Below are 144,179 nucleotides of genomic sequence, written 5' to 3' on the forward strand. Positions count from 1 at the left end.
AATTTATCATATTAAAAATGGTGATGTTAGCAACTTTCCAATTAAAATAAGTTGAAAAAAGGCAAATGTAGAAGAACTATGAACAGTCTGGAAAGCGTTACTGAATATAGCAATTGGGACTACAGGGATTGTTAGAACTAAATGAATGCGTCTACATTTTGTTCTTCATTAAATGGATGTTTATGTCAAGAGAATGGCTGTTTAACCATATTTTATTATGTTCCACTGTTCCCTCAAATTAATAAGAATTTCTTTTGCCTCCGTTGAGCAAAGAACCCCACGTGACTAATTTAGTGGACTCAGGTAAAAAATGTGCTTTAAGATCCAATGAAGTGAAATTAATAGCTGGTTGGGGAACTAAGGTACTTGTGTTGTTATACAAAAGAGTGGCTTCTTCAGGTTATCTGGTAGCAAAGACCTAAAGGGCAGAGCTTCCAATAACAAGACAGTGTTACCACTCTGTCTGGAACGTGGGTTAATAAACCTTTCCCCTTGGAGAAATTGGCAATGCGTGTTGTCCATTTGCAGTGTAGTGGCTCTATTTTATGGTACCATTATCTTCGAAAATATGAGCACTTTTATTCATTAAATTACTCCCAAATGTTTATTGTCCAATCAAAGCTGGATGAGATTAAAACCAAGTTGATTTTCATTTTAACTTGTGGGAGGCCTTATGAACATTTTTCCTGGAAAGTTTCTTTAAAAATAATGAATTGTTCTATAGTTTGAGTTTTAACATTGCAGAGTCTTAAGAACTCAGGGACAAGACAGGCGAATCTCATCATGTAGACATTTAGCTTTTTCAGATTCAGCTGGAGCAAGAGAACAAGCAAGGGAAGAAAAGAGAAAAAGAGAGGGACAGAAAGAGGAAAATTCCAGTGTTGGAAGAAAAATTGATTGATTTCATTGGACTTACTGAGAGACGATATCTTCATGTCCAATTTAGCTATAGGTATGAAAGTTTTGCTTCATGCACTGGCTTTAAAAATAAAAATATTTTATAAGCAGAAATCAAATTCTTGGCCGGGTGCACTGACTCTTATCTATAATCCATCACTTTGGGAAGCCAAGGCGGTTGGATCTCTTGAGTTCAGGAATTCAAGACTGGCCTCGATAACATAGTGAGAACCCATCTCTGTGAAACATACAAAAATTAGCCAAATGTGGTGTTGTGTGCCTGTAGTTCCAGCTACTTGGGAGGTTGAGGTGGGAGGATTGATTGAGTGGGGAGGTCAAGACTTCAGTGAGCCGTGATCATGCCACTGCACTTCAGCCTAGGCGACAGAGCGAGACCTTGTTGCAAAAAACCAAACCAAAACAAAACATAAAACAAAAAAGACAAATTCTGTGTGTCTCATCAAGTTGAAAGAATTTGAAGATATCTTAGCAGTGTTCTCATGCTATAATCCTCTGATACCTTTCTCAAAAATCACCTGCCAGTGCTTGGCAAAAATGCAGATTCATTAGCTCACTCCAGACTACTGGATGAAAGTTTTTGATGATGAGGCTCTAGAATCCACATATTACTAGCTTTCCTTGGGGACTGTGATAGATGTAAATTGAAAAAAATTGCGTAATCAGTAATACAGAATACCTCCTTTATTTTTAGAAGGGATGTCTCTGAGGAGCAGAATGGTAAAGTGACCTGCCAGAGTAGCACGGTATGTTAATCAATATTAATATGTTTACTGATTCAAAAACTTGTGCTTTTCGCCTACACACCTTTTTTTTAACCTTCATGCACCACCTCTAAATAATGATAGTCAGGTGTTTGTTATATACTGGTCACAATAATGAATAATGAAAGAATTGAGCTTAAATATGTTTTTTAGTGGGTACTAGAGAAGGCAATAAGAATAGATAAAAGGGGAATAATGGAAGAATAGCCAGCATACGGTCAACATGTGATAATATAATCTGTATTCCAGTATTGTGACACCCCTATTGTAGACGTAACCTATATTGTATTCCACAGATTCCCTGTCTTTGTCTTCATGTTTATCAAAATACTGTGAAAATTCAAACATTGCAGAAATATATAATATGGGAGAGGTCTTCCATAATTCCATCACTAATATCACCACTATGGTAAAAAAGTTGTCCATTTCTCCATTTCTTCCTTAGTAACAGTTGTTGTTCTCCATTTCTTCCTTGGTAACAGTTGCTTGAATTGTGGAAATGGGGTAGGGAAGTAGCATGATCTACACAAAACAAAACTGCAAGTCCCAGCCTCTTCTGCAAGTAGAAATCACTAATGCAATGTAAGCAGAAGTCATTTGGTAAGGACTCCATGAAAATTTTATAAAGGAATCACCTTGGCACAGAGATGTTTCCTGTTTATCCTCCCATTCTTCTGTTCTTCCTTCCTATAAGGTGACATGATAGCTGGAGCTGCATCTGCTTTTTTTTGGTTGAGTTTAGGAATTCAAACTTGAAAACGAAAATGAAAGGGCTTGCGGTGAGATTTTCTAGGCCAGCTTTGGTCTACCTGGCTCTTCTGGATTTCCTTAATAAAATAAAATAAAACTTTATCTTGCTCAAGCAATTGTTATTGCAGGTCTCTGCTTTAGCAGCTGAATGCAATTCCAAACTCACTTGACACCCTTAACTGTTTGTTGTATGTTCTTAGTCTGCTTTCCAGGAAACCATCTTTACTCCGTGGGAAGATGGAGGGAAGACTAAGCTATATAGGGAAAAGAATGAGAGTCAGCCTGGTGTAGAAATATATGAGACAAAGAAAGACAGAGCAAGGACAAAAATGATGAGAGCCATTAAGAATTTTAAGAGTCCTTCCTTGGAGCTTTACTTTTATTTATACCATAAATACATGAGCATATATAAAGTATCCCATAGAAGGCTTGGTTTTTGTCAGGCTAGTAGCTTTTATTTCATTTGTTGGTAGCTATAGCTTGATTTCAAAGGGCAACCACCTGTCCTATATTCTTAGTTCCTAAGGTTTAAATGGAACTCACCAGATGTTTTGTCACCATAGTTAGGCAAATAACCCAGGACTGGTCAGCCTATTTCATGTTTCCACAATGACTGGTTCAGGAATCACGAATGCCACACAAGCCAATAGGATATAATCTTAGTAAAGTCTGGAACAGAAGAGCTCATGTTTTGCTAGCTGTGAGGAGCCTGGCAACTTGGAGCTGCCTATGAATATCTCAAAAGACAACCTGCCTGAAGATGATGCCAACATAATAAAGCAGAGTTGAGAGATAGGGAGGAATGTATTTCTGATGAAATTACTTTAAACAAGTTCTCTAACTGATTTTTGTACAAATTGTCCAAGGCACCACTTTGGAAAACACTGTTTCATATTTTAACCTTACCAAAGAGGCTAGCTAGATGAATACCCTAAAGGAATCAGAAGCCTATTTTATTAATGTTCCCCATAATATTTCCTTATTTCTTGTGTACATTAAACTCATATTTCCATTGTTTGTGGTTTATCGTGTTTGCATTCTCTACTTTTTCAAAAATTTTTTATTTTTTTCAGATGGAGTCTCGCTCTGTCGCCTAGGCTGGAGTGCAGTGGCATGATCTCGGCTCACTGCAACCTCTGCCTCCCAGGTTCAAGCAATGCTCCTGCCTCAGCCTCCCGAGTAGCTGGGACTACAGGCGTCCACCACCACGCCCAGCTAATTTTTTGTATTTTTACTAGAGACGGGATTTCACCGTGTTAGCCGGGATGGTCTCGATCTCCCGACTTCTGACCTCATGATCCGCCCACCTCGGCCTCCCAAAGTGCTGGGATTATAGGTGTGAGCTATTGCGCCCGGTCTGCAATCTCTACTTTCTTGATCACGTCAGTCTACGTTTTGATAACCTAATTTGTTTTCTCATTTTACTTGTAGGGAAAGAGTCAAATCTTGTGAGACTGAGACCTGGTGCTAGTAATTGGGTATGAAAGACAGAATATTCATCCTTTCTTAGAATCTGTACCCTAAAAGTAGGTTTTTTGTTCCTAGAAGAGGCGAAAAAAGCTTTTGCCATATTCATAAAACCCTCAAATTCCAAAACACCATTCGATAATCCCCCAAAGTACTATAATCAATGTCCAACTAACACACAAACAATCTCTTTTTCCCTAGCCGATGATTCTACTGCAATATTTTCTCAAAAACTGTACCTTGATGGGCCATTCTGTTCTGCCTCTTTAGCTATTGAGCCTACAATATGATTTTGTTAGCACCAAAATGCGTCTTCATATCATAATCATTGCTGCAATAAATGGGATAAGAGTATCTATCAAGTAAGGCTTTGCTGGACCCAAGAGAGTTGTATATTACATAAGAAACAAACATGAATTCAAGACTGAAAAGCATAAAACATCCTTTCATAGCAGAAACAGGACAACCTGTAAACTACAAATTTAGGTGTTTCTACAATTAGAAGTCTAATGGCAGTTCTTATCATTATTCCAGCTTCTTAAATAGAAGTATTTCTTCTGTTTAGGTTGATTCAAAAGATAACCTTTTGAAAAGATAACCTTTCCCTCAAGGGAGTATCAGAATCCCATGTTTTCTGTGGAATAGTATAAAACTTGTATTTTATTTTTGCCCCTGTTTTAGGGGACATCTTTAAAGATATTCTGTTTTAAGAGTATATATTGTGCTAATTTAGTAGCATTCTGGATGAATGGGTTGGTAAAATATTGGGGACCAAAAATTAAGAAATGTAAATTCAGAAAAGTTTAAGAAACTCAATTATTTATTTTTACTTTACCTGCCTGTATTTGCAGTTACCTACCATTAAATACTTCAGAATAAATTTAATGTTTCTATAAAAAATTATTTGAAGTTATTAGAATATATTCTATTAGAAAAAGCAACATGGTAAGTTACATGAATGAGTAAATTCATATGCAGACATTCTTCTTTCCAGTTAGTTTCTTTTTTAGTTCAAGAAAAATGTGGAGTACAAGATAATTTTTTTTTTTTTTGAAACAGAGTCTTGCTCTGTCGCCCAGGCTGGAGTGCGGTGGCATGATCTCGGCTCACCTCAAGTTCCATCTCCCAGGTTCACGCCATTCTCCTGCCTCAGCGTCCCGAGTAGCTGGGACCACAGGTGCCTGTCATCATGCCCAGCTAATTTTGTTTTTGTATTTTTAGTAGAGACGGGGTTTCACCATGTTAGCCAGGATGGTCTCAATCTCCTGACCTCGTGATTTGCCTGCTTTGGCCTCCCAAAGTGCTGGGATTACAGGTGTGAGCTACCGCACCCGGCCAGTACAAGATCATTTTTAAACAACTGCCCGAGTCTCCACTTACATTCTGTTGATTCGCTCAATCAGTCATCCAATTATGCAGAAAATACTGGAGGATCCACTCTAAAATGCACTGGAATCACCCAAAATAGATGGTATAAATGCAGATTAATCAAGCCTCAGTCTCTGAGTAAAAGATATAGAAATCCCAGTTTTTCCAGGTTTTTCAGATACTCCTGATTTAGGTGGACCTTAAACTACACTTTGGAAAATACTGCCTTCCTGTATCATATCCACCGTAACATCAAATGTGACTGAAAGTATCAAAATGCTTAAAATTCCTGCAGGGCTGGTTGCAGCAAGCTAGCAACCAACGTGCAAAATATAAGAAGGCATCAATTCTCAGACTTAATTCAACTTTTTTTTTTTTCTTGAAACAGAATCCCACTCTGTCAGCCCGGCTGGAGTGCAACGGCGCAGCCTTGGCTCACTGCAACCTCTACCTCCCAGGTTCAAGTGATTCTCCTCCCTCCACCGCCCAAGTAGCTAGGATTACAGGCCTGCACCACCACACCTGGCTAACTTTTTGTGTTTTTAGTAGAGATGGGCTTTCCCTATGTTGGCCAGACTGGTCTCAAACTACTGGCCTCAAGTGATTTACCCACCTTGGCCTCCCAAATTTCTGGGATTACAGGCATTAGCCACCGAGCCCAGTCCTGACTCTGCTCTTGTGAAAGCTGAGAGTACTGTGTTATTTGAATATCTAATCTACCTATGGATTCAGCCAACCTAAAGTTGTTGAATTCTTAAGCCACCACCCCCTTCTCACCAGGTAAGTCCTGTATTCATCATAACTTTGACTAGATTTTCAGACATAGCGAATACCAGTTCAGATGCTTGTCACATAGATGGACATTATGTAACTTTCTCTCCCCAGCACAAGATTTACTTTCAGATCATCAGTGAGTTAATTGAACAAATGGCAAAGATCTTGCCAAAATCTGAGAAGATGTCCTCTGACCTTGTAAGTAGTTTTAAGTGTAATTTCATTTAAATAGCCCAAAACTTTTAGCCAAATACAACTTGGCAGTTCAATAATATTTGGGGAGGGTAAAAGCAGGTGCTGTGTCAAAGAGCCAAGTGAATAAATTTTTTATAGAAGTCAGTCATATTAATTGTATTGTTCAAAGATGATACCGTTCACATCGGTATTTATATATCTGTTAAAATGTTTGAGTTTATCTAATCCATGATTTCCTTTATCATATGTTAATACTGGATGTATTTAAAACCTTGAAGTGAGGTGATCTGCAAGCAGAGGGGCCCTGAATGTGTCTAAATGGAATAGTGACATATTTCTCCTACAGATGACATTGCGGTTATTAATTGCTCATTATTCTAGAACATGTGTGAACCCTCACCCTTCAGGGGTGCTTGTTTTTCACCCTTGAAATTCTTCAATTCAAAAAAGGTTGAAGATCTATACCTTAACAAAAGAGAGACAGCCTCAGTTTGCTCTATAGTATGTACTGAACTTAAATATTCTTGTTATAATATGCTAGTTGGAAAGAGATTTATCCTCTTAAATAATGCCAAGACTTTCCTTAACCCCATTTCTGTGGATATTGTTTGCTTTTCAGCATTTCAATTCTTGCTAATCTTATTTCAGCATCCCACATAATTAGAATTGTACAGATTTTAACTATTCAATCATCTCTTCCCTCCCCTATGAAATGTGCTAACAGGATGTGAAATGGAGGTGGGCTCCCTGTGTTCTTGCTTTGAGTCTAAAGGAAGTTAAATATAAAAACTCAGGAAGTGTCTGAACACACCTCCATTTCAATGTGATCCTCAGTACATTTCCCTTGAGGTAGGCAGAAAAATGTGAATACATTTTTTTTAACCTATCCAGTTTCAACTTAAAACTTCATCTTAAAATTTTCCTTTTGCCCCATCAGCTGGGTGCCCTAGATTAAACAGGAATGGAGAAAGAAAAAAGAACTTGACTTAACCATTTGCTATTTTGTGATATTTTATATCATATGCTGCTAGTCTCACCAGGAGTGAATATGTTAATTCACATATCCAAATCTATGAAAAGGAACATGAAATGGGATCAACTAAATTATATTGAATACATATACAGATACATTAAGCTTTAGAAAACATCTGGACTTTGGAATGCTGGTCCACACATGTCTTTCAGAGAGTCTTTCATAGGTATGAAGAGTAAAAAATTTATTGTGATTTTTATTATGTTCAAATTCAGCAAAGGAGATGAATTAATTTCCCTTGTACTGTGGTTTGAATGCGTGTTTGAATTTATACATGGAACCTTAACCCCCAAGGTGATAGTATTAAGAGGTGGGGTCCATAGGAGGTGATTAGGCCATGAGGGTGGATGGGATTAGTGCCCTTAAGGACTGGAGGGAGCAAGTTTGTCTCTTTTGCCCTTGTGCCATGTGAGGACACATAGAAGGCACCATCCAGCGGGAAGGCCCTCGCCGGCCAGTGAATTTGCTGGTGCCACAGTCTTAGACTTCTCAGCCTCTAGAACTGTGAAAAATAAATTTCTACCATTTATAAATTACCCAGTCTATGGTATTTTATTGTAACAGCAGGAATCAACTAAGACACCTAATCCAACTTAATATGGTTTGGCTGTGTCCTCACCCAAATCTCATCTTGAATTGTAGTTCCCATTATCCCCACATGTTGTGGAAGGGACCAGGTGGAAATAAGTGGATCGTGGGGGCAGTTTCCCCCATCCTGTTCTTGTGAAGTGAGTTAGTTTTCACGAGATCTGATGGTTCTATAAGGGGCTTTTCCTGCTTTTGCTAGGCACTTCTTGCTGCTGCCATGAGAAGAAGGATGTTTGCTTCCCCCTCTGCCACGATTGTTAAGTTTCCTGAGGCCTCCTGAGCCATGCTGAACTGTGAGTCAATTAAACCATTTTCCTTTATAAATTACCTAGTCTTGGGTATATCTTTATTAGCAGTGTGAGAACGGACTAATAAGGAACCTGCAGTGGGCCTTGCCATACTAATTTCAATCTCCTGTACATATGGCCTAAATTACGTACAAAATCTAAGTTTACTTCAATGCTGGGTTAACCGTATGGCCGCGGTGGCTGGCACGAAATTAACCAACCCTAAATATTAGAATGGCTTAGTCAAACTTTCGTTTATTACTAAAGATTTATCACTGCCGTTTCCTTTGGGAATGTGGTTGAGTAAAGTGTTTTGAGCTGCGTTTGTGCGTACTTGATACCGGCCCCTTTTGATCTGAGTGATCTATTAGAAGGAGGAGGAGAAAAATTAAACCTAAAATATCTTTAGTTGTATGGTAGAGGTGGAAGGTAATTTTGTAGGGGGCTGATGAAACCCCTGAAGGATTATTAGATCCTGCAACCTGAAAATTAGGCTCTAAAATGAAGCCCAATTGGAGATATTTGTGAATTTGACCCTTTCCAGAATTTTTGAAAATTCGGGTAAGTAGAGACACTTGAGTTTCTGGACTCAAGATTATACATGGTGTCTTCTCTATTTTTACTCACGTTTTACAATGAGGCATTGATAATTAACACACTTACCAGTTCCTTTTAGCACAGACCTTGCTTAATAGAGTATAGACAAAAGTCTCAACATTTTGAGAACTGCCAGAAAAGGAGAGGAAACCATTTACTTTCTGAGAGCACACTGGATAACTTCAGCACAAGGCAGAATAAGGGTATTTAGCTCAGAGGGAGGAGAAAGACAGTGGCCTCAAATATTGCTTATTTTAGTTTTCCTTAAGGCTGCCCACACAAAGTCTTCAGTCAGTGACTCATGAAATTTCATTCTGCTAGATGTGATGCTGAATTTTTTCTATCTTAATATGTTCAACAAGAATTTCCTGCTAGTAAATATATTTCCAGTGAGCAGAGGTTATTAAGAATACTTGTGCCATGGACCCCTTTGGCACCTGGTGAAACCTGTAGACCCCCTTTCTAAATAAAGTTATTGAGGGCATAAAATACCTAAGATTAAAGAAAACCTATATTTAAAAACATTTCACAAATATAATAAAACAAGCTTGTGACATGGTAATATATACACTTCTTCAACACATTTAGTGATCGAATCTATGATTACCTAATTATTACTATAATTTTGACATAGTGGTGAACATAATATATTGAACTATTTGCACAACTTTAATGTATTAATAATATGAAAATTGTGATTTCTCCTGATGAGAACCACAGATTTTAACAGTACTATGGTCTGTTGCCTACATTCATAGCTTAAGGAATGGCTAAACCAGTTACAGGTTAGTGGGAAAAGGGGATCTAATTGTATTCATTCAAGTTCCTGGACTTCCTGAATTCCATACATGGTCTTCTGGGTGGCTTGAGCTTCCCACATTAAAAATTCTTGCTATATAGATTAAGATGAATAAGATACAACCAGGTTTCTTTTTTACATGTCGAATAATAGTTTTGATATATTTCTTATGACATAAGCTATAAAAACTGAAAAAAAAAACTATCTTTGAGATGATATTTGTGTATGGAAATTAGGTCCCGATTTTATTCTTTTTTTTCTTTTAATGTTTTTTTCTTTATGAAACTAAGTGTTCTGTTGGCATGTTTACCACCGTTAAATGCATTTTAATAAAATCTCTGTGGTATTGTGTGCTTTGACATTGCTGGAAAAGGGTGTCTATTTATGAAAACAATGTTAGACTATAAAGTTAAATAAAGGGAGATGAGATATCAGAAATAATACATTTCCATGGTAATTTTTTTTAAACAGTAGATTGATCAATAGCATTTTGTGGTAAGATGTTGTTAATCTGTCTCAGTCAGGACCCAAACAGCAAGCCATTTCAAACTGATCACAGAACGAAAATTGGCATTACATTCCCTTGGCTTCATTGTGAGGGTGCCCTATAGCTCATTTCATGACCAATGAAACTACCGATGCTAATGACAACTATGAGAATACTGTGCAAAATATCACAGAGAAAGAAAGCAAAGGTTGGGGGTGGAGATTATAATTGTTTCTAGCCCTGTGTTTAAATGTCTTGGAACTCGTGTTTTCATAGTGAAAGAAAACAATTTTTAACAGCAAGCTAGGTGTGTCATCCACAACATCCCAGTCGTGTTTAGTTTGTATTTTCTGAAAAGTTGCATTTGTGAGAAACACAATGAGAGGAAACCAATGGAAGTTATAATTCCAGACCAAAAGTTCTGACTCAAATGTTGACAAAGATCAGGTAGGAAACATAGAGACTTATATTAGGCCAGGTATAAAATATAACAAAGTTTGTGAGATGACCACGGTCACAAGGATTGGAGTGTAAGTGAAAATAATAGCTGTGCAGGCCAATAAGAATTTTGCAGTCTGCCCGTTAGACTGTTATGCCTGGACTTGTGACCTTCCTGATCTTACATGGATACAAACCAATGTCCTTGTTTCTTTGCTTTCTCAGCTAATAGATTTTTAGAAAAGGGTTTCTGGAGCCAAACACAATGTCGATGGAGTGAATGGAGACAGGAAAACATACTTTCTCAAAAGAGCAAAATTGCTTTTCCATCCTCATTCTTCTGGTCTGTCCACTGTACTGCAGCAATATTAACCAACTTGATCTTTCCTTTTGTCACATTCTTACCACCATATTTCTATCTTAATTTATTTTTTAGCATCAGACTTTCATGCAATTATTTAATTTTTGGTTTCCTACCACAGATTATGTATGACTTATCCAGTGTTAGTAGTAATACTACAAAATAAAATGACAATTTAGTTAGCCTTGAGTCTAATAATAAATACAAAACAGATTTGGAAGTGGTGTTGTGTCTGTGTGTCTGTGTGTGTGTGTGTGAGAGAGAGAGAAAAAGAGACACAAAGTCCAAGGCTAGATTTTCAAATACTGACGAAAAATGAGAACTGATATCTAAATGATGACTTAATGGCCCAGAGAGAGGTCTCTTATTTAAGAAATAGTAAATTATTTCTGGTAAGTAATTCTGAAGAATGTAGACCATTACTTTTTTTTTTTTTTTTTTTTTTTTTTTTTTTTTTTTTTTAGACAGAGTCTCACTCTGTCTTCTAGGCTGGAGTGCCATGGTGCAGTCTCAACATACTGCAACCTCTGCCTCCTGAGTTCAAGTTATTCTCCTGCCTCAACCTCCCCAGTAACTGGGACTATAGGCGTGCACCTCCACATTCGGCTAATTTTTGTATTTTTAGTAGAGACGGGGTTTCACCATGTTGGCCAGGGTAGTCTAGAACTCCTGACCTCAAGTGATCTGCCTGCCTCAGCCTCCCAAAGTGCTAGGATTACAGTTGTGAGCCACTGCACCTGGCCCCTCACCTTTTTAAAATTAATTGATTTATTTTCTTGAGACAGGGTCTCACTGTGTCGCCCAGGCTGGAGCACAGTGGCGCTATCTTGGCTCATTGCAGCATCAGCCTCTGGAGCTCAGGTGATCCTCCTGAGTAGCTGGGACTACAGGCACGCACCACCATGCCCGGCTAGTTTTTGTAGTTTTGGTAGAGACGAGGTTTCGCTATGTTGCCCAGGCTGGACTCTCAGACTCCAGCAATATGGCCTGCCTCACCTCCCAAAGTGCTGGGAATAAAGGTGTGAGCCACTGCCCAGCCTGACCATTACCTTTTAAAATGATTTTCATCAGAAAGTTAAAATATTTTATATTATTAAGGGTAAATTTTCTAGTTGCTAATAAAATATGGTTAAGTATCCAATGGTTTTCAAAGTATGAGGCCTAAACCAGGAGCGTATGCATCATCCAGAAACTTGTTAAAAATGCACATTCTTGACCACCAACCCAAATCTACAGAATTAGAAATTCTCAGAGTGTGTGCAGCTCAGGAGTTTGTGTTTTAACAAGTATCAGCATTTTAGTATTTGAGAACAAGTGAAGAAGACTGTAGATTTAAGAAGCATTCTCATTAATAGCCTCAAAAATATTTAGTGAATGGCAAAACATTTTGGGAGCCTTCCTATGACAAAGGGAAAAATGATACATCTTAGAAGACTTCTGTTCTTTAAAACATAAAACATAACCGATTTTTATATTTCAAATGTCCTCTATAAGATTTCTATTTCAGTCATCAAATTCTCAAATATTTTCACAAGAATCAAGGTTCCCGAATCAAGAAAACATTTGGAACATTTATAATTAGTTATGTATTGGGAAATTGGCTCTGGAATAAAAAACTGCCCAGATTTGTTGCATTTACTGATTTCTGTGCTGTATGTTCTTCCCAAATGGCCAATTTCAAGCTACCAGTAGAGTCGTTATGATTTGACTGAGTGTAGGATTGAAGAAATGCTCAGAATAGGTGTTCTATTTTTTTCTTTTTTTTGGAGGGAGGAAGGAGACTCTTTAGAAAGGTCTATTTTGCCCAATCCACTCAGATTATAGAAAATTTCCTTTTACTGTGTATTCTTTTTTTTCCCTTGTTAAAAATAAGTCACACAGATTCTTCACACAAAGTATTCTTCTACATGAATAATATTTTGGTATTTAAATGGGCTGCCAGTCACTTGATTACATTATCTTTTATTATAAAATATGTTCTGAATTCTCAGCAATCTATGCATGCAGAAGGGTCCTTTACAATGGGAAGTATTTGTATAATTCAAGTTGGATTTTGGATAAATATTCCAACTATATATTTTACTTAGGGATTCCTTTGGTAAGTAGAGTCAATCCTCAATAATTTCATTCTATAACAAAAACCAAGAGTTTTGGGTAACTAAGAATCAACATTTCAATTATTCAAAATATTATTGAATGTAATTATGATTGAAAATGGTGCCAATGAGCAAAAACAAACAGTGGAAGTGAGGGCATTTTTTTTTCTCAGCTGGTAAAAAAGCAAATCTGGTGTGTTATAATTGGTGATAAGGACTTTTTAAATAAATCTGGCTAGTTATTATTTCTAGTCTGGTTGCTGTCCTGGTTTTCAAAATATTTCAATGCTTTCTTAGGTCTTTTTTTTTTTTTTTTTTTCTTTTAAAATGGCATACTCTTGCCATTTTAAAAGAAAGCACTACTTTTTAAAATTTTATTATTATACTTTAAGTTTTAGGGTACATGTGCACAACGTGCAGGTTTGTTACATGTATATATACATGTGCCATGTTTGTGTGCTGCACCCATTAACTCGTCATTTACATTAGGTATATCTCCTAATGCTATCCCTCCCCCCTCCCCCCACCCCACAACAGTCCCCAGTGTGTGATGTTCCCTGTCCTGTGTCCATGTGTTCTCATTGTTCAATTCCCACCTATGAGTGAGAACATGCGGTGTTTGGTTTTTTGTCCTTGCTATAGTTTGCTGAGAATGATGGTTTCTAGTACTATTAATGTTCGTAAAAATCTGTTTTGAATATGCGTCTCCTATGCTCAGAAAGATTCGATATCTCCCACTGCTCACAATATAAAACCCAACAATTTATCTTGGTACTCAATCCCTTTGACTATCTGGCCCTTCCTACCTTTCCATCATAATTTTCTAATACTATTCTACAAACACACATGCACTTTACCATCTCTGTGAATACTTGCAATATGCTTTCTTTACCCATGATATTCCTCCTTTTTCTCATAATTGGAAGTACTATGCATACTTTTTGTCCTATGCATCTCATGTTCTCTCCAAAATTTTTTCATCCTTCCTACTACTGTAGGTGAGCAGTGCAATACGATGATTAGAGTCACTGCCATGATTTGAACATTTAGCCGCTATACTATCTTTTGTACATTGCTAAGTTACTCTGTGTGTCTTTATCTGTAAATGGGGTTTAATAATAACTGTTTTGTGAGTTGCATTGTGAAGATTATGTGAGCAAAGATCTGTAACGTGCTTGGCAAGAATTATTAACCATGGCTTTATTTTTTTTTCTCATTTGAACTCAAAAGCTATATCCAAACACTTGTTTGGACCTTGGATGTTTTCTTGTAGTATATTTTTGTATACTTATTATGGTGTTCTGAATATAACTGTAGAGTGTCAGCCACAAGGACACCCTTTTCGGCCTTCTCTATAACATCTAACATACGCCTTTTCTTGCACGTAGGACATGCTAGAATAACAATGAATGAATAAATAAAATGGAAGAGTATAAGAAACACTGATTGGATCACTGGGAAAACAAAGCTGTCTCAGCTCTGCTAACATCATGTTGTGTCATATTAGCTATTAATAATTGACTTCTTTGAAAGTCAGTGTCTTTATTCAAAATAGAGATGGAACTAGTATGTAATCTCTATGGCCTTTTTCAACTGCAGGGTGTAACTATCTGAGATATGGCTTAACTGCATGAATGTAAATACAGACTGTTATAATTACTTATTAATTTCTCTATTGAAAACTTTTTGTTTTCTTGTACTTTATTTTTAAGCCCTCAGATGCGCAGAACTGAGATGATAATACTCCTCAATTCACGATACACCTCCCGATCTGTGGGAGACTCTTTTTTCTTTTTAAAAGTTGTGTTATGTGTGTTTCCCTTCAACTTATATACTCTGTGACTTAGAGATTTAAATGTGACAGTAAAATTGTAAAAGCAATAGAAGAAAACACACAAAACAAAATAACAAGAACAAAAACAAGTTTTCCTGGTCACTTCCCTCATTGTACATATCTCAACACCCAATAATTAAGAAGATCTGTCATTTCCGCATCAAAGGTATCTCTTTGCCTTTTCATTTCTAGCCATCTCCTCCACTAATACACCACTCGAGGACACCATTATCTCTCTTTCAGATTATTGTAGTAACCTTCCCTTAATTGACTTTTCTCTCATTCATTCTTCAGTTTTGAATTAGTCTCACCCCTTATAAGCTTATTTATTTATTTAATGTAAGCTAATTTGAAATGTACTTTGCTTCTTGCAATCAGAATAGTCTTATGATAAAAAACTTTTAAAAAGTAACATCTACATTAAAAATATTAATTTTTGTGGGTACGTAATAGGTGTATATATTTATGGGTTACAAAAATATCTTGATATAAGCGTGTTTTATGATTACATCAGGTAAATGGGGTATCCATCACTTCCTGCACTTATCCTTTGTTACAAACAACCCATTAATACTCTTTCAGTTATTTTTAAATGTACAGTTAAATTATTTTTGACCATAGTTTTTTAAGAGCAGAAATAAATTTTATAGTGGGCATATCTCATACAGTCCACTTACTTTGTAGACAATTTCTCTTTTGCTCAGATTTATTTGAGTTGCTAAAAAAAAATAGCCATGTAAATTCTAGGTTTATTCACACTAAGTGCTTTCCTTTTTCTCTTTTAATGAAAACCTGTGTTTTTTTCTTTCCTTCTCAGCAAGAACCAGTATTATTCAATTTGCAACTTTCTATACAGTCAACCCAGTTCATATAATTCTTTATAGTTTTAGCAGACTATGGGTCAAAAATAGGAATGTATCTACCATATATTTGATGGTAAATTAGCCAATGGTTTCATTTCCTCATTATATTTATAAACCAGGTCATTAAGTAAACAAAATAATTGAATTATCAAATGCAACATAATTGCTTCTGACCCAAGCAATTTGGGGATGATTCTACTATTAAATGTTATCATTAGGAAGAAAATTAAGAGTGTAGACAAATAGTGGTTGAACTGCTCTCAAAATGTGGACTATAAGCACATTTGGAAATGTTTCAGAAATGTAACTTCCATCTTCCACTTCAATGTGTATGGCAGCAATTAAATCAGCCTATACTATTCCAAAGCATTATCAAGAACAAAACAATAGCACATGCAGTATTTCTACAGAATTGTCATCTACTGGGAAATATGGAGAATAGTATTTTAGATGTCTACAGCTTTTGGAAGATCACATTTTTGCCTTATCTAGTATACACTGCTTTTAGTTAGTTTCTTTGGTCAAATAAAAGAGTCTTTGATTTTCCTTTATGAAAGTTGCAAGGAAATTTTCCAAGTCCAAAACTGAAATTTTAAAAAGTTATTTAGAATTCTCTAATTGTTAGGTTTTTTTTTTCTAATAAAGTAAAGCCACCTCGGGGTCCAATATTCTTTCCTCATTCAGTTCATATCAGTCGTTATTTAGTATAGGTCAATGATTTAGTTCAGATCATTTATTTCGCCTCTGTAACGTGGTGCTTAATTTCTAATTTAACTTTTCCATATATGTTTACATTTCATTTTTCACTTAGTACACTTTATTATTATTATTATACTTTAAGTTTTAGGGTACATGTGCACAACGTGCAGGTTTGTTACATATGTGAGAACACATGGACACAGGAAGGGGAACATCACACACTGGGGACTGTTGTGGGGTAGGAGGTGGGGGGAGGGATAGCATTAGGAGATATACCTAATGTTAAATGATGAGTATACTCTTTAGGTCAAGTGTCCTGTTAGACAACACCTGTAGGAAAACATGCTGGACCTATTGTCAGAAATCCCAGGTTGAAGTCCCAATTCTGACACTATCTTTCTGAACTCAGGCAAATAGCAATCTCGCCTGAATCTCAGTTTTCCAGTGAGTTACCTTACTTTTTATCATGTGTGTTAAGTGAAATGTAGTGAGATCCCTTTGCAAGCTCTAGAGAGCCCTAGAAATATAAGGAGCTTTTTTTGTTCTTTTGTGGACCCCTCAACACAGTGCAGGAAAAGAGCTCAGACATTGATAAATAAGCATAGACTTTCTCAAGGCTTAATGAAAATAAAAAAGAATTGATTATATTCCAAAGGATTCACTGAGTTTCTAAAGTACTCACAGATGTTATTTAATTAATTTCCCCATCAAGTGGTCACAGAGCATGAACGAGAACAGAATGTGATAAGGTTTCACAGTATTAAATTTTCTTCATAGAATTTCAACATCTGTTTCCAAATATTGTCTAGGTTGTTGTAAAGAATTCATTTAACTATCAGATAACTTTTACTCTTTTCCTTTCATATAGAAATGGGATCTTAATGTGACATATATTTGTGTTTGAAACAGAGCCATAATCCAGATAAACAACGTCCTTGGTTTTAACCAAATAAAATTTTTTTTTTTCCTCTTCTGGGGAAGATAATTAATTACAAGAAAATAATTTTTTACAGGACATTTACTTAAAAGCATGTGTCATACCCACTTAAATGCTTATTTATATTCATGATATTAGAAATTCAGCCTAAGTAATTTCCATCCAGAGCTCAAAAGGACATTTGCTAACTGAATTTAGAGCTCTATGATAAGAAAGTAACTTAGTTATAACTAAATAAAAAAGGATGTATTGCTTTTCTATGTTAGTGAATAATAGTCATGTTAACCATTGAAAATAAATGAAAATTATTTCAACTCCAGAAACTGGCTCATCTTTGAAGCCAGGTAGGAAGCATAGAAATAATACAGTCAGCAATTTTGGCCTCATGTACCTTTCCCACAATGCATTTACAATCTGTTCATCTCATTTGTCAGCTGTTGTTGCAACTATGCTTTCAGATTTTATATAAACCAAAACATATAATCTAAGAAACAAATGTGAAAAGAATTCATCACATTACTTTTATGTAGAATCAAATGTATTTTTAAAAAATCATAGGAGAAATATAGCATATGCTTTCTTAATGCAAAGATGAGATATTTTACCTTAAGCAGATTTTCAAATCATATAAAATTGCTTATTAATGGCACAGTATGGAAAATCTAAATAGTGCATGCAAAATATAACCTTTTCTAAATTATGACTCAGTATTGCTTGACAGATTAGTCAGTCACAACATGATTTGATTCTGTGCTGGTTTGTGCTCAGTGTGATTTCAGAACCTGAAACTAAGTAATTAAAATCTACCTTATCTCACTAAGTCAGTAGGAGAGGCTCATTATGAATCCAGAAACAAACTTATTAGCCTGTGGTCATGCATCAGAAAGAAGAACGAAGATTGTGTTTATGCCTTCAGAAAGTTTAGTCATCCGTCTTTGAAGTTTCAGCACCATGAACAATAGTCTCCTGACTGGTGGCAGAAAGGGACCAAAAAATTCAATTAGGGCTGTAGTTATTTTTCGAAGAATACCATTTCTTTATTATCCAGCCAATTTACTGAAGGATGAGCTAAAATGTAGGAAAACGTATCAGATTATTAGGTAGATGATATTGTAGCCTGCTTTAGGATCTTACACTGATAGAGACTTGGTTTGTAGGCAACATTTTTACTTAGTATCCAAAGGACCTGCCTTATATCTTATCCAACTCTTTTTCACTCTCCAGCAACTTCTACTAATTTTCTCTTTGTTAAAGTGTTTGTGGGCTGGGCGCGGTGGCTCACACCTGTAATCCCAGCACTTAAGGAGGCCGAGGCGGGTGGATCACAAGGTCAGGAGTTTAAGACCAGCATGACCAAGATGGTGAAACCCACGTCTCTACTAAAAACTACAAAAAAAAAAAAAATTAGCCTGTTGCGGTGGCAGGTGCCTGTAATCCCAGCTACTTGGGAGGCTGAGGCAGGGGAATTGCTTGAACCTGGGCAGCAGAGGTTGCAGTGAGCCGAGATCGCACCACTGCACTCCAGCCTGGGCAACAGAGTGAGACTCCATATCAAAAAAAAAAAAAAAAAAAAAAAAAGTTTGTATAATGTTTAGTAAAATAAAATTAAAAAAAAAAAAAAAAAATCCACTTTACTGACAGCACTTGGGGGGAAAGACTTTTCATGTGGATGTATAAGATATTGCTATAAATGATTTTTCAGCCACATATTAATTTTACCTCTATTTCTCATATATACAGAATTAACATTTTTAATAAAACTATGTTTCTAAGGCCAATAACTGTCAATTCTTTTTTTTTAAATAATTTTTTTTTTTTTTTTTTTTTGAGACGGAGTCTCACTGTGTCACCCAGGCTGGAGTGCAGTGGCGCCATCTTGACTCACTGCAAGCTCTGCCTCCCGGGTTCACACCATTCTCCTGCCTCAGCCTCCTGAGTAGTTGGGACTACAGGCACCCGCCACCACGCCCAGCCAATTTTTTGTATTTTTGGTAGAGACGGGGTTTCACCATGTTAGCCAGGCTGGTCTTGAACTCCTGACCTGTGATCCGCCTGCCTCAGCCTCCCAAAGTGCTGGGATTACAGATGTGAGCCACCACGCCCGGCCCTGTTAGTGTCAATTCTTGTTCATTTGATCATTCACTCATTCATTCCACAAATATTTATTTGGCATCACCTCTGTACTGAGTACTCTTCTGTGTATGGGGGTTAAAAGAGGTAAATACAGCTGATAAAATTCCTGCACTCATGTGAGTCTAGTGGGAAAGCAGGCATTGAAAAATCTTTATAAGACAAAAACTGTATTGTTGTGATACCTAGGAAGAAGGAAGTATACAAGGTATCATTAGAGTACATAGGGGCTGGGGACGAACACTTGATCAGATTTGATATTGACGAGGAAACACTTATAAGAAGAGATGCCTTGATTTCTTGCCTGGATGTCAATGATAACCTCAGAAATGGAATTCACACACTAACTCATGTTTTTTTTTCCTCCAAACTATGTCCTGTACGGTGGCTAGCATGATCTTTGTCATGTGTAAATATGATCATTCTTGCCTCCTGATTGATTCTCTTCTGTAGCTTCATAGCTCTTTAAAATTAAGACTGAAATCTCTGTTAGGAATAATTAGAAACTGTAATGCCTGAATCTCTCTCTCTCTTTGGCACCCCATTTCTTCTAGTTGCCTTCATTCTCAGACATACTCTTTTTTTTTTTGAGACAGAGTCTCGCTCTGTCGCCCAGGCTGGAGTTCAGTGGCGCAATCTCGGCTCACTGCAAGCTCCACCTCCCGGGTTCACGCCATTCTCCTGCCTCAGCCTCTCCGAGTAGCTGGGACTACAGGCGCCCGCCACCACGCCTGGCTAATTTTTTATATTTTTAGTAGAGACGGGGTTTCACCGTGGTCTCGATCTCCTGACCTCGTGATCCGCCCTCTTCGGCCTCCCAAAGTGCTGGGATTACAAGCGTGAGCCACCGCGCCCGTCCAGACATACTCTTTTCATGTGAGGGCAAAGGCAGGCTCCCTAAAGAGTTATATTTATGCCGTCCTAACAGTTCTTGATCTTAGTTCCCCAAATTACATGGAGTACAGGAGAGAAGGCTGCCAAAAGAAAGATATGAACAACAAATAACACATACTCTCTAGCCATATAATTAAAATAAAATTATTCTGTATATACTGTGTTTCCAATTATCAACTAATGCTCTCTATATTTAAAAAACTATATTTAAACAAGTATGTAAAGTAAGTTGCTACAGGGAATTCCCACATAGTGAGATAATTTTTTTTTTTTGAGACGGAGTTTTGCTCTTGTCACCCAGGCTGGAGTGCAGTGGTGCGATCTCAGCTCACTGCAACCTCTGCCTCCTGGGTTCAAGTGATTTCTACTGCCTCAGTCTCTTGAGTAGCTGGGACTACAGGCACCCGCCACCATGCTCAGCTAATTTTCTGCATTTCTAGTAGAGACAGGGTTTCGCCATATTGGGCAGGCTGGTCTCGAACTCCTGACCTCAGGCGATTCACTCGTCTCAGCCTCCCAAAGTGTTGGGATTACAGGCGTGAGCCACTGCGCCTGGCCATAATGAGATAATGTTAACCTTCGTGGAGATACTAGGCGTGAGGTTGGAAGTTTGTGAGGAAAATTATTTTATAATCTATATTCTACTTCTAGGAAATGAAGGAATTTAAATGACACCCTGAACTTCTGTAATAGTATTAAATACAGTTAACATTATTCGTTACCTACCATATTCCACAAACTTTATTAGCTTGAAATTCTTTGCATAATTTTCTTTCTCCCCGTTTCCTTCCTCTTTAGTTTTTGATGAGACCTGTGGAGAATTTCAAGCTTTCTAAGATATAACATGGAGCATTACTTCTTAAAGCATGTGAGTTTAGTTTATTGATCATGTGATTTTGCAGCATAAAAGTTATATTAGGCAAACCCCATCAAAAGGCTGCTTTTCTTCTTGTCTTGTATAGCTTCTATATCATTGTTTCACTAATGTCCAAGAGGAAAAACAAAGCCAAAATCTTATCTCTAATACCAAGAGCATGGCATGTGTAGCAGGTCAGGCATGGGAAAATGTAAATCGTTTGAAGGCTATAAAGGTTTTAGTTGGCTGGGCGCGGTGGCTCACGCTTGTAATCACAGCACTTTGGGAGGCCGAGGTGGGCGGATCACGAGGTCAGGAGATCGGACCATCCTGGCTAACACGGTGAAACCCCGTCTCTACTAAAAATACAAAAAAATTAGCCAGGCGTGGTGCCGGGCGCCTGTAGTCCCAGCTACTCGGAGAGGCTGAGGCAGGAGAATGGCGTGAACCCGGGAGGCGGAGCTTGCAGTGAGCCGAGATCGCGCCACTGCACTCCAGCCTGGGTGACAGAGCGAGACTCCCTCTCAAAAAAAAAAAAAAAAATAATAATAATAATAATAAGTTATGTATGTCTATAAGCCATTGGTCTATAACTGAAGAGAGTGTATTGTTGGCTTCAAGCTAGAAGGGTTATGAGTCAAATGTGATTAATGCTATAGCATGGATAGGTACTGTGAGATTACTGAGTAGCTATTTATGTTTCCTGTTAAATTAGGTACATATATTCCCTAAAAATATTAAGAAGTTTAGGACTCACTCAGTTATTTACCTTTAAATTATATATGGCTTATATATATTTATATATATATTTGTTTTGTTTTATTGTGCTTTGTTTTAGATGCGTAGATTTGTGATTTCCAGAAAAATTGTTGCTTTTCATGTCTTCATTATTTTTCATGTTTATATTTATTTCTATAAGTGAGATTTCAAAATGCTGAAATAATTGGCCATCCAACAGTTAAAATCCTACAGTAGTAAAACAATGGAAATCCTGGATAACTGTGACTATTCTTTATGACACAGCTTTTTCTTAAAATTGATATTAACAAAATGCCTTGATTCAGAATTAGCATGAAGCTATACATAAGCTTTTCCCCTGTCTTTCAGTAACTTAATGGTTTAAATTGATGTCATATTGAAAGACAAAATTTCCACAAGAAGAGACACTTTGAATACAGAAAATTCTCAAAAATGCCTTTCTCAATCAAGTTCCATCTTGTGCTAGTTTTATAAGTTATTTTGAAGCAAAGTCCCTATGATTTACATTTATTGTTAAACTGTTAATTTCCTAAATATTTTGATATGCACAATTAATTTCTTTTACAATAAGTCCCATAGATAAATACAGTAATTAATCCAATAATTAATCATAGGTGAGGTATATGAACCTTTGTTCCACAGTAGAACAGTTAATTTGAATGAGACTGGGATCCAAAACTTTTTATTTCTGATCAGACTCCACACTCTTCATATTAAATTACAGATCAGAGAACAGCCCAGTTTATGTGGCCCAGAGCTTCACCTAGATATTACATAACAATACTGGATTTTTATTGGAATATTGTTTGGTTGTTTATTCTATTTTGCTAAAGTGCCAAGTATACAAAATTCCCCATAATGTGCTATAGAGTAATATTGCTTGTCGCTTTAAACATAGATAAAATTCTCAAAGCCTCCCCTGGATTCCCCCAGAATATCCATGTGTATTTGGAATTATGTAGGAAAATGCAACTGAAGAGTTTCTCTGCAGTGGGCTTGATGAATGTGTTCCTGAGATGAAGAAATTAGCCAGCTGTCTGAGAAATAAAAAGATTACAAAGTTTTACCAGTTCTTGAATTCATTGACTTTCTCAGTTTGTAATGAGATCTTAGGATGACTTTCAGTGCAATTGAGATGATCCTTTCTGATCTATCTCAGGATTTCTCAACCTCAGCACTATTAACATTTTGAACAGATAATAATTTGATATGAGGAGGGCTGACTTGTACATTGTAGGATGATTCACGGGATCCCTGGCCTCTACCCATTAGATACCAGTCTCAGCTCCCCATTATGACAAACAATATCTCCAGGTGTTGTCAATGTCTCAAGGAAGTGGTGCAAAATAGTTCCCAGTTGAAAACCACCGATCTAGATGTATACACTTCCCAGAAATGCAAACTTTTCCCTTATTTTATGGAGTGCAAACAAATGTCTAGCCTTTTTCTGAATAATGAGCATCTTCATTTTGTTGTGGTTGAAGGGAAATTCCTAAGTGACCGCTATTCTGTGCTTTCTTTTAGAACCATTAACTACACTGCTCTCTCAAGCCAATTATTATCATGTAAAATGTTTTCAAGGCCTGTGTGAGTGTTCAAAGGTCACATCATAGTAAAATGGCAAATCTTTTTATCTGGTAACTCAGTAAATAAAAAACTATTCAAGAGGAAGAATCAGCCACAAACTATTTCTTTTTCCTAATAAATCTGCCCTTCCCTACAATCTCACAGACACTGTGTTGAGGCAGCGATGCCAGCTTAAAAGCCTCATTATTCAAAAGGCTCATTATCTTATTTCTTGTCTTGCCATTGGGCCTTGGTTGAAGCTATTCTGGACGACTCCTCTAGGTTTTCTAACGTCAGGTCTCAAAGATCAGGATTTCAGGCATAACTCCTTTTTCTCTCACAGACTCTCACCGTCTTAGGCATATCGGTTCACTTATTCTGAGAAATCAACTTGGAATATCAAGGAGTGAAACAGATTGGCTAAGGTACTCAAAAACATAACAATGGGTGCCCACTTCTTTACATTGTCATAACTAAATAAGGCATCCAAATAACCTTTTACAGAGGCAAAATTATCTTCAAGGTGACTCTCCATCCATTTCTGTTATAAAGTAGGTGCCAACTTCTCTTTCCAAAAGGCAACTTATCTTAGGGGATAAGCTAAATGGTGAGGAATTTTTGCTATCAGTTATTTTACCAGACAGTGATGCAATCTCCTTGCAAATGCAATCTGTTTTTCTGATGAATTGCCAAAGTTCAGTAGCCACAGATGGAGGTGAGGACAGGGAAGAAAACCCCACAGGCATAGTTGTCCTTGTTTGAGGATGTCATTAAGAAGTCCATTCTGGTTCATGGCCAGATGCTTCCTTGTTGTCTTTGTAGAAGGCCAGTCCACTCATTTGTGTTTATTGGTACAAAGAGCTATTTTTGTTGTTGAGTGCAATTGCCTCCATTTATAAGTACTTAAAATGAGCACATGCACTTTCTGGAAGGCTATTTCACTTTCATTTTATTAAATGATTTATTGGATGGCTCCCAAAATGATTACCTAGAAATGTCAGGTAAAGGTTAATTCAATACCATGGGGCAGAGTGGTGTTAAGACTTATGTGGCATGAGGCTGATTAGAGCATTTGCCTTAGGAAAGGAAAGGGAATAATTTAGTGTAACACCATGGGTACCTGACATTACCTTTCAATTTACCTGTTGTCAAGAAATAAATTTCTAGGTGTCTTTTCCATCTCAGAAAAAGTGAAAATATTTTTGAAAGAATGATCACACTTCACTATTTGAAAATATGTATTGACATAATTTAGGAATATTTTTCACTTCTACAGAAACACTGTTTTCATACAAGATTATGCTATGGAAGAAAGAAGAGGCATGATATGGGAGACAAGGGGAAGTGCATTTTGGCAGATACATTATTATATAGAATTTTTGAGGTCTGGAAACTGAATTAGAAAGTGTGGGCTTGATTACTAGCTTCATGGTCTATGTACTAAATATATGACATTAGGACAATTCATCTTCTTAAGCTTTAGTTTCCTCATCTGTAACATAGAAAATGCAGAACACAGTTTGCTTCACACAAACATGCTCAGTCTACACATTTTCTTATTCAAGAAATATTCATTGAGCACCAGCTGTGTCCCAGGAATGGTTTTAAGCTCTGGAAACAAAAGAGTGCACCGAAACAAGCCCATTCTGCTGCCTTCGTGGAGCCTGTGAGTTGGGGGGTTTGTGGGATTGGTTAGAAAGGCAGCTATGAATTAAGTAATCATATAAATGTGTGAAATTTTAACTGTGATAACTGCTATCAAATAAAGCAATTCAGTGTTATAACTCTGAGTTATATTCTAGTCTGAGACAGCAGGAAACTTCCTTGAGAAAGTGATAGTAGAGCTAGATCCCAAAGATGAATAGAAGTTAACTAAGTACAATGGTCTGAATATTTGTGCCCCCTCAAAATTCATAGGTTAAAATCTATTCACCATTGTGATGGTATTGGTAGGTAGGGAATTTAAGAAGCGATTTAGATTATAAGGTGCTCTCATGGTTGGGATTAGTGCCTCTAGGAAAGAGGCCTTAGGGAGCTGCCTTGCCCTTCTACTCTGTGAAGACACAGCACGAAGACATCGTCTATGAATGAGAAAGTGGGCCTTCACCAGACATTGAATTTGCTGGGGTCTTGATCCTGAGTTTTCTTGCTTCAGAACTGTGAGCAAGCTACCTGGTCTCTGGTATTTTGTTATAGCAGTCCAAACAAGCTAAGACACTAAGGGATGGTGGGGAGAGAAAGGGAAGAGTAATGTAGGCAAAAGCCCTGTGTCAACAGAGAGTGTCAGAGAAATGTAGTGAGGGCTAGGGCGGTTGATGCCTCAGGAATGAGAGAGAAGAGTAATGTGTAGTGCAACTGGAGATGCTAGCAGGAGTTTGAATATGTAGGGCCTTTTAGACTGTATTATGGATTCCATTTTTTTTTAATTAATATTTTTGAGAAGCCCCTGAATAATTTTAAGAAGAATGAAGTGTTGGTGATGGTGACATAAGTATGTTGTATTTTGAACTCTGGTTACAATGTAAAGAAGATGGGAGGATGGGATGGATCCTGCAGTAGGCTGAGGGCTGAGGGCACCTTGGGTTAGGGAGACAGTAGAGAGGAGGGGAAGAAGTTAATAGCACTGAGAAGAAGGTAAAATCGATATATATTAGGTATAACTATTGTTATTGCTATGGTTCTTAAATTGACGTTCGTTCTTTTGAGTTGGAACCAATTGCTTTTCCATGCTTAGTGATATGGTTTGACCCTGTGTCCCCATCCAAATCTCATCTCAAATTGTAATCCCCGTGTGTTGAGGGAGGGACCTGGTGGGAGGTGACTGGATCATGGGGGAAGATTTTCCCCATGCTGTTCTTGTGATGGTAAGTTCTCATAAGATCTGATGGTTTAAAAGTGTGGCACTTTCCCTTCACTCCCTCTCTTGCCCTGCCGCCATGTGAGACGTGCTTGCTTGCCTTTTGCCTTCTGCCATGATTGTATGTTTCCTGAGGCTTCCTAGCCATGCTTCCTGTTAAGCCTATGGAACCGTAAGTCAATTAAATCTCCTTTACTTATAAATTATCCAGTCTCAGGTCATTCTTTATAGCAGTGTGAGAACGAACTAATGCACTTAGAAAAATTTGATGCCAATGTGAAACCCCCTTTTTCAGATATTTATTTTTTGATAATCATCATCTTTAAGGGAAAATCTTCACCCAGTAAGTTGAGACCCTGTAGTGGACTCTGAGAGATCCAACAGCAGATCTTAAGTTACACTGAGCACTTCAGTCTCCTTGTGGATTCTGGGGTTTCCAACAGGAATGGGGCACCTCTGCTGAGAAGACCTGTGGTCAGCTTAACCATCTGTTCTCCTAAACTTGCCATGTTTTAGATCCTGGTTCCCCATTTTTTTTGGTGATGAGGTATAGATTTAAAATTTTTCATTTTCTCCTATGTTACTTGTAGGGCCAAAAAAAAATTTCATTGTACAGAATTGACAGTCTGGTGCATGGCAATGACTAAGTCTCTATTCTTGGATACCTGACTCCCTTTAATCCTCATTTGCAATTCTGACAGTTAGTGTGTGAACTTGAACTCACTTCTTTTTCCTGACTGTATTCAAGTTGTTGTACTAGGAAGATGGGGATAGAAGTATCTCTATACTCAAGAATGTTCTGAGGTTAAAACGTTATATTTATTTATATAAATATTTGCATGCCAAATATTTATTTATTCTACAGATATTTATTAAGCTTATATTAAGTGCCTGAAACTGTTTACTAAAGAAAACATATATGAAAACAAAATATATCTGCTATTTTGGTATTTGTACTCTGATTAGGATGGGATGGAGTGGGGTTGAGACTTCAGTCGCTTTCTAAAATTCCCCAGCCAGCCCACGCCTTGGCCCTCACATATAAGAGGAATGCACTCTGGCCTGATCTGGCACATCTCTCACTACTGGCCAAGAAGTCTGAATGGCCACTTGCTCTTCTCTGGAGATCATGATCTAGGCAACTGGCACTTGAATTCCCTGCCCAAATAACTTCAAGCCCATACTTTTAGGGAGTGCACAGGACTATTTCCTGGGTCCGTATGCAGAAGGCAAAGTATAACACTGTTGTACCCCCTTTCTATGTCTGAGGAGTGGCCAGGGGCGTTATAGTTTGCCTGGGATGTGAGATGGACACTGTAGATGGACCATGGTTATGTGCAGTGGTGTGTCTTACATACAAACATGAGGCCCATTCTTATATGAGACAATGTCAAGGGTGGGAAGAAAAGGGGTTGGGCTATGGGTAAGGGTTAGTCTCCTCCCATGCTGTTATATTCTGGCATAGAACACCAAGCAGTGAAAAATTCTACATTTGAACTTCACCTTTCATTACCAACCCATTTTTGTCAAGGCAGGAAGGTAGAATATATTTTACTTAGCAGTTTTGTCACTTGATTTTTAAACTTTAAATATTTAAGCATACATTAGTGGGCCTTAAAAATCTTAGGAGAAGGTTTATTAGAGAGATGTTTAATCAACAGATAAACAAATACCTGAAGACAATCATTGTAGACAGTGATAAATGTATGAATGTAGTAAGTCAGGGAGATGTGACCGTGACCTCCGGAAATAGCAGCTCTGTTAGACTGGTTGCTGAAGAACTTCTCTTTGAACAAGCAGCGGAGAAATGACATGAATAAGAAGGCATTCATTAGAAAGATCTTAGTGCAGGTCATTTCTGGAAAAGGAAAAAACAGATGCAAAGGCTCTAAAGAAGAGAGGCACTTGGTGCATCCAATAGAAATAGAGCCAATAAAAAGGACAGTGCAATTGGAGTATAGTAAACTCAAGTACCTAGTATAACTTGGAGTTAGAGAAGTCAGCAGGAGACAGATCCTACAGGGCCTTGAAAATCACAGTTTAGAATGTGGATTGATTCCAGATGCAGTTTAAACCACTGGAACATTTTACACAGCACAGCAGTGTGATATGATTTATGTTTTACAATGATCATTCTGGCCATTCAGTGGCAAATAAATTGTAGAGACATAGTAACAGAAACAGGAAAATCATATAAAAGACTATTGCAATGGTCTAAGTTAATGTTGATAGTGGCTTGGATTATGTTGCCGGTACCATGCTGGGCATTTGGTGTGAAAATGTTGTGATTGAATGTGTGTTAAGAGCTGTTCTATTGACTCCAGCCAGAGGGACAGAGTGTGATCATGTCTCTAAAAAGAAAATACATAAAACATAGAAAATCGCTATTATATTGAGTTCTATGGAAACTTCTAGCAATTAATTACATGTTGAGTTCCTTTGGGGACAACACTATTTAGCCCATGCTTCAGCAAACTGACTATTCGTTCAGTAGTCTTCCTCTTTCAGACAGCACCACTGCCTCCACCTCCACACGTGATACTAACAACATCAGAAAATCAAACCAAATTATTTAAAATATTATTTGAAGATGAAATATAGTGAGCTGCAGTGGAGGAGGCTCAGACTGAGTTCTGTGGTGGGTCACCTCTTAACAGCTGAAAATGGAAAACTGTTAGAAGGGAACAGGAAAAATGTATGAGGAAATAGCACAAATTTATTCCAGTTTCATGACAGATGAAATTAAAGCTGAAATACTTGGCTTATTCATAAAACTGTGGTGTATCATGTGAGGCCTTTACATAATGAATGAGTAAGCAATGCTTTCAGTTTATGCTATTGAACTATTAACATGTATAGTGGAGTTTACAAATGCCAGAAAGTTCGGTTTACCCAATAAGTGTTTCCTGAAGGCCCCCTGTGTGCAGAATGAACCAGGGAATACAGAGAAAATTCTAGTTCTTGACTTACAAGTCCTAGAGGACTAGAGGAGGCCGCAATTTAATAAAGGCTTTGATTTTTAAATCTTTCCAGCCTACTTTTTCGATTGTTATAAAGCTCACAGGTTTTTTTGTTTGTTTTCATTTGCCCACTTTATTTTCCTTAATATTGTCTTCTTTACATTCCAAACTTTCAAAAAGAGGAGTCTTTGTGAATTGCAGCATTTTCTTTAACACAGCCCCATTCCCATGGATGAATTTATTATTTAGTGAAATGGTTATTGTCCCCTAAATCTTTGTCCGGGGGTAAATTTCTCCTTAGGTTATTTTAATGTTCCAATCCCCAGGAAATGTAATTAACCTGCCTCTTGTCTTATCTTTTGTCCAAAGTAGCTAGTTACCATTAAACTAGATCTTGATTTTGTGATTAAGTGGCAAAAGCACTTTCTTAGGTAAAGGGAATAATGTCTGCCACGTAGGTGTCATTTAAAAATAATAAAACACATTTTTTGCATTGTGACAGTTCCATTGTGCTTATGGCATCCCTGTTAGAAACTATAATTCGTTTTGCTTTGAAATTATTTTTTCCTTGGATTTTTTAGACTTGAACAAAAGTTATATTTCCATATGGCTTCTATAAAAATAACTTTCTGATGCTCAAATTGCCACTAATAATATGAGTGATAATTAAGATACACAACATATGTAACTATGCAGGTGAAGGGATTAACTACATGATTTTATATCATCTTCACAACAACCTATAATGTATGTATAACATAGAATTTGTAAACTCTGCATTTTTATAAAACTGGCATTGTTTGTCACCCCCTTTAAAAAAAATCCCCACTATAATGTAAACAATATGAAGTCAAGGATTTTATCTGCCTGTTTCCCTGTTATTCTTCAGTGCTTGCCTGATGCCCGATCCAAAGGTGATATTTAACCTGACTTTCTAACTACGTGGCACTCAGAGATTAAGTGGCTTGCCTAAAGTAACACAACTACTATAGTCTACTCCAAAGACTGTTCTTAGTGAGATTTATATGTAGTTTCAAGGGGGACATTCAGAGCCCTGCTGGGATTAGAATTAGGGATTCCTTATGCTGTTTGGAATTATCTAATAATGGTGGAGCTAAAGATCTGCTATATTTTATATTATCGAATTTTGGAGAATGTTTTATTCTAGATAAATAGCATCAGATTCTTATTAAACACAAATCACTTGCTGTAAGACTTTTTCTTCTCATCACAGTAGCATTTTTCCATCATAATCCAATTTAGTCCTAACGGAAGTAACTGAGCCATGAATGTCAACTTCCCTTTTCTCAGATAACCCATATAAAGTTATGTTTTTCACAGGCTGTCTAATTAAAGTCTTCCTATGCTACCATAAATGAGTTTAAAAATAGTAAATTCTCCTTTCTGGGGAAATTATTGATCCTGCCTTCATTGTTCTAATGACAAACATTGGGTAATTTCACATTTCCTGCTGCAGTGAGTTTCAGCTCCTCCTCTGAGCATTCAAGATGCTTACTTTTCTTACAGTCTCTTCCAAACATTGAAACCCAGTTATATCTTTAGTCCTCACTTCCGGAAAATTCTACTGATATCGAGGGAAAAGAGAGAAAGGAATTAGTTAGGCGGATAGCTAGGACAAGTCCTCAGTAGAATTCCTTTTTTTCTAACAAAGGAACAGCCTGAAATATCAGGCTGCAAGCACAGATAAGGAGGCAAGGTCCACCATAAAGATGCTTTCTGTGTAAGTTAACTAGTAAGGGTCACATATACATGGTAGGCTTCAGTGAGCACATTCCTTTGCTTTTCTGGACATACTCAGATATGGGCATATGTGCAGGGGAAGGGGAAGTGGGGCTTGCTTGAAGCATGCCTAAGAGGAGTAACATAGAACCCAGCACATCCACAATGGGGAATCCCACCCCCTTACACATATGCAGTAAGGGAAATTAAACAACATGCAGTAACTTAGGGTGAGTCCACATGTGCACTGAAAGGATAGGGAGGAGCTGTCAGGAATTCATGCCTTATGCAAATGAAATACCTAGTCCTAACCAGTTCTTTGCACCTTATGTAAATGAAATATCTCAGCCTACTAGCCTGTTTATAAAATCCCTAGTATTCAACTTTAGAATGCAACCCTCTTTCGGGCCCCCTATCCGTTGCTGAGAACTTTCTCCTTTCTCTTATTAAACTTTTGCTCCAACCTTACCCTCGTGGCCACACTCGTTAGTTTTCTTGGTGGTGAGACAACTCCAGGTCCTACTTTGGAAAACAAAACCCAAACACTACGGTCATTGGTAAGGCTGCTGCAATATCGTGTAACCTAGGGAAGCTGGAGGGCTCTCTTTAGCCTAGTCTGAGATCATCTACTTCTGTACCTTTGTGCTAGTGTTATCATCTCAGATAACACCAGCTGACATGAAATTACATGAAGTATGTAAGTCTGCTTACATGAAGCCTGCTGTCTCCCAGGGCAGAACAGAGGTAACATCTTCTTTTATAACTTGTGTCTCTCTTATGACTCTCCTGTGGTCTAGGCCAATGGTGTATGCCACATCCCCTCAAGGTGGCAGCCTTCTGTGATAAGATTTGAATCTCTGCGAGTGCCCTAAGCAATGCCTACTTCACAGTGAACAAAATGATGCTTAGCTGAAGAGTTCTGCTCCCTCACGTCCTTTCTTCCTTTGTTCTTTCTGTGAGACAACCCTCCATTCTGAAGAGTCAGGATGTTGAATATCAATTGAGAAGGATTTAGATTCTTTGGGTTGGAGCATCTATATGGACAACAGAATTTCTCTTTGAATACTGAACACTCCTTTATTCTTCCCTAGTAAAGACGTTCCTCCATGACAGGGTCAGGAGGAAGGAAAAAAACAAGTCCCTTAAATATAAACCCTGTGGTTATTTTTATAACGTGTGGTGTGGTGTTGATACAATTCACTATCTTCCCCAGATATGGTACACACCAATTCTTTATTTTTCCCATTCAGTAATTTGTTTATTCAGAATCCACCTTGGATAGGCACCAGAGAATTCCCTTCTTTCTTTGAGTGTTCTCCCTTTTCTTCAATTCCTAGTCCTTTTGTCCTCTTTTACCTCTTTGAAGGTCCCATTATTCCATACTGGACAGGTACTTCCTGCACTCAGAAGCCTCATGTGTTTTGGGAAAGCAGTTTAGGTTCTTGATGTGCCTTAGGGTGAAACGTCGGTGGCAAACAAACTTTTATTTGGGTAATAAAAAGTTTTCCACAAGATAACTTTGATGAAGTATCTAGAATGTGAGAACTGCGAAAAATACATGTGCCATGTGAGCAGTACTTTGTTAGCTCATTATGGAATTCCCCGGTCTTTATAAGTGCTCAAGAGATATTTGTTAAATGTATATGTGCCCCTCTGCTCTGTTTTTTTTTTTTAACCAATTAGGGGTGAGAATGTAGGGAGATATGAAACAAAACGTCTGGGAGATGTAAAGAAATTATCTTGCTGCAAATAAAAAGGAGAGGAACTGAATTTTTAATATTTCTTCAGTGTTGCCACCTCTGTTAAGGGTCTCTCCATAATTCTTCAAATACAGAATAAGGAATTTAACCTATCACAGTGTCATTTTGAAAGGATTTGCATTTTGAGTACAAGGAACTCAAGTCTTGTCTCCTGTTTTGTTTAGGAAATATTTAATAGCACAATATAAACAGCACCACAGAGAGACTTACCTTGTGGGCAATTTGAACCTTTCAATCACCACCCTTGGTTACTTTTTCTTTCAAAGAACTTTCAGTCAGCCTTTTTCCCTCTTGCAATGAGGTTCATCCATGTTTTATCCTTTGGGCTTCTTGAAATCATAGTTGAAACGCTTTGCTAATGTAAAATATTTCCATTGTTTTTGGCAGTGTATGATTTAGGTTTTTTGATACAGTTTTAGTTTCCTTGGCTGGCTTTCCTTTAAAGCTGTTGCTCAAACTACTCTAATGACAAAGGGTATTTTGTGAATGGTGTCCCATGACAGAAAGGGGGAACTTTTAAACTATTCTTAGCAAATCTGGAGAGAAGCAGGAGTTTGGCTTTCACCAGTAGAGGCTAAAGTCAACCAATCTATCTACTTTGCCCTCTATATCTTCTAAGAGCTTCTGCTAATTATCCTCATTTACCTACTTCATATTCTTGTGGAAGCTATTAAATTTGAGTTGACTCTATTATTTTTTTCAAGAAGCAATGTCTGATCTCATTCTGTTCTTACCTCCTCTGAAGGATGCCTATCCCAACCTGTGACTTTTGCTGTATTCTGGGGCTGAACTTGAGATAACTTCTGTCTATATCTTATCTTCCTTGTTATGTTCCAAGCCACTTAAATACAGGAAATATTTCTTTTACATTTTTTATATTTCTCAAAGACATAGATAGGTATTGAGGCCCCATTAAATATTTTTTTTCAGGGCCTAATTTGGATAACTTAGCACAACAAGGGAGGCAGGGCTAGGAGTTAGAAAATGCAGCATGAGAAGTCTTCATCTTAAATGAAGCTATACATTTAGCATTGTTGGTGGTCTGACCCTATTGGTCCAGGGAATATGGCTTAAAGAATGATCATTGTGCAAGCTCAGAACCTCTCTCTATCCCAAAGCTAGTGTGGGCTGTAAATGTTGCTTAACCTGCTCTTTCTCTAAAAGGCACAAAGCCTGTGTTGTATATTGTGTGTGTGCATGTTGTGTTGTTTTGGAGAATAAGCAACAGCATGTCCAGGCCAAGAGTGGGACTCACAGCTGGCAATAATCCTTAGCTAACTTTTTCCAAACAGTGAATAGTTGTAGAACTCTACTTTAACCCTACATTTGGAATTAAAGGCATGTTCTTATTATAGTCCAGAAGGACTTCCATATTTTGACCCTCATTTTCCAGTGCACCAGTGTCTTGAAACAGTTTCCCTCCTATACACAACATCTGAGAAATATTGGCTTTCCTTTTGTCTCTGTTGCATGCTCTGGGTCTTCCCATGGGCTGGAGCTCTTATCCAGGACTGCTGCCAAATCCATAATCCACATTCCATTTGTGATCTATCTGGCTAATTCCTCTGTGTCTTTTAGATCTTAGTGCAAAGGTTATTCCTTCAGGAAGATGTCCTTGCCACCCCAATCTAAATGATACAAGGTTTGATTCCACAGATTATTCCCATTTACACTTTCTTCTTTCTTTTACAGTCTCACAATTTGTAAAACTGTGATGATTTCTTTTAGATAAACATGCCTCATTAAATGCAAGAAGTGAAGTTTACTGCTCTATTGGCAATACTTTGCTTGAGGTTTGGCACATAGTAAATCTCAATAAATTTTTTTTTGTATGAATGAACTGCCAAGGAAGACTAAGGAAAGAGTGGATCTAAACTATGTAGCCAAAGGAAGGGATTGTTATCTCTTGGTATAAAATGTAAACGATGCATCTGAAAGAAATTTATGCAGCGTTTTTTCTTCTCTATAAACATCAATGTGTGTGTTTACAGAGAATGGGTGGTTCAAGAGTATTTTTAAAATGATAAGCATTGTCTCCAGGTTTTTCAGTGATGCTTATTCACTTTGTTTGGTACACGATTTCTACCAGTGGCAGCTCCATTTGTACTCCCTCTTCACATACACCATCTTTTAATTTGGTAATTTCCATTTGTCTTCCAGCTCACAGTCCAAACCTGTACCCTCAGCAAGACTTTCTCTGGTTTTATAAATTAAGCTAAACCTTTTACTATATAATGTTAAAGCAATCTGTCCATTGTTTTTCATAAAACTTCTCACATTTCATTCGCTCACTATTCAACAAATGTCCTTGTGTAGAAAAATCTTGATTCATCAGGCTGTGAGATTCCAACACTGCACATTCCAAAGGAAGGACTGGCCTTGACTGGCTTTGGAGGGATCACATTGAAATGTCCCTTGAAATACACTGCCTGATAAAGTATCTTCGTGTACCTGGGGCCCTGGGCCATGGCGGGTACTTTATGCTCACGCTGTGACTTATGGTGGGGCCTTGGGCAATGCTATATGAGTTTGACTTTCAAAGGGGCTAAAGATCAAGTAACCAAGGTCAGATCCATGGGTGTCCCATAACTATGTGATTGACTCCGAACCAAAACCCTTGAAAAAAGGGTCCAGGCATGCTTCTCTGGTTGGCAATACTTAATATATGTTGTCACACATGGTTGCTGAGAGAATTAAGTGCTTGTTTGTATGACTCCCCAGGGAGAGGACAACTGGAAACTTGTGCCGGGATCTCTCTTGAACTCTCCTACATGTGCCTTTTTTTCTTTGCTGATATTTATCTGTATCATTTTGCTGCAATAAGTCATAATCATGAGTATAACAGCTTTACTGACTTCTGTGAGTACTTCTAGTGAATCACTGAACCTAAGGGTGGTATGGGAACCCTGACAGTACTGGTCTAACATGTGAGTTATCTACTTGGGACAGAATATACAGTGATGAACAAAGTAGCCTTTTCTCTAAAGGATAGATTCACCGATGGAGGAGTCAAACTGTAAAAAAGTAAAAAGACAAATACATAGTTACAAGTAAAAGTAAGTCTTACAAGCAAAACAAACAGGACAAAACCAGAGTGTAGCAGGAGAATCTGTGCTTCTTGCCAGACCATCAACTCTATGAGAGGAACTCTGTGCTTTTTACAATTTATCTTCAAAATGTAACAGATTTCTGGCAGAGAATAGATACTCAGTGAATACTTGTTGTCTTAAATAAAATCAAATACCTACTTCCTTTCCCACAGCTGTCTTTTTCCTCCCTGAAATTTTCATGAGCACAGTGAATTGAATTTGGGATGATAAAATGTATAGGGCACACCTAGGTTATATATTAAACAGGTTGTGTGTGTGTGTGTGTGTTTGTTTCTGCCAGAGACAAAAGGCTCAGTTGACTTTTGAAAAGAAAAGGCTTCTCTGGTTTGTTGATTTGGGTTTTGAAAATTTTGATGTTATTTCTGACTCATCATAGGTAAGTAACTTCATATTAAAAAAATTTAGCTGATCGAAGAATAAATAGAATACAAAGATAGATGCAAATGCTTAATAATGAGTATTTGGTAATGTTAAACATGTAAAAGATTTATTGCACTTTGAAGGTGACGACATAAAGTACCATCAGATTTGCTTTTAAATACTAATAGCTAAAGTGCAAGTATATTAATTTCTACATTTTTAAGTCATTATTAAAAGTTAATTCTGTGGGCCGGGTATGGTGGCTCACGCCTGTGATCCCAGCACTCTGGGAGGTTGAGGTGGGTGGAGCCCTTGAGGTCAGGAGTTCAAGACCAGCCTGGCCAACATGGTGAAACCCTGTCTCTAAAAATATAAAAATTAGCCCGGCGTGGTGGCGCATGCTGGTAGTCCTAGCTGTTTGGGAAACTGAGGCAGGAGAATTGCTTGAATCTGGACGGCGGAGGTTGCATTGAGCCAAGATCATGCCATTGCACTCCAGCCTCGGTGACAGAGCCAGACTCTGTGTCAAAAAAAAAAAAAAAAAAAAGTCAATTTCATGAAATCATCAGCTTTGTAACGTGCTGAACTATACCACTTAGCACTTTTCTATTTCTCTAAGATGTTTGCACAGCTCTGTGCTCTAGATACTCCATCTGTGTTTATTGTGCACATTTCAGAGCCCAGGCAAGTATAAATACTGATCATGTTTGTTTATTAATTCTTTTTCGAGGAACTAGACTATACTGTGCTCCTTCAAATATCTTTCTGTGATACTGGGCCAAGTTAGAAGGTGCCAAATAAATGATGTCATGTAGAAATTTAAATATTGTAACAGTAGTAACATATTCTGTTGTTTTGCAGTTAAAATATTATGACTGAACATTCTCTTTGATTGTATTGATCGACCAGAGCTAAATCTTCTCTTCTTTTTAGAGATGCTGCCACTACTTGCAATGATGTGTGATAGAAGCGCTGGTGCTGGTAATGTGTTTTGACGTGTATATGTGTGTGTTGAGCCTTACACAATAAATGCTTTCTTCCATTCCTGTGTGTCAAAGGAAAATAATGATGGGTTTTTGAGAGATCTCTCAGATCTTTCTTATGAGATGTTTGCCTATGATCAAGGGTCGGTGTAGTGGGAGTCATGAAAATTATTTTAAGAAAATAATTCCTTTGTTATTTATGTTCTTTAAAAAAGTAATTTTTATCATTGCTTATTAGTCACATTTTAAGTGGGAGAAATGACTGCAATATGCCATGATAGGAATAGTATGAGCTTTGGATTTAGACAGCTAAACGTTTGAAATTTCGGTTTTTGCATTCAGTAATTGTATAAACTCAGAAAAACAATTTTATTTCTTTAGCCTCAGCTTTCTCATCTATAAAACAGCACAGAGTATTCTAACAGCAGAAAAATGGAGACCTAGATTAACTTAGAGATTGGATTTATATTTGTAAAGAACTTAATATCTTTCAAATACTTCTACAGGCACAGGCTGCTTTTTTCCCCCACAAACTATTTTAATCATCTTATATTCATGTTGTCTTAGTTCATTCTGTGTTGCTACAACAAAATACCACAGGCTGCATAATTTGTTTTAAAAAGACATTTATTTCACTCACAGTTTTGGACGCTGAGAAGCCCAAGAGCATGATGCAGGCGTCTGGTGAGGGCCTTCTTGCTGCATTACAACTTGGGGGAGGGGAGGGCATCAGATGGTGAGAAGGTAAGAGTATGCATGTCAGCTCAGTTCTCTCTTTCTCTACTTATAAAGCTAACAGTCCCATCATGGGTGCCCTGCCCAGGTAACCTTATTTAATCCTAATTATCTGTCAAAGGTCCCAACTCTAATCTACATAAGAATTTGGAGATTAGCTTTCCAACACACAAACTTTTGAAGGACACATTTAAGCCATAGCACACATCATTTGTGATAGAGGAATTCTGCCCTAGGATTATTAGGATGGCTCAACACATGGCATCCAACATGGAACAGATGAACTTGGCAGCAGTGGTTTATTAGTTACATATATTCACAGCCAGAGGAAGGTGGACATTGTGCCATGCAGGGCTACACAAGAGCTATACACAGGAAGACAGGAAACAACCAGGGGCTGTGGGAAGCAGGCTTTGCAGTACCAAGAAGCTGGAGTTATCTCTAGTTCCTGGGTGAGGATGGGATTGGCTTGTTTTAAAAATTCCAGGGGCTGGCAAGAAACCGTAACCTGTTATTCAGGGATGAGCAGGAACTGTTCCTGGTATCCTTGATAAGGAAGGCTGTGTGGCTAGGAAACCTAATCAGCAGGAGCAAGGTGGAGAAGGACACTTGCAATTAGGCCAGATGAGGTTCCCTGGTTTCTCCCAGGTATCAAGGCACCACTTGATGTTGGACTTTAATTTTAGGCCTTAAATAATACATGCTTTCTTTCATTTGTTTATCATACTAAGACTGTGAAGTAGGTAATATTGCTGTAAAATTTTGAAAATCTTAAGAGAATAGAACTGTCATAATAAAAAGTGAATCAGAAGGTGAAAGGCTTTGGGAGGCTGAGGCAGGTGGATCACCTGAGGTCAGGAGTTCGAGAACAGCCTGACCAACATGGTGAAACCCTGTGTCTACTACAAATACAAAAAAGTAGCTGGATGTGGTGGTACATGCCTGCAATCCCAGTTACTTGGGAGGCTGAAGCACAAGAATCGCTTGAACCCTGGAGGCGGAGGTTGCAGTGAGCCAAGATGGCTCTGCTGCACTCCAGCCTGGGCAACAAGAGTGAAACTCTGTCTCAAAAAAAAAAAAAAAAAGGTGAAAGTTTGATATTTAAGAGTTATTTTATTCAGTGCACCTAGTAAAATAGAAAAATATTTATCCTTGCAATTACTTGGAATTAAGATTCTTGATAAGTAAAATCCTAGTAAAATGAAAGTACAGTCTAACCAACAAAATGTCTTACCAACTTCTAACAAAACCCCAAGTATTTCCACCAAACATACACTCTTGATTAAAAATCTTCCATCACTTTCCTCTGTTCTCAGTATAAAGATCAATATTTTTTCACTTACGGTGTCTACAGGACCTCACATGCTAAGGGCTTTTCTTCACTTGCTGCACTTCATTTACAGTGACATTTCTTCAGCCATGTCTACTTTCCATGTCCACTCCAAACACAAAACTTTGTCCATATTTTTCCAAATGTGTGAAATCCTTTCTCTTTTCCACCTTTCCTTGGTTCTCCCAGTTAACTTAATTTCATCCTCTAGGCCTGCTCAAATAATATTTTTCTGGGAATATTTTCCTGATGTCTGCTTTTTAAAACCCCTAATATACTCTTTATATTCTCTTCATAAAACTTATCACATTACATTTATTTGTGTGACATTTTAGTTATTTTATTTTTAGTTATTTGTTTATAAGCTAACCTTTGAAGGAAAGGAAATGTCTTTTTTACTTTTTTTTGTATACTAACTCCTTAATTCCTTAAAAAATCTATTGCATAGTCGGGTAGGTAGTTAATGCATATTTTAAATTGAATTAATAAATGTAACATATTTTTGTATAAGGTTAAAGAAGGGATCCAGTTTCAGCTTTCTACATATGGCTAGCCAGTTTTCCCAGCACCATTTATTAAATAGGGAATCCTTTCCCCATTTCTTGTTTTTGTCAGGTTTGTCAAAGATCACATGGTTGTAGATATGTGGCATTATTTCTGAGGGCTCTGTTCTGTTCCATTGGTCTATATCTCTGTTTTGGTACCAGTACCATGCTGTTTTGGTTACTGTAGCCTTGTAGTGTAGTTTGAAGTCAGGTAGCGTTGATGCCTCCCACTTTGTTCTTTTGGCTTGGGATTGACTTGGCAATGTGGGCTCTTTTTTGGTTCCATATGAACTTTAAAGTAGTTTTTTCCAATTCTGTGAAGAAAGTCATTGGTAGCTTGATGGGGATGGCATTGAATCTATAAATTACCTTGGGCAGTATGGCCATTTTCACAATATTGATTCTTCCAACCCATGAGCATGGAATGTTCTTTCATTTGTTTGTATCCTCTTTTATTTCATTGAGCAGTGGTTTGTAGTTCTCCTTGAAGAGGCCCTTCACAGCCCTTGTAAGTTGGATTCCTAGGTATTTTATTCCCTTTGAAGCAATTGTGAATGGGAGTTCACTCATGATTTGGCTGTCTGTTTGTCTGTTATTAGTGTATAAGAATGCTTGTGATTTTTGCACATTGATTTTGTATCCTGAGACTTTGCTGAAGTTGCTTATCAGCTTAAGGAGATTTTGGGCTGAGACAATGTGGTTTTCTAGATATACAATCATGTCATCTGCAAACAGGGACAATTTGACTTCCTCCTTTCCTAATCGAATACCCTTTATTTCCTTCTCCTGCCTGATTGCCCTGGCCAGAACTTCCAACACTATGTTGAATAGGAGTGGTGAGAGAGGGCATCCCTGTCTTGTGCCAGTTTTCAAAGGGAATGCTTCCAGTTTTTGCCTATTCAGTATGATGTTGGTTGTGGGTTTGTCATAGATGGCTCTTATTATACAAAAATTAATTCAAGATGGATTAAAGACTTAAATGTTAGACCTAAAACCATAAAAACCCTAGAAGAAAACCTAGGCAATACCATTCAGGACATAGGCATGGGCAAGGACTTCATGTCTAAAACACCAAAAGCAATGGCAACAAAAGCCAAAATTGACAAATGGGATCTAATTAAACTAAAGAGCTTCTGCACAGCAAAAGAAACTACCATCAGAGTGAACAGGCAACCTACAGAATGGGAGAAAATTTTTGCAATCTACTCGTCTAAGGGCTGATATCCAGAATCTACAATGAACTCCAACAAATTTACAAGAAAAAAACAAACAACCCCATCAACAAGTGGGTGAAGGATATGAACAGACACTTCTCAAAAGAAGACATTTATGCAGCCAAAAGACACATGAAAATATGTTCATCATCACTGGCCATCAGAGAAATGCAAATCAAAACCACAATGAGATACCATCTCACACCAGTTAGAATGGCAGTCATTAAAAAGTCAGGAAACAACAGGTGCTGGAGAGGATGTGGAGAAATAGGAACACTTTTACACTGTTGGTGGGACTGTAAACTAGTTCAACCATTGTGGAAGACAGTGTGGTGATTCCTCAAGGATGTAGAACTAGAAATCCCATTTGACCCAGCCATCCCATTACTGAGTATATACCCAAAGGATTATAAATCATGCTGCTATAAAGACACATGCACACGTATGTTTATTGTGGCACTATTCACAATAGCAAAGACTTGGAACCAACCCCAATGTCCATCAATGATAGACTGGATTACGAAAATGTGGCACATATACACCATGGAATACTATGCAGCCATAAAAAGGATGAGTTCATGTCCTTTGTAGGGACATGGATGAAACTGGAAACCATCATTCTCAGCCAACTATTGCAAGGACAAAAAAACCAAACACTGCATGTTCTCACTTATAGGTGGCAATCGAACAATGAGAACACATGGACACAGGAAGGGGAACATCACACACTGGGGCCTTTTGTGGGGTGGGGAGAGTGGGGAGGGATAGCATTAGGAGATATACCTAATGCTAAATGACGAGTTCGTGGGTGCAGCACACCAACATGGCACATGTATACATATGTAACAAACCTGCATGTTGTGCACATGTGCCCTAAAACTTAAAGTATAATAAAAAATAATAAATGTAACATTCACACCATGGTTCAAGGATCATTTAGTGTGAATTTGAGTCAGAAAGATGTTTCTTCAAATGCAGATTCCTCCTGAAGTAAGACATACACCTTCACTAAACCTTAATTTCTTCATCTACAATATGGAGATTGCAACATATAGATTGAAAATCCCTTATCTGAGCGTCTGAAATCTAAAATGCTCCCAAATTTGAAACTTTTTGAGCACCGACATGACACCATAAGTAAAAAAACTTCCATATCTGATTTCATGTGAGAAGTCACAGTGAAAACACAGTCAAAAATGTGTTTCATGAACGAAAGTTATGTAAAATCTTGTAAAAAAAATTACTTTCAGTCTATATAAAATATATACAAAACATAAGCAAATTTCATATTTCGACCTGGGTGCCATTCCTAAGATATCTAATTGTGTATATAAAACATTCCAAAATCCAAAACAATGTGAAATTCAAAACACTTCTGGTCCTAAGCATTTCAAAAAGATAACTACTTATTTCAACAGTATGAAATAATGAAAAGCAGACCTTAGCAAACTGGCATACAGTAGATAATAAATAAGATTATGCTAGGCTGGGCATGGTGGGTCACACCTGTAATCCTAACACTTTGGGAGGTCAAGGTGGGCAGATTACTTGAGTTCAGGATTTTGAGACCAGCCTAGGCAACATAGCAAAGCCCTGTCTCTATAAAATATACAAAAATCATGGCATGGTGGTGCAGGCCTGTAGTCCCAGCTACTTGGAAGACTGAGGTGGGAGGATCACCTGAGCCTCTTAGGAGATTGAGGCTGCAATGAATCATGATCTGTGATTGTGCCACTGCACTCCAGCCTGGGTGACAGAGTGAGACCCTGTATGATAAAAAAGATAATCAGTTGCAATTACTGTTCTTCAACTAAATAGTGGATATAAACAATAAATGAATATTTCTCAGGTAGGGTTCAAATACTTTTTTCTATTTCCAGTAAATGAGTGTTTTTGTTCCTTTTTTTTTCTGAGCAGAGTAAGAAGAGACAAATGTCATTTCAAAATATTCCTTGGCTGTTGATCAGCACAGCCTGGTCTAGAGTAAGATCTCTTGGGATGGCAGGTTACTACATATTCTATATTACCCTTTCATTTAGGTGAATGACACCTCTACAGTTTGAACCTATAAAAGTATAACAAAGGAGGCCCTTTTGAGCTTTGAAAAAAAAATAATGTCATAAAGACCACATAAATTGGCCATGCTTCACACAATACTATTTTGTCATGAGTATCAAATAGAATGATATTCCTAGTGGAGGTATACTGAGAATAGTTATATAAAATCTTATGCTAACACTTAAGAGCATGAGCAAGTAAATTTAAAAAGCCTTAATGTATCTAGCAAAAATTCAAGATTTATATTTATAATAATTTTACAGCCAGAAAAATGATGAATATGTGAGTTTTTATGTAACAGTATTAGAGAAAGAAAAATACTCCAGTAACTAAAGAGAAAGTGTTGTCTCCATTAATGGGTCAAGTTATACTACAGTAGAGGTGCTATTTTTGTTCTCACTTGTCAGGATCTGTATTAGTCCATTTTCACACTGCTATAAAGAACTACCTGAGACTGGATAATTTATAAACAAAAGAGGTTTAATTGACTCACATTTCTGCATGGCTAGGGAGGCCTCAGGCAACTTACAATCATGGCAGAAGGAGAAGGGGAAGCAAGGCACATCTTACATGGAAGCAGGAGTTAAGGGGATTGCCACACACTTAAACCATCACAAGAATAGCGTGAGGGAAACCATACCTATGATCCAATCACTTCCCACCAGGTCCCTCCCTTGACATGTGAGGATTACAATTTAAGATGAGAATTTGGGTGGGGACACAGAGCCAAATAATATTATTCTGCCCAGGGTCCCTTCCAAATCTCATGTCTTTCTCACATTTCAAAACACAATCATGCCTTCCCAACTGTTTCCCAAAGTTTTAACTCATTCCAGGATTAACCCAAAAGTCCAAGTACATAGTCTCATATGAGACAAAGTCCCTTCCACCTATAATCCTGCAAAATAAAAAGCAAGTTAGCTACTTCCAAGATAGATGGAGGTACAGGCATTGGGTAAATTCTTCCATTCCAAATGGCAGATATTTGCCAAAACAAAGGGGCTACAGACCCCATGCAAGTTGGAAATCCAGCAGGGCAGTCACTGAATCTTATAGCTTCAAAATAATCTCCTTTGACTCTATGTCTCACATCCAGGGCATGCTAATGCAAGAGGTGGGCTCCCAAAGCCTTGGACAGTTCCACCTTTGTGGCTTTGCAGGGTCCAGCCCCCGTGGCTGCTTTCACGGGTTGGCATTGAGTGCCTGCGACTCTTCCAGGTGCGTGGTACAAGCTGTTGATGAATCTACCATCATATAATTAATGATGAATCTACCAGGGCATAGTAGAGCAAAAGGCAGCAGACAGCTTCTACAGATGTAAACCTTCCTGTTCTAGTGAATATGCTTTTGTTTAATGAAAAATAAACTAAATTCACCTATATGGGAATAAAGCTATACATTGAACTAATTAAGGCTGTGAGGACTATATTCTGAAGACTTCCTAGAATGTCATTATCATAAAATACTAAATGTTAAAGTACAAAACCCCACTCCAATGCCTTCATTATACAGAGAAGAAAAACTCAGATTCAGAGAAAAATGACTTTCCCAAGGGTATTTACACAAAGTCTTTGGGATGAATATTGAGGGGTGGGTAAGCCTGTTGATAGGAGTCAGGAAACAGATTTATGGACGTGCAGATTAACTTTGCATTTTATGAGGCTCATAAAATGGGAAGGGACTAAAAAAAGTATATCCTTAATGCTTAAAACTTACAAAACCTCAGTGTTGTTGTTTTCTAATTTGGTACAAATGTTTTTCTCATTCCGCAAACAGTGAAGACTGAAAATTATAAAATTCTGAATGTTATAATACAGAAAATTATAAAATTCTGAATGTTCAGGCAAGCAAAAATAAAAGAAACCTACCACCATAGATTCTAGACTGTGGTTGGCATCATGGTATATATTACTAGTCCCAGTTGCAATTATTATGAATTGTGTATATCTGTACATATATGAACATATATATGAAGTATATATATATGAATATATTTTTCTACTGAATAGTTCTTCAGTTACTTCATTATAATCAATGTTTTAAGAACACTTTTGTAAGTAACTCTTTATGCTAGTTCTTAATTATCCTAGAAAACATTTATGAAAGTAAAATTTCCACAACAAAGCAAGTAAATTATTTAAGGGTTCTGTTTTTATTTTTAAGTAAAATTGAAAGTAGATTAAATATCTTAGTAGCTGTCTTTAAGAAAAAAAAAAGCCAGTCCATTTTCTTTCTTTTTATTCCAAAAGCAACCAGTCATCTCTTTAGCAGCAATGGTCTTGTAACATTTATGTGTTGCTCAAGGGTAATCAACAGAAATGTTAGTTTTGAAATTAATTAGTATCCCACTGCGAATATATTTTATAGCATTTCTGAAGGATTTTAAAGCAGCTAATGACCTTTTTCATTTGTCAAAATTTATGATTTTGAAATGTGAAAACATTTAGTAGTACTTTCAACCGATAAAACAGTAAAACTGGTATTTAATAGATGTCAAATAAGACACTGAAATCTTACAAACATGGATTCCTCAGATTGTTATTCACTTATTCAACTACTTCTTATAGTTGTTTTAGTTGATATTTTGAATACATGTATTTAAAACAATTACTGAACATTGAACATTTTTGAAAATTCACTGCCTAGCCCATTGCTTTATACATAATAGACTTTTAATGCTTATTTGAATAAATGAATGAGTAAATTGGTGTTGTCCTAATTTTACATTCAAAAATGATATACGTTAATTAAATATTACAGAATTCTTATTCAGAATTCATGAATTAGGAGAGTTGGTTAAAATATTATAAATTTAAAACTATAAATATTTGTTATTCTGGTCGTATGTAATAAAAGAGGCATTTGACCTGTTGTATATCTGAATTTGCTGCAATTTAGCAGTAAATGGGTATATATGTTTGTGCATATATATGTGTGTGTGTGTGTATGTTTGGCACTAATTGTATGTATGTCACTAAGTGTGATAGTAATTATATAATACACTAGTGCATGTGTACTCTTAAGTAGGCTGAATTAACAAAGAGCATTCATTAATACTCATTACAAACAACCATATTTAATGATACCCTTAAGAATTAAAAGACCTAATCCTGTCATTAATTAAGGCAGTGTATGTGAATTTGATTAAAAATTCAATATAATGATTAAGTTATCTACTTGTATATGGATTCATCTACCACTTTTGGACAGAAAATAACCAAAGGAGAAGCATAGGATCATGCTTACTCAAAAAAAGCCATTGTTAATAGTTGTATATTTTCTTTTTGAGTGCATTTCAGATAGTCAACTAGTCAGCAGAGTCTTTCCTTTGGGAATCCATTACATTTAAAAATCATTTATCTAAGGACCATGGCACTATAAAACACATAGTTTCTGGCATAAAAGCCATACATAGAAAGTGGCCTAACCTATGCGAACATTCTAACATCAATTCTTACTGCTTAGAAAAGAGGCACAATTCCTTCAAGGAGAATAAAAGACTGTTTGAGGGGCATGCAAATTTATCTCTTGCATTTGAATCCATTTCCAGGTCCAACACATTATGTTCAGAAATCGTTTTCAGTGCTAGGCCAATTATCATTATTCAATCAACATACAGCTTTTGGGAAACTGTGACCAGAAGCAGCTAAAAATGCCAGCAAGCTTTGCACAGAGAGTGTTCTTGTTTCAGAAACATGGATAACACAGCCCCCAAACAGCCAGCTCATACCTGTTTTCTCTAGATGGCAAAAGCAGGCACATAAGTTGTGTAATATAAATGCTCTAAATGAAGAGAAATGTTTTATGATTTGTGTTTTGCCCACAAACCCATGCTGGATTTACACAATTATGGGCATACTCTGGGCAAAGCACAGTATTTGCAGTGCTGGACGTGCTCTGTAATGTATCAAGGTAGGATGCGAATATATAAAAGTAATATAGTCAGAAGCCCAAGCTTTAGAGTCAGACTTGGGTTCATATTAGCTTCTGCTACTTGGTAATTATATGACTTTGGAAAGAAATCTTAATTTCTTTATCTGTAAAATAAAGATAGTGATGATTCCTTTGTAGTGTTGTTGTAATAATTGGACAGCATACCTATGTCTCTTCAACATATAATTTTTGAGCTAACTTTATTAGCTTGAATGAATAATGCTATATAGATATTTTTATCTTCAGAAGTCTTTTTCTGGGACTTTGAAATTGTGTTCTTGAGAGATAATATTTTTCATGCTGTATAATAATTAAATGAGTAAAACATATACTTTTTAATAATAGAAAAAGATACAATCTGTTCTTTTTCCACACAGAATAAAGTAACTGATGTTAACGGTTTGATTACTGCTAACATTGTTTTTCATACATTTTCTTTTTCTAAAAAGAAGGCTGGCTGGGCACGGTTGCTAAGGCCTGTAATCCTAGAACTTTGGGAGCCAAGGTGGACGGATAACCTGAGGTCAGGAGTTCGAGACCAGCCTGGCCAACGTGGTGAAACCCCAAATCTACAAAAAATACAAAAATTAGCCAGGCGTGGTGGCGGGATCCTATAATCCCAGCTACTTGGTAGGCTGAGGCAGGAGAATCCCTTGAATCCGGGGTGGCGGAGGTCGGAGGTGGCAGTGAGCCGAGATCATACCACTTCACTCCAGCCTGGGCAAAATTGTGAAACTCTGTCTCAAAAAAAAAAAAAAGAATACTTATGCATATACTATAGAATGATTTTTGTTCATCTTTTAAAATAGGATTATTCTCTAATTTCATTTTTCACTCAACAAGATACTTTAATATTTTTCATATTTATGTATATAAGATCTTTTTAATATCTGCATTATATCCTACAGTATGAAATTTATTCAAATATTCCTCAATTGGAGAATATAAAGTTTTCCTGTTATTTCAGCACTGTGGCTGTAAATCATAATCAGATCATATTAAATACTTTTTCGTTTTGTCAAAACAAAATCTAATTCACTAAAGCCTGGGGGGAAAACTCTCTTTAATGTGCTCATGCTGATGGCCATGATATTAACACCACCATCATTTTCAGAATGACCATATGCATTAATGATGTTGCTGAATTGCAATGAGTTTTTGGTAGATGAATCCGCATACAAGTAGATAGCTTAATGAGTACACAGAGCTTATTAATCAAATTCACATATACTGCTTTAATCAATTAATGACGGGATTAGGGCTTTTAATTCTTAAGGATATTGTGAAATATGATTGTAATGAGTATTAATGAATGCTCTTTGTTAATTTAGCCTACTCGAAGGTACATATGCACAAGAACATTACAATTGCTATCACATTCAGTACATACCTACAATCAGTGCAAAGGTAGACAAGCCAGTTGTTTCATATTTGTATGTATTATGCATGCTGTAATGTTTATTTCACATATAACATTTATGTATTATGTATGCCTTAATATTTTTATATATCTTGTTTTGCCCTGTAGTTTATAATGTATTTCAGAAAAAAATTTTAGGATTTAACAAAAAATATGGTCATCTGTGACATATCTCCATTTGACAGTTCATGAATACGTAGCCGAGAATGTGATGAAAGGTGTCCGATTCATGTGGACAACCTCACTTGAGGACACAAAATTACTCATCTTGCATAACTTTACAGACCAAGAAAAAACCTTAGGAATTTTAAAACAACTTTACTAAGGTATAATTAACACACAATAAATTGAACATATTTAAGGTAGACAGTTTGAGAAAATTTTCATGTATGTATATGGAAACATCACTGTTAAAGATAACGGACACCTGCCATAAGCATTGTCTCCTAACATTTCTTCGTGCACCTTTATAATCCTTTCTCCTTCCACACCCTCTTTCCTCAGGTAACCACAGATCTATTTCCTTTAGCGATAGCTTTGCATTTTCTATAATTTTATAAACAATGGAATAATACAGTATGTAATTTCTTCTAGGTTCTTTTACTCTGCATGGTTATTTTCAATTTCATGCAGTTTTGCAACTACTCGGAGTTAATTCCTTTATTTTGCTAAGTAGTATTGCATTGTATGCCTGTCTCACAGTTTATTTTCATCTGGTAATGGAAAATGGGTTGTATCTGCTTTTTGGCTATTACAAACAAAGCTGCTGTGATAATTTGTGTACTTTTCTTTGTGTGAATATGCTTTTAGTGCTGTTGGGTTTGATTGGAATGTCTAGATTATATGTTGGGTGTATATTTCACTTTTCCAGAAACCATCAAACTAGTTCTACTCTGTTGACACATTTTACATTCCTACCAGTAGTGTGTGAGAGTTCCAACTGCTCCAAACCCTTACCAACACTTGATATAGTCAGTCTTTTTAATTTCAGTGAATCTAATATGTCTTTAGTGGTTATCTCAGTATGGTTTTAATTGTCATTTCTGTAATGACAAAAGATTTTAAGTATCTTTACATGTAATATTTACCGTCCACGTGTTTTTGGTGGAATTCTGTTGAGATCTTTGACCAATTTTGTAATGAAGTTGTTTGTTTTCTTGTTGAATTTTGAGAGTTCTTTATACTTGGAATAAAAGTTTTTATGAGATACATAATTTGCAAATATTTTGTTCTAGACTGTGCTGGGATGTTTCCCTCTTTTAACAGTGTCTTTTGAATCCCTGGGGGATTGGTTCCACATTCCTTGCAGATATCAAAATCTGTGGATGCTCAAGTCCATTACATAAAATGGTATAGTGTTTGCATATAACCTACATACACTCTCTCATATACTTGATTACTCATAATACCTTACACAATATAAATGCTATGTAAGTAGTTGTACTGTTTAGGAAATAATGACAAGAAAAAAGTCTGTATGTTGAGTACAGACACATTATTTAATTTTTTTCTGAATATTATTGATCTGTGATTGGTTGAATCCACAGATATGGAACCCACTGATACTAACGGCCAACTATGTGTATATACATGAGGTCAGTATTGATCTGATCACTGGATGTCACATGCTCATCTTGTTCAAGCTCTCCCTAGGTTATCTATTTTCTGGTTCTCAACTCCAGATGCATATGCTGTTCTCCAGACACCCCTCAATTTCACAACAGAGAAAGCTTCACACCACTTTTCTTAGTCCCTCCACCATACTCTGCCAAAGCCTGAGGCTCTATGTATACCCATCAACGCCATCAACTCTTTGGCTCAGGAAGTATGAAAAGCCTAGAGTTGAAATAGACACAAGAGAGCTATTATCAGGTTACCATGCTTGCTGAATGGTCCCAATGTTATTGTAGACATAATCACTGTTTATATGCAGTGAGTTTATTCTGGGAGTTAGGATGAAGGTAGAGATTTTATCAGTTGAATGCAGTAATTTAAAAAGCAATAAAAACGAGAAAATGCTTACATGTATATGTAAAACTGCATATGTATACATATACATGTAACTGTATATATATATATATATGCACATATATATACATAGTTTGCCCATATATATAATATATATAATATGATATATATATTCTGAATATATACTTCTGTTTATCTTGAGAATTCTGACTAATACAATCCATAAGTGTTTATGTGAACAAAAATAATATTTTAATTTCAACTTTAAATTGTTCATTTCTACTATAAAAACATGAATTTTTCTATATTAATCTTGGTATCTAGATTAACTTAATTCTGGTAGCACATTTTATAGGTTAAATAGGATTATTATACCTAATCATGTTGTCTACAGATAAAAAATTACTGTTTTTCTAAACTGGATGCCTTTTATTTTTTTTTTCTCTTGCTTTATTTCAGTGACTAGAGCCTCCAGCATAATGCTGGAAACATATAGTAAGAATAGACATCTTTATCTGATTGCTGCTACTGGGGAAAGCTTCTTGAGAATATAGACTTTGTCCTGTTTGTTCTTTAAATGCCTGGCACTTAGTAGGTGCTCAAAATATTTGATACACGTTTGAGCACACCATAAATGCTATTTAGTGTTTTATATGGATTAACTCATTTAATCTTCACAACAATACCATGATATGTAAACTGGCATTATTGCCATTTAACAGATCAGAGAAATGAGGAATGGGTATTTTAAGACTAGTTGAACCATGGTATAATACTTTGACATTAGACAGAGTTGGAAACATATGCAAAGGTATTGTCTCCTCTATTACTTTTTAATAGAGGAGATTACTATTACTTTTTATTTTACTATTACCTTTTATTACATTCAATGACTATTATTTTTTAAATTATTACATTCAACTGATTAAATCTCTACCTTCATCCTAACTCCCAGAGTAAACTCACTGCACATAAACAGTGATTATGTCTACGATAAAATTGGGACCATTCAGCAAGCATGGTAACCTGATAATAACTCCCTTGTGTCTATTTCAGCTCTGGGCTTCTCATACTTCCTGAGCTAAAGAGTTGATGGGGTTGATGGGTATACATAAAGCCTCAGGCTTTGGCAGAGTATGGTGGAGGGACTGAGAAAAGTGGTGTGAAGTTTTCTCTGTCATGGGATTGAGGGGTATCTGGAGAATCACATATCTATCTAGAGATGAGGACCAGAAGTTACATAACTTAGGGAGAGCTTGAACAAGATGAATATGTGACATCCGGTGATCAGATCAATACTGACCTCATGTAAGTGGTTAAGATCCCCATTAATCTCCAAAGTATCCAAGGACTTGAATGGATTAGTGGAGCTTGATGAGTTTTGGGGATCAGAGTGCACAGAAACTTTCTGTGTCTCAACAGGAAACTAACAGTGTGCCAACCTTGACATATAGGGATATTGACCACTTTGCTTCTGCCACCTACAGGACTTTAGGTATCCCCGCACAGACCATTGTTCCAGTGAGCCAACCAAGTGACTTCAAAGAGTGCCCAAGAATTAGAAAATTACAAAGACTTAGAACACTATATACACTTCTGCGTCAACAAAATTGAAAATCAGAAGGCAGAATATTTTTCAGGAAAATAAATATAAGTGATCAAAATTTACACAAGAAGTGGGAAACATAAATTACCACAAATAAATAGGAAGGATGATATTTGCCATTGATCAATAATTAGGACTTGATAGATTCCCTACTGAGTTTTAGCTTTGGTTTCACTTTGATTTGAAGAACAGTAATTCTAATGGCTTTTGAACTAATCCAGTAACATATGAAAAGATGGATTGTTTTCCAGTCCATTTTTTTTTTGTGAACCCAGTATTGCTTTAATAACTATAAAGGGAGTTGTGAAACTATAGACAAAACACCAACAAATGGCTCAGGAATGTGTCAAAAAATAATACACTATTATAAAGCAGGATTTTTTTTAAGGAATGGAAGTTTAATATCTGGAAATATATAATTTAATACATTATATTAACACACTAAATCATCTCAATAAATAGTAAAATGTATTTGACAAAATTCAACAGCTCTGGATGCAAGTTCCAGTATGAAGAAAATATCCAAAACAGCACTAAGATATGATATAGAGGCTTTAAAAATTAATTCCATATATATAGGCAATTATATCACAGTAGTCATGGAGTCCATTTCATAGTGGATCTGAGGTGTTTTAATAAAATTAGTCACTTTTTACATTTCTTAAATATTTGAAATTCTGAAAAGGTAAAATTCATAAGGTATATAAATATGATGTTAAGTTAATAGTCTTGTTAAAAATAAAGCTATTTGAATTGAATTGATAACTGATATATCTATTATAAACATTATTCATGCCTTAAAAGTTCTTAAACATTCAATAAGTCTAGAGTAAACACTGGAGAAACTAGAATGAAATGCTGCCTTTGCTGATGAATTACACTTCTATAAAATGCCTGAAACAAAAATAAACTATGTATACATTTATAAAGACTTATACAATTTATCAGTAAATTGGATAATATAATGGAGATAAGAAAAATAAATTAATACCTTTGTTTTTACTCTAGCAATACTTAAAATATAGCTAAACTTATTATGGAAATAATTGACTATAGTAAATATATACTGAAAAGTACTTAGTGATGAGTTCAGGAAAAAGGCACACACAATTTACATGAGATTTTTTTTTTGAAACTCGTAAAACAAGATCTTATTAAATGGAAAAGAAAATAATATTCTTAGCTGGAAAGACTTCTTGTAAAAAGGTCAATTGTCCCCAAATTAACATAAATTTAATGCAATTCTATTTAGAATACCACATAAATTTTTAGTTGTATAAGATGGTCTTAAAATTTATGAGTAACAATACTTGCAAATACCTGAAGAACAATGAGAGAATGTACTATAAAGTGCCTGCAACCAATTTAATATGGTTGTACTATGTTGAGGAAGCAAATAAATCAGTGGACACAAATATATCCCAGAATATTTGAGAAAGGAAATACATGATATAAATATGATAACCAACTATATGATGGGTGTGTGAAAGGAAAATATCCCCCAAAATCACTAAGGAAAACTCAAGCTGGAAACTGCTTAGGGCAAACCTGCCTCCCATTAAGTCACCCCTCTGCTCACTGAGATAGATACAGATCTGATTTGCCTCCTTTGGAAAGGGAAATCAGAAACTTATAGGAATGTAACTGTTAGTGTATCACCTATCTGTGACCTGGAAGCTCCCTCGACGCTTTGCTTAGAGTCTTCCTTTCTTTGCTTCAAGTTGTCCTGCCTTTCCAGACCAAATCTATGTAATTCTTACATATATTGATTATGTCTTGTGTCTTCCTAAAATGTATAAAACCAAGCTGTATGCCCTAACCACTTTGGGCACATGTCGTCAGGACTTCCTGAGGCTGTATCACGGACACATCCTCAGCCTTGGCAAAATAAACTTTCTAAATTAACTGAGACCTTTCTCAAATTTTGGGGGTTCATAGGTGATAGTTTAATTTAGTATGGGAATAGGATAGTGGTAACACCCTTGAAATAGCATTGAAAGAAAATGATAGTGGATCCTCTATTTCCTACTATGTTTAAAATTAAATGGTATAAGCATTAAAACTTTAAATTTAAAAGGACAATAAAAGCCTTGGAAAAATACGTAAGAGAATATGTCTACAATGACAAGGCAGTGGGGGTCTTCTTAATTAAGAACACATAAAAATAAGAACAACAAGAGGAAAGGTAAAAATTATTTAAAATAGAAAACTGTTATAGTAAGAGCATACCAATAATTATCATAAACAAATGATGGAACTGAATAAATGCTAAAATTTAAAAAAATATCCTGCTTCTTTAAAGCTTAAAAATGGAATGGTTGTGGGAAAAAGATACTCTTATATTTTGTTGCAAAAACACGAAAAAAGTTATTAATGGGGACAATGGCTGAAAAATTTTTGAGCTGTTTAATGCAATATTATGCACCATTAAAAGAATGAACTAAAGCTCTACCACCTGAATAGCAGGGACCTCTCAGTTTATTGTTTAATTAAAAAAATGTAGAAATGTGTCATATATGACCTTATTTTAGTACAATGACCACCACTACCCCTCCTTCCATTTTTGCAGGCATACATTTGTAATCATATTTGGGAAATCTCAGTCATTCTTTTTAGAAACATTTATTCAGAGTCTACTATACACCACACACTGCTCTAGGGGCTAGGCCAAAGATTTACTGGACAGAAAAATCTCTGCCCTCTTGGAGCTAATAACTCATGCAGACAGAAACTAACAACAAAAAATAATAAACATAGATGATTCAAAGAATAAGGCAGAGATTAGGTGATAATGGTCTTTGTAGAAAAACAGTTTGGATTTTATTCTTAATATAGTGTAAAGTTGCTGTAGGGTTTTGTTCAGGGGAGTTGCATAGATTGATGTATTGTTGTAAAAGGTTATTCTGGCTGCTCTTTTTGTTGGAAATTGAATTGTGGAAGAGGGAAGAATATAGGCAGTAATCTATTTTGGAGCCTACTGCAGTTTCCTGGGAAGAGAGGACAGCAGTTTAGACTAGGGTGGTAGCAGTAGGGATGGACAGAAATGGACACATTGAAGTTCTGTTTTACAGGTAGAATAAAACAGGGCTTGCTGGAGATAGCATGGAGAGCGTGTAAGCAAGGAGTCTGGGATGACGTGTAGTATTTTCAACCGTGTGACAGAGAAGATGGTGGCATTTTTTGCCCCAATGGTCAAAATTGGTAGAGGAGTAGATTTTATAAATTGCAACATAGAGTTGACTTTTGGGAGTACTAAGTTTAATATATTTACTAGATATCTATCCAAGTGGAAAGATCAAATAAGCAGTTGAATGAATGGATATGGAATATAGTGGAGCAGACTGAGCTGGACAAATAAACTTTAGAGACATCAGCAGCACATAATTGCTATTTATAGATGTAGCACTAGATGAGAGAACCCAGGAGGAGAATGTAATAAAGACAAAGACCCAAGCCTGAGTTCCCGCTACTGATATCACCTCTAAGTTTGTTAAAACTTTAAACTTTTTAGTGTTGAATATGTTGATTCACTATACAAAAGACGAGTTCCGTTAAAGTGCATTAAGGTAGACATATTAATTATTGATATATTCCATGTAGATGATTACTTGCTTCTGAATAATTAAGGACACACTTCAGGGTATGTGGTTCCCTTTAATGCTAAAACTAATCCTGTAGTTCTATAGTATCATTTTTGGTGCTTTTCCATAATCAATGTGTATTAATTACCTCGTGATAATGAAAGACTTGCATACATGTAATAATTGATACTTCCTAGAACTGTGAAGTTTCAGTGATTGCAATATTTCAGATCATGTGACAATTATCAGAGAGTTTTGGGTTTGAAAAATTTTTAGAATTTTAGAGACCATAAAATTGTAATGAAAGAGATTCTCAAAGGTAGAAGAGGCATGGTTTTGAATGGGGAATAGCTCAGAATGAGAAATAAGATGTGCTTCTTGTTGTTGCTGTTGTTTGTCAGAATAGCTGGACTAATTTTCTTTAGCAGGCATAAAAAATAAATGGACTCCTTTCCCTTTGGGTCAACAGCCCTTAGCCTAACAGTTCTGCCAGACTTAAAGTTGTAGTTGTGTGACCCACCCAGAAATTCTTCTCATGGAATCCAGAGAGAGCTTTTGTTTAGAGCCTTGGAGATTTCCAAGCATACCACCATAATTGGAAAAGCCTTGACTTCTGGATCTTGGGGGAAAAGCAAGAAGAAAAGATAGATTTTTAATATCAAGCAGAACTTTAAGTGTGATTTACAATTTTCACCTGAGCAAGCTACATGAGAAAGCATTTTTCAGTACCTGAATTTTCAAAGTGTGGCTATCTTTTTCCTGAAAGTTCTTCTTTTCTTTTAAATATATTTATTAAGAAGTATTAACATGAATGGCAGATAATATAATTTGGCTGTGTCCCCACCCAAATCTCATAATCTCATTTTGAATTGTAGCTCCCACAATTCTCTCATGCTGGGGGAGGGACCCAGTGGGAGATAATTAAATCATGGGGGTGGTTTCCACCATACTGTTCTCATGGTAGTGAATAAGCCTCACAAGATCTGATGGTTTTATAAGGGGAAAACCCTTTTGCTTGGCTCTCATTCTCTTCTCTTGTTGGCTGCCATGTGAGACGGCTTTTCACCTTTCCACCGTGATTGTGAGGACTCCCCAGTCACGTGGAACTGTGAGTCCATTAAACCTCTCTTTTGTAAATGGCCAGTCTCAGGTATGTCTTTATAAGCAGTGTGAAATCGGGCTAATACAGTAGATAACCACATGTTAATTTATTCTTTACTAATTCAAAAATTTATACTGGTGGTAATTTCAATCTATATAAGTGTAGAAAACTCTTTCTTCATGAAGGTTACTTAAGATAATGCTCCATTTTAAAAAATATTTTTTTCCAGGCATCTTAACCCCCTAAAGTGGCACACATTTATATGCTGATAATTAATAGAATCGTTTGCAAATTAATCTTATTTCTTAACCAAGGAAGAAATAGATTTCTATTAGACAGTCCTCCCTATCTTAGTTTGTAGTAGGTACTACAAATAATAAAATTATAATTATTCTTACAAATTTTACATATGGACATTTAAAAATCAGAACTTTTAAAAACTCTATTTGGTAAAAATTAAAATCTCACAAAATTACAAGAATTTCTCTTGACAAATATTTTTAGAAAGTTGGCACAAAAACCTAGCAAGAAGCTTATATATTAATATAAGACTTTGACAGGTCTTGTACATTTCACACTACTCCTATGCTTAGTTGTGAAGAATCAAAAAAAACTGAATGCTTCATTTGTTAGAAAATGCCTTAGAATGCGATCATATTTAGGCCAAATGTAATAATTCAAATGCAATTTTAATGAAAAGGGAACTGTAGCCCAATTTCTTTTCCCCGGATATAAGCACAATTAACTTTGCTTAATTTCAGTTCAACATAGTTTGTACGTTTTGCCTATGATTTTCCAGAATTTTGAACTACAACTTAAGGCATTTTTGGATAGGATCTCTTATAATTTGATGGAAAAAAAGTACCTGCTCTGCTCTATGACCTCCAAAGAATAAAAAATAAATAAAAGGAAATTTGATATTTTTGGCAAAAAAACAAAAAAACTCTAATGTCTCTTAAGAACAGTAGGGAGAAAGTCATGAATTGTGGATGTTTAATCTAGGGTTTAGTAATTTTGAAATCTTAGAATTCAGAACCAATACTTCTAAACTCATTTCTGTGATATAAAGTGTAAATTGTTCTCCCTCGCCCATACAGACATTGCTAATCAATCATGCTCCGTGCAGCACCTCCGGAAGTGCTCACAATTCTTTTGAACACAGTCTTCTGGGAAGCTGCTCTGATATTAGACCTGACAGAAGATGAAATCTATTTTTCATCCTCTTCTTAAGGCATAGGCATGGGAAGAATAAAAAAACAAAAATGTGTGAAAGTGTATCAAAAGGGAATTTTAAATAAGAAAATCATATCAGTGAAAAGGATTATGAAAAAAGATTTAATGGGGAATTATAGGCTAGATACAGTATGATTAATAACTTTGGTAGTTGTCATTGAGAAGCTGTGAAATACTTCGTCTACATCTATTCTAGATTTTTAGGGGTGGAAGACATTTTAGACATTATCTAGTCTACGTCATCAATTCAAAAGAGGAAATAATTAGCATAGAGATATTAAATGATTTGTACAGTGTCATAAAACTAGTTAACAGTAAATTTGATTTCAGCACTAAATACAGTCATGCCTTGCTTAGTGACAGGGATGTATTCTGAGAAATGCATCATTAAGTTTTCCTTGTTGTGGGAACATCACAGAGTGAATGTACACAAACCTGGATAGCATGACCTACTACACATCTAGGCTGTATGGTAGAGCCTGTTGGTCCTAGGCTACAAACCCATATAGTATGCTACTGGCAACTGTAACACAATTGTAACTATTTGTCTATCTAAACACACCTAAACATAGAAGAGGTCCAGTAAAAATGACTCTGAGACCACTGGTGTATATGCGATTCATTTTTGACTGAAATGTTATGTGGCACACGACTGTATACAGTTTCTTGCAGTGTGTTTCAACTCTGTGACTTCCTGCAGTCTGGTCTATATGGCCCTCTTCACTCCTTCCGCTCCCTTCCCCTTGCACACACAACCTAGAAAAACTCAAGAACAAAATAGACATCAAGACAGACCCACAGTAGAGGTGTTCTCCAAATGTTACTAATTCACAGATAACTGCATGATTTTTGTGATATCTGTACTCTACACTTTCTGACTACAAGATACATCACACCAAACCTGTGACCTAAATGTAATCTTACACTTGCATTTTGTTTGTGTTATGTTTTAGAAACGTTTTCAGAAATGTAAAAAAATTAAAAGATTGGGTAGCTCTGGACCTACATTTTCAAAGGCAGCAGTCAAATGGGACTGGCTGAAATCTCTGGGATCTCCACCTCTTCAAAGTTCTCGCCATTCCCCCTTGTCTCTGATCCCAACATTAAACAACATTTGCCATTCATCATCAAACTTCTATGGCACATAAGTTTTATCCTCATTGGAGCTCTGTCAAAAGATGGATGACAAAAATGTAGGGCAAAATGGCAATGTGATTTTTTTCCAAATGGACTCACTTTACTTCTTGAATTTCACTATGTAAACTCTGTAAACATTGGGGTTTACAACCTTTGACCAGACTGTATTATACCCATGTGGCAGCAGAACACATTAGAAACTAGATTTAAAAGCACAAGAACATACAACCTTTTAAAAACTACCAATATTAAAGAAAATAAGGTGTAACAAAATTGGTTAGCCACTTCCTTTATTCCTATTATTGTTCCACCTACATAATTTTCTGCACATCATTTGGCCTTAAGAAATGACTAAAAATACATCTCTTTTTGAAGTTTGGTATTTATTATAAATCTCACGACCTTCATAACCCCTCTAAATGTCAAATGATTTAGAAACACACAACAAAGTAGTTTCTCAGCAGCAGATGAATTCCACAGCACAAAAATCAGAACTACAGTTAAACCTGTAACTATTGTCAGGCTGATTTTTTAGCAATAGAGAAGACCCATGGCTAAGTTATTTTGCTCTTCAACAGAGTGACCTGTCACGTTGCACTGTGTATATCAGACATTTGCTCTTTCTTCAGCTCGTTTCCATTCACAATGAACAGTTACGTATGCATTCTAGACAACCTTGGCAAGTGATGGATTGATATACCAGCTACGGTTTAATAAAATCATGAAGAATAATTCTGGTTTTCTCATTACTTGACTTTTACATAACTTTGACATTGATTTAAATGGCATCTTATTTTCAAGGAAATATTCTTATTAATTCATCTTTTAATATTTTAAGATCCACAGATTATACATGTACTTCTAAATACAAAGAAAAGTATGAAGAGAGACTCTTCTGACTCCTTTGTAATAAATGACAGTGTAGCTTGTTTCTCTACTGAATCCTCTAGTCTTCCCAGTGACACATTTGACCTTTGGCGTACATTTTTCTCTGTCAAAGACTTCTGATTTGAATCTTATTAAAAACAACGCTCAGTGCTATATAATTCCATCAGGAAAGAGAATCCCAGAAGAACTGTTTTTAAAGTTAAGCAGTGAAATATGAATATATCTGCCCAAATCCCTCATTTGGAGCAAAGATGAAAAAATAGCACACGCTCTCCCATTTTCGTCTTGCTGCTGCTTTTTTCTACTCAGTAATTAGGGAAAGAAGAGAAATAATCACACATTTTATAGTATCTCTCTGGATTCTATTGTCAGATGTTCTTGGAAAGTTACAGACCATTTTTAACAGAAGGTTCAGTCCAAAAGTCCTTCTTCAGTCTCTGTCTCTCTGTATAGGATAAAATGCAATCATAGAACTCTGTAATGGCAGACTATTGGATGTGGGGTTTTATCTCTGTTATTACAACTGCCACCTTTTTTTTTTAATTATACTTTAGGGTTTTAGGGTACATGTGCACAATGTGCAGGTTTGTTACATATGTATCCATGTGCCATGTTGTTTTGCTGCACCCATTAACTCGTCATTTAGCATTAGGTATATCTCCTAATGCTGTCCCTCCCCCATCCCCCCACCCCACAACAGTCCGTGGAGTGTGATGTTCCCCTTCCTGTGTCCATGAGTTCTCATTGTTCAATTCCCACCTATGAGTGAGAACATGTGGTGTTTGGTTTTTTGTCCTTGCAATAGTTTACTGAGAATGATGTTTTCCAGTTTCATCCATGTCCCTACAAAGGACATGAACTCATCATTTTTTATGGCTGCATAGTATTCCATGGTGTATATGTGCCACATTTCCTTAACCCAGTCTATCGTTGTTGGACATTTGGGTTGGTTCCAAGTCTTTGCTATTGCGAATAATGCCACAATAAACATACGTGTGCATGTGTCTTTATAGCAGCATGATTTATAGTCCTTTGGGTATATACCCAGTAATGGGATGGCTGGGTCAAATGGTATTTCTAGTTCGAGATCCCTGAGGAATCGCCACACTGATTTCCACAATGGTTGAACTAGTTTACAGTCCCACCAACAGTGTAAAAGTGTTCCTATTTCCCCACATCCTCTCCAGCACCTGTTGTTTCCTGACTTTTTAATGATGGCCATTCTAACTGGTGTGAGATGGTATCTCACTGTGGTTTTGATTTGTATTTCTCTGATGGCCAGTGATGATGAGCATTTTTTCATGTGTTTTTTGGCTGCATAAATGTCTTCTTTTGAGAAGTGTCTGTTCATGTCCTTTGCCCACTTTTTGATGGGGTTGTTTGTTTTTTTCTTGTAAATTTGTCTGAGTTCATTGTAGATTCTGCATATTAGCCCTTTGTCAGATGAGTAGGTTGCAAAAATTTTCTCCCATTCTGTAGGTTGCCTGTTCACTCTGATGGTAGTTTCTTTTGCTGTGCAGAAGCTCTTTAGTTTAATGAGATCCCATTTGTCAATTTTGGCTTTTGTTGCCATTGCTTTTGGTGTTTTAGACATGAAGTCCTTGCCCACGCCTATGTCCTGAATGGTATTGCCTAGGTTTTCTTGTAGGATTTTAATGGTTTTAGGTCTAACATTTAAGTCTTTAATCCATCTTGAATTAATTTTTGTATAAGGTGTAAGGAAGGGATCCAGTTTCAGCTTTGTACATATGGCTAGCCAGTTTTCCCAGCACCATTTATTAAATAGAAAATCCTTTCCCCATTTCTTGTTTTTGTCAGGTTTGTCAAAGATCATATGGTTGTAGATACATGGCATTATTTCTGAGAGCTCTGTTGTGTTCCATTGATCGATGTCTCTGTTGTGGTACCAGTACCATGCTGTTTTGGTTACTGTAGCCTTGTAGTATAGTTTGAAGTCAGGTAGCGTGATGCCTCCAGCTTTGTTCTTTTGGCTTAGGATTGACTTGGCGATGCGGGCTCTTTTTTGGTTCCATATGAACTTTAAAGTAGTTTTTTCCAATTCTGTGAAGAAAGTCATTGGTAGCTTGATGGGGATGGCATTGAATCTATAAATTACCTTGGGCAGTATGGACATTTTCACGATATTGATTCTTCCAACCCATGAGCATGGAATGTTCTTCCATTTGTTTGTATCCTCTTTTATTTCATTGAGCAGTGGTTTGTAATTCTCCTTGAAGAGGTCCTTCACATCCCTTGTAAGTTGGATTCCTAGGTATTTTATTCTCTTTGAAGCAATTGTGAATGGGAGTTCACTCATGATTTGGCTCTCTGTTTGTCTGTGATTGGTGTACAAGAATGCTTGTGATTTTTGCTCATTGATTTTGTATCCTGAGACTTTGCTGAAGTTGCTTATCAGCTTAAGGAGATTTTGGGCTGAGATGATGGGGTTTTCTAGATATACAATCATGTCATCTGCAAACAGGGACAATTTGACTTCCTCTTTTCCTAATTGAATACCCTTTATTTCCTTCTCCTGCCTGATTGCTCTGGCCAGAACTTCCAGCACTATGTTGAATAGGAGTGGTGAGAGAGGGCATCCCTGTCTTGTGCCAGTTTTCAAAGGGAATGCTTCCAGTTTTTGCCCATTCAGTATGATATTGGCTATGGGTTTGTCACAGATAGCTCTTATTATTTTGAGATACGTCCCATCAATACCTAATTTATTGAGAGTTTTTAGCATGAAGGGTTGTTGAATTTTGTCAAAGGCCTTTTCTGCATCTATTGAGATAATCATGTGGTTTTTGTCTTTGGTTCTGTTTATATGCTGGATCACATTTATTGATTTGCGTATGTTGAACCAGCCTTGCATCCCAGGGATGAAGCCCACTTGATCATGGTGTATAAGCTTTTTGATGTGCTGCTGGATTTGGTTTGCCAGTATTTCATTGAGGATTTTTGCATCGATGTTCATCAAGGATATTGGTCTGACATTCTCTTTTTTGGTTATGTCTCTGCCAGGCTTTGGTATCAGGACGATGCTGGCCTCATAAAATGTGTTAGGGAGGATTCCCTCTTTTTCTATTGATTGGAATAGTTTCAGAAGGAATAGTACCAGTTCTTCCTTGTACCTCTGGTAGAATTCGGCTGTGAATCCATCAGGTCCTGGACTCTTTTTGGTTGGTAAGCTATTGATTATTGCCACAATTTCAGAGCCTGTTATTGGTCTATTCAGAGATTCAACTTCTTCCTGGTTTGGTCTTGGGAGGGTGTATGTGTCGAGGAATTTATCCATTTCTTCTAGATTTTCTAGTTTATTTGCATAGAGGTGTTTGTAGTATTCTCTGATGGTAGATTGTATTTCTGAACTGCCGCCTTTTCTTTATGCTGTTTTCTTCTTTTCTCTTATTTTTTGTTCTTTGATCCTCAGTCCTTTATTATTTTCAACTTACTTAGTTCGTTTGGTCCTTCTAGACGTATCACTTAATCATAAATTTGAATCTCAGCTATTTGACCTGTGGCAAACTATTTACTTTGTGTGAATCTCTGATTTCTCATTTGAAAATGAAAATAATCATAGTTCTTTATTCATGCTATTTTTGAAAAATAATGCAAGTATTCTGCACAGTGCCTAGAAGGTAATAATTACTCAATTCAAATATATTATGTAATTATAGAATAATTAGTATTTTATGGATTTCCTGGCATTAAGAGTTGGGGATTGCTAAGTGCTGAGGAAAGTCTCTCACTTTTGTGAAAGAATTATACCTGAAGGAAAAGTGTACTTTTGTTTCATTTCTGAAAAGGATTTTGTTCAGTTGATGTAGAACTGTCAACTTTCTTCTCAGTCAAATCCACCTTTAATCAGAAATCTGGTCAGCATGGAACTTTCCCATAAAATGAGGTGACACAGGCCATGAAATAAATGCTCTAAGAGTATGTAATACTTCTCTGTCTTCCTTAATTTTGAATCTCTTGTACATTAGAAGCCTTTTTTTTCTTTTCAGAAAATGACATGAGTTGTGTAGGAAACTTTGAAAGAGATTAAAATTAGTATAGACGTGAAATTGGAGACCAGTGACTGTCAGGTCGATGATAAAGGATAAACTCTACTTAAGATTTTATTTATTTTGTTTCTTAGTGTGGCCTTAATATTTTTGAGTCAACATTTAAAAATCGGTATGTTGTACATAAATAGTCAGATTTTTGGCTAGTCTTAAAAATCGTATTTGATTTACCTTCTGAGATTGATATGTATTAATTTCCAGCTTCGAACAAAAAGACTGACACTGTCATAGTGGCTCAATTAATATTTGTTAAACACATTAGAGAATGACTATGCTATACAAAAAATACAGAGCACTTGTGATTAAGTACATAATGCTGATGAGCCTTTTGGATGCCAACAGAGAACACGGGAAAGTGAGTGAAATATTTTTTCTTTGCATCTTAAAATAGCTTTGCAAAATGATTTCCATATGCCAATCATTAAGAAATGCCTGTTACAAGGTTGAAAACTAACTATTGAATACTACACCCACTACCTGGGCGATGAGATCAATTGTACTCCAAATTTCAGTATTATGTGATACACCCATGTAACAAACAGGCATATCACATATTCCCCGAATCTAAAATAAAAGTTGAAATTATAGTTATGAAAGAAATGGCTATTAGAAATCCTGGATGACTTTTTCCCCAAAAAACTTTATTTGGGAACATTATAAGCTCCTTCAGTCTATAATCTTGACCTTCCCTCAATCTTCTGAAATTGCCTTCTTGAAATTTCAAGTGGCATCTTGATGCTCAAATCCAATCATAGTTTCTCAAGTCTTAAGTTGTTTCTCTTTTTTAACATTTCATATATTTTGCTCTTCTATTCTTCGGATTTTCTCCCATTGGAATTTTGCTAATATTCCAATATTGAAAATCTGGTTAGTACCAAACACTGTTTTACTCTCTTCATGATAATCTCATGAAGGAAGTACTTATCATCTCCATTATTAAATATGGGGAGTTGTGTACAAGCTCATTCAGCTGCCACATAGACACAATACAATGACCAGGGTCTTCTCTGACTTCGTTACTGTGTGGTTTAGTCAGCATGACCAACTGACTGAACTTTTATTATCTGCCCTGTCTTAATCCTAAAAATGATAACAACCACAGAACAGTCATTCCCTTTGTTCCATCTCCTCCTTTAAAATTAGTTGTTCTTTGATCGCATCCCATGGATTTTGAAAGGAAAGGTATTCTTACTGATTTTTTTCAGCAATTGAGCTTTTTAATTACCTTTTGCCTTAAAGAAGTTTAGAAGAATGCTTTTGACTATCCAATGGGGTGAATGTATAATAATCTTAACTTTTGATTTCTATTTTTTTAAAATGAGATTGTAGTCATGGAATATGATTTATACTCTTTCCAATATAAATAATTTATTGATTTTTCCCTTGTGGCCAAACGTACTTTCAAAATTTTATTGTTTCTTGGATACTTGAAGAGAAAATACACTTTGTCCCCCAGCATACTGAGTTCAATGTGAATTCTTACTCATTTCTTTTATTCTGCTTTCTTATGTCACTTTTGATTTTTTTACTTGGTTAAAAAATGAAAGAGATATATTAAAATATCTTGTTATACATATTTATTTGTCCTTGTATACCCAGATGTTTTGATCCTCTGTGTTTTGTTACGATGATACTTAGCCCATAAATAAACTGCAGTTATGTGTTCATCATGTTAATATAGGACCGTGGTAGTAATATGGTAACTACTGTATATTTAACTATATCTGTTCTGTAATGTCAGCAGGAAGCCCCAGATTCCAGACACATAGTTGGCACTCCAGTATGTGTTGTGTAAATAAATTATTGCAAAGTCGTTTACTGGGTAATGCACATGGTTCCTCCAGTCTGTTTTATCCAAGGATGGACAGAGAGGCAAAACTATAGATTATGTCTCTCTGAAGTTAAGTTTTTGAACACATCTGTAAGATAATTCAGACTTCGTCACTAGAAAATTAACTGAATTTTAAAAATCAATATTTTTGGTCCATATTTATTCTATAACCCTAGATGAATTTTGTTTGAAGTCTAATTTGTTTTATTGTTTTAAATTTAGCTTAAGGTGTTATAATAGTAGCAGTCTTGGTTTAAAATCCATGTTCAAAATGTCCTGTATGAACACTAGAGTCCCAAGTTAGAGGAAAGGTCAATATTTTTACCAAACTTCACTCCCTTAAATTCAGAATATGATTTACTTAAGGAAATTTTTTTAAATTAATGTTGCTGAGTTCTCATGTATAATGTTATTTGTCTAAGTATTTAGTAAAATTTAGACAATGAAATATGCCTCATTCTATAAACCTGGGAATATTTCTTATTTCTCTACTTGATAAAGGTATAATTGATGTCCTTGAATATTGCTGTCAAGTGGTGAGATACATCTTTGAAGACTCCTTTTATTAGTACCTTATCTTCAAAAGAAAATGAAAAAGATTTCAGTATATCATCTTTTCCAGGCTTTTTCATTTTCTGATGTTTTAGTTTTGTATGCATTTTATTTAAAATTAAATATTCACATTATTGGATATAAGTAGATTTTATCTAAAATATTTAAAATATTATTCTATTTTTTGATGAATTTGAGCACATGTAAAACACAAGAAGTCCCCCAACAACTAACTTGCAACAGAACAGTTGACTGTGACACCTGTAAATAGCTATTACGTCTATACTTATTTTTAGTTTTACATTATCTATACTTTAAGTTCATTCTATTTAATCCAGGGATCAATATATCCACTTTATTAACCAAGAAGATAAGAATTACCATATCAGACTGATTGAGGTTATAGATACAAATCAGTTGTGAAAGATTTTGTGGATGTGAGAACCGAGTGGACCTTCAAGGTCCCTCCACTTTAGCCAAACGCCTGTCTCAGACAGTCTCCACTTACTATTTCAGGGACTTTTAAAATTGTCCAAGGCACCAACAATTTGAGAAGTTCTGATTCATTTCTAGTCATTTCTCCTATAATTGATATCTGTTCAAGTTATTTTTAAGTGTCATTAAACAACCTTACCTATGGGATTCAGGCATAACTCAGCCCTGGTTTAGTTTGCTTCAACCAGAAGCTTCAGATCAGTCTGGCTCCCTCTAGCCCCATTTTTGAATTTTGTTTATTGTACATTCATTAACCATTAAGAATCACAATGTTGGATGTTACACAGAAGTCTTCATACTCTCTTTTTCTTGGCCCTTCTTAATGACAAGGAATCTAACTTTTATTTTTACACTCGTGAAAGCATAAAACATACCTGTAAAATTCCTACAGACATTGTTAAAACTTATTTTTTTATTAATAAAGTGTGCTCGGGAAAGACTTAAGGTTATGATCCAGTGCATAAAATCTACATTTTTTTAACAAGAAACAAATTTATTTGAGAAAAGAGTATAATCATATTTAAGCCAAATGTAATAGTTCAAATGCAATTTTAATGAAAAGGAACTGTAGCCCAATTTCTTTTCCCCTGACTAAGGGAATTGTAACTACAGGGATGAATTTACAGCTATACAGATTTTTTTCTGTCTGTCTGTCTCTTTTTACATATATATATGTGTTTATATATATATATATGCATGTATGTATGTGTCTGTATATCTTCATACATTAATAAATTGCATATATGTGTATGTATGTATATATATGTACTAGTAGATGCAAATAAGACAGATATGGATATACAGACATTTAAAATCAAACATAGATATATGTAAAAGTAAAAATTCCAATAACCTTCATGGGATGACAGTTTAGTTAAGCAGCCCAGGCAGTGAAGTCTGAGTGTAGACTATTGCAGAGTTGAGCAGTGCATTTTGCTACTGGCGACTTTTAATATTCGATTGTTATCTCTCTTGCATTTACTCTTTTTCCATACTTGTAAAACGAGCATCTTAATATATGCCTTGCTTTATTCTCATTTTGGCACATGAAGGACAGAGTGATTCTTACAGTAAATGCTCAATAAATGTGGCTGCTATTATTATTCACACTCTCTTGCATTCTCTTGATATTCTGGAATGTACCTAGAACATGAAACATAAATTTAAACTCCTCTTCTTTCTCTCACATTTCTACTCCTTTGAGCCAGTTTCAGCTCCAAATACTTCTGTCTCTCTTAATAATTGAGTGAGAGTTGAATCTAAAGATATTTGCTTTTTTGTAAAACAGAGGTAAATTGCCCCTTGTTTTCTTTTCCAGTTTTAATTTCACTCCAAGTTTATAGCTGAGAGTGTAGTCATCTTTCCAGTATGAAGCTCTCAGTTTGTACTCAGCAAAGGTGAATAGCCAAACATTCGTGCTTGTTCCACTCAGCCCTTGATTTGGACTTGGAATATTCATGTTTATCTTCAGTCATCAGATTTGGCATTGCTTTATCTCTTACCATGGCTCAGTGAAAATTTCTTGCTAGGGTTCTGTCCCACCCATAGTCAATAAAGGAATGAAAGTTGCCTGGAAGGATTGACCAGCAGGAGCCCTTCTATTTCTATCATTTGTCCAAAAGCTTTTAGTTCAAACTTGTAGCGGGGAAAGGATTTCAGGTCTGCCTTTAGTGCCATGAGTTGTACTCACTGTTTCAGCTTTTCTCCTAAATTGTAGAATGTTTGACAAAAAAATTGTTGTGTCAGAGAAAAATGCCACAAAAAGTATTTGAGCCAGTATTTTAGAAATAGGGTGGGATTTTTGACAATCCCGTTCAATTTATGATATAGGATACAAAAATGAGTTCCAATTTCTAATAGTTTAGTATGGCTGAAGTCTAAATGCTGGATGATATATTTAAACCTACAGCCATGGATGCCTATTTAATGGGCCTTTCTAACACAAGAGGAAATCTACTGTACCATCCTCACTAAATCTGAGCCATTAAAGACCGTGAAAGATTGACAGGAAGTGTGCAGCTACCCATGTTTTTTGTACCATAAACTAGAACTGTCTGGTGAAGGATAAACTCAGCTGGTATAAGCCAGAAGCCATCTTTATATCTGTATTATACAAAACCTGGTAAGACCAAAGGTATAATTCCCAAACTTAAGCATAAAAAACCTAGCTTTTAAGCTCTGCCAAAAAATTCAGCTTTACAATATCCAGATCTAGTAGAGTCCTTGGCATTCAGATTATTACAGTGAGATCCTAGAAACAACATAACATCGCACTTTTTAAATATTTTCATTTTAAATAGGCCACCAGCCTGTTCCAAACGCTGGACATAAAAAGGCTCTTTAACAAATTTATTTTGGGAAAGATATTCAAACCCAGTCTGTCCTTTTTTTCTCTCTGTTATAAAAGTGCTCCTTTAAATTCAATTAACAAGACCTAAATAGCACTAAAATGACTGACAAGGGAATTGTTAACCACATTTTAATAGGTAAAGGCAGCATAGATTTCAGTTGGAAAAATTTTTAAAGCTGTTATCCAATGCTTGATGGTCACTGCATCTCACGTCATCTTTCTTTGGGTTAAGGTAATGATTCTATTCTGAGTAGGAGGAAATTTGCTCTGGTTCACTTATAATGAATCAAGCAACATCTGCAATATGGTACAGCTAGATTAGTAAACCTGTAATTTAGGACTGAAAATATCGAATACATTTTTCTTCTCTCTTACTTTCTGCTTTACTTTCTGAATAATTTCTTACTCATTATGTTTAATTTAGGCAAGGTTACAGCCACTGAAGGGTGGAGTAAACTGCTATCTTCAGAGACAGCGTTCCAGGGTGAACTCATTTCCCCTCCACTGCAATTATTCACGTTTAAACAATATTTCTTTGCAAATTCATGAAAGATAATTAGAAGTTATGTTCGCTTTGTTTTCTCCTTAAACTTTATCACTCAGAAATTTAGACTAAACCATTTTTAATTGCTTTGGGCTAGGACACAGTGTTTAAATGTAGTCACACCACCTAGAGATAATATTTTAAAAACGTGGTTTGAACTAGCAAAATAAAATCATGAGACACTGCTACGTATGATTAGGAGCGAGTCCGATTAAAAGGGGAACACAGAGGGACGGGGGGAGTCAACATGCTAAAGAGAGAAGAATGACATTGTTGAATAGAGTCATATATGCAAAAATAAAACATGATTTGGCTAGTAATCAGAAGACTTCAAATTGTAGCCTTTCTCTAGTCAATTTTTTCCTCTTTGTCTCTGTTTCTTTGTGTGTAAAAGGCCTAGATTAGTAATTCCATTGGTTATTACCAGCTTTATTTTTGTGGCAGCATAAGGTAACCAGTCATGGAAGAGGTGGGTGATGTAAAGGGTCATTTCTGTTTCTACAGAAAAGCATGTTGTTGAGCAAAGGCATTTTTTTAGAGAAAAAGTGCAAACCATTAACTGTTCCATTTTTGTATGTAATCTTAAAGCAGCACACAGTATAAGAGTTTTTCTGTGTCCTAAATTCCAAGATAGTGGTTCTCGAAGTAGGATCCATGAACCCCTAGAGAATCCTGAAAATCCCTGAGACCTTTTCAGGAGGTCCACAAGGTCAGAGCTATTCTCATAATAACACTAAGACATGATTTGCTATTTTTGGTTTTTGAAATTTGCCCTAATGGTACAAAAACAGTAGTGGGTAAAATTGCCGAAGGCTTAGTACAAATCACTGCACTAGCACTAAACTGGGCTAGAGATCATTTTATATATATATAAAATATATAATCTATAATATATATAAAATATATAATATAAAATATATAATATATAATATAAAACATATAATATAATATATAAAATATATAATATATAAAATATATAATATATAATATTTATAATAAATATAATATGTATAATATATATTATATATATAATGTCATTCTTCCTTTGTTTTTATTTTTATTTTTAAAATTTGCTTTAAAAATCCTAAAATTGCCCTGGAGGTTTTTAATAGGCTTATATATAGTAAAAATAGTTACTATAAGATGACATGCTGGGAGATGGAGATTATTTCTTTTGGCTTTGTATAGCAATTCAAAGGAAGTTCAAGGAAGCCTACACAAAAAGTTTATGAGGCATTGGATGAATTTGCTAAGGTATCAATTTGTCTTAGCTCCTGAAACAACATTGAATCAATCATAAAAGGTAAAATCAACCACTGGAAATGAGTGTAACGGATTGTGTAAATGAAGCATAGCATATGCATTATAATGGCTAACTGCATGTGTAATGCACTTTAGGCTAGACCTTATTGCTAATTTACCAAATTGCACTGCAGAGTGGAGCGAAAGGCAGTAGATTAACAGAGTCTACTCAGAGCTAGGCAGGACATAGCTAGTGAGTGGTGATTTGTTGGTGCGCATGCCATTTGTTACCTACTGGGAGTACATCCTGGTTGGGAACACATCGTAAATTATAATCTTGTCCTGTCCTCAGCCAGAGCCTCATTTGTCTCCTTCTCTTCTGTTTTTACAGAGTACTTTATGAGCTAGTAAATTAAACTGCCCTGGCTGTTCTTTGAAGGAGCTAGAAGAATCTCTCACAATTGTTATTCAGAATAAGCACAAACATTCTTCAGCATAATTGTGGAAGCAGATAAAAGGCCAATATGCAGTATGTGTGGAGCACTTATGAATGTCAAGTTCTGAACTAGGCTTGGTGAGGGAGAATGCAAGAATCCCGAAAAAAAACCTATTATTATTATTATTATTATTTTGCAATCGGGACCCATAGTGAATCAGTGAGATAGCAGAGCATTAGAAAGTATGGAATTTATGAATTCTAAAGTAGAGTGCAAGATATCAGAAAAGAAGCCAGGGAGTAGCTGTGTTTAAAATAAAAACTGGAAAGATATGGCTTTGAAAGTCTTTGAAACCATTATAAGATTTTTTGCTGTTTCTTAAAATTGTTACATAATAGATGTACATATTTTTGGGGTGCTTGTGATAATTTGATACATTCAAATACTGAGAGAAGATTAAATCAGGGTAATTGATATACCACTCACATTAAATTTGTATCTTTTCTGTATGCTAGAAACATTCAAATTATTCTTTTCTAGCTATTTTGAAATGTACAGTAGATTACTGTTTATTATAGTCCCCCTACGGATATATCTAACACTAGGTCTTATTTCTTCTATCGAATCTACGAGTGTTAACTCTCATTAATCAACTTCTCTTTGTCCCTCATTTCCCCTTCCCTTCCTGCCCTCTGGTAACCATCATTCTACTCTATATCTTCATGAGATTCATGTTTTTATTTCCCACATATCATTAAGCATATGAGATATTTGTCTTTCTGTACTTAATGACGTCCACTTCCATCCACTTTGCTGCAAATAATAGTATTTAATTCTTTTTTATGGATGAGTAATATTCCATTTGTGTATATAGCACATTTTTCTTTATGCATTCATCTTTTGATGGACACTTAGGTTGATTCCATATCTTGGCGATTGTGACTACAGCTGCAATAAACACGGAAGTGCAGATAACTCTTTAATATACTGATTTCCTTTTTTGATTTTTTGGATTTATACCCTGTAGCGGAATTGCTGGATCATATGGTAGTTCTATTTATAGTTTCTTGATGAACGTCAACGCTGTTTTCCATAGTGTGTGTGCTAATTTACATTCCCACCAACAGTGTATGAGGGTTCCTTTCATGTCACATACTGGCCAGCATTCATAATTCCCTGACTTTTTGATGAAAACCATTTTAACTGGTGTGAGACAATATCTCATTTTAATTTTGATTAACGTTTCTGTGATAAGTGATGTTGAGTGTTCATTTTTTGTGCCTGTTGATGCTTTGTATATCCCCTTTTGAGAAATGTCTGCTTAGACCTTTTGCCCATTTTAAAATGGATTATTATTTTTTACTATTGATTTGTTTGAGTTATATATCCTGATTATCAATACCTTGTCATATGACTAATTGATAAATATTTTCTCCCACTCTGTGCGTTGTCTATTCACTTTATTTTATTTGCTGTGCCAAAGCTTTTTAGCATTATATAATCCGATTTGTCTACTTTTGTTTTTGTTGCCCTTGCTTTTGAGGTCTTAACACAAGCGGTTTTAACTAATGTCCTGGAGTGTTTCCCCAATGTTGTTAAAATGTCCATACCATCCAAAGCAATTATACATTTGGTGCAATCTCTATCAAAATATCAGTATCATTCTTCATGGAAATAATTTATATGAAACCACAAAAGACCTTGTGTTTTTTGTTTGTGGTTCCATATAAATAGCCAAAGTAATCTGGAGAAAACAACAACAACAAACAAAACAAAAAACTGGCAGCATCACACTACCTGAATTCTTTAAAATATACTACAAAACTAGAGTAACCTCATCAGCTTACTAGACCCTGTCTCTCACTATATACAAAAATAAACTCAAAATGGATTAAAGACTTAAATCTAAGACCTGAAATGAGGAAACTGCTAAAATACTATAAACTATTTTAAATATATATAAATTTAGACAAAAATGTGATAGTATTCTTTATCACCATGTATATTTAACAATTTTAATCTTTTTCTTTATTATTTTTTAAAAATCCTATGCCTCTGTGAGAATGTGGTATTGGTCTTTCTTATGTCTACCCACTGACCTTTTTATGATTATCTTATTCTGCCATAATTTTTATTTTCACATGTTTTGAGTGCATACAGCCTCAGGAATACAAGAACTTGCCTCTATATGAGGGTCACTTCATACACAGCTGTAAACTCCTCTTTCCGATGTGGCACAAATACTATTTCACTCTTGCCTTTGGGTTCTGGATACAGAGTAAGAAGTGGGTGATTTTGTAGCCAAAATTCTATGATGACCTCAGTGCGCAGTTCACATAATGGTGTTTTTGGTTAAGTCCTAATTAGCCTTCTGTAGTTAATGAGCGTATGGGTTATAAATCTATTCATTATTATGAATGATCGGGCCAGTGAATAAAACTTGCCAGTTTTGCACTAAGACATAATTATTTATGAAAAGGCGTTGCTCCAGAAATGGAAATCATAATAATTAGATTTAATCTTTCTGTGGCTTATGTATTTTTTCCCAGGGAAACAGATGTCTAGAGAGTGCTAATTACTAGCAGTAGAAAGTTTCCTATACAGACAAATCAGAAAGTTAGGAGGCTAAACCCAGGAACTTTAACATCAGTTAGCCGTGTGCCTTTAGAAAAGAGGCACTCCCCAGAGGCTTCCTGTCGGTTAATGGTAGATTTGTCTTATATAATGTTACCAGGTGTTAATCCCTGGAGTTTTGCTTCTAATAAAAGCAAGGAATTTTATGGCACTTTCCATAAATGCTTAAATAGATAAAACAAGCTTGTTTGCAAAAGTTTATTAACTTAGTCAAAACTGGACCATGAATAAAATGTTATACCAGGAAAAGAAATAGAAATTATCCCTTTTGGTCAGGACTCTGAGTTTCAACGTCAACTGATACTTGCCTTGTCCGCAAAGAAGTACCAAAATAGCAAGGAGATAATCACATTTCTAATGGATCATCTAAGAGAGAATGCTAGAATTCAACAGAAAATTGACAGAAAAAAAAATCCCAATGCAAGGAAAGAGGGAAATGAGGTGGTTTGCTCAGGTGGGATCCCACTGGGAGCTGGAGAGGCTCCCCAGAGCAGGGAAGGGGTGAGTGCCCCAAGTGGTCCACATTCCTACCATGAACTCCTGTAGTTCCAGCCATGGGGAAGCCTCTTGATTCTCATAGGCCCTAAGACTAACAGGCAACTATCTGGAGAGTAGCTCAAAAACAGACAGAAGGGATTACATCAAGCTAACAAGCTTCTGCACAGCAAAGAAAACCAACAAAATAAAGAGATAACCTACAGAATGGGAGAAAATATTTGTCAATTATTCGTATGACAAGGTATTAATGAACAGAATATGTAAGGAACTCTCAAACAATAATCCAATCAAAACGTAAGCAAAAGATCTGAATAGACATTTCTTAAGAGAAGATATACAAAAGGGATATTAAAAACATACTCACCATCACTAGTCATCACAGAAATGCAAATCCAGACTACAATGAAATATCATGTCACTCCAGTTAAACTGTTTTGTATCCAAAAGTCAGGAAATTATGGATGCTGGTGAGTATGTGGAGAAAAAGCTGACCCCCAACAGTCAACATTCCTACCATGAACTCCTGCAATTAAAGCCAAGAGAAAGGCCCAAGATCCTCACGGGTCCTGAGACTAATATAGGGAGCTACCTGGAGAACAGGCAATAACATTGTGCCAGAGAGAGAGCTCACACACACCCCAAGCCTAAGCAGCTACAGTAAGTCACCATTTTGAGAGCCTAGCCCCCACTAGACTGCATCCTGTACTGGGGCCCAAGAGCTCCTGCATCTCCACATTCTTGGAGCCTCATTGATATCCCCCACATGTACCCGGGTACTGCTGCTGGCTGCTGCCACAAGGGTCAGAGTGTGAGCCATTAGCAGCAACCCTGCCACCCCCAGTAGCAGAGCCACTGCACGTTTAAGAGCACCTGAAGGAAAGGCTGTACTACCTATAGCCACCACAGGGTGGCTATAAGTGTTTGCTCCCCCTGTTTATGGCTGCTGCCTCTGAAACCAACCCTGCCCTCCCAGGAGCTGCACCACAGTACAACCACTCCCACTCCAACCTGAGTTTTCTGCCAGGGGTCTGGGAATCACCCTGCCTCTGTCTATCACAGCCATCCTATACTCATGACAAGGGACCTGAGGACAAGACTGCCTAATCTAACTTTATCCCTAGTGCCCAACACAGCATCCAGTGGCCTATGGCCTGCCCTGCCCCGTCAACAACCATTAACACCTCAGCACTCCTCCCAGGGGCCTGAGCATAGGCCCAGCCAACCTGCTGCTACCATCATAGCTGGCCTCCACCTGCACACACACCACATGCAGGCCTGGGGTCTGGCCTATGAAGACCATTGCAGTCATCACCAAAACAACGACAGACTGCTTGGGAGCCAGATGATTGATCTGCCACTGTTATTGTCATTGCCCATGCCACATCTGCTGTCCAGGGACTCAAGGACCTGGCCCACTGCTGCCACTTCTAGCACCTGAGCAAGCCACCTGGAAACCCAAGAATTGGACTGCCTGGACTTGCCAACACCACTACCAGCATACTGGGCTCCCCTGGGGACCAAGGAAAGTCATGCTCAGCTCACTGATGCCACCACTGGGGCCTGAGGATTGGCTCAGATGTTGTCCCCATCCCCAGCAAAATTTCACCCCAGCCTCCACTAACAACCACACCCTAAGCCGCTGAGAAAATCATAGACACTACTGATGTTGTTTACAAAGAAATCATGCTAAGACTACACCACTGCATACCCCCATAATCAAAGCCAAAGCACCCTAACCAACCAACACCATGGGTGCATCCTCAGGAAAAAGTCCTCCATCACGATAGCAATTTCAAAAAATTGAAGTGATTTTTATACCAGATGCACAGATATCAATATAAGAGACAAATGAAAACTGGAAAAGCAAGAAAATACCACACCTCCAAAAAACCCACAATTAACTCTCTAGCAACTGATTCTAGTGAAAAAGAAATTGATGAAATCCCAGATAAAGAATTCAAGATGATGAGATTAAAGGATCTTAGTGAGATACAGTAGAATATAAAAAATGCTCAGAAATAAAATACAGGATATGAATGAGAAATTTAAAAGAGATATGTTAAACATTCTGGAAATTAAACATTCATTGAATGAAATGGAAAATGCATTCAAAAGCTTCAACAATAGATTGGATCAAGCAGGAAAATGAATTCCAGATTCTGAAGAAATTACTTTTAAAATAGCCTAGTCAGAAAAAAACAGAGAAAAGAACAGACATATGGAATACCATGAGCCTACCAAATAGTTACATCTTTGCAACTATTTGCTACTTAATTATGTGTAACATATTAGTTACATAGCTAGACTGACCAAAATACAAAATACAAAAAGAGAAAACTTCAATAAATCACAAGTGAAGGAGACATTACAATTGATAACCACATACATACACAAGATTATCAGAGACTGTTATGATAACAAAATATAAAGCCTAGAGGAAATGGATAAATTTCTGGACACATACAACCTACCAAAATTTACTCATAAAGAGAAAATCTGAACATATCAATAATGTGTAAGGAGATTGAATTAGCAATAAAAATCTCCCAACAAAGGAAGCTCTGGGAGCAAATAATCACTACCTAATTCTACCAAAGTTACAAAGAAAAACTGACACACACCAATTCTCCTTAGATTATCTAAAAAAAAAAATTATAAAAAGGAATAGGAGGGAATTATCCCCAACTCATTCTATGAGGCCAGCATTACACTGATACCAAAAATGGACAAAGACACAGAAAACAACAACAAAAAACCACACATCAATATCCCTGATGAATATAGATGCAAGAGTTCTTGACAAATTACCGACAATTTGAATCCATTAGTACATCAGAAAAGATGATATACCTTTGATCAAGCAGGATTTATCCCAAGGATGCAAGGATGGTTCGACATATGTTAAATCAGTAAATAGGATATATTATAAAAACAGAATGAAGGACAAAAACCATATGATTATCTAATAGTTGCAAAAAAAACCCATTTTATAAAATTCAACATTCATTAATGATAAAAACCAGGCATAGGAGGAACATACCTCAACATAATAAAGGCCATATATTATAAACTCACAGCCAATATCATACCGAATAGAGAAAGGTTGAAAGTCTTTTCTCTAAGAACTGAGATAAGACAATGATGTTCACTTTCACCAGTCCTATTCAACATAGAACTGGGAATCCTAGCCAGAGTAATCAGTCAAGAGGAAAAACTAAAAAGCATCCAAATTGGGAAAGGCTAAGTAAAATTGCCCTTTGCAGATGACACAGTTTTGTATCTGAAAAACCTAAAGACTTCACCAAAAAACTCTTAGATCTGATAAATGAATTCAGTAAAGTTGCAGGATACAATACCAACCTACAAAAAATCACTATTATTTCTATACCACAGTGAACTAGCTGAGAAATAAATAAAGCAATCTCATTTATAACAGCTACAAAAAATAAAGTAGCTAGGAATCAATTTAATCAAGGAGGTGAAAGACTTCTATGAGGAAAACAACTCTGATGAAATAAATTGAAGAGGACACAAACAAATGGAAAAACCTCCCATGCTTTTGGACTGGAAGACTTAACATCATTAAAATGACCACAATACTCAAAGCAATCTACAGATTTAAGGCAATCTCTGTGAAAATAGCAATGTCATTTTTCACAGAGATAGAACAAATTCTTAAAATTTGTGTGGAACTGAAAAAAGAGCATGATTAGCTAACATTAAGTCCTGATCAAAAAGAACAAAGCTGGAGTCATCATTCTACCTGACTTCCAAATATATTACAAAGTTCCAGTAACCAAAAAGCATGGCATTGGTATAAACACAGATACATAAACCAATAGAACAGAATGGAGAATCCAGAAATAAATCCATATATTACAGCCAACTGATTTTCAACAAAGGCACCAAGGACATCCTTTTTAATAAATGGTGCTGGGAAAACTGGGCAACCATATGCACAAGAATAAAATTAGACCCCTATCTTTTATCATATGCAAAAATTAATTCAAGATGAATTAAATACTTAAATGTTAGACCCCAAACTAAAAATTACTAGAAGAAAACATAGGGAAAGCTCTTAAGGAAATTGGTCTATTCAGAGATTTTATGGCTAAGACATCAAAAGCACAAGCAACAAAACCAAAAATAGACAAATGGGGCTATATTAAAGTGAAAAGCTTCTGCATAGCAAAGGAAACAACAGAGTGAAGAAACGACCTGGTAAATGGGAGAAAATCTCTTCAAACTTATTCCTCTGGCAAGAGAATATACAAGAACATCAAAATTCAAACTATACAAAATCCAGAATATACAAGAACCAGAGTATACAAAGTCCAGAATATACAAGAATCTCAAAAACTCAGAAAATAAAAAAATCAAGTAATCCCATTAAAAAGTTAGCAAAGGATGTGAATAGACATTTCTCAAAATAAATGGTCCACAGGTATACAAGAAAATGCTAAACATCACTAATCATTAGGAAAATGCAAATAAAAACCACAATGAGATTTCGCACCCCGGTTATAATGATGATTATTTAAAAGAGAAAAACAATGACAGATGCTAGCAAAGATGAAGGGAAAAGGAAACTCTCCCACACTGTTTGTGAGATGTAAATTAGATTAGCCACTATGAAAAACAGTATAGTGAGTTCTCAGAAAACTAAAAACAGAACTGCCACGCGATTCAGCAATCCCACTACTGGGTGTTTATTCAAAGGAATAGAAATCAGTATATCAAAAAGATACCTGCACCCTCACATTTACTGCAACACCATTAATAATAGCAAAAATATAAAATTAAGTGTCCATTAATAGATAAATGCATAAAGAAAATGTGGTATATATACAAATGTAATATAATTCAGTCATAAAAAATAATGAAATCATGTCATTCACAGTGACATGAATGGAACTGGAAGTAATTATGTTACGGGAAATGAACCAGGCACAGAAAGACAAGTATTCAATGTTCTCACTCATATGTGGGAGCTAACAAAGTTGGTCGCATGGAGGTAGAGTAGAATGAGAGCTACCAGTGGCTGGGAAGGGAGTGTAGGTGCTGGTAGAAGGATGAAGAAAGGTTGGTTAATGGGTACAAACGTAATAGTTAAATAGAAGGAAAATTTTCTATTGCTTCATAGCAGAGCAGAGTGACTATAGTTAGCAAAAATGTATTGTGTATTTTAAAACAGCTGAAAGAGTGGACTTGAAATGTTCATAACACATAGAAATGATAAATACCTGAGATGATGGACACTCCAAATACCTTAACATGATCATTAAACAGCCTACACGTTTTAGATAATACCACATATACTCCAGAAATATGTACACATATTATGTATCAATTTTAAAAAGATAAATTGAAGCATGCTTTTTTAAAAAATAGGCTGGTTCAAGAGTCTGACAGTCAAAAACTGACAGACAGATAATGGGTACTGAACTCCGCAGTCTAGATTAAAATAATGTCTATTTAATTTTTCTTGAATTAAGTAAAATAATGTGCATTGATTAAACTTAATGAAAAACTTAATTTGAAAAAAATCCCATTAAAAATAAAAGATGTTGCTGGTGGCATTTGTGGTTAAGGATGGATGTTTCTGCATTTTTCTATAATGCTGTCATACAATTAAATTAGAACTGGGACAATCTTTAAAGACTATCCATCTAATTTAATTGAGTCTGAATTTTAGACCCAAGTCCTCATTTTAGATGAGAATACCATGTCAGGGATAGGTTATATGATGTGAAACGTTATATAGTCTGTTCTCCTGGCTTCCAGTTCAATGTGCTTTTGAAGCCATCACCTTGCCTTTAACAAGTCAAAATACTCATTCTGCCTACTAACTTCCCACATATCTTTTCTCTACCTCTTTCATCTCTCCCCCCAACATGAATTTCTATTCGTCCAGCTGAGCTGAGGAAGGGTGTACTTGCAATTTAATAAAATCATTTTCAAGCATTAACCTTGATTCTAAGAAAAGAGGTGGGCAATACATAGGTATACCTGCCTCTTAATGACATTTCAATCTCGCATCCTTGGCATTGTAGCTTTAATGAATGTAAGTGTGGATTCTAAAACTTGACTGCTTACATTCAAACTCTACTGCCCTAGTTTATAACCTATGTAACATCGAGTAAGCAACAATCTGTGTTTCACTGTCTGAAAAAACAAGGTTATTAATAGTAGGTACCTCCTAGATTTTTGAACACTAAATGAACTGGTACTCATAAAGCTCTTAGAAAAGTGCCTGATACACAGTATGCACTTAGTAAATGGGAACGATTATTTTTTATATGATTAGGCAGAAACAAATTAGCATATAAAATAATATGAATTATAAATATATTAAGTTTCCAAATGCCACACATGCATAAGCCCTTATATTAATTACAGTCATCGCTGTAGGACAATTCTCTGAGTGGCCTTGAGTCAACTCAGTTCTTTCCACTTTCATGCTTGTTCTCAAGAATAACTAGAGCGTGCTGGGAATACAACATCCTGAGGTAAGGGGTAACTGGCCACAACAGTGCACGCCAATTACCAGTCCCCTTGTAGAAACAAGATATCCTTCAAAGCTTTAGCTCAGGGGGTCATGTTGCCCCCAGGGGATAAAACCCAAGGTAGGCTGCTTTTTGGGGCCCCTCAACTACAGTGCAAGTGGGGAATGTGTGGTCTAAACCCCAAGCAGCTTTTCTGAGCCTTAGGGGACCAGTTCACAGTAAATCCTAGGCTTTGGTTGTTGTTTGATGCCTATTTGTAAGTAATAAATCTGCCTCATGTAACTTGTTTCATTTAACTGTGTTCTTTCTTATCAGATTTAGAAAAGTTGGTAACCAGTGCACAGTAAACCTGCTTCACAATCACAAAAACCCCAAATTGGTAATTAGCCTAATTTTATAGATAATAATACTGAGACCCAGAATGATTAGATTACTTGTTTGAGGCAATATAGCTAGTCACTGACAGCTGGCTTCCAAAACTCAGATTGTTGGTAGATTTAAATCCCATGTTTATGAAACTTCTTTGATTCAGATTTAGGAACCATTGATTGCTTTCTCAATTTTCTAGTAGCAAACATTTTATAGGCTTTTTTATCTCTTAAAAATAGAAAATTATAATTGATTGACAAGTAGTGGTAGCTGAGTAGTTTTTCTAGGGATCTTCATAAAGGATACATTTGTGCTGCCACAAGATAGAAGGTTTTGTAATCCTTTGGGTGAATTCCAAAATTCAGAGGGGAGCAGTTTATTTAGCACTGGAAAACTGGTCTGAGGGATGGCTGGAGAAGGCGTGAATTGGAAGGTCAGCCACCTCTCCTTCCTGACTCAAGCTGCTCTTTAAGGAATGCACTGACAGGGTTGATCACCCTACAGACTGGCACCATTGGCAAGTGTGAAAGTAAAGGAGACCAGAGCAACAGCTGCGGGACCTCAGCTGCAGCAGTCTGCCTGTGTTGCCAGTGACTGAAAAATGAATGGGCAGGGAGGGTCTGTGCTCTCAGCTAAGTGAAAAACTGTCATTTTCTAGCTCTTTCTTTTTTAGTTGTTTCGGTTTTTATGCAGAGATAGTCACTCCTTCAAAATGTTCTCTCATCCTCATGTATACGTTTGTGCATGGATGTTATATCCACATCTCTAACTTCAGATGTTCTGAAATGGAACCCATTCTTTCTATAACATCACTACCTTCGCTTCTGTAAACCAGGTGTTTATCCAGTGTCTGTATTTCATCCAATGATGCTCTAATCTATCAAGGTGGGAAAACTAAAAATGTATATGTTGTCCTTGCCACATTTCTCTTCTCCTACTTAAGCGCCTCAGACTAAGTTGGGCCACTGTTTTGTCCCCCATGATACTATGAGATTTTTCATTTGTAGAACTTACGAAATTTTGTGATCACAGATTCATGTTTATGACTATTTTATGAACATATATTTGTCACTTCATTGGCCTGCAAGCTACACGAAAGCAGGGATCATATCTGTGTTTGCTCATCAGTGCTTTTGTATCTATATAACTACAATGCTTATCACAAAGTAAGAGCTCAAAAATTAATTGTTGAATGAATCATCCATTTCTTTGTCCAATGTTTACAATGCCATATCTTTAGAAAAGGAATTGCTTATAATGGCAACTCTCAAAAAGGAATGGACCAACTCTGGAAATGGTGAGATGTCCATTATTGTTTTCCGACAACATCTGGATGATCTTCTGTTATTTTGAATTTAGAAATGTTCGGATTAGGTGATCTTTAAGACCATCCCATATCATGGTTTATTATTCTGTTGTGGACGTTCAAGCCAAATAGATTGGCATAATGAGAGCTTTGCACTGAAGTGTCAGGACACCTGAGTTTTAGTTCAAATCTCAGTAACTTTACTCCCACTATCTGCAACCCTGTCTTGCATCTTTAAAATGAGGTGCATTAGTAAGGACAAGTTAGGTTATCTAGAAGTAACAAGTAACCCCATTAATTCAGTGATTTAATATAATCAGATTTCCTTCTTACTCAGCTTATATCTACCATGTTGGTGGGCAGAGGGTTCTGCTTCACATTGTCACTCAGAAGCCAGGAGATGGAGGGTTGCTTCTCTTGAAGTTTGAACCATTGTGAATATTAGCCTTCTACACTTGCCTCGTCATTGGAAAAGAGAGATTGGAGAGCTCAGCATAAGCTTTTAACTACCTTATCTCAGAAGTGACATGTATCACTTCTGCTCACATCTCATTTGTGAGAAACAGCCATTGGCTTCCTGCAACTTTAAAAGAGCTGAGAAATATCGGGGAGCAAATGAAACATTTGGTGAGCATGACTATTTCTTCCACATGAAGGAATTGTGACTTTTTGTTGTTTGTTTTCTTAAGCAATAGGAACATTTGTTACAATAAAATATATAAACATACAAATGTTATAGTTTAATACATTATTTTATACATAATAGTGACACTGTATTAATGGAAGTAGATCTGAAGACGCCTGAGCCCCTGCCTGCTTGTCCTATACTTCATAGCAACTATGCCATCTGATTACATCCAAGGTGCCATGGACCACCCAGTGTGGAAACTGCCTAGCCCGATGATCTCAAAGATCACTTCTAACTTTAAAAATTCTATTTGTAAGTAATGCTCCCATCTGTAAATGTATTAGGAGACTATATACACATGTTAAAAGCATGTTGTCAATCCTTGAGGATTTTTAACAACTTTTTAAATTACAAACATGGCATACACTACCAAAAAAGCAAAACAATAAAACAATTTATTATTCCCAACAAAATTATTTTTATTTGCCTTTATCTTGTCTAAATTTATATATAATTACATTTATGTCTAACTTTATATTTTTATTTCATATTTTATTATAAATAATTTTAAATTCTATTTTGTCTTTATAATGATTTTATTTATTTATTTATTTTATTTTGAGATGGAGTCTCACTCTGTCACCCAGGCTGGAGTGCAGTCGTGCAATCTCACCTCACTGCAACCTTCGCATCCCGGGTTCAAGCAATTTTCCTCCCTCAGCCTCTTGAGTAGCTGGGACTACAGGCACGTGCCACCACACCCGGCTAATTTTTTGTATTTTTAGTAGAGACGGGATTTCACTGTATTAGCCGGGATAGTCTCAATCTCCTGACCTTGTGATCTGCCCACTTCAGTCTCCCAAAGTGCTGGGATTACAGGCATGAGCCACCAGGCCTAGCCTGATTATTTTTTATAAATATAACATTAATGACTATAATTAACTAAACCAATCTTAAATACAATAGTGTAGATTCTTAACTCTATCTAAAAATGTGACAGTACAATAATAGCAGGTTGAGTTTTGAAAAGGAATTCAGAAATTAGAAATACCATTAATAAATCTAAAAAGATTTGCTTCAAGGAGAATTAGTAAGCTGAATAGAAGACTCTGTATGAACCAAATACATTATTTGAACCCAAACTAGAATTCTGTTAATATTTTGCTGACAGTGTACTGTGTCATGCATTGTCTAAGCACTCCATATGAATTATCTCACTTACTTCTCATAACAACCAATGCAAAATAGATAAACTTATTTTACAAATTATTTTACAGTAGAAAATTGAGGCTCAAAGAGTTTAGTATTTTGTATGGAGTTAGCTAAATACATAGTGCCTTATCCTGGCCCCAAACCAAGGTCTATCTGTCTAGCCTACACCTCTGCCTTCTATTATATTAATGTTAAGAGATGTTTTAAGGCAACTGACTATAGTGTGGGCAAACTGGTAAATAGGTGTTGCAATTCTCTTGCCAGCCTTTTCCAATACCACTGTTTTCCTTTTAAAATTATCTGCATTAAAATTGTATTAACATTTAGTTTAAACATATAAAATATAAATAAAATGTTAAAGTTTTTAATACCAATATATTTTCATGTGGTTCTATGGATTATGTTATCATAGAACTAATGAGAATAAACAAATGACAAATTACTCTATAGATTATTATTATTTCTGTTTTTTGATCCAATAAAAAATGTTTATTATGTAAATTGAGTTCAGCAAGAAAACAACTTGTTTTAACTATCTTTGACCAAGTGTAGACTCTAATAGTGTTACAAATGTGAGGAAAGTTGTAAACAAATACTGATTATTAATTATTCAAATATTAAGTAATTCGATGCTAAAGGACCTTGACCTATATGTAGTATTAACAAATGCATATAGGAGCAAAGAAAGTAAAATTTAATATTGATATTGTTTGGCTGTGTCCCAACCTAAATCTCAACTTGAATTGTATCTCCTAGAATTCCCACATTGTTGTGGGAGTGACCCAGGGGAGGTAATTGAATCATGGGGGCTGGTCTTTCCTGCGCTATTCTCATGATAGTGAATAAGTCTCATGAGATCTGATGGGGTTTCCACTTTTGCTTCTTCCTCATTTTCTCTTGCCTCCGCCATGTAAGAAGTGCCTTTCACCTCTTTGCATGATTCCGAGGCCTTCCCAGCCATGTGGAAATGTTAAGTCCAATTAAACCTCTTTTTCTTCCCAGTCTTGCATATGTCTTTATCAGCAGCATGAAAACGGGCTAATACAACTATCAATTTTCTTCTTTTTTTTTTTTTTTGAGATGGAGTCTTGCTCTGTCGCCCAGGCTGGAGTGCAGTGGCGCCGTCTGGGCTCACTGCAAGCTCTGCCTCCCAGGTTCATGCCATTCTCCGGCCTCAGCCTCCTGAGTAGCTGGGACTACAGGCACCCGCCACCAGGTCCGGCTAATTTTTTTTTTGTATTTTTGGTAGAGACTGGGTTTCACTGTGTTAGCCAGGATGGTCTCGATCTCCTGACCTCGTGATCCGCCCTCTGTGACCTCTCAAAGTGCTGGGATTACAGGCATGAGCCACTGCGCCTGGCCCAATTTTCTTCTTAATAATATGTTTATCTTAATATCAGTTAATTTAATAATATTCTATTTAAAAGATACAGTACAATATTGATCTTCTTGGTTACATTTATCTCCTAAATTAGAGATCCAAATTTTGTTCCTAAGTCAGGATATAGACCACAGATATGTTTTTCTTCTGGCCTAAGTAGTGTTAATAATTATTTGTCTATATTTTGAATTTGGGATTATGGGAGGCAGAATAGTGACACCCCAAAGATGTCCATGCCCTAAGCCAAGAACCCACGAATATGCTACATTGTGTAGCAAATGGGACTTTATTCACAAAGTTAAGTTTACAGACCAGATCTTAAAATAAGGAGGTTATCCTAGATTTCCCAGTTGAAGTGGGCCCAATCTAATAACATTAACATTTAAAAATAAAAAATTTTACTTACTTTGAAGGCATACATATGTGGCATCAGGGAAAGTCTGAGTTATCCAAAGCATTAAAGAGAGATTGAATTTATCATTGCCCAAGGGAGGTCATATGCAAAGCATGGGAAGGATCAAAGGTAACTTTGAGTAGCAAAGACTATCCCCAGAGAGAAACCACGGACTTAGTCCTACAACCAACAGGAATTGAATTTTGTAAAACTTGAATGAGATTAGAAGAAAATTCATCCTAGGAGCCTCGAAAAAGGAATATAACTTGCCAACATCTTGATTTCAGACCTGAAAGACTCTCAGCAAAGGACTCAGTCCTGTGTACCAGGACTTCTGACCTACAGAACTGTGAGATAGTAAAGGAGTGTTATTTTAAACCCCTAAATTTGTGGTAATTTGTGACAGCAAGGGAAAACTAATGTTGGGTTGTCTCTCATAGAAATTCATGTTTCTGCATAGACTTTCTGGTTTGGTTGCACGAGGTTGGAGTTAAGTAGTAGCTGTCTCATTTGGTTGGAGCCCAAGATTCTTTTTTACTCATTAACACCTGACCACCTTACTCATTTACATAACATGCTTTTCCAATTGGCATTTGTATTTCCAGCAAGTGTTCTCAAATTTAGAAGAGACATCGCAAGATGGTGAAATAGGAAGCCCTGGGCCCTCCTTCCCTCCACAAACACTGATTTGACAACAGTTCATGAACAGATTCCCTTTATGAGAAACCAAGAAACTGGTTAAGAGGCTCTTATGCCCCAGTTGAGTGCAAAATCATCCACATCAAAGATAGTCGGGGAGTTCAAGACACCTTTCCATAATTTCTAAACTGGCACAGTACTATATAATTGAGATGAATCTCCCCACATCCAAGCTTCCTGATGGGGAGGAAAGGAGGTACACCATATGTCCAATGTTGCAACTCCTCTAGGAGCTACCCAGGTAGGAGTGGGTCTGGCTCTGTCCAGGCTGTCTTAAGAGCACTGGTGAGGTCTGGCATTCTCTAGTGGCCCAGGACCAATAAGAGCAGTGACAGTGCTGTGGGTTGGTGGTTACCGTAGCCCCTGTTTTTGGCTTATCACAGAGAAAGTGGATGAAAACTCCCAGATTCTAGGTTTTCTTGGCAGAGGTAATAAATTGGACAAAACATCGAATGACTCAACTTTTCCGGAGGATTCTTGAGGAATTGGCGTCAGTATTGCTTTTCTCAGAGTGCTGGTGGACCTGGCACTCTAGACAGGGTCATTAAGAACAAAGCAGATTGGACTGCATGAAGGTTTGAGGGGCCCCTAGAATCTCTGGCCAGGCTGATAGGGGAGGGTCTTCTGTGAAGCCAGTTTGTGAACACTAGGACAGGTAGGTGGTTTTTCTAATGCCCCGCCACCGACAGAGAGAGTCAAACAAAACAAGAAACAAAAGAAGTATGTTCCAAACAAAGGACAAATATAAATTTCTAGAAACTGACTTTAGTGAAATGGAGATATATGATGTAGCAGATAGAGAATTAAAAATAACCATCATAAAGTTGGTCACTGAGGTCAGGAGGACAATGCATGAATAAAATTAGAATTTCAACAAGTAGAAAACTTAAAAAATACTAAGCAGAAATCATGATAAACAACACAATTAACTAAACAAAGAAATCACTAGAGTAATTCAAAAGCAGACTAGATGAAGCAGAAGAAAAGATTAGCAAACTTAAAGACAAGTCATTAGAAATTATTCAGAGGAGAAATAAAAGAATAAAAAAGAGTAAAGAAATTCAAGGAACTTATGAACAACATTCAGCTTACCAAATACACCATATAAGACTGCAGAAGGAACAGAGAAAGAAATGACCAGACAGCATATTGAAAGAAATAATGACCCCAAACTTCCCAATTCTGAGGAAGGAAATGAATACACACATCCAGAAAGCCTAAAGGATCCCAAATAAGAACCCAAATAAGTACCCAGTGGACTCGATTATAATCAAATTGTCAAATGTTGAAGACAAAAAGAATTTTGAAAACAGCAAGAGAAAATCATTTTTTTAACATATAAGGGAATCCCCATGAAAAATATCAGCTAGTTGTTCAGCAGAAACCTTGCAGACCGAAAGGCAGTGAAATGATGATACATTCTGAGTGCTGAAAGAAAAGAAATCAAACCAAAATAAGAAAACCGCAAGCAAAAATACTGTCCTCAGCAATGCTCTCCCTTAAAAATGGAGAGAGATTTCTCAGGCAAATAAAAGCTAATAAAGTTCATCACTACTAGTACTGCCCTACAAGAAATGTTAAAGGTTACAGGAAGACAGGGTGGTGGGGGGTGGAGGGAAAAATGTTAAAGAAACTTCTTTTTAAAGCCAAAACAAGAAGATACTAAAGAGCAATAAAATAGCATAAAAATAAGAAATGTAGTAAGTTAAATATATACACAAATACAGGATACTATATTACTGTAATAGTGGTGTGTAAATCACTTTTAATTCTAATATAAAAGTTAAAAGACAAAAGTATTAAAACACTATATCAAAAATGTTGATGGATACACAATACAAATAAATGTGCATTGTGACATCAATAACATAAGGTGTCATGAGGGAGAGTAACAGTGTAGGGTTTTTTTATGCAATTGAATTTAAGATGCTATAACCTTAAAATAGACTGTTATAACTGTAAGATATTTTCTATAAGCCCTATGGCAATCACAAAGAAAATATCTATAGAATATACACTAATAGAAAGAGAAAGGAATCAAAATACATCACTACAAAAAAATCAGCAAAGCACAAAGGAAGAAAACAAAAGAGAAAGAGTGACAAAACTACAAGATATACAAAAACACCAAAGTAGCAATAGTAAATTTTTATTAATAATTATTTTAAATGTTCATGAAGTCTCCTCAGTCAAAATAAATAAAGTGGATGAATTCATTAAAAAACAAGATTCAAGCTGGGCATGGTGGCTCACGCCTGTAATCCCAGCACTTTGGGAGGCCGAGGCTGGTGGATCACCTGAGGTCAGGAGTTTGAGACCAGCCTGACCAACATGGTGAAGCCCCGTCTCTACTAAAAATACAAAAATTAGCTGGGCGTGGTGGCAGGCGCCTGTAATCTCAGCTACTTGGGAGGCTGAGGCAGGAGAATCACTTCAACCTGGGAGGTGGAGGTTGCAGTGAGCCAAGATGGCGCCATTGCACTCCAGCCTGGGCAATGAGCAAAACTCTGTCTCAAAAACAAACAAAAATCACAAGATTCAACTCTATGCTGTCTACAAGTAATTAATTTTAGATTTTAAGACACACACTCTGGTTGTTAAAGGATGGAGAAGATATCCCATGAAATGAGAACAACAACAACATAAAGGAGCGGAATAGCTATACTTATATCACACAAAACAATTTCAATCAAAACTGTCAAAATACACAAAGGGAAATATTATATAGTAATAAAAAATAAATTTCACAGGAAGACATAATAATAAATAGGTATCACCCATCATCAGAGCACCTAAATATGTAAAGAAAACATTGACAGAACTGCAGGTAGAAATATACAGCAATAAAATAATAGAGAGATTTTAATACCCCACTTTCAATAATGGATAGAACAGCCAGACAGAAAGTTAACAGATTAATAGCAAACATTAACAACCCTACAAACAAATGGACCTAACAAACCCATACAGAACATTCCACCCAGAATATACATTCTTTTAAAGCACACATGGAACACTTTATAGCAGAGATCACATTTTAGCTCACAGAAAATTCTTACGGAATTTTAAAAGAATGAAATCATACCAAGTTTCTTTTCTGCTCATAATTGACTGAAACTAGACATCAACGGCAGAAGGAAAACTGAGAAATTCACAAATATGTAAAAACTAAACATCACACTTTTGAACAGCCATGGGGTCAAAGAAGAAATCAAAGGGAAATTAGAAAATATCTTGAGACAAATGAAAATGAAAATACAACTTGCCAAAACTTATGGGTTGTAGCAGTTATAGTACCAAGAAGGATACAAGCACAGTATTAATATATATGATATATGCATATATTTAAAACCAAAGAATGATTTCAAATAAAAAATCTAATTTCATGCCTCAAGGAACTAAAAAGTACAGCAAAAACTAAGGCCAAAATTAGCACATGAGAGAAAATAATAAAGACTAGAGGAGAAATAGACAAATGAGAGACTAGAGAAACAATGGAAAAATCAATGACACTAAGAGTTGGTTTTAGTTAAAGATAAACAAAATTTAAAAGGCGTTAATTAGCCTGAGAAAATAAGAGAAGATTCAAGTAAATAAAATTAGAAATGAAAATGGAGACATTACCACAGATGCCTCAGAAATAAAAAGGATCATAAGAGGCTACTATAAATAATTTTATGTCCGCCAACTGGGTAACCTAGAAGTGAATAAATTTTTAGAAACAGGCAACCTACTTAGGCTGAATCATAAAGAAATAAAAAGTCTGAATCAATCTATATTGAATCAGAGGGGATTGAATCAGTAATCAAAAATTTCCTAACAAAAAAAGCCCGGGACCAGATAGCTTCACTGGTCAATTTATCAACATTTAAAGAAGAAATAATTCCAGTCCTTCTCCAAGTCCTTCAAAAAACAGAAATAGAAGGAATACTACCGATGTCATTTCATCAGGCCGGCATTACCCTGATACTAAAGTGAGAAAAACATACCTCAAGAAAACAAAACTGCAGGCCAATATCTCTAATGAATATAGATACAGAAATCCTCAAGAGAATATTAGCAAGCTGAATTCAACAGCACTTTAAAAGAACCATACACCGTGATCAAGTGGGAATTTTCCCTGGGATGCAAGTATGGTCTAACTCATGCAAATCAATTAATATGACGTACCACATTAACAGATTGAAAGAAAAAAATCACATGATCATTTCAACTGATACAGAAAACCATTTTACAAAAATGAACACCCTTGCATGATTAAAAAGACACTCTGCAAACTATTTATAGATGGAATGTACCTCCATGTAATGTAGGCCATATATGACAAGCCCACATCTAACATCATAATAAGTGGTGAAAAACTGTAAGCTTTTCCTCTAAGATCAGAAGGCAAGGATACTACCAGAAATTCTAGACAGAGCAATTAGTCAAGAAAAAAAAGAGAGACATCCAAAAAAAACCAAGGAGTAAAATAATTGCTATTCACAGATGATATGATGTAGAAAATTCTAAAACCTCCACAAAAAGTTGTTAGAACTAATAATTCCAGAATATTTGCAAGATAAAAAATGAGCACACCCAATTAGTTGCTTTTCTATAAATTAAGAACAAACTAACTTCTTCAAAAATTAAGAATACAATTCCATTTACCATACCATCAAAATGAATAAAATACTTAGCAAAAACCTAAATGGAGGCAAAGCACTTGTACACAGAAAACTACAAAACATTGATGAATGAAATTGAAGACTACACATGCAAACAGAAAGACATCAGTGTTCATAGATTGGAAGATTTAATATTGTTAAAGTGTTCACATTACCCATAGCAATCTACAGATAAAATGTAATTCTTATCAAAACCCCAATGACATTTAAAAAATAGATAATCCTAAAATTTATATGAAATCAAAAAACCCTAAACATTCAAAACAATCTTGGTAATGAAAAACAAAACTGGAAGCATCAGACTTCCTGATTTCAAAATATAGTACAAATTGCTGGCATGTGGCCCACGTCTGTAATCTCAGCTCTTAAGGAGGCAGAGGCGAGAGGATAGCTTGAGCCCAGGTGTTTGATACCTGCCTGGGCAATATAGCAAGATCCCATTCTCCACAAAAAGGAATAAAAAAAAGACAATGTAGTACAAAGCAATAGTAATTAAAACAGTATGATAATGTCATAAATATAGACACGTGGAAAAATGAAACAGAACAAAGAGTCCAGAAATTGATTGCATGTATAGTCAACTGATCTTCAACTTAGGTGCCAAGAATATGCAATAAAGATAGTCTCTTCAAAAATGATGTTGGATATCCACATAGAAGATAATGAAATTGGACCCACATCATACACCATAAAAAAAAACTCAAAATTGATTAAAAATGTAAGACTCAAAACTTTAAAACTCCTAGAAATAAATAAAGAAGAAGCTATATGACATTGGTCTTGGCAGTTATTTCATGGATATGACACCAAAAACACAGGCAACAGCAGCAAAATAGACAAGTTAAACTCGTATAAAATTAAAAAGATATAAACTAAAAGATTCTGTATAGCCAAAGAAACAGTGAACAGAATGAAAAGACAACCTACAGAATGGAAGAAAATATTTGTAAGCTAGATATTAGATAAGGTGTTAGTTTCCAAAATATATAAGGAAAAACTCAATAGCAACAAGAATAACAATCCAATTTTTAAAACGGCTACTTAAATGAATATCTATCTAAAGAAGTCATACGGTCTGCTGATACACATATAAAAATGCTAAATGTCACTTATCATCAGGTAAATGCAAATCAAAATCACAATGAGATATCACTTCATACCTGGTAGGATGGTTAATTTTTTTAAAAAAAGATGATAAATGTTGGCAAAAATGTGATGAAATTGGAACTGCTGTACACTCTTGGTCATAAAGCAAAAAGATGCAGTTGCTATGAAAAGCAATTCAAAGATTCCTCAAAAATTCAAAATAAAATTATTACATGGTCCAGCAATCCCACTTCTGGATATTTATCAAAATAATTAAAATCAGTGTGTTTAAGTGATATTACCATTCCAGTGGTCACTGTAGCACTATTCACAATATCCAAGATGTGGAAACAATCTGAATGTCTATTCATGGATGAATGGATAAAGAAAATATGGTACATACATACAGTTGAATATTATTCAGCCTTAAAAATATAAGGAATTCCTTCAATATGCAACAGCGTGGATGAACCTTGAAGTCATTATGCTCAGCATAATAAGCCAGCTATTGGTGGACAAATACTGCATTATGTCACTTATACGAGGTAATTTAGATAGTGAACCACATAAAATCAGAGTAGACTGAAGGATGGGGAAATATGGAGTTACTGATCAATGGTCATAAAGTTTCGATTGTACAAGATGAATAAGTTTTAGAGATATGTCGTACAACACTGTGCCTACAGTTAATAATGTGTTATGCACTTAAACCTTGTTGAGCGGCAAAGAACTAAAACTAGATTAACTATTTGATCCAGCAATCCCATTACTGAGTACCCAAAAGAAGTAGTCATTATATCAAAAAGACACCTGCACACATATGTGTATCACGGCATAATTTTCAGTCCCAAAGCTATGGAACCAATCTAAGTGCCCATCAACCAAGGAGTAGATAAAGAAAATGTTGTACGTATAGACCATGGAATACTACTCAGCCATAACAAGAGTGAAATAATGTCTTTTGCAGTGACTTGGATGGAGCTGGGGGCCATTATTCTAAGTAAAGTAACTCGGGAATGATAAACCAAATGTCATGTGTTCTCACTTATAAGTGGGAGCTAAACTATGGGTACACAAAAGCATACAGAGTGGTATAACAGAAATTGGAGATTGAGGGAAGGAGGGAAGGGTGGGGTGTGATTTTTAAAAACCCTATGTATTGTGTACAATGTACAGTACTCGGGTGATGGGTGCAGTAAAATCTCAGACTTCACTAAATAATTCATCCATGTCACCAAAAACCACGTGTATCCCAAAAGCTATTGAAAGAAAAATATATTTATTAAAAAAATTAAAAATGAGTAAATACCCACCCTACCCCCCAAAAATTGTTGAGAGGATAGATCTTTTGTTAAGTTCTTACCACAATAAAATAAGGTTTAAAATTTAATTAATTAAAATTTCAAGAAAACCAGAACCCATGATCAACTGGGGATTTTTTTTTTATTCCTCCTACAATGTCCTTGACTTTAGAATTTCTTATTTTGCCACATTAGACCATACTCAATCCTTCATTTCTATTTCTCTCCTTTTCTTTCTTTTTAACAGAGCTCAGTGTACTCAACAAAGTTTGTTGCTGTGGAAACATAAACCTTTTCTTTCACAAGTATTTTTCAAGAATAAATATCATCGTGCAATTCTTTTCTCAAGTTTTTTTTAATGCTGCAGTTGCTATGGCGTTTCCTTCCTCCATGTAGTGAATAATGTTGGACAAATGTTGTTACTGCAGATTCTAAGCAAAGGCACTGTTCCAATATTTTAACTTTAATTGTAGTTGTGCCTTATGAGGTCAGGGCCTGAAACTAGAAAGAATAAATAAATACACGTTGTTCTTGATGTAGAATTATTTAGCACAGAAAGAAAAAAGTCTAAATAGTGAAACCAACATCTGCCTGGGCTACAGGTTAAATAATCTTTCAGTCCCAAATATGTGGATGCTTCTTGTTCTAGTGACTGAATATATCAACATAGCTTAACCGACAGCTACATGTTCTCTTAGTTCTCCAAGTGTCTATTTTATCAGTTTTCACAGCTGAAGTTTAAGATTTATTTGTATACTATTCAAATATTGTCTCTCCCATTAACTATACAATTCTCTGATGGCAGAGTTTCTATAGCTTCATCCCCATTTTATACTAAGCACAAGGTGCCTATATCATCATAAACTTTCAATAATTTTTTATTGAATGAATAAAAGATATATGCTTTAGTTACTATTTATATGCCTAGAATTGTGTGTACAATACATAATTCTGAATCATAACATGACAAAGCATTGAAGACAAAGCATTCACGTGTTCGCAGAATTCAGAAATCATTTGTTTAAGGAGTTGGAAAAAAAAAAAAAAAAAACTTGGCCGGGCGTGGTGAAAAAACTTGGCCGGGCGCGGTGGCTCACGCCTGTAATTCCAGCACTTTGGGAGGCTGAGGCGGGCGGATCACGAGGTCAGGAGATCGAGACCATCCTGGCTAACACGGTGAAACCCCGTCTCTACTAAAAATACAAAAAAAAAAAAAAAAATTAGGCGTGGTGGCAGGCACCTATGGTCCCAGCTACTCCGGGGGGCTGAGGCAGGATAATAGCGTGAACCCGGGAGGCGGAGCTTGCAGTGAGTCAAATCGCCACTGCACTCCAGCCTGGGGCCGGAGGGACAGAGTGAGACTCACTCGCAAAAACAAAAACAAAAACAAAAAAACAAAAAAGAAAAAACCCTCAACTTTCCACATATTTCCACATTATAGTAATGTCTCTGCCAGAGCCCTGGGTTTGTTCCACATCTTGTTAAATGGAAGCCTAATAGTGTCATGTAAAGGATGCTAGAAACTAAGGGAATAAAAGTAATTGATGATGGGATACAAGCTGTATTGTTGTAGGTGCCAATCATCTGATAGTCCCTGTATTAGTCCGGGTTCCCTAGAGGGACAGAACTAATAGGAGATGTGTGTGTGTGTGTGTGTGTGTGTGTGTGTGTATAAAATTAGGAAATTAGGATATATATAAAATAAACCAACAGGATATATATATAATTACTATATATATAGTACTTACTATATTTTTAATCTATCTTTATAGTTAATTTTTTATTTCTTATGTAAACCAAAACAGTATCTGAGACAGGTCTCAGTCAATTTAGAAGTTTATTTTGCCAAGGTTAAGGACATGCCTGGAAAAAAACAAACACGAGGCTGTGCACAGTGGCTCACGCCTTTAATCCCAACACTTTGGGAGGCGGAGGCAGAGGCAGGTAGATTGCCTGAGCTCAGGGGTTCGAGACGAACCTGCATACAGCAACATGGTGAAACCCCGTCTCTACCAAAAATACAAAAAATTAGCCAGACGTGGTGGCACATGTCTGTGGTCCCAGCTACTCAGGAGGCTGAGGTGGGAGGATCGCTTGAGTCTGGGAGGCCATGGTGAGCTGAGATCACACAGTGAGGTGAGATCACACTATGGCACTCCAACCTGGGTGACATAGTGAGACCTCATCTCAAAAAAGGAAAAACAAACAAAAAAAAACACAAAAAAACCAACCAACAAACAAAAATCCCAAGGAATCACAGAAACAGTCTGTGGTCTGTGCTTTTCTCCAAAGATGAATTTGAGGGCTTAAATATTTAAAAGGAAAATTTGGCTGGAGAGAAAAGAGGAAGGATATTGTAATCCATATAATGCATGAGAAAAGGAGTAGGTAGGGGAATAGCCAATAATGTGTTCATCTGGTGCTCAGTAAATCAGCACTTTACATCAGATAAGACGAATATAAAGTAGCTACTAGTGGATATCTTTAACCTTTTATCTGTAGCTATCTGTTTAAGAACACAAGAAAAGGCCGTTTTTTGCATGACCCAGGTTTCAGCTTAATTTCTTTCTTTGTGGCATGTGAATTGGGGTCCCAAGTTTTTATTTTCCTTTCACACTTATCAACACAAAATTAAGATCATTTAGAAGCCCCCCTAGACCAATCCTCAATACTTATCTATTGCCAATTATTGGCTATCATGCCCACTACTTACCTTATTGAATGTGATCAACCATTATTCCAATTTAATTGATGCCTTATTGAGTACTTGTATCATGCTATGTAAATCTCCATCAATAAATCTGTTCTCACACTAGCAATCATGAAGTCTGAAGATAAAAGAATGAACAACTGGTTGAATTAATCATTTAATCATTTGCAGGTTATTTGAAAATGTCATTTGGTATTATCTAAAATAAGAGTAGGAAATTTACGTTGTCTGTCTTCTCTCAATATGAGAATTATTAGAAAAATATGGTAAATTTAAATCCTGTTTTTAGAGTAATCCCTGATATAAGTGTCCTTGCAAATGAATAGTTTGTAATTAATATGCATCATTTGAAACATATTCAAGCCATAAATTTTATTTTTATAAAAATCAGTTGAGAGCAAGAGCTGATGGCAGTACATCTCTGGCTGGTAAAATTCTGCCCTAGGTAATGATACAAATCCAGGTCCAAATGGTAGAAAGTTCTGGAATCTGTATGCAGTGAAACTTCCGTGACATACCTCTTTGCCTAGAGTTACTTCCGAGTATAATTAATAAATTAATGTATGCCAAGACATTTATACAAATTTATTTGTATAAATTTGTAGGCAGGCAATGATGAGAGGAGAGAAAAAGAATGGAATTTTGAGGGTAGAAAGCTGTAATTTGTCAAAATAGCAGAATACCTGCATTATTGTCACCAGTATTAGAATCTTGCCGGTCCATTAGTCTTTTCTGTCTCATATTGCCTGCCTACTCGATTTACGAGATTTCTAGGGAACTTAGTTCATTTTTATTAAGTATATCTAAAAAGGCAACTGAAACTTCTCTGATAAAGATTCAGAAAATGAGTAATTTTCATATTGAAAGCATATTATAGAACTCAGCCTCTAAATTTATCCTAATTTTAAAGTCAATTTTTTGATTAAGCAGCAATTCTAATTAGAGAAGTAAAATGATAGAGAGTATCTTCAAGCTTCACACACAAATCCCAGTGATGGATAACATGCCAATTTGGATGCAAAGAAAATTGTTTTTACTGGTTAACGAAATCCCTAGAGCTGTGTTATTGAGGAAAATACTACAGATTCACAATGGTTCATTGACTCCAGGGCATCTTGCCATTAGGACTGCTGGTTTACAGCCAAATGATATAGCCTCACTTTCCTTTTAGTCTTCTCTTACTAAGAAGCCATCTGCAGCACTATCATGGAAAATGCTTCCTGGAGTCAAAAATGTTACTACAGACTTTCTGATATGAAATAGGTTACTATGGAATGTAGAGAATAAATTAAAATAAATACAGAAGACCAGTTTGGGTCAGCGCGGTGGCTCGTGCCTGTAATCCCACCACTTTGGGAAGCCAAGGCGAGTGGATCACCGGAGGTCAGGAGTTTGAGACCAGCCTGGCCAACATGATGAAACCCCATCTCTACCAAAAACATAAAAAGTAGCTGGGCACGGTGGTGGGTGCCTGTAATCCCAGCTACTCGGGAGAGGGGGGCTGAGGCAGGAGAATGGCTTGAACCTGGGAGGTGGAGGTTGCAGTGAGCCACTGCACTCCAGCTTGGGTGACAGAGCAAGACTCCATCTCAAAAAAAAAAAAAAAAAAAAAAAAAAAAACCAGTTTGGGCTAACTAGAGTCCCTAAACTTTCTCATTTTCTCATTTGAGAATTGCTTTGTCCTTCCTCACTTCCCTTGGGTTCTTTATCCTCTCTAGTTCTTCCTGGCTTTTAATCCTGATTCAGGCTATGTTCTCCCACAGACTTCATTTTCTAACTTGAGCAAAATTATAGATGTATTATTTCATTCATTCAACAAATATGACCTGAATGCCTACTACTACATATGGAGTACTCTTGCAGGTGTTTGGGGACAAAGGCCTCGGTTCTCATGAAGTTTACATTCCGATGAGGGGAGAGAGATAATAAATAACAAACGTGAAAAAGCAGTAAATTGTGTAACATGTTGGAAGGTAATAAAAGTCATGAGAGTAAAAAGGAAAAAGTCAAACAGAGAATAGGGGTTAAGAATGCATAAGGGCAGGGCAGGTTGCAATTTGTGGTGGTTAGGATGATCCTTGAGAAGATGACATGAATAAAGTCATAAAGAGAGTGGGGGATTAATTTTGTGAAGATAATTTTGGCAGAAGAAGTTGCTGGTATGAAGATTTTCAGGTGGGAGTGTGCCTGGAACATTCATATAGCAGGGAGACCCTGTATCTGATGGGGAGTGAGGTAGGAGGAGAGGTAAGGAGTGGGGTGAGAAGGAAGTGGGGTTGCTGTAGCTGTGGAGAGGCTACAGGGGCACAGATCACAGGAGGGGCACAGATCACTTGAGGGGCACAGATCACATGAGGTCTTGAAGTTCCCTTTGAGGAGTTTGGCTTTGATTCTGTGTGAGGAGGAGCCATGCCTAGCAGGGTTTTGAACTAAGAAGTGCCAGGATCTGACTCATCTTTTCAAAAGACCACTCTGGCAGCCATGTTGGGAATAATTCTTACCTTGTATTATATTCAGTCTTTTGCCACATTCTGTAACCTGAGTGTTTTGTTTGTTTTTGCAGATATCTATGATCAAGTTCACCTCTAAGCCTTTCACAATAAATGTTAAACATGCATTGAATTCTATTTTTAAACAGTAAAGTTATCAGAACGATGATAGAAAATAATGTTTTTATCTTTTCCAAATCCAAATATAAATTGACTAATTTAAGAAAACTTTCTCCGATTACTTATTATCATTCTTACAAATTTGAGATGCCTCAGGCAATTTTTGCAGGTTAAACCCTGTTTTTTTGTTTGTTTGTTTTTATTACAGCTCGTAAGCAGATCCTACTTAGACTACAGGAGTTAATGAATTCTTAACAGTTTTCTGCAACTTACTCTGAGTATTAGTTTTAATTAGTAATTTAAAAAATTTTTTTGGAGAAGAGTTCATGTAAAACATTGTATGTGCTCCCAGCTGCTCTTAATACAAATGAAAGTATTATGTTATATAAATCCAATTACTTGGTTTGAAACCCTGAAGGAAAATAAAACATTGATTAATCAAAGTAAATGGGTCTGTTGACTTGTTCCTTGCCTTGACCAGGTTAATTTGTTTCACTCTTTATTCCTTCACTCGTTTTAATTTACAGCAGGATTGATACAAAAACTGCTTATTTGAGAATGTAAGATGACCTAAAATTAGATTGTGATTAACTTATAAGTGTTGATACAACGTCATCAAAACACTATTAAATAAAAGTTTCACTTTCTGTTGCTGGAAACAGTGTTCTCTGACTTAAATTACTTAATATTCAAATTAAAGCAAGTTTAATTTTATTGCACAGTCTACTTAGAAAACTGATTTCTAACCTAAAAAAGCAATTACATAATATGTTAAAAGTGCTGGGTGACATTGTCATATGATCCTGTATCACTACTACATATATTTATGTTTAAAACATCCAGTAATCTTCTCAGAGCTTTCACAGTATAAGTGAAACTGATCAGCAACTCTGAACTGCAGTAAATTTATTTAAAAAACAAACAAAAATGGAAAATCATCAAGAAATGCTAAGGATATTAATGTCAGATTTTTCAAAACTTTAGGTGTAAAATATGGTCTAATATCTACACAAAATAGATTTTAAAACCGCCAAATCATGTGAAATAAAGATACAAGTTCAAATCACCAAAGTAGTAAGAAAATACATGAACAACAATTTCCCAGTTATGATATTTCAAGTTTCCTCTGCCTTGTGGAATAAACCTGACAAAGAAACTAGAGAAAATGACCATAAAGCCGTTTAATTTTGCCAATGGTTTTCCCCAGAATATTGAACTGATGGGAAAGTTCCCTGACACTCAATGAATTTGTTTAACAAATATTTACCATGTGCCTATTGTATACTAGACGCTGTATTAATTACTGGGAAAACAATAGTGAATGAGATATTTATTCTTCATCTTCAGGGGGTTCAATATTCTGGAGGGAAAGATTAAAAATAAACAGATGAATAATTTAAATAATCGTATATTCTGGCATGAGCCATATCAGATGGCTAATAAAGGACTAGATGGCTAATAAAACTAATAAGGGACTTAGGTTATAAGTAAGAAAAAGTGATTTTTGGAAAGCTTCTCTGTCAAGCTGGCATCAAACAGAACCTTGAAGAATGGAAAGAAACTGGCCACATGAAGGAGAGCAGACCAGGCCACAGAGAAAATGGGAAAAGCTTGCCAGGCAGGGCAAGTGGAGACAGTTTGTACAAAACCTCTGAGGGGGAAATGAGATGACTCTATTCCAGGATCTGGAGCTTTTGAAGGAAACTGATCAAGAAGCAGAGCCAGGTGGGGTGAAGGAGGAGAGAGGCCAGTGCTAAATCATAAGGGGTTTTGAAGTGTGCAGTAGACAACATGCACTGGGAATCCACTGGAAGCCTTCAGTTAGAATAATGACAATCCTGTTTAGATTTTAATAAGTTTATTCCAACTGTCAGAGAGAGGATATATTGTGGTTAGGGTAAAAAAAAGGATGGAAGCTGTCTATTGGAATAACTGGAGAAGAAATGACAGTGACTTTGACTAGAAAGTAGCAGTGATGATGGGGGAATGTTCAGTCTTTCAAGACATTTTAGAGGTATACTATTAGAGCATGCCCATGGATTGGATTTCAGGAGTGAGTAAGGAAAAAGGAGAAACCAGGAATTTCTAGTTGGAGCACCCAGGTGAATTGTAACACTTGGAAAACAGGGTTGAGAGGATAAATCAAGTCAGTCTGATTTTGGACAGGAGTGAGGTCAAAAATAGCTGTGAGATATCTAAATGAAAGGCATACAAAGCTTCACTTCAAAAGAAAAGTTTGGGTTAGATTTGCAAGTGTTATATAACTACTATATATTATAGTACATACTGATATAACACGTTTGTATTTTATAACTTTTGAGCTATATATATATAACATATATATAAAACTTTTGAGCTATATATAGCTATATATATTTTTATATAGCTATATATATTTATAGCTATATATATAGCTCAAAAGTTTATATATATATGTCTCTATATATATATCTCAAAAGAAAATAAAACTAATAAAGGACTTAGGCAATAATTAAGAAAAAGTGACTTTTGGAAAGCTTCTCTGTCAAGCTGGCATAAATGCAACCTTAAAGGATGGAAAGAAACTGGCCACATGAAGCAGAGCAGACCAGGCCACAGAGGAAATGGGAAAAGCTTGTCAGGCAGAGCAAGTGGAGACTTGCTATATATAGACTCAATATATATATATACAAGCATCCTTGGTGGAGGACTAAGTTAAAATTTACTTATATAATTTTGCTTCCTAGGAGTGGTTTCTAGCTCTTTCCTAATCAGACTTGACCCTTCTTGCAGTTCCAGCCTCTCTCTAGTGGATCACAGGACACCTTCTCCATTCCCCTTTGGAGCTGTGACTGAATCCTTTTTTACAGTAATATTTAGTTATTTTCTTTCTTTAACCTTCAGAGATAGTGATTGTGTTGAAATGTCATGCCATTCTCCAACAATATAATAAAACTGTGAAAAGGTCTTTAAGGAATATTTATTGTAATGATTCTCCCACCCCCCACCTATATCTTTTTATAGGTAAGATAAAAAGAAAAGAGAGAAAAAGTTTCCTCAAGTTCTAACAACTGGGAAAGGTCAAGTAGGGTCTTAAATTCAAGTCAACTAATACCAGATTCTCTGTTTTTTAAACCATCAGAATTCTCTTTATTCATTTCTTATGTCTGAAATAGCCTTGCACAAATTAACTTAAAGTGGGGATAATGTTATATTGAAGCTGAGATCATCGAAAACATTTGATTTTTTAAGCTCTGCTATAAATTACATCCCTCTTAACTTCTGTATAAGTAAAATATGTTTTTAGAATTTAAATAAAATCATAATAATTTGAAGCTAGAAGTATTTTAGAGATCAATCTTAATTGAGGCCCAAAGAATTTTTGTATCTTTTCCAAGGTCACGCAACTTGCTGGAAGAAATGTCCAGGCTGGAAACAAGTTTCTCTAAGGTTTTGTCTAGAGCTTTCCTCATCATCCTTTTAAAGTAATAAGCACTGTGCAGTGCAAGGTAACTTTTGTAATGCTACTCTGCATAAATTACTGGTGATTCCCTGTCATTTGTTTAGTACTATTTTATCCACGATTTCAGAATATGAATTTTCTTTTCAGTTGATATCTTGATAGATGATTTTCTGAGTTCATTTAGAAATAAGTTGCTCCTTCTGCTGAAATGCAAATAACCTCTATGCATTATCCTGTTAAAAAATAATTTAGGATTTACTTACTAAACACTTGCTCTGTGGCCAGGTTGAATAAGAAAAGCACTAAACCCAGGCTCCTTTGCAAAGTGCTCTTCCCCATGATAAAAGAACATATAGAGAAGAATAATATAAAAGGGTTTATTCAGTTATTAAAATCTTTGATACAGATTATAAGTAGTAGAGTAGATCGGAGTTAGATTAATATGAACTAATTAAGACATCAAAAAATCAGAACTGAAATCAGTTTTAAGAGTGGTACTTTTGGAAACAAAAGAGGTGATGATCCTTATAAATTTAGATTTTCAGATTTAATTGTCATGATTTTTAAAAAATATTTAAATGATTGGTCCAGTATGTTGAGTATCTGTCTATCACATTTCAATGATTCAGGGTGGTTTAAATATTATCAGACCACATGTGTATCTAATATGTATATCTCAGTTTACTCATCAAAAATTAAATGAAGATAGCTAATTTAAATATTACCAAATCTAAAATGAAAACTGGAAAGTTTTTAATGTCATGTGTAATTAGGCAACTCTCTCACAAATAATTAAATCTTTACATCTCTGTTTCATCCAAGCCTGTTCTGATTTTGAAGCTAGGTTCCTTTTGGGCTGTCTGCCACTTGTCAGAAGTTGGCCTCTACAAGTATTTTCCCTCTTTCCACCTGTTAAAGACAGTGAGGTATAATGGGAAGTGTGCCTGTTGGAAACTAGTGGGTCTTAATCCAGGCTAAATCACTAACTTGCTGTGTGATGGGGGCAAATCTCAGCATTTTGTAACATGTTATAAAATGAGGGATTCTATTAAATATTTCTTTAAAATATTTGCATATCTGAAGGTCCATATTATATGACACTATCTCTCTTTCCATCTGCACGACTCTACCGCTTTAATTGCTTAATTAAAAACAAAAACAAAAATGTATTTGTGAGCTCTTATCCTTTCTCTCTTTTAGGAATTTGATTAGCAGCTATAGGAATTGGTTCCCTAGCAACAGTTCAGCACAACCATGAGTTTCAGAAAACTTTAGATAATGAAGCTTATATGTTTCCACAAAATGTAACATCCAAAAACAATATTTAACTATAATTTATCAAAGTTTTAAAAATAGATTCATGGCGATTTTTGAGATAAGTGGATGTAAAAGCAGTGGACCAGAAGCATTCTATTTAGTGGAGAGATTATGACACATATAGAGATCAGTAAGAAGTCTGACCTGAAAGAAGAAAATGCTTGTGCTGGGCATATAGTATATATACACTATATGGGCATATATACTATATGGGCATATATATACTATACTGGGCATATATATACTACGCTGGGCATATAGTGTGTGTGTATATATATATATATATATAATCTTGAAACTGTTCTAAATCCTGGTGGAGGGGGTGGCTACATGAATCTATATATAAGATAAAATTTCGTAGACACACACACACACACACACACACACACACAAGCACATGAAAAAATGAATAAAATCCAAATGAAGTCTGTAGTTAATAGTAGTTTATCAATGCCAGTTTCCTGGTTTTAATAATGTAGTATGGTGAGGTAAGATGTTAATACTGCAGAAGCTGAGTGAAGGTTATATGGGAACTCTCAGTGCTGTATTCACAACTTCTTATGAGTCTGAAATTATTCTAACATGAAAAGTTTTTAAAGGAACTTGAGTGCCAGATAGAAGAATTTTACTTTCAAAGTGCCTTCAATAGACTTGACTAGAATTAATTTAATTCCAATACCTTCTATATCCTTTCAGTTATTTTATACCCACTACATGTTTTTTAGGGTAATGAGCCGTTAGAACTGAGATCCTAGGATCCGAATCTGACATTGGCTCACCTTCTTCTTCTGTCCCCAAGTGCTTGTTGGATATCTACTATGTGATGTATGCAATCAAACAGGAAAGGTTTTGTAGTCAGATGGGTTAGAATTAACTCCTGATTTGACTGTGACTCAGGTTCTTCATTTGGAAAAATGGATATAAAATATCTATCTCACAGGGCTATTGTGTGAATTAAATAAGGTACTACATATAAAATCCTCTAGGGAATGTGATTGGCATGTAATAAGCTCATATGACAATGAGTGAGAAAACGTGATGCATTTAAAGGAACAAAGCATGAAGCTTTTACTCTCAGGGCTTTTACCTGGGCTCAGGAACCAGGCTAAACCTCATCGTGCAATTAAGTGCTAAACCCTATGCTGCTACTGATGATGAGCCTAATAAAAAACAGAGAAAGATGAAACCAGCCTGGCATGGTGGCTTGAGCCTGTAATCCCAGCACTTTGGGAGGCCGAGGTGGGTGGACCACCTGAGGTCAGGACTTCGAGACCAGCCTGGCCAACATGGTGAAACCGCGTCTTTACTAAAAATACAAAAATTAGCTGGGCATAGTGGCAGGTGCCTGTAATCCCAGCTAGTCGGGAGGCCGAGGCAGGAGAATGGCTTGAACCCGGGAGGCTGATATTGCAGTGAGCCGAGGTGGTGCCATTTGCACTCCAGCTTGGGCAACAAGAGCGAAATTTGTCTCAAAAAAAAAAAAAAAAAGATGAAATCAATGCAGCTAGAATGATCAGGGAAGGTGTTGTGGAGGAGACTGGATTCAGAAAATATTATAAATTATTGGTAATAAAACAGATTTCAATCTGTTATTTAAATCACACTGTTATACTAGAGATAATAATATTTTTAAAGTACTTTAATTATTCTGATTGTTAAAGTCGCTCTATATAAACAGCACTTTTGTTGTATCCACAAACTATCATTCAGTCCTAAAAATCTGAAATAATATTTTTGCTGAAGGTACCAAGTTTAGCTGCAGGAAATCAAGCAAATGATAGTAAAATGTATAATAAACCCTGAAGACAGAGATTCCTATTTTGAGCAGTGATAGTATTTTTCTAACACCAGAATATTTATTTAGGAAGTTATTTTTTGTAACAGAAAGTTGATGTGCCTCACTTTGCTTATTTGGTTTTCTGAACTTCTAATTAATAAAAAAATACTTTCAATTGTCCCTTTTGCCTTTGATAAGTTTAGGCAGCTATAATTATATAAAGAAGAAATTCATTTTTCACTTTCAATAGATTTCATCCTCATTATGTGGCTGTTAATGAGATGTACATTTTATTTAAATCAACAATTATTTTTTCAAGGAAAGATTCAATTTTTGTAAGCAAACATGTAGTATTAGAATTGCTTAGTGTGGATCCAAGTATCCCAGTTTCTTTGCTTTTCCTATATAAACTGTCCAAAGCAAAAAATGAACTATGCTTTGTCATGGAAAGGGGATAAAGTAATTCATCCTCTGCAGCTGTTGAGTTTAGCAGTAACTCACATTCAGAAATGAGACGATCAGCTTCAACTGCTCACTCTTATAATAATATTCTCCAGCTCTATGAAAAACATATTTTGAGCAAGATTTTATTTTCAAAAGACGTGAATGGATATTTTACAATGGCAATAAAATAATTTTTGATTGTATAAATTTGCTTTTATTATGCCATGGTGCTTCCACTGATCTTTTCATTCTCAGATTACCATATTGAAAATTTCTATAGATGTATCTTAATAGCTATATTTTTACTGAACTCCCTTTTTCTAAAAACAAAATGCCAGACACTGTGATCAGTACATCATATCTTGTTCCAGGTCAAACAAATAGTAAGTAATGCAACTAGAAAATTTGCATTAATACTTAAATTATTAATCCATGATGATGATTATTCAATTTTTTCAACAAAAATAGTTAAATAATTCTATTGTCTTTAAGACTAAAACTAAAACTTTTCAGAGGTACAATTTATAGATATTTATGTTTTTAACACAGTTTAATGATATATTGAAAGATCATTGCAATCACATTTTGTCAAATAATATGAAAAGAGGATAAATATTACAATGTATTTAATTCTACACTATTCTACCCTTTCTTATTTTAAGAAGATTTATGTTTATTTTATTTAAAAGTAACATATTTAATAATGTATCCATTGTAGAAAAGGTGAAGAAATAGAGGAAAAATAAAGAAGCACAGTAGAATTATCTTAAAATTTGGCATATTTCTGCATTTTCTTTTCTCTCCTTTCCTCGATTCTTTCCTTCTTGTCGTTTAACAATGCACTAAGATCCTATTGCATACCAGTGACTCTGCTAAGAGTTGGGAGTTCCAGAAGTACAAGTCAGAAGTAACCCTTTTCCTCATGAATGTCAGAGATGTTACAATTGTTTTTTAGTTTTACATTTAATTTTTTCTATAACTTGTTTGGCATATATTTTTTCTATTATTTTTATGTTATTAAGTAATTCTTCCCTTTCTAATTTGTTTTTCTTGAGTTTTACGTATTAAAATACTGTGCCACTCTAATAGTTGAAAACTTATATACTAATGGTTTCTACTTTTCATATTAGGGCTTAATTTGTTTTCTTTTAATTCCACATTCATTTATTTTATTGCATTTAAGTCTTTAAAACACTTAGAATTCATGTGCGTGTGTTTGTATAAGAGAGAAAATCTTCCAACTTAATTTTCTTCCAAATAATTGGTTATTTCAGCATTATTTGGTTTTGGATATTTTATAAGAATGTATTACATATTATTTGTAACATTTTCAAGCATATCAACAAAGACAAAGAAAAAGAAAGCTAAAAAAATAGAAAACCTCACTAGCTAGAAATGACCTTCACAACAGTAACGAATATTGTTCTAGTCATTTCTCCTTGGATACGTACAGACTTGCAGACATAAGACAGAAAGAAGAAAGTAAAGGAGAAAAGAAAAAGAAGTGAAGGAAACTGTATGAAGAAAAAGAGGCAAACTTTTTTGTTTTGTTTTGTTTTTGAAAGAGTGTTACTCTGTTGTCCATGCTCACTGCAACCTCTTCCTCCCCAGTTCAAGGGATTTTCCCACCTCAGCCTCCCAAGCAGCTGGAATTACAGTCATGCACTGCCATGCCCAGTTAATTCTTTTTGGTATTTTTCTAGAGACAGGGTTTTATCATGTTAGCCAGGCTGGTCTTGAATTCATGATCTCAAGTGATCCATCCATCTAGGCCTCCAAAGGAAACATTTTTTAATGGCATTGCATTATAATGCCATATTTTTAAAAGAAAATTTAATTGTAATTTAATTCTTTAAAAAAGAATGCGATAGGCCAGGCAGGTGGCTCATGCCTGTAATCCCAGCACTTTGGGAGGCTGAGGTGGGTGGATCTCCAGGTCAAGAGATCGAGACCATCCTGGCCAACATGGTGAAACCCTGCCTCTACTAAAAATACAAAAATTAGCTGGGTGTGGTAGCGTGCGCCAGTAGTCCCAGCTACTCAGGAGGCTGAGGCAGGAATTGCTTGAACCCGGGAGGCGGAAGTTGCAGTGAGCCAAGATTGCATCACTGCACTCCAGCCTGTTGACAGAGTGAGACTCCATCACACACAAAATAAATAAATAAATAGAATGTGATGAACTGAAATAAATATGTATTAATTAATGATAATAGTTTCTATATCATTCAGGGTTCTCCAGAAAAATAGAACCAATAGAATGGAAAATAAAGAGAGAAAGACAGAGAGAGGGAAAGAAAGAAAAAGAAAGAGAAAAAAGCAAAAGAAAAAATGAAAGAAAGAAAAAAAGAAAACAAAAAGGAAGAAAGAAGGAAAGAAAGGGAAAGCGCACAGCACACGAGCTAGGTAGGTAGGCAGGTAGACTAATTTCAAAAAATTGTCTAACGCAATCGTAAGTGCTGACAAGCGCTTGGCCAAAGCCTGGGTCTGAAATGGTATTTCCTATATTTTCTTCTGGAGTTTTCATAGTTTTAGGATTTACACTTAAGTCTTTAATCCATCTTGAATTGATTTTTGTATATGGTGAAAGGGAGTCCAGTTTCAGTTTTCTGCATATGGCTAGCCAGTTATCCCAGCACCATTTATTGAATAAGGAGTCCTTTCCCCATTGCTTATTATTGTAGACTTTGTCAAAGATCTGATATTTGTAGGTATGTGCCTTTATTCCTGGATTCTCTACTCTGTTCCGTTGTTCTTTGTGTCTGATTTTGTACCAGTACCATGCTGTGTTGGTTACTGTATTAGTCTGTTCTCACACTGCTCAGAAATACATACCTGAAACTGGGTAATCTGTAAAGAAAAAGAGGTTTAAGGGACTCACAGTTCTACATAGCTGGGGAGGCCTCAAAATCATGGTGGAAGGAAAAATGCATGTCTTACATGGTGGCAGACATGAGAGAATGAGAACCAAGTGAAAGCGGGTTCCCCTTATAAAACCATCAGATCTCATAAGACTTATTCACTACCATGAGAACAGTATGGGGGAAACTGACCCCATGATTCAGTTATCTCCAATCGGGTTCCTCCCAGAACATGTGTGAATTATGGGAGCTACAATTCAAGATGAGATTTAGGTGGGGACACAGCCAAACTGTATCAGTTACTGTAGCCTAGTAGTATTAGTTTGAAGTTGGGTAGTGTGATGCCTCTGGCTTTGTTATTCCTGCTTAGGATTGCTAAGCTATTCAGGTTCTTTTGTAGTTCCATATGAATTTGAGAATAGTTTTTGCTAGTCATGTGAAAAATGACTTTGGTAGTTTGATAAGAATAGCATTAAATCTGTACATTGCTTTAGGCAGTATGGCCATTTTAACAATATTAATTTTTCCTATCCATGAGCATGGAATGTTTTTCCATTTGTTTGTGTCATCTCTGATTTCTTTGAGTAGTGTTTTATAATTCTCGCTGTAGAGATATTTTATCTCCCTGATTAGCTGTATTACAAGTATTTTATTCTTGTGGCTATTGCAGAAGGGACTGTGTTCTTGATTTTGCTCTCAGCTTGGATGTTGCTGGTATATAGAAGTGCTACTGATTTTTCTACATGTATTTTGTATCCTGAAACTTGCTAAAGCTGTTTATCAGATTTAGAAGCTTTTGGGCAAAAATTATGGTGTTTTCTAAGTATAGAATTATATAATATACAAAGAGAGTTATTTTGACTTCCTCTCTTCCTATTCAGATGCCTTTTATTTCTTTCTCTCTTGCCTGATTGCTCAGCTTGGGACTTCCAGTACTATGCTGAATAGAAGTGGTGAAAGTGACCATCCTTCTCTTGTTCTGGTTTTCAAACGGAATGCTTCCAGCTGTTCCCTGCTCAGCATTATGCTGTAGCTCTGTCATAGATGACTCGTATTATTTTAAGGAATGTTCCTATGATGCCTAGATTTTTTGGGGTTTTTAAAATGAAGGGATGTGGAATTTTATCAAAAGACTTTTCTGCGTCTGTTGAGATGATCATGTGGTTTTTGCTTTTAGTTCTGTTTTTGTGATGAATCACATTTATTGATTTCTGTATGTTGAACCAACCTTTCATTTCAGGAATAAAGCCTATTTGATCATGTTTGATTGCTTTTTTATGTGCTGCTAGATTTGTTTTGCTAGTATTTTGTTGAGGATATTTGCATCTATGTTAATCAGGGATATTAACCTAACATTTTCTTTTTTTATTGTGTCTCTGCCAGGTTTTGGCATCAAAATAATGCTGTCCTCATAGAATGAGTTTCAGAAGATATTTGTAAGAGCTTCAGTAGTATTGGTACTAGCTCTTCTTTACACATCTAGTAGAACTTGGTTATGAATCTGTCTGGTCCAGGGCCTTTTCTGGTTGGTAGGGCTTTTTTTTTTTTTAAATTACTTATTCTGTTTCATAACATGTTATTGGCCTGGTCAGGGATTGAATTTCTTCCTGGTTCAGTCTTGGGAGCTTGCATGTTTTCAGAAATTTATCCATTTCTTCTAGGTTTTCTAGTTTGTGTGCATAGAAGTGTTTATAATAGTCTCTCAGGGTTTGTTGTTGTTGTTGTTTGTTTTGTATTTCTGTGGGGTTAGTGGTAATGTCACCTTTGTAATTTCTGATTGTGTTTATTTGGATCTTCTCTCTTTTTTCTTTATTGCTCTAGCTAGCAGTCTATCAATCTTATTCTTTCAAAAAACAAAATTTGGTTTTGTCGATCTTTCGTATGGATTTTTACTTCTCCATTTCATTCAGTTCTGCTCTAATTTTGGTTATTTTTTCCTCCTGCTAGCTTTGGGACTGTTTTTTTCTCTTGTGTTTCTAATTACACTAGGATGTTAGTTTGTTAATTTGAGATCTTTCTAACTTTTTGAAGTGGGTGTTTAGTGTTATAAACTTTTCTCTTACCACTGCTTTAGTTGTGTCCCAGAGATTCTGTTATGCTGCATCTTTGTTTCAAATAATTTATTGATTTCTGTCTTTATTTTTTACCCAAAAGTCATTCAGGAGTACATTGTTTAGTTTCCACATAATTGTATGATTTTGAAAGATCTTCTTTGTATTGAGTTCTATTTGTATTGTGCTGTGGTCCAAGAGTGTGGTTGGTGTGATTTTAGGTTTTTTGAATTTGTTGAGAATTGCTTTATGGCTGAGCATGTGTTCGATCTTAGAGTATGTACCATGTGCAGATTATGAGAAACACACCCATCCAGACACAAAGAATGGACTTAGAAGCAAGAAGAACAGTAAAAGTGAGACTTTTAAATAACGGTCTTGCAAGATTGAATGTCCGGTGAGCACATCTGGGGCAGTCACAACAGGCACTTTATCTTCTAGCACTCAAGTCCCTCCCCCAGTTCCTCATGGTCAAGTACTATGGGGTTACAATCTTCCCAGAAAAGCAAATGCTAAGGCGTATATATTTTATTACCCCCCTTATAAGGTTATGCCGCATCCCCTTCCCTGCTTAAGTTTCAATTTCCCAATTATGAAACTTTTTCCCCTTTTATGGGCTGACCCCTCCTCTGCATTCTGTTCGCTTATTGTGACCTTCTAGGTGCATGAGCTGTGCAGTTTGTTACATTTGCAGGATGGCTGCCAGTCCTTAAATTTATTATGCCTTGAAAATGGACCATTTAAAATATTTTCTCACACAGAGGAGAAGAATGTATATTCTGTTCTTGTTCAGTGGACTATTCTGTAGATGTCTGCTAAGTTCATTTGGTTATGTGTCAACTTTAGGTCCCAAATATCTTTGTTAGTTTTCTGCCTTGCTGAGCTATCTAACACTGTCAGCAGAGTGTGGAAGTCTCTCACTATTATTGTGTGGTTATCTAAATCTCTTTGTACATCTCTAAGAACTTGTTTAATCAATCTGGATGCTCCAGTCTTGAGTGCATATATATTTAGAATAGTTAAGTGTTCTTGTTGAATTGAAATCTTTATCATTATGCAATGCCCTTCTTTGTATTTTTTTTTTTATCATTGTTGGTTTAAAGTTTATTTTGACTGAAATAAGAGTAACAGCCTATGCTCTCTTTTGTTTTCTATTTGCTGGATAGGTCTTTCTCTATCCCTTTGCTTTGAGCCTGTGGATGTCATTGCATGTAAGATGGGTCTCTGAAGAATGCATACAGTTGGGTCTTCGTTCTTTATACAATTTGCCGGCTGTGCCTTTTAAGTTGGGTATTTATTCCATTAACATTCAAGATTAAAATTGCTATATAAGGATTTGATACTGTCATCATGTTGTTGGCTAGTTTTTATGTAGATTTGATTATATAGTTGCTTTATGACGTCAGTGGGCTATATACTTAAGTGTGTTTTGGTAGTGGCAAGTAATGGTCATTTGTTTTCATATTTATAAGCCCCTTAAGGACTTCTTATAATGCAGGTCTGCTAGTAATGAATTCCCTTAGCGTTTGCTTGTCTGAAAATCATTTTATTTCTCCTTTGCTTATGAAACTTAGTTTGGCTGGACATGGAATTCTCAGTTGAAATTTCTTTTCTTTAAGGATGTCAAATATAGGCCCCCAGCCTCTTCTGGCTTTTAAGGTTTCTGTGGAAAGTTCTGTGGTTAGGCTGATGAGATTTTCTTTCTCCATAAGTTGCCCTTTCTCTCTAGCTGCCTTAAATATATATTTTTTAAATTTTGTGTTGACCTCAGAGAATCTGATGGCTGTATGACTGGGGGATGTTCATCTGATATAATATCTCACTGAGGTACTGAATTTCCTGAATTTGCATGTTCACCTTTCTAAAGAGGTTGGGGTAACATTTGTGGACATCATCTTCAAACAGGTTTTTTGAGGTGCTTGCTCTCTCTCCCTGTCTTTCTGGAATACCAGTGAATCATAGGTTTGGTTTCTTTATATAATCCCCATTTACTCTGAGGATTTTTTCATTTTTAAAATTTTTTCTTTTTTGTCTCTCAGACAAAATATTTTTGTCTGAGTTGATTCTAAGAACCAGTCTTCAAGCTCTGAGATTTTTTCTGCAGTTTGGTCTATTTTGCTGTTAATACTTTCAATTATATTATAAAATTCTTGTTTGGTTCTTTCTTAAAGAGCCTATTTTGTTTTTCATCTCTTTTATCATTTTATTTAATTCTCTAGATTCCTTAGATTGTGTTTCAATACCTGAATCTTGGTGATCTTTGTTGCCATCTAGATTCTGGATTCTACATCTGTCTTTTCAGCCATTTCAGTCTGCTTAAGAACCGCTGCTGGGGAGCTAGTGCAATTGTTTGGAGGTAAGAAGACACTTTGCCTTTTAGGGTTGCCAGAGTTATTACACTGGTTTCTTCTTATCTGTGCAGGTTGATGCTCATTTAATGTTTGAAGTTGCTGTCTTTTCCATGGGGATATTTGCTTTTATACGATTTGATGCTCCTTAGGGTTTGACAGTGGTATAAGATGGGTTCAGTCAGTTTACTTTGTTTCTGGATAATTTCAGGGGGCCAAGGCTCAGATCAGGAATCCTGGGCTTCATGCTCTGACCCTGGGAAGCTGAGATGAGGCCCATCCACAGCTTTTTTCTCTGGCCCCTTAAGGTTAAGCACCTGCTATGCTGTAGTAGCCAAGGTGTTCTCAGTCAACTGGCAATGACACTCTGATGATGGGTGTTGGCAAAAACACTTTAGCAGCAGGGCACTGGGTGGTAGGGGTCCCCATATATGCATGCTGCTAGCAGTGGGCACTGGTAGGTCCTGTGTGCACATGTGGCTGAAGCGGTGAGGGGAGGCTGTGGGCAAGCACATAACAATGGGTTAGGGCTTTGAGTACCTGCTCGCTGACCGGAGCTTGCCTGCAGAAGTGCTCCAACTGTTAGGTGGGGTCTGCTGGCAAGAAAGCTATGGTGGTGCCTGCTGGCAAGTGCCCCACCTTGGTAGCTGAAGCCACACTGCCAGTGAATGTGGCCAGGCAGGGACCCTGGGATGGACTGGCAGATCAGGGGGTGCTCAGATCAGACTGGACCTGTGTCACGGGCAAGATAACCCTGCTCTATCCAGGTTCAGCAGACAACAAAGGCCAAGCCACCTAGAGCAGCATGGTGAGCACTGGGGGACCGCAAATCATGGCTGTGCTCCACTGCAGCTATTCCCACACCAAACTTTCTGGGCTTCATGCAGGCTGGGTTTTGTTTCTGTCAACTCTCAAGGAAGATCCCCCTGCCAACTCAAATCTCCTTTGGAGTGGTGGCGTCTCCTGCAGCTAGGATTCCAGAGGTCCATGGTGAGAGTGAACCATTCCATGCCTATTTCACTTATCTCTTCCCCAGGAGCTGCTTGTGGTCTGGAATGTGTCCTGGTGCTTAGTTAGCAACTTCAGTCAGAGTTCCCAGCTTCTTCCTCTTTAAGCCTGGGATCTGCATTCATCCTCTGTCCACTCTCAATGCCTTCTTTTTAAAGATCTGTTCAAAGTGTGCTGGTCTACTTGATGGTTTGTTCTCTCTCGATGGAAGAAGTTCTTCCTGGCTGCATCTAGTTGGCCATCTTGGCTCCCTCTCTAGTTACAGGCTTAAAATAAAAGAAATTGATTTTCTTGAAGATCTGAAAACTAGAACGCTGAAATCCATTGAGGCTGCACTCTCTCCAGGGGCATAGAGGAGAATCTGTTCCTTGCCTCTTCCAGATTCTGGTAGCTGCTTTGACATTCCTAGGCTTGTGGTTATATCACTATAATCTTTGCCTACATCTTCATATAACCTTCTTCTCTTCATGTCTGTTTGAAATCTATTTCGGGGCCAGTTGCGGTGGCTCATGCCTGTAATCCCAGCACTTTGGGAGGCAGAGGTGGGCGGATCACTTGAGGTCAGGTGTTTGAGACCAGTGGGCACCTGTAATCCTAGCTACTCAGGAGGCTGAGGCAGGAGAATTGCTTGAACCCGGGAGGCAGAGGCTGCAGTGAGCTGAGATTGCACCATGCACTCCAGCCTGGGCGACAGAGTGAGACTCTGTCTCAAAATAAATAAATAAATAAAAACATCTTCTGTTTCAATTTTACAAGGACATTTAGGATGGCATCCAGAGCCCCTCTGGAAAGTCCGGGTTAATTTTTTCATCTCAAAAGTATTAATTTGGTCAAATCTGCAAACACTTTTTTCCCAGACAAGGTAACTTTTACAAGTTCTAGGAATTAGAAATTGATGTTTTTGGGTGACCATTATTCAACCTACTACACACATTAATTCAGTTTATTCTGGCATTGAGTGTTGCCATGGAATAGTTTGAAGTAAATCAGTTTTTTCTTAGCACATTTCTCAGTTTTCTTGCATAGGCATATATTAGATTCATTCCTTATTTTTGAAGTTTAGTAATGTTATTTCAATATATCACTAGAAGGTCATATCAATATACAGGTGGCTCTCTTAATCTAAATTTCAAATTAGTTTTTCTTTATTTCAAGGAGAATTTTATTATATCCTGAATATTTCTCTCTTTGTTTTCTTTGTGTGTTTTTTTTTTTTTTTTGACAGAGTCTCACTCTGTCACCCAGGCTGGAGTGCAGTGGCATGATCTTAGCTCACTGCAATCTCTGCCTCCTGGGTTCAAGTGGTTCTCCTGCCTCAGTTTCCCAAGTAGCTGGGATTACAGGCATGTGCCACTATGCTGGCTAATTTTTGTATTTTTAGTAGAGACAGGGTTTTGCAATGTTGGCCAGGATGGTCTCGAACTCCTGACCTCAGGGGATCTGCCCTCCTTGGTCTCCCAAAGTGCTAGGATTACAGGCATGAGCCACTGTGCCCGGCCCGTATATCCTGAGTATTTCTTATTTGCATTTTGACTCTTCTTCAGATATACTTTACATGTTCTCCATACTTGTTACTTTCTCTGTGCATTTTCATGCTTTCATCTTGTGGCAGTTTGTTATTATTATTTACTCTTTAAGAAGACTTACTACTTGCTAAAGATTAAAATGAGGAAGAAAGGCAAACTAGAGTAGTCTGTAACTGTAACATAGGTCTGTTGCCTTGTAAAAATTCTCACGAAATCTGCTAATTTTAATATATTTCCCCTAAGATTTTGTTTTTCACTTAAAATCTTTGAAAGATCCCTCGCCTACCTATGTTCAGTCTCAGACAACACTTTCTATTTCTCTTTGATCCACTTCTAGGAAGCTTGGTTGTAGAGCAGGGTTTTCTAAAATTGTGCTATTCCTTTGTTACCATTGGAATTTTTTTTGCCACATAAATATTGTATTTGTGATTATTTACATATTTTTCTTTAGAGCAACTCACTTCTGTTATTTGAATCATTTTATCTAAGGAGGAGACCTTGTATTAAAATGGTTGGTTAAACACTAGGCTCACTTACCATAAGTAGTAACAGTAAAATAAAACGATGAAAACACACATTGCTTCTAAAGGCCTAGTATTTGTGAGAAGATGAGTTTGGCACATTGTAATGAGATGGCAAAGAAATACTATTATAAAACAAAGACCATTTGGAACCTTCTTAGAAGGATTAAAAAGAATTGAGGAGGGAAAACTCAGTGTGACCCAATTAGAACAGCTGCAATGTTTAACTGTTTTATGTATTGGATTTTCACGGAGTATTTGTTTGAAGATAAGTTTTTACCACTCTAAAGATTTAGATTCACTGTTATAGGTTATATCTACAGCTCTGAAACATGAAAAGGGAAATAAAAGTATGCACAATTTCTCAGTTTTCACAGGAGACAGTCACTAGATGCTGTATCTTTCTTGTGATAGTTTTAAACAAAAATACGTAGTCATAATTTTAAAAAATAAAGGTAACCATCAAATATTATAATACATATAAATATACATGTACACATGCATATTTGACTTATTAAAAGTCAAAGATTATTAGTTTGAGTAAAAACTTCCATTTCCAATATATGTTATATTATATATCAAGCCTGTCTGCATGCAGCCCAAGATGGCTTTGAATGTGGCCTAACACAAATTAATAAACTTTCTTAAAACATTATGAGATTTTTTTTTCACTTTTTTTTTTTTTAGCTCATCAGCTACCATTAGTATTACTGTATTTTATATGTAGCCCAAGACAATTCTTCCAATGTGGCCCAGGGAAGCCAAAAGATTGGACACCCCTGCTATATATCATTATGTATGCAAGGTATATCTGAAACAAGATTACACAAAATGTAAAAATAAAAGAAATGGTCAAAAGAATACTGGGCAAACATAAATGAAAGAAAGCAAAGGCCATGCAATCTAGCAATCATGTTTCTAGGTATTTATTCAATTATTTTGAAAATTGTGTCCACACAAAACCCTTGATGCAAATGTTTATAGCAGTTTTATTCATAATTACCCCAAACTGGAAGTGGCCAAGTAACAGTAATACACTTTGCATGGAAATAAACATTGATGCATGGACATCAATACAATTGTATGGAAATAAACATTGATGAATGGACATCAATACAATGACATATTATTCAGCAATAAAAAGAAATGAGCTATCAAGCCTCAAAATATCATGGATGAATCCCAGATGCATATTGCTAAGTAAATGAAGCTAGTCTAAAAAGCTACACAGCATCTGATTCCAATTATACAACCATTCTGGAAAAGGCAAAATGACAGAGATCATTAAAAAATGCCAAGAGTCTGTGAGGAGTTGGGCAGGGTTGAAAAGTTAATGCACAGGGACTTCTTAGGTTGGTAAACCTGTGTATAGCACTCTGTAATGGTAAATACATGACACTATACATTTTCCTAAACTGATAGAACTTTATATATAGCACAAAGAGTAAACTTTAATGTATGCCAATTTTTCCAATATCATTTGGTAGATCAAAGGATTCCAGGGTGGAATGCAGGATATGAAAAAAAAAACAAACTAGCTGTATTACAAATGTATTAAATAACCTTGGTGAAGACAGGCAGGTGTGAGGAAGAGGCTGATCTCAGTAAATTTAGAAATGAATGGAGTGCATAAGACAAAAGGGAAAAAATAAATAAATAAAAACCACACACAAAGCCAAAACATCCCCAAAAACCTAGCAGTACACAAATACTGTAGTGTGGATGAATAAGTAATTTCCCATGGGATTGTAGGTGAATTATTTATTATTCTGTGATACGTATATACTGGAATTGAACAATTAAGTGAGCAAATGACAGATGGTGGGAGCTGTGTTTATCCCTGTTAGGGTGGGGATTTATAAATAAGTAAGAAGGCCATAATGATCCCTGGGGTAATGATTTAGAGTTGCAGATATTAGTGTAAACTTATGTTTAGCTTAATATAGATAATATTGATACGGATGGATATATATGTGTGGTGTGTATGTGTGTGTGTGCATTTGTGTGTAGACTAATAGACATATGTAAACATATGGGTTAGTATACAAATATCTATTTTCTTATTCTGTCAGCTAAGAAAGCCTAGAATTGAGGACACCCCAGTAGCAACAAGTACAGCTAGGGTCCAGATGTTGCTTTCTAGTACCAACTTCCAAAACAAAACAAAAATGAAAACAAACCACAGTTCCTCAGAGAAATGCTGATTCTAGGGCTGTTGTATAAAATGTACAAAATGAATCTGGAGCATCATGTAGTGCCAGAAAATCAAGTTCCTAATAATAATGATGATAAAAGTAAGATATATTGAAAGGACACAGGAGCCAACTCCAAGAGCTCACAATGATAATCTTTGGAAAATACAATCTTCAATAGAGAGATAGGTTACTGGAAATAAAATGAGTTAGTTAATGCTTTAGAAGTATGTGGATATAAGCATTAAAATTCAATTGTGGTATTTTTGTTTTTGAGAATATATCAAGGAATCTTTGAAAGTTTCTAAAAGGGAGGTGTCATTTCAAGTGCAATTACCTTGGACAGGTACGCTGGTTGAGAGAACCCAACCCTCTTTGTTCTAGGGATGGACTTGAAGAAAAATATATTGAGTTGCAAGAAAACCGATATGAGACTGCAGAACTATACAAACCTTTTATTCTTTCACCTGTATAAGTAAAAGGAGATAATGCTGAATATATATTAAGCAGAGTTAAAGTTCACAAAGAATATGTTCTCTTGGTTGCCTTGTAATAGAGCTTCCACTATATTATATTAATATTGTAATTTTAAAGGCCACCTATAACTGAATGCCTAGAAATTAGAGGCAGAGAAATATGTGATCTAGTTAGCTCTACCTTTGGAATATGTCCAAGGTGGTGTTTGGGAGGAATTTGACTCATGGATAAAGGATGAGAAAAATAATTTGAATTTAATTTGGGCATATGTTCACTAGTATGTCTGAGAAATTATAGATGTACCGTTTGTCGCACGGTTTATTCTTAAACATGCCAAAAATCGAATAGTTTCACATGGACGTTATCTTCCATGCATTAACCATCTATATCCCTGCCTAGAGATGAGAAGCACTTAGAAATATTAGTGTTTCTTCTTCTCAAGATAATAGTGATTGTAGCAATTTTAACATATGTAGCAAACTATTACTTATTTAACTTGTGCCTACCCTTAAGATTGTCTTGAGTGAGAAGCAGAGAGAGAATTGTTAACAAGTCAGGGATGTCTTCTGTTGTAATAGGGATATAAATGAAATTAGATTTACATAATATGCAAAAATAGTATATGTTACCAACCTAAAATCCTAGAGGTCAAAAGACTTCTAGTATTAGTTGTCTTTGTGACTTATTGCTTTCATCATCCCTCCGATTCTATTTACCTCTCTGTTTTGCTGAACTACTGTAGTATCAGTTTTTGCACAAGTTAGCTTTCCTTATGATTCCAAGATGGCTGCCACTGAATTAAGACAAACTACTTTTTAATTGACAAACAGCACAAGAAAGAGAAAGAAACATCTCATTCAAGCATGCAATAAGATTATCCTTTCTGGTGAAACAAGCAATCCGTTTTGAATATAAGGAGACATACTCTCCTAGGCATTGGTATAGACTGAAAATTAAAACAAGGATTTAAAAATTCTGAAGTATGAAATCAATAGGCTATATATAATATGTAAATATGTTGTATGTTGCAGAGGATATACAGATTTTAAAATGAATGATTATTTATATTCTAGGTTATTAAAACCAATATCTTAAATTTCTCAAAGTAGATATTGTACAGTTTACACTTACCATTCTTAACACCATACACTAAAGACAAATTTTAAAATATTTAACCAGAAAACCCTTATACATCTGAAATTTAAAGGAAATCCTAAACTCTCAAGAAAAATAGAAATCAAGAAGAAACTATATTCTCTTTGGTAGATAATGACAAAGAAACCATTGAAGATTAAAAATTTTATGCCATGCTGCAAAAGGTGTATCACATTGATTTTATTGTCTTGTTGCTTTTTACTGTTAAGCAACAGAAAGAAAATGAGAATTGAATTTTAGAAATTAGCGAAAGCACTATGAAATAGAAGATATTAGTTAATGTAAAATGATAAATTCTTAAAATAGAAAACAGAAAGCAATAAAAATAATACACTAATTCCAAATAAAGGATAAAAGTAGAAACTCCACTTACATAATTCGACATTACAAATATAACTAGTGGTCCACAAAGCAACAAAAATTTATGAGGATATTATACACAAGTTATACCTAATAAGTGTTTCAAAAATTCTTGAAACTAATGATTTTCTAGGAAAATATATATTATAAAACATAATTCAAGGTGGTGCAGAAAACTAGAACAGATCCACAATTATGTACAAAATTGTGAAAAAGTGTTTACAAAAACATATTCTCCACAACGTCATTAGTGACCCTTACATTTCTAAATTTGTTGGTGACAGCTACTAGAACATTATTGTCCAACAGAAATATAATGCAAACTATGTATATAAACAAAACTTTCATTATAGCTATGTTAAAAAAGTGAAATTAATTTGAATGTTTTATTTAAATAACTGTATCCCAAATTTTATCATTTTGACATTTAATCTATACAAAATTATTAATGAGATATTTTACATTCTTTTTTTCAATTAAATTATTGATACCACTACTTGACACAGCACATCTCAGTTTGGACTAGCTATATTTAAGTGCTAGCCTCAAGTGCTAGTGGCCAGTGGGTTAATATTTAAACGGCATTGCCTTTACTTCAAGGGAATGTGGTCAGACACTGTAGAAGTCAAGATGTTTTACTCTTCATTAAGCAGCCTTGGTAAGCATGGTTTTTACTTGGCTTTTAGTCATAAATATGTTCATAGCATGAAACACACACACACTCCTACAAATGTGGAGACCAAAGAATTTTGCTTTTTTTTGAAAATTGGATTTTTTATATAATTTGATGATGATTTTAAGAAAACTTTTAACAATCAAGGTGATGTATGTAAGTTTCTTTTCATTGTGAGAGAGAGAGAGAGAGAGAGAGAGCAGAGAGTCCTGTTTTCCAATGTTCATTTTGGATCTAAGAGTTATGCAACTCTAGGGAAACATATTTTTTAAGGTTTAGTTCAGAAATTTTAAAAAGCATGCCATGTACAATTTGGGCAAGACCAGATTTCTAAGATTCTATTGTTCTTGTGCCAGTTGGGTAACATAGAAGTTAATGGTAAAAGTAATTTTATTGAATAACAAAATAATGGTATTGAGTTCTACCTAAAGGCCAAAAGCTCTGCTCTTTCTTTGTTAAAAAAGTGAAAAAATTTCAAAAATGTGTGAAAGACATGCTAACATTAAACTGAAAATTTCTTGAATAATCAGAAAAATATGAACGAGAAAGAAAAAGGAGGTATAATCCTCATATTTATTTTTTAATGTCTATCTTTGTACCACCTATAATTATTCATGACTCCTTAACATTTTTTTCTCTGTAAATTAATGTTCTTATTAATAATAGTTGATTTGTTTGTGAACCTGTCTGCTTTTTCTTGCTTTGTATCTTTACTTTTTTTTTTTAAATATAGGTCTTTCAGCTTATATTAAAATTTAAATTTGGGTCTTTCAGCTTTGACCATCAATTTTACTTTTGATATGTTTCCATTTCTGTAATATCATTACTTTTGCCCTCCTCTATCTCTTCTTTTTAACATTTCCTTTTTGTCTCTTTACCCTTCTCTTCTTCTGTGCTTCCGTCTTTTTCCCTCCCTCCCTCTCTTTTTCTTTCTCTTCTTATTGTTATTCTGTAATTTATTCCAAGAATTACAGATTATCAAGAACGCTAGAGCAAAATCTAACAACTGGAGTGCATACAACTTGATATGGAACAAATAGGCAACAAACGTGCCCATGTGATGCCAGGGGTGGTCAGTGGTCGGAGTGCGGGGTAGCTGAAATTACTCTTAGCCATTTGCCTCAGTGTGCTGAGTAAAATTATTATTTTTAAATCATGTCATAACATGAAATGTTTCATAAACATTTCCTAAGACTATCCCAGTTAAATTAAAATTGTTTCAAAAAATCAGAATAAATCAGCTTTGCTTTGTGTGCTTTCTGAAGGTTAGACTATAATTTTTCAGGAAATAGATGTGGAAGACAAATGGTAATACTAGCTAGGGACAAACGCACACATAAGTAATTTCCCATTTTCAAAGTCTATGGACTACTCTACAATTTGGCAATTTAGATGATTTCCTGAATCTTTTAACATTGAAAACTCACCTTTAAGATTTGACAACCTTTTAGTTGTCAAAGTGCAACTGAAAATGGAAATGCAAGTAAAACTACCACCGACATGTTAATGATGTCACTGGGGTACTGAAGCTTACCCCGTGGGAAGGGTCATCACACAAGACTACGAAGCATTTGTATTTACACATAGAGAATGAGGACAATTTTGGGGAAATGTTTGATTTTGCTTTTGACTTAGGCTCTTAGAAAGGCCATTTCTTCTTTCAGCTGCGTTCTCACTTCACATTTAAATTTACCCATTAGTTCACCCATTAGTGGCAGTTTTGAACATTCTTGCTTTAGTGACATTTCAGATTTAGATTATATATTTTCAGGGCTTAAAAGAACATTTATGTTTTCTCAGCATGCATCTTCACTCCTTGGAATATTACATTTGTATGGGATAAATAGTTGTTTGAAGGGGATAGCTATTGCAGAAGAAGACACAAAAATTGAATTTACACACACACATACACACACATATATATACACACACACACACACACACACATATATATATATATAAAATGCTGCTTAAGACATATGATGACTTCAAACAGCAATTCTTAAAGTTTTTATAGTCCTTTCAAAAGACCAATGGTTCCTATGAATCACATGCTAACTTCTTAGATTTACTGGTCATGATAAAAACAATATCCTCTGAAATCTCAAATACTAAGAATGATGCTGGTTTTGGTGAATCATCAATGAGTGACTGACTCCTGTTTGTTAAATATTAAACTATTCAGGTCAAAATCTAAAGTGTAGATTTCATTAACCAGAAATCCAGATTAGCCAGATAAATCTCGTGGACTGTCAGTCATATATAAAGGACAATTCATCAGTAGAATTGTTTTTGGTTTGTTTGCTCTTTCAGACTATCACTGCACTGATTTAGAACACAAAATATTGGTCTAGGTTTGAAGACTGGTGATGATATCAACTCTAACTTGGATCAAGCTGGGTTAATTTAATTTACATTCCCATCAGGCACCAAGCATGGCCACAGTTACGCAGCAGTTAATATAAATATAAGTGAGCATTACAGATTCCCAACATCTCCCTCGTTTGTTGGGGAGATGAACCTAAACTAAAGAGGCCAACGCAGCCCATGTAGAGGGAACAACTATCTAAGTCAGCAGAGTGCTGAGCCACAGGCTCACACTGCAATGAGAGATGCCAGCACTCAAGAGTCCACTGAGGACGGTAGAAGATATAAAGCAGGAGGTATCAAACTTTAGTGTCAGAATCAACTAGAGGGCTTGTTAAGGCACAGAGTACCATACACTCATACCTAGTTTCTGATTCAGCAGACTTCAGACAGGAACCCAGAATATCATTTTTCACAAGTTCCCAAGTAGTGTTACTGATATTGCTGGTCCAGGGACTACCTGTTGAAAACCACAGAGGAATATTTTTTTTATGTTTTGTTTTTGACTTAGATATTAAGTCTGTAACCTGAATGTGGCTTACCTGAAACTGTCTGGTATTAAAGTATAACTAATATGCACATTATGAAAAATGACATTAGGTTCAAATTGTTCCCACCAGAATTAAGCACTTATGTAGATAATTCAGACACAAGCCTTCTCCTCTCTCAATTATACAAGCAGAGTCAAGTGGTTTATTAAGCAGGATTTAGAAATGCTATTGGCCATGACAGTTTTTTTGTAATATAAGTAGACTCTTACAGTTTGTATTTATGAATATTGATTTGCATCAGAAACTTGAGAAGGTCAACCAACTTGTCATTGAATCCATTATTACAGTGAATAGAGATGAATGTACTTAAAGAGGCAGCAGTAATTGCAACATTGAAAAGTTTGCAGTTTAATGTTTTTTTGTTAACCAAAACAGGGCCAGTTCTCATAATCTGCATTTATTATGGTGGTGATGAAGCCCTAATTCAATAAGGGAAGTGAGATAATTTTTTAGCCCTAATGTTAAAAATAATTAGTAAAGATTTTCTTGTGAAAGCAATTCGTCTAAATGATAATTCTATGTAAGGAAATTTGGCTGTGGGAAAACCGTAATTAAGGTTGAGCTTTTTCTGAAGAGGATTAAAACCTAATTTAAAATATAAATTTAATTTAAACCTATTTTTGAAAATTTTAAAAGATGTCTTGAAAGTATATTTCAGTGAGCAAGATTTTAAAAGGCCCCAACACGTTTCTACAAGATCTAAATTATGCAGATTCAGATAGCATTTAAGAGTTCTCAGAAGTGTTTCTTAAATTCATTTATAATTAAAATGTTAAATAATTGTGCATAATATGCCCTTCTTTGAGTTATTCTTCGTATAAATTAGGAACTCAGCAATTCCTTGAGATTTCCAATTAAAATATCAACAACAGTAGAGATTATAGAGGTATTCCAAAGAATTTGCTAAGAAACAGCCAAACCCTTAGTTATCAAAATTAATTATTTCAAATGGCAAACATTTTAAAAATATTGAGAAAGTGATGGTTTAAGCAGATTCCTAATTTGATCTTTTCTTCAAAAAAATTCAAAAATCTTCAAATAATTTTGAACTCTTTGATTTTTTTCTTTATGGATACAGAGTCGGGCTCTGTCACCCAAGCTGAAGTGCAATGGCACGATCTTGGCTCACTGCATCCTCTGCCTTCCGAGCTCACTTAAGCCGTCCTCCCACCTCAGCCTCCCAAGTAGCAGGGACTACAGGCATGCATCACCACACCCAGCAAATTTTTGTATTTTTTGTAGAGATGGGGTTTCACCATGTTGCCCAGGCTGGTCTTTAACTCCTAGGCTCAAGCAATCTACCTGCCTCTGCCTCCCAAAGTGCTGGGATTATAGGCATGAGCCACCATGCCCTGCTGAATGTTCCCATTATTTTAAGTATCATATGACTCCATACAAAAGCAACACAGTACCTAATAGTCTTTTGGCATTCTCAACCAGCTCATATTTCTAAGATTTGAAAGCTTTTGTATTCTGGATTCCTAACCTGGATGCCTTGGGTTTATTGAGCAAACACAGAAACTATAGTTAGTTAAATGTATAGACATACATTGTGTATGAGGAGGAGATTAGCTATGTTCAGGGTAGAAAATGACTCACAGGTGTTGATATTAACCCTCAACTATGTCACCGTGAATAATTTTGAACTTAATAGATTTCATAACCAAAATACCAAAACTAATTTATCTTCATACCTCTAATCACTAAATTAACAAATTTTGCTATAATATGACTTGCAAACTCCTCCCCTTCTTATATACGCTTGTATTAGTTTGTTCTCGTATTGCTCTAAAGAAATACGTGAGGCCAGGTGTGGTGGCTCACACCTGTAATCCCAGCACTTTGGGATGCTGAGGCGGGTGGATCACCTGAGGTCAGGAGTTTGAGACCTGCCTGGCCAACATGGTGAAAACTCGTGTCTACTAAAAATACAAAACTTAGCTGGGCATGGTGGTGGGCACCTGTAATCCCAGTTACTTGGGAGGCTGAGAGAGGAAAATCACTTAAACCCAGGAGGCAGAGGTTGCAGTGAACCGAGACTGTGCCATTGCACTCTAGCATGGGCAACAAGAGTGAAACTACGTCTTAACAACAACAAAATAAATCAATAAGTCAATCAATCAATCAATCAATAAATACGTGAGACTGGGTAATTTATAAAGAAAAGAGGTTTAATCGGCTTACTGTTCTGCAGCTGTACAAAAAGCATAGTGGCTTCTGTTCAGCTTCTGGGGAGGCCTCAGGAAACTTACAATCATGGCAGTAGATGAAGGGGAAGCAGGCACCTCTTATATGGCCTGAGCAGGAGGAATGGTGGAGGCGGAGGGGCCACACACTTTTAAACAGCCAGATCTCAGGATAACCCACTGACTCACTATCACTAGAACAGCACCAAAGGGATGGTGCTAAAACATTCATGAGATACCACCCCCATGATCCAATCACCCAGGCCCCATCTCCAACATTGGGAATTATAATTGAACATGAGATTTGGATGGGGACACAGATCCAAGCCACATCAACACTGCCCAAGAGATGATAAGGTTACATTTCCAGGAAAATAAAAGTTATTATGTTACAACATTTACTTCTTTGCTCCTTCTTGTTTGTAAACACACCTAAAGTTCCATGTGTCATTGTATCTATTGTATCTTCCTATTTCACCTGAAATAAACCATTTTTTTAACCTTTTCTTTCTTTTTTTTTGAGATGGACTTTCACTGTGTCACTCAGGCTGGAGTGCAATGGCGCGATCTCGGCTCACTGAAACTTCCGCCTCCCAGGTTGAAGCAATTCTCCCACCTTAGCCTCCTGAGTAGCTGGGACTACAGGCGTGTGCTACCACACCCAGCTAATTTTGGTGTTTTTAGTAGAGACGGGGTTTCACCACGTTGGCCAGACTGCTCTCGAACTCCTGAACTCAAGTGATCCACCCGTCTTGGCCTCCCAAAGTACTGGGATTACAGGTGTGAGCCACCACGCCCAGCCTACCTTTTCTAAGGTTAAGGCTCTATTACAAATTATTTAGAACTTTGTGCATTGGTTTTTGTCTTTCACTTTGTATAAAAGCACTTTGCTTAAAAACACACTAAGCTATTCCTATTTGCCCCTCTTTCTATGAAAAAAATAATGAACAATAAACCTGCACTCATACTTAACACCTTCAGCTAAACTCGATTTAGTTACTCTCTTCCATCCTTCTGGAACTTCTTTCTAGACTTAGTGGTATTGTTTGCACATCATCACTTCATTCCAACTCTTCAGCCTGTGGACACCTAGTTTGTGTTCCTGTTACACAGTCTTCTTTTCAAAGTCCAATGGCTTATTTTTCAATTGCTAAATCCAGTGGCCCGTTTGAGTTTTTTCTTTGACCTTTCTCCTGTGTTTTACAGTCTTGTCACAATCCTCCTGCCTTTCTTCGTTAGAGGAATCTTTTCTAGGCTTTCAGAAAATCATTCTACCTCACTACCTGCCCACTCCTCACCTCCATGCCCCTAGCTTTCCTCCGAACTTTTGACTTCTCCTGATTCTCCTTTATTCCTTAATGCCCTTGATTCTCTTTTCCTTCTTGCTGTCTATGAATGATACTATTTACTCCCCAAATTTCAAGTGCCATCTTGAGCTGTTTATTCCAACAACATCTCCTGCACCTTTATTCCTAAAACCAAGTGAATTTGTAACTCAAACTTAAAATGTAAAAAGTAGAATTCACTGCCTTCGGTTTTTTCTTTTTATTTTCTATCTTGTTGAGTGGCATTATCACTGTAAATATATTCAAGAAAGATTAACATCACCCTTAACTTCTGCCTTGCCCCTCATTTCTCAACGTAATCTATTATAAACCTTATTGATTAGCTTCCTTAATGTTACCACTGCTCTAACTAAATATCATGTTCAAATTGCTAACTGCTGAACTTTAACTACTGAAAATGTAAAAAAGGATAGCAACAAAGCCCACTTCAGCTATACTAGCCACATCACTCTTTGCATTCTGTGGTCTGTAACACTGAATTTTTCATGATTTTCAAACTTTCTTTACTCAATCTACGCACTTCCAGAGATTGTCATCTCATATTTTCTCAGTATAGCAAACTCATACTTATTCATCAAGACTTAGTAAAAACATCATCTTCTCTACGGACATTGTCTTGGCTCCCTCTGGTAGAATCATGTGCTGTTCTCTGTGAACAGGGTTTTCTTATACCGCAGTGCAATCTATTTATCTGCCTGGTTTCCCCGTGATTTGAGAGTAAGGAATGTGGCTTATTTATCCTTGTATTTTCATGTCCTATTGTAAATCCATTGTAAATTTTAATGAATGCCTTTTGACTGAATGGGAACATTATGATGGAATGAAATATTTGTCATTGTTTAAGGATCATGCCATGAATTTCTTCATGTAAATTTCATTTCACTCTTACCATTAGTGTTGGTTTGGGTGATCTTTCCAAATGAGTGTTTGTGTGTGTGTGTGTGTGTGTGTGTGTGTATGAGAATGTAATTCTAGTCAAAACTAACTCCTCTGTAAGGGGTCATTCTTCATAAATTACAAAATTTTCTGTAGGGTCTTGTATTTTTGTAAACATGAGCCACTTCCATGCTTTTGGCCACACCACCTTTGTGGTCATGCATAAAATTCCTCTTTCAGCTGACACTTGTGCTCTGCTTCATGTTTGCTACATATTTAGGATTTTGGAAAGTGAAAATACTCATGGCACAGTAGTTCTGAGTTCTTGTTTTAACTTGGCAAATGTTTTCACTAATAATTTTGTTGGCAAAATAGGATATTCCTAAAGAAAATCATTTTAATTTATCATAACTTCTGACAAAAAATACTTGGGTGAAAAAATATTCATTGCATCTTTATGAACATCTCCCCTATAATGTACTAGCTGTAATTTAAATGTTTTCGCTATGTTCAGTACTTCTAAATGGTCAAGAGACTATGGTTGGCCATTTGGCAAAACTGACTTCTCAAGAGGAAGCAAGCATATTTTGATAAAAATAATCTGGTAACTCAGGGTCATTGAGTAATTGATGAACTATGTACAAGTTTATTATATCTCTTTTTATCTTGTAGCTACCTGTCAGTATCATGTTTTTTTTTTCTAAATTATAATCCTTCATGCACAAAAATATTCCATGTGGCAACTTCAAAGACAACCTGCTGAGAACCTAAGAGAATATTTAATAATGCTCAAGAGCAGTAAGGCATGAATGATCAAATGAAGGTCTTTCCAGTTATTGATTATTCTATCGTGGCAGGTAACTTCAAACACCACACACAATCTTTTGAACATTACCTTCATCTCCTAATATTTCTCTCTATCACTAGAAGAAATTACTTTCGTTGACCTTCCATAGCAGGCAAATCTGTTTTGCATTATTTATTGATCTTACAATATAATATTCTTGGAGGGATAAATGAGACTCATCAAGTTCAAATAAATTATAATTGTAGGAGTCTTAAAGGTAAACCTTATATTCTCATATACTTGATGCAGAAGAAAACTGGTAGTTCTCATAGACGGAGTTCTAGAACACCATCCAGGACTTAAAAGTTTAAATTGAAAGTGAACTTTTATTTTAGCGTTTTTAACAATATATGTCAAAGTGCCATTTGGCAACTATCCCTTAACATCCAGAAAACTAATGAAGTGCAAGTAGTTTACACCTTAGCTTACTAGTCCTTATGGTTATCTCCTTTTTCTAAAATGACAACATAACTTGAAGAATTAGCTTTGGAACAAAAGAGGAAAATACACTCTGCTCAACAAACACCATTCAGATATGATAACAATCTTCAAGGTAGGCAGCAGTCATGAAAGCAATAAACAATTTAGTTGGTCTTGTATAAGCTGCTTTCTTACTAATCATGTTTGAAAATCAATCCATTGATTGTAGCTATTGCATATATTTTGAATAAAGCCAATTTAAAATTATTTGAGAATGAAAATTTCTTTTTTTTTTTTTTTTTTTTTTTTTTTTTTGAGACAGTCTCGCTCTGTCGCCCAGGCTGGAGTGCAGTGGCGCAATCTCGGCTCACTGCGAGCTCCGCCTCCCGGGTTCACGCCATTCTCTTGCCTCAGCCTCTCCGAGTAGCTGGGACTACAGGCGCCTGCCACCACGCCCGGCTAATTTTTTTTTTTTTGTATTTTTAGTAGAGACGGGGTTTCACCGTGGTCTCTATCTCCTGACCTCGTGATCCGCCCGCCTCGGCCTCCCAAAGTGCTGGGATTACAAGCGTGAGCCACCGCGCCTGGCAGAAAATTTCTAAATAAGCCAAAAATAATGTAATTATGCTGTGTTAGCTGCTATTAAAAATATACCATAGTATGTAATTTACATATAAAGTTGAAAGCTCTTTGGTATCCATTTTCCACCTGGGGAATCTGATTATATCTTTTGGGTTTTTTCATTCTTCCAAACAATGGTCAATAAATATTTCATGCAATACTTTTGTAACTGTTAATACCTTGTCCCCCACTATGGTTACCTTATTGGGTTCACAGATATACACTTGTTTCTTTTCACATTAAAAGATGTCAGAAGCTTTTTAAAAAAGAGCTAGGCTTCAAAGAGGAAGAGCTGTGTGCTTAGGTTGACAGTAAAGAGGAAAGACTTTATGATGCTGACGTTAGACAAAAGAACCTATACACATGTATAAGTGAATTGCTATTATATTGCTTCATAGAGGTTATGATTTATGATATATTTACTTATATAAAATAAAAAATCAGAGTATAGAACTAATCTTCCTGTAATTTTTTATTCATTGCAACAATGTATTGATTTTTTTCACAGCATTTACATCACATACTGAGAGTTAGGACTTTAATAATCAACTTTACTCTTTTTCTATTGAATCTTCTGTATCATGAGATTTACCAACATTGTAAAAATATTAATAAAAATAGCCCTTTTTCACATTTATGCAGCCTTCTCCTAAAAGCTTCACGATTCACCATTTCACCCATTTCCATAGCAACCATGTAAGTCAGGTTTTTTGAAACTAAATATTACAAAGGAAAATAGAAAATCCAGATGAAGCTTTGGATTCTTGCTCACCTAGGTAAATCAGTGTGTCTGACATGTGCTCCAAAGGTCAGTACCTTGATGAGATTCTTTTGGAAGCTGATAGTTGATGTTATGTTCTCAGCCTTTTAAAGGATAATGATATCTTTCTTTCAAAAGATAGGTTTGAGAAAAACAACAGTTTCCTTACCCTTTCCCAGTCCCTCCCCATCACCAATTCTTCTTCTATTTATAGGAAATTTTATAAAGGTATGTGAATTCCACATATTATTAAAATACCTTAAACGGATAAATGAAATTGGAAAATAATGAGAGATTAATGTATTTTCATTGATCCTATATAGATTTGTTGAATTCTTACCATGTTTTATATATTAGTTGGGGCACTGAAGATGTAGCAGTAAACAAAACAGGTTTTCTGCTTTTATAGCTGTTATATTCCAGTGGAGAAGAAAAACAGTATTAAAAAGTAACAGTCAAAAGACTTATGAAGAACGTGATACCAGCTGATTTGGTTTGAAGAGAAAACACAAATATTTAATATTAAGAAAAAAAAAAGTGGTTAGAGACGAATGCCAGGAATTACCTGAACTGACTGATACTCAATCAGAGAGACTGAGTATAAACTGCAAGTAAAATTTTTCCTGTTTCATGAATCCCTGACACCTCTAAGAAACACATGTGAGACAGAATAAACTAGGAAGTTACCAGCAATAAAGGACACTGCTTGAAGCAATATGATCCTGTAGAAGTTGGCTGTTCACATTCATTATCACAAAGCCCTACTCTCCACTTCGGCCAATCAATGAGACAATGTGGTCTCCACCTACTTCTCTAACCCTAAGTTTTTTCTCTCTTCCTTTAACTTTTTTTATAGCCATATTACATGATTATAATTCAGAGTCCCTACTCCTGCCATATAGTTTATCTTTCCTCTGGAACTTGTGCATGCTCTTGTGTATTACTGGAATGCTTTGCCTATTATGCCATACTCCTTCAGAAATCAGTTTAGGTAATTTCTGGCATTTATCTCTAACCTGTCAAGTCTCTGTAAGGTATCTCTTCTTATAAGATTCATTGACACCCTATAGAGAGGTGTTGTCTTATACATTTTCATCATTATTTTTATTATAACTTAATTGTCCGTACTGTCATGATAGAGTGTCTAAAGGACTGGTTATTGTGTTATTCATCACTAATAATTTATGTGTTCTTTGATGAAATAGATAGACATGACAAACGAAAAGTGAGATAAACCTTTTCTGTAACAACTTCATTAAAATACAATTCACATACCACAGAATTAAGTCATTTAAAGTATAAAATTCAGTGATTTTTAGGATATTCATAGAGTTGTTCAACAATCACTATAATCAGTTTTAAAACATCTTTACCCTTTCACTCCTTCCCCAATTCTTCCATCCCTCTTGCCGTCTAAGCAACCACTAATGTACTTTTTGTCTCCATAACTTTGCCTATTCTGGACATTTAATATAAATTGAAGCATATAATATGTGGTATTGTGTGATGGGCTTCTCAGACTTGGCATAATGTCTTCATGATTGTTCCACATTGTAGTATGTATCAGGTTTTTTGTTTATTTGTTTTGTTTTTGTTTTTGTTTTGATAGAGTCTTGCTCTGTCGCCCAGGCTGGAGTGCAATGGCTCAATCTCAGCTCATTGCAACCTCCATCTCCTGGGTTCAAGTGATTATCCTGCCTCAGCCTTCTGAGTTTGTGAATAGTTTTTTATTGCTGAAAAAATGTTCCAATGTATGATTATTCATCCATATTTTGTGTATTCATTCATCAGTTGATGGACATTGGGTTGTTTCTACCTTTTGAATATTCTGAATAAAGATTCTGTGAACATTTGTGGACAAGTTTTTGTGGATATATTTTTATTTCTCTTGAATACATACCTAGTAATGCAATTGCTAGATCATATATTAGCTCTGTGGTTAATCATTTGAGGAATAGCCAGACTGCTTTCTAAAGTGGCTCCACTGTTTTACATTTCTACCAGCAGCATATGAGTTCTGATTCTCTATATCCTCTCCAACACTGATTATTTATCTTGTTGGTATAAGCATCACAGTGAGTGTGAGGTGGTATCTCACTTGTGATGTTGATTTGCATTTCCCTGATCACTAATGGTACTGAACATGTTTCCCATATGCTTATTGGTTATTTATATATCTTCTTGATATCTATTCAAATTCTTTGTCTTTTAAAACTGGGTTACATGATTTACTATTGACTTTAAGAGTTTTTTAGACAGTCTAGATACAAGTCCCTTATCAGACATATAATTTGCAAATATTCTCTCCCATTTTCTGGGTTATTTTTTCATTTTCTTGATAATGTCTTTTAAAGCACAAATGTCTTTAATTTTGAAGAGGTCAAATTTATCAATATATTTGTTGTTGCTTGTGTTTTTGTTGTCTTATCTAAGAAAACATTGCCAAACCCAAGGATGAGATTTGTTCCTATGTTCTTTTGCCAAGAGTTTTATAGTGTTACTTCTCACATATAGGTTATTAATCCACTTTGAGTTAATTTTGGTACACAGTGTGATATAGGGCCCCAACTTTATACTTTTGTAAGTGGATATCCAGTTCTCTTGGAATCATTTGTTGAGAAGACTTCTTCCCCCCTCCCTCCTACTAAATTGTCTCGGCACCTTTGTTGAGAATCAATTGATAAAAAAATGTGAGAGTTTACTTCTGGAAACTCAATTCTATTCCTTTGATCTATATCTCTATCTTTATGCAAATAGTACGCTGTTTTGATTACCGTAGATTTGCCTTAAGTTTTGCAATTGAAAAGTGTCACATTTCTAAATTTGTTCTTCTTTTTCAAGAATGTTTTCACTATTCCTGGGTTACTTGACTTTCCACATGAATTTTAAAAGCAGATTGTCAATTTTTACAGAGAAACCAGCTGGGATTCTGATGGAAATTGCATTGAATCTGTAGGTCAATTTGGGAATTATTTCTGTCTTAAACTGTAAGGGCTGCCATTACAAAGTACCAGAGATTGAGTGGCTTAAATGATGGGAATTAATTTTCTTGAAACCCTGAAGGCCAGAAGTCCAAGATCAGGGTGTCAGCATGGTTGGTTTCTTCTTTCCTTGGCTCATAGATGGCCAACATCTCCCTGTGCCTTTACATCATTTTTTTCTGTATATGTATCTATGTGCAAATTTCCTGTTCTTATAAGGACATCAGTCATTTTGGATGAGGTCCATCCTAATGACTTCATTTTAACTTAATTACCTCTTTAAAGACCCTGTATCCAAATATAGTCACATTCTCAGGTACTGAGGATTAATTAGGATGTCAACATATGAATTTTGGAGTCAGGGCATAACTTATTCCATAATAATAGCCAACTAAACAATATTAGATTTTCCAAGCAATCACCATAGAATGGCTTTCTGTTTATTTGGAACTTCTTAATTTCTCACAAAAATGTTTTGTGGTTTCCAGAGTATAAATTTTGCACTCATTTTTGTAAAATTTATTTCTAAGCACTTTATTATTTTTGATGCTATTTTAAAATAAAATTATTCTCTTTATTTTTGGAATTTTATTGCAAGCATATAGAAACACACAGAATTTTATATATTTATTTGTTATTTTGCAAACTTTCTGAACTTTTTTATTAGTTGTAACAGTTTTTTAGACAATTTCTTATAATTTTATGCATATAAGATTATGCCATCTAGGAAGAGAGATAGTGTTACTTCCTTGTTGCCAATTTGAATACCTTTAATTTATTTTTCTTACTCAATTGCCCTGGCTAGAAGTCTTAAAAGAATATTAAGTGGAAATGGCAAGAGAATACATTCTTGTCTTGTTTAAAGTCTCAGAGAAAAACAATTTAATTTTTTCACCATTAAGTATAATGGTAATTGTGGGTTTTCATAGATACTCTTTATCAGGTTGAAGAAGTTCCCTTGTATTCTTAGTTTGTTGAGTATTTCTATCAGAAATGTTTTGGATTTGGTCAAATACTCTTTCTGACTCAAGTTGATCAGGTGGGTTTTATATTTATTCTGTTGACATGGTGTGTTGTATTAACTTATTTTTGAATGTTCAACCAACTTTGCATTCCTGGAATAAAAACCACTTGGTCATGGTATATAATCCTTTATTTTTGAAAATCAGTTATGCTGGACATAGAATTCTTGGTTCATAGGTTTTTCTCCTCCCATCTCCCAAGCATTGATCGAATATTTTTTTTCCACTGTCTTCTGCCTTCCATTGTTTCTGAAGAGATGTCTGCTGTTAATCTTATTGGGGTTTTCTAATAGGTGATGAATTCTTTATTTATTAATTTTTTTTGCTGCTTTTAATAAGATATTTCTTATTGGTCTTTGACTTTGAGTTTTCATTATGGTGTGTCTGTATGTGTATATCTTTGTTTTTAATTGTACTTGGAGTTTGTTAAGGTTTTTGGAAGTATAGGTTGTTATTTTTTAATAAATTTGGAATTTTATACTTCAAGCATTATTTTTATCAGTATTTTTTATCTCTTATGTGTATGTTAGTGTAATTAAAGGTGTTCCACATTTCTCTGAGGTTCTGTTTATTTTCATTCTATTTGCTCTGTTTTTCAGACTGCATAAACTCTATTAATTTATCTTCAGGTTTACTAGTTCTTTCTTCTGTTAGAACATACCTATTGTTGAGTCACTTTAACACAATTTTTCATTTCAATTATTGTACTTTCAGCTCCATAATTCCATTTGGTTCTTTTTAAGTTCTATTTCTTTGGTGACATGGTCTCCTTACTTGATAAGCCACTGTCACCATTATTATGGTTTCATTTATTTCTTTGACCATACAGCAAATCTCAAGTCTTTGTTAAATCTAATGTCTTGTCACTCTCAAAGACAGTTTCAGTTCACTGCTTTCTTTCTGGTGTATGAGTCACACATTGCTGTTTCCTTAGTCTCATAATTTTTGTTGGAAACTGTTCATGTTACATAATACATTAATATAGTGACTAATAATATATTCATAGAATGTGTGTTAATATATAATAATTTATACATTACTAAATATGTTTATATATTAATTTAGATTAGTCAATATAATGACTAATACTATGTTATATTATAAACATATATGTTAATATATAACATAATATATATTGTAATACTATATAATATATAGTATACATGATATGTTAATAATATATTAATACAGAATAATATTCTATAAGCCCCATTATTTCATGGCCCCATTATTCTCAGTATCCTGTGCCTCACAAGTGAGGGTTAGGTGTAAGGAGAGCTCTTGCCCTCTCGACTGCACTCCCTGAAATTTAATAACTATAACCTATAGCTGTGGGTGAGGGATGGGATGAGAAATGCTGACATCCAGCTCTTCCAGGGAATTAACAATGTATTAATATAGAATATATTAGTATACAATATTATATATAATACATTAATATTAATATATTACAGTGACATTTATACTACATTAATATAGTGACTCTGGTCTTCATTTGGACTTCTCTTTGTAATTTGCTTATTTATTTAGTAATTGGATGGACTATTTTAGTAAGGTCTATTTCTCTTGCATTGTGAATCCTCTGATGTTACTCCTCAGAGGGTTCAGCCTTCGGACTGTACATAGTTATTCTGAAATGATAATGGTTTTAGCAGGCCCCTGTTTGACCATCCTTCCTCACTACCACCACATCCAGCTGTTAAGCTTCACTAAGTTCCAGTTAATTGATTTATTATTTTCAACAATGCCTTGGTTCGTAAATTTCTCCACATACTTGATCCACTTTAACCAAGATCCTTTTCAGGGGTAATTTTTGAGGTCAGTGTTTGAGTTTTTTTGTAGTCCCAGGAAGGGCCTTAACTCATTTTCTCTGGTAAGCTAGCTGGTCAATGGTTTAGTCTATATCTCTAATAAAGTTAACAATTTCCCATTAATTATTTTCCATCAAAAGAGCTTGGTTAGGCATTTCTTTGGAGAGAGCTTTGGAACTATCTGTTTTATGGCTTGCCTTTTCCCTCGGGAAAGTCTCTGAGCCAGGGCTTCTGAACCAGTGATGAGGACAGTGGCATGCTTCTCTCTGTGTGATACCCATGAAGTTGTCTTTTGTCTTCGTGGTAGGGCTCTCTGGCACAGATTCTTTGCCCTACAGATGAACCAGGTGAGGGCAATTAGGGCCCTATTACTTTCAGTATCCTCTGCCTCACAAGTGAGGGTTAGGCATAAGGAGAGCTCTTGCCCTCTCAACTGCACTCCCTGAAATTTAATTTCTATAACATATGGCTGTGGGTGAGGGATGGGATGAGAAATGCTGACATCCACTTCTTCCTGGGAATGTAGCAACAATACCATAACTTTTGATTGGTTGCTGATAAAGAGGGAGCTCTGTGTTCATGGCTACATTAGATTGTAATGGAGTTTCCATCATGCTAGGCTGGGTGGGAGGAAGGAGGGAGAAGCTCATGCTTCAGATTCCCCAGACTTTCATGGTTCTTACTGATTTTCAGTGCATTTTCTTGATTAAATATTTCTTCATTTTCCTGTATGCCCTTAAGAATATGGTCAGATACTTTAAATACTTTTAAAAAGAATTTTCACTCCTTTCCCTGGGGAGCTGGTCTGCAGAACTCCTCCCTTTTATATTTTAGAAGTGCAAATTGAGACCACTTTTAAAAATGACCATCTGTCCTTGCCTGGTGTATGTATGCATCGATGTACCGAGGTACTTATTTACTTTATTTTCCAGAGTTTAGTTTTAAGGTTCTGTTAATTAGAATGAGCTCCAATTGAAAGTAATGCTTTATTAGTAGGGGGATGTTTACCCAGCTCTTTGGCTGGTAATTTGAATTTCTGTTTTTCAATCCTTTTTAGTCATTTTGATGCTCAATTTTGTATAGTAACTGAGCAGCTTTCAACCTATTTGGGCTTTCTAACAATTATAAGACCCTAAAATATCTATGGACAGCAAATCTTTATTGATGTATACCTATACTCTTGGAATCACCGATTCTGATATTAGAGCATAATAATAAAAATATATGTTTAGATCGAGACATTAATCAATAGCACTCAAAAATGACATTTTTGAGAATGGGCATTACTCAAAGATGCAAAAGAGAAACTCTGCTATTTGAGGTTTCTGCTATTTCCTGTCCCTAATATGTGTCACCTAAATGTTTAAACATATAGACAAATTGAAAGAAAAATGTGTGTGTGTGTATATATATATATATATACATATAATCTATATTTAACAATAATTGGTATTTGTTATTGTGATTGTTAAGCAAATACTCTTACAGATTTACTTTATTTGTCTGACTATCTCGTTGAATACTTAGAAATTAAATCACACACTTAGAATTGTTTATTCCTAAATTCTTTAGTATGCATCTTCTAAGATATTAGTAGGTCTCACTAACTTGTGCTGCTATTTTTAGTATTTTTACCAAAAAGAAAACTACCAAAACTATATGCCTGTCATTTTCTGGGAAAGTGGAATCTTTACAGATTTAGTAGCAAACACAGTACTTTGGCTCTTCATAAGTAACTTGAGAGCTTTAATTTATTTGTATGTGAAATTCATACACTTGTTCACTTGTTGAAAATTTACAATGATGGTGAAATAGTTATTAGTATACATGCAGGAATCAGGCCCTTTCCACAGGAACCTACACATTATCACATTGACAAGCATGACTTTAGAGGATTTTTTTTTGGTATTTGATTAATGACTTATTAAAATAATGAAATAAACTATTGAGTTTTTAACAGTAAACATATTTTAGATGTTAAGTCATCATGAATTTAAACAACGAAGTTAATAAAGTTAATTTAGTTCAAGAAACTGAGATTTTATTAGCTTACTTTGAAAATTACATTTTCCCCTGTGAGTGAATTTAGATGAGCTTCATTGGCCGTTGAGCCATTAATCAAGCTTTTATTTGTCTTTGGAAAGTGCTTGGCATCATTCAGGTAACCTTTCTGTAAATTAGGTAGTTTCTGCATCTGTGCTTTCTGTTTCAGCTAATGAACATCAACATTCATGAATAGTGAATTTGAGGATGACTTACTATTTTCTCTAATGAGTTGATATTTGATTTCTCAACACTAACTTTTCTTTAAACCTCAGATAATCATGTTTGGTGAAGAAAAATCTTTTTTTCCATTGTGGCCCATAATAAATAATTCCTGTTATTGTAAAAAATTTGACTGTTGTTTGCTTGCTCTAATCTGAATTTGGAGAAAGCTTTTTACTTTTATCTATTGGGTAAGATTGGTGAAGTTGTAGATAACAAGAGGCGAGGATCACATGAATGAAGATGCAAGGACAGAAAGGCATAAGAAATCTTTAAGATTTGTCCCTCTTTGATTTGACTGTGGATTTTTTTTTTTTTGCCCATTAGCAGGCTGTTTTGATTTTACCGTTTCAGCAAGGAAAAGTTGTTAACAGCTTTTGCAGGCAGAAAAGGTGAATAGGGCAATACAATCTCAGTATGTATAGTAGGAAATCAGTATGTATATAGGAAATAGCCCAATAAATTTGTTATTCTGTTTTTCCTAATTCTTATTCAACTGAGAATTACCTGATTGTTACTTTATTTTGTCCCTCAACAAGTGGCTATTGTGGAAATTATTATTGGCCTACTGTTAGTCACCACTTCCATGCAAGTCATCCTCTTGCCTTCTCCCTGAAATGGCTCAGAATTAGTGATATCTGCAATTAAAAAAAACAAAACTGAGTTACCACAAGCAAAATTAAATCAAACATGCATCAACATTCCAAATTAGTTGCCTGTAATTCAGTAGATGGCAGTCTTTCCATGTTGACTAAACTCAGGACCTGAAATGCGTACAGCCTCAGATAGAGGATGCAAGGTTTAGGCTAGGCATAGAGAAAGTGCCCACAATGCATGATTTGGGACATCAAAAGGTCTTCCTTGATTGAGAATAGTTTTCGGATCAGGTACTCAAATTGTCTGAGGTCAGTAGTTCTTCTTAAAAGTCCTTTTTAATATTGCTCAATTTATTCTAGCCAATGGAATGGTATTGTATCAGAAAAGAATATGTTGAGTATGTTTGTGTGTGGGCAGTGGCATGCAGTGATTATGAAAGAGGGGAATAAAAGATTTGGAATCCAGGGCTCTGCCCTGCTTCTAAGTAAGGATACCAAGTGATGGAGGAAGTAAGGAATAGATAGAGGAAAGGACCCACATTTTCAGATTTCCTTATATTTATATTGTCATTTATACATTACCTAAAAAGACATGCTCATGTTTAGGGAAGAATGAAAATTTCATTCAAATATCTGCTTGATGTATACTTTTTAAAGTAGGACTTCTTACATCTTCTAATGTTTAGTATATGCCTATAAAGCAGCGTTTTCCCTGTTAATCTAATATTTATTCATGGTATTAAACTGTAATTTATTTTTAATAACATTTCTGGACTTACATGTTTATAAAGTAACAACATAGGCTTCCATAGTCATTGAAAAACAATTTAAAAAATTCTTCTTCTGTATATTATTTTATGATGTTTAACTTTTTGTCATATGTACACACACACGCAGAATAACAACAGCAGCATAGGTGAAGCCTTAGTACGTACTATGTTGAATGATAACAATATTTTTGATTGTATAAATGATTCTAGAGATTGTCTGCTGATATTACAACAAATGAAAATAATTGAATATAAAATGCTTCAGACAACTATGTTAGAGCTTATGGATTCTGGTTTTACATTTTCTTAAATTATACTTTAAGTTCTAGGGTACATGTGCACAACGTGCAGGTTTGTTACATATGTATAAATGTGCCATGTTGGTGTGCTGCACCCATTAAATTGTCATTTACATTAGGTATATCTCCTAATGCTATCCCTCCCCCCTACCGCTACCCCACAACAGGTCCCGGTGTGTGATGTTTTCCTTCCTGTGTCCAAGTGTTCTCATTGTTCAATTCCCACCTATCAGTGAGAACATGCGGTGTTTGGTTTTTTGCCCTTGCGATAGTTCGCTGAGAATGATGGTTTTCAGCTTCCTCCATGTCCCTACAAAGGACATGAAACTCATCCTTTTTTATGGCTGCATAGTATTCCATGATGTATATGTGCCACATTTTCTTAATCCAGTCTATCATTGATGGACATTTGGGTTGGTTACAACTCTTTACTATTGTGAATAGTGCCGCAATAAACATATGTGTGCATGTGTCTTTATAGCAGTATGATTTATAGTCCTTTGGGTATATACATAGTAATGGGATGGCTGGGTCAAATGGTATTTCTAGTTCTAGATCCTTGAGGAATCGCCACACTGACTTCCACCATGGTTGAACTAGTTTACAGTCCTACCAACAGTGTGAAAGTGTTCCTATTTCTCCACATCCTCTCCAGCACCTGTTGTTTCCTGACTTTTTAATGATGGCCATTCTAACTGGTGTGAGATGGTATCTCATTGTGGTTTTGATTTGCATTTCTCTGATGGCCAGTGATGATGAGCATTTCTTCATGTGTCTTTTGGCTGCATACATGTTTTCTTTTGAGAACTGTCTGTTCATATCCTTCACTCACTTTTTGATGGGGTTGTTTTTTCTTGTAAACTTGTTTGAGTTCATTGTAGATTCTAAATATTAGCCCTTTGTCAGATGAGTAGGTTGCAAAAATTTTCTCCCATTCTGTAGGTTGCCTGTTCACTCTGATGGTAGTTTCTTTTGCTGTGCAGAAGCTCTTTAGTTTAATTAGATTCCACTTGTCAATTTTGGCTTTTGTTGCCAATGCTTTTGGTGTTTTAGACATGAAGTCCTTGCCCATGCCTGTGTCCTGAGTGGTATTGCCTAGGTTTTCTTCTAGGGTTTTTATGGTTTTAGGTCTAACATTTAAATCTTTAATCCATCTTGAATTAATTTTTGTATAAGGTGTAAGGAAGGGATCCAGTTTCAGCTTACTGCATATGGCTAGCCAGTTTTCTCAGCACCATTTATTAAATAGGGAATCCTTTCCCCATTTCTTGTTTTTGTCAGGTTTGTCAAAGATCAGATGGTTGTAGATGTGTAGTATTATTTCTGAGGGCTCTGTTCTGTTCCATTGATCTATATCTCTGTTTTGGTACCAGTAGCATGCTGTTTTGCTTACTGTAGCCTTGTGGTATAGTTTGAAGTCAGGTAGCGTGATGCCTCCAGATTTGTTCTTTTGGCTTAGGACTGTCTTGGCAATGCAGGCTCTTTTTTGGTTCCATATGAACTTTAAAGTAGATTTTTCCAATTCTGTGAAGAAAGTCATTGGTAGCTTGATGGGGATGGCATTGAATCTATAAATTACCTTGTGCAATATGGCCATTTTCACAATATTGATTCTTCCTATCCATGAGCATGGAATGTTCTTCCATTTGTTTGTGTCCTCTTTTATTTCATTGAGCAGTGGTTTGTAGTTCTCTTGAAGAGGTCCTTCACATCCCTTGTAAGTTGGATTCCTAGGTATTTTATTCTCTTTGAAGCAATTGTAAATGGGAGTTCGCTCATGATTTGGCTCTCTGTTTGTCTGTTATTGGTGTATAAGAATGCTTGTGATTTTTGCACACTGATTTTGTATCCTGAGACTTTGCTGAAGTTGCTTATCAGCTTAAGGAGATTTTGGGCTGAGATGATGCAGTTTTCTAAATATACGATCATGTCATCTGCAAACAGGGACAGTTTGACTTCCTATTTTCCTATCTGAATGCCCTTTATTTCTTTCTCCTGCCTGACTGCCCTGGCCAGAACTTCCAACACTACGTTGAATAGGAGTGGTGAGAGAGGCTTCCCTGTCTTGTGCCAGTTTTCAAAGGGAATGCTTCCAGTTTTTGCCCATTCAGTATGATACTGGCTGTGGGTTTGTCATAAATAGCTCTTATTATTTTCAGATACATCCCATCAATACCTAATTTACTGTGAGTTTTTAGCATGAAGGGTTGTTGAATTTTGTCAAAGGCCTTTTCTGCATCTATTGAGATAATCATGTGGCTTTTGTCTTTGGTTCTGTTTATATGCTGGATTATGTTTATTAATTTGTGTATGTTGAACCAGCCTTGCATCCCAGAGATGAAGCCCACTTGATCATGGTGGGTAAGCTTTTTGACGTGCTGCTTGATTCGTTTGCCAGTATTTTATTGAGGATTTTTGCATCAATGTTCATCAGGGATATTGGTCTAAAATTCTCTTTTTTTGTTGTGTCTCTGCCAGGCTTTGGTATCAGGATGATGCCGGCCACATAAAATGAGTTAGGGAGGATTCCCTCTTTTTCAGTCGATCAGAATAGTTTCAGAGGGAATAGTACCAGCTCCTCTGTGTTCCTCTCATAGAATTTGGCTGTGAATCCATCTGGTCCTGGACTTTTTTTGGTTAGTAGGCTATTAATTATTGCCTCAATTTCAGAGCCTGATATTGGTCTATTCAGAGATTCAACTTCTTCCTCATTTAGTCTTGGGAGGGTGTATGTGTCCAAGAATATATCAATTTCTTCTAGATTTTCCAGTTTATTTGTGTAGAGGTGTTTATAGTATTCTCTGATGGTAGTTTGTATTT

Source organism: Nomascus leucogenys, chromosome 2 (genome assembly GCF_006542625.1).
Source record: "Nomascus leucogenys isolate Asia chromosome 2, Asia_NLE_v1, whole genome shotgun sequence".
NCBI classification, from domain to species: Eukaryota; Metazoa; Chordata; class Mammalia; order Primates; family Hylobatidae; genus Nomascus; species Nomascus leucogenys.